Here is a 139,828-nt window from a genome sequence, read left to right as displayed (position 1 = left end):
CCTCCTCCTTCTCTTCTCCTCCTCCTCCTCCGCTCCCGCTCCGCCCGCTCCTCGGTCCGTGTGCGCCTGTGTGCGGGTGCGCGGGTGAAGGGGAGACGGACGGGGAGTCAGGCGCAGCCCGGCCGCCGGCTCTTTGTCTGCCTCTGGGCGCCTGCCCCTACCCCTGCCCTTGCCCCTGCTCCTGCCCCTGCCCATACCCCTGCCCCTGCCCCTCCCCTGCTCCTGCCTCTGCTTCTCCCCCTGCCCCTAACCCTGCCCCTCCCTCTGTCCCTGCCCCTGCCCATACCTCTACCCCTGCTCCTGCTCCTGCCCCTGCCTCTGCTTCTTCCCCTGCCCCTGCCCCAGCCCCTTGGTCCTTGTCCCTCTGCCCCATCTCCGTCCCTTTGCACCTGCCTTGTCCCTCTGCCACTGCCCTTTTGCCCCATGCCGCTGCCCCACTCCCTGTCCCCTGCCCCTGCACCAGCCGCCCACCCCCTCTCTGCCCCTGTGCCCCAGCCYTGCTCCTGCTGCGCCTGCACCCRCTGCAGGGGAAAGGGGAGGTTTTTGCTWTYGCCTTCCTCAMCCGCAGAGGTGTCCAGGGGCTCGGATGGGGYGGGCGGCAGCGGTGGCCCCCAGGCCGCCCGGCCGGTGGAGGAGCACCCTGGCGGGGACCGCCAGGCCAGCGAGCCGCCCGACGCCGAGCACCAGCAACTGGAATAGTTCATAAAAACACGTGTTTTTAGCAGAGCAGCGCTGGCAGGCGGAGCAGAGCACCAGGCGGCGGGAACCAAGCGTGCCTCCCGCCGCRGCGCACCGTCCAGCGCCGGGGTCCCGCCGGCGCCCCGCCGCAGCCCAGGGCACCGCGGGCGCCCCATGTCCTTGGACAGCCGAGCGGTACTGCCGTGCAAACCTGCCCGGGGCTGCCCCCGGAGCGGCTTCGAGCACTGCCGAGAGGCGCCCGGCTCCGAGTCGGCCTTCCGAGCTCGACTGCTTCTTGTCCAGCTTCGGCAACGTGCTTGGTTGGTTATTTTTTTTTTCTTTCATGGGCTTTCTTTTGTTGATTTTAGGGTTTTTTTTACACCTGTGCCTCCTCCATAAATTTCAATGCTTGTAAAAGCGATGCATTACTGATAGGGTTTGCTAGAGCCAGGGGGGCCAGTGCTGGGCACGACGTGGGCCCCGAGGATGCAGCTTGCCACCAATGTGCTCCTCTTATTTTTCTGTAGGGAARCTCTCTAAAAAAGCCTGGGAGTGTGGAGGTAGCTAATCGGCCAGGGGGTTGGGGGCTCCATCTAATTCTCGCTGAAGTCCCTGTGATTTGGATAGGGCCGGAGAAGATGCATTTTGAGCGTTTTTCTTTGTTTCCTGCTGCTTAGCAGCCAGAGTAGCCAAGGCCACCAGTGCAGCCGGCCCACCCCGGTCCTCTGGAAGCCGGGTATATCACTTACCAATAAAGCAAAGTTAAGCAAAGGAATGCAAAATAAGAAACGTCCCCACTCAGCCCTGGGCTTCTCCYTGGTCGCCGCCTCCCTCCGCTTCGTTCTCTTACTCCTCTCTCTTTCTCGCGCCTCTCCGTCGCGAGCGCTCCCCTCACCCCGGCTCCCTCTGCGAGCCCTGCCCTGCTCCCGTCTTCTTAACACAGCAACCCACGGGGAGCAAACTGGGATGGGAAGCGAGCAGAGACCGTTCCCTGCAATTGAAAATGCAGCGGGTGGCATGTAGGAGGCAGAGAGCCACCCCCGGCGCTTCCCATGACAGAAAATAAGGAAACTGCCTCGACCTTCTCACAGCTTTTGTACGTAACCCGGTGAAAACCACAGGGCTTGGAGCACCAGGTTGCAAGTCCCATTTGCTCATCGTGCTGTAGCATGTAACACCCCAAAGCAGGCCTGTAAGTGGGTCACTTTGGGCATCCTTACACGAATAAAGACTATAAGATGGACTTTTCAAAGTGAGCTCTTTCTGCCCAATATTTAATTTTCTTCTCGTCCACGGTCTCTCCAAACAGAAGGCATCAAAGCTCTTCAGCAGCAGGCTGGACGGCTCTTCCCAGCGCCCCAGGCACATAGGGCCAATTCATCATCCTGCACAGGGGAAAAAACGGGGCGGCTGACATACTAAAATAAGAAAAAACATTGTCTCTTTTGGCTATAAAGTTTCATTAAAAGCTGAAGTAGCTACTTCCTAAACGCCAGACAGGAAAGTTAAAAGTCATTAGTAGCTACTTGATCTCGCCCCTTCTTGCAAAACAGACTCGTCTGCCCCTGAATTCGCGTTTTCTTCCCGTGCTCGTGCGGGTGCCGGCTCTGGCGCGCTGGGCGCTCCTTGGCCATGCCAAGGGAGCCTCTTGGATGAATTCCCTTTTTGTCAACGTTGCTTGTCACAGCCGTATAAAAACGCAGTCTTGCCCTGCCAGTTTCATGAACTTTGCTCTTAAGTAGAGCCCAAGTCATTTCTAAACAAAGGCCTAAATGTGAAATTATGGGCGACGTCCATGCCTATGTTATTACGAGATTTTAATTTTTCTGCAGTAGGAACAATAGCAGCTGTTTGGCTGCTTTATTTTCCAGCGGCGTGGTCCAATATGCAGCTTCTCTAAACTAGCATCTCATGATTTCATCTGAAAAGAGAGTATTTAGCTGTACATATTTTTTCTYTCTGGTATTGCATTTCATTCAAAATGGCTTTAAACTTGTATTTCTTTATTGCTTATTAACAGTAATGAGGTATGAATATGAAAGAGAATATTAAAAAGGGTTTTTTTTAAAAAGGCATTTTTTTCCAACCACTGTTGATGCTATCAAATAAGTGATCCTAAACCATTGCATTTATTGTTGCTCTTATAGCTATCAGAAAGAATGTAAGATTATAAAAACCTTCAAATTAGGGAACAGTATTAACAACTTTCTGTTGTCTGGTTTAATTCCAGAACATAAGGGTATAGGACACTTTCAAAGTGCAAAAACTGTTCATGTTTCMATATCTTATGTATTTTGTTTATTTCTATGAAATTACTTCAAATCTGCTACGGCAGTTACAACCAAAAACTAARGTCATGCTTAGATGACAAGGTACTGGGAGCGGTTTTGATCTTAACATTCTTCCGAATATCTATTATACTTAAAGACAAAAATTGCTGAGGACAGATACAGATACACAGCAGTTTTTAAAAGTCTTCATTATATATATTCCCAATGTGGATGTTATTACTTTTCATGTGTGACACGATTTGGGTGCAACACAGGCATAGGAATATACTTTTTTCTGTTCCTGATCCATTGTGCTGCTGTGTTTGATTCACAGTGCGCAGAGTGTGCCTAAGCATATTTAAGTAAATTCAGCTTGAGTCTYGCTGTTTAAAAATCTAAAGATGATTTTGTTTTGGAGATCAGATTTTCAATGTACATTAAATAAACATATTTTATATAAAGAAGCATCTCCTTCAACAAATATTCATGCTCATTACTATTGTTTCCTACTATATATTTGCAGCTCTGGATTTCTGCGGAGAAATGCTGGCTGCTTACATGTGTAATAGCCACATGCTGAAGTTTCCAAGGCTCTCATTAACTTGCAAATATTTATTGTGGGTAGCCTTTATCTGAAGAATTTTTTAAATGTCAGTGGCCACAAAAGAAGCCCTTAGTCCGTTTTACAACTTAATTTATCTCTCCACTTCACTATTCTAACTTGACTCACCCCAAGGACCCAAGGTACACACAGCTAACAGGCGATGACARTTTTAGCTGTTTATTTTTTGAAGGAAAGCAGAATGTAAATCCTGAGGAAGTCCATAAAAGATATTCCCGCTGTTCTCTTTAATGATTGCCCAACTCGCGGAGACCTGAGAGCAGCCAGTGCTGTGGGTTTTGAAGATTTTTCTCTTATCATCTGTGCATTCAAAACCTACCTAAAATATACAAGCCACACGATTAAATGTCAGTGAACCTGCGCGTGGGGAGCCCGGATTTGACACTGGTGTCTACGGCAGGCACGAGCTCGCTGCAAGGATGTGCTGTGCTTGCGCAGTGTCCGTCAGAAAAACTTTCCAGGCTACGGGTACAAATGCAGCGCAAGCCAGAATCAGTCAGCGCTAAAGCCTTTTAAGAGGACTGTCTGCAAACCCCGAGGATGGGAGGAGGGGCAGCGCCCCGCCGGGGCTCCTCGGTGCGGACGGGGGGCGGGCGCGGGGCGCAGACCGCGCTCGTCCCRGCCCGCCGGCGCGAAGCCTCCCCGCTCTGACCTAGAGGCGGGCCGAGCCGTCGGTGTCAGACCCAGGACCTTGTGTGAGACCCGGTCACGGGGGCCACCGAACGCTTACATCAGGTTTTTCAGCGTATCAGCACAGCAGCCGGTGCAGGGGGGTCGCAGCACCAGGGGTTACGGCRTGGGTCGCCCCCAGTGATGGAGCTGCTACGTTTGTGCGCTGAACGCAAGCTCCTTTTTTGGCCCAAAAGCATCTTTTAAAGTATGACCAGGAGCCTGGTGGTGCTTTTTAGTGCAAGCGGCCCCTCAGCTGTGGCCAGGGGCAGCAGTTGCCTGGACGCGGAGCGGCAGCGACGCGTGGGGCGAGGAGGCCACAGCCGTGACCCAACACCCGCGAGTCCCCGCCTGAGGATAACACCGCACGGCCGTAACGGCGCATGTGGGGAAAGGGCTGAAGTGGCGGTGAGAAAACAGGAACAGAAAACAACCTGGTGGCAACTTCTTTCCAAGTCTGTCTGGTTTTCCTCGCACTGCCCGCTTACCGAAAAGGCTTGCACCCCTGCGACTGTGCAGGCTGGACTACTTCTRTTTAATTTCAGCTGCTTGTCAATTGCCAAATTATGTGTTTTTCAGAGCAAAGCCATATCCAAGAAAAATGGCAGACTCATAAAATAGGGACTAGCATGCAGGGACCATGTGAACTCAAGAAGGGTGTAGGGAATGGTATCGTCACTTCAGTTTTGACCCCCAAAATGACTTTTTCAACCGAAATAAGACTGCTTGGAAAATCAGATTCAAAGGTTAATTAAAAAAATCTTAATTAGTATCAGTAGCAAAGTATTAGGATAAGCTAGAATATTATACAATAAGCAGATATTTTTCATTATTCCAAATCCTCCACTAGAAGTCTAAAATTCATCACTTACAAATCAAATATTCCTTCCAGCTCCCTTTAAGAAGGTCACTGAGAAATTGCTCATAGTGATTGTCAGCGAGAATCTCTTGTACAATACAAAGTACAAACAAGACCTCAGGATCATATTCCTGGGGAAGAATCACGGTTATACCGTTAAGAAGTGATCTGATTTGAGGGAGAAAACTTCTGGGCTCCCAACTCTGCCACCAACTTCTCTTAGGGAAATGAGACCCACTGTGTCTCAGGGTCGTCTGTTTTAACAGGAGATGGTATCAGCCCACCCAGGATGGGTGGCAAGCGAAGGGCTTGGGTGTGCTAGGTAAGATAGATGCTGATGCCAGTGATACTAAGCTTCCTTTACACTAACAGTATTAAAGGCCTTAGCAAAACAACAATTCTGCTTCATCAATTTTGAAGGCAAAATTGCTGAAGCATCATCCAACCATCCAGTAACATGGGTCATACGACTACAACTGGGAAGTTTTCATCCAATTCGGAGTTTTCTGTCTGAGCTACAACCTAATTTTGCAAGGGCTTAAAGATCTCTTTATTCAGAAAATTGAGGTAATGGTTACTTTCTTTAACTATTTGACCTATGTCGGATATTTTAATTTTTAATGTAATTATCTTCTCCTTGGTCAAGTTGCACTTTGCACCACCTGCACTAGATTCAAGAAGCAAGTCGTGGCAGACATAATCTCCCTGTGCAGGCGTATCAGCTCTGAAGAAGTCTCCTCTTATTCATCTCCTCAGTAAGCCGAGCATACCGACCTCTGCAAGCCTCAGGATGTCCCCCGGCAGCCCTCCCCGCAGTTGTGGTCCCTCTTGAGAAGCTTTCCTGGAGGAGGGGTGCCCCTGGGGAGCAGAGTCCTCCTGCTGCAGGTGCTGCCTGATGCACGTAGCATGAAGGGACCTCCTGCCCACAAAACCAGACTCGGGGCTGCCGTGGAGGGAGTGCACGTGTCAGTGAAACTGGCTCTTAAAACAGATTGCTGGTCGTTATGCGCTAACTCTTAACAGGTTTAGAGATTTCTGCTGGGTGTTCATAGAGTCTGAACACATACCAGGGTGTCCCTGCAGATCCCTGCCCTCCCTTCACATTGGCCAGTCTGGGCATTTAGTTCATTTTCTTAAAAATCTGCCAAAACTCCCCAGAATGCGGCGCTCTGACGTAGGRCACCTCCAGCCCTGGCCTGCCACTCGACTGCATGTCCCCATGGAGGAGTTTCTGCTAGCCAGTGTGCTGCTCCTGCATTGCTTTTTTCATTATGCCTCTTTCTGCAATAAAATACACCAAACTCTCTCCGGGAGGCCCTGGAGCACCTGGTTCCACTTACACGCAGTATGTACCCGAGCGCTACCTTCGAACACCCATCCCCACTGTTTATTCCCCCAAAAAACACAGCATGAGGCACCCAGCTGGCTCTCCGCTGTCGTGGTCCCTGGTGCGGGGAGCGGGCCCTGGCCGGGCTCTGCTCCGGGGCGCGGGTCAGCGCAGAGCCCCGGCTCTGCTCACGCCGGCGCAGCCGCGGCGCTGCAGAGCGCCCGCTCGCCCTGCGAGGCTCCTCGCGGCCTTCCGGGCTCCACAGGGCTCTGGGAGCCGCGTTTCCTCCGCTTGAGCCCGCGTGACCCTGCTGTGGCCGCCGTACCCACGGTCCTTCCCTTGCTGCCTGGAAGCAATTCGCCGGACTTCAGGCTTTTTTCCTCCCCAAAATCCTTCCTGTAAAGATGCATGCTGCAAATGTACGTGCCACGGGCGCCTGTCGCTAACTCGGGAGGCGGCTGATGTCTCCAAGGTGACCTGTGGAGACCAGAGGTCTCAGCTGAGTAATGCAAATATCTCTAATGCAAACGCTGCCGGTCTCAGGTGAGCCCGAGCACAGCACCTTGTCACTCTCACTCTGTGGCCACAACACATCTTTATCAGCCGTCGCGGGGGCTCTGGGCACGGCTCCTGGCAACACTATCTTGCTCATGTCTTGGCCTTCYCCTTGCTCCGCCTTCYAACAAGATAACAGGAAAAGCTTTATCTTSMTTTCTCTCCCTTAGCTTTACACACRGATTTAAGTCTTCATTGCAGTKCTGGAAATCCTGGGTTTCCAGGCGGGAGCRTTGCTTCCACCCCRSTGTGGCAGTGTGGCCAGGAGAGTGGCTTTCCCACTGCTCCCCTTGGGCGGCATCTCTGCTCGGCTGCCGGGAGCTGCTCCGTCTTTTCCTCTCACCCTCCTCCTCGCTTTGGGCCTTAATGAACCGACTGCCCCAGCCAGGCTTTGCCCTGTGTTGGGCAGCAGAGCAAAACAGATCCAGTCTGCGGATTCCTAACTGGCTCTTTACTTAAAAATAAATRTTACAGAGGTACCACAACTCTCGGTGTCTTCCAGCCTCATGCAAACCCAGGAGTCATTGGTGCCCTTGCCAAACTCCTCCCATGGAGATCAGCACTTCTCTCCAAGCCCCYCAAAGCTCACCACAGCCATAGTCGGCTACTGACCCATGATTAATATCAAGCATGAGGCCACTGATGCTCTGTTTTCTACTGCAGSGTCATAGGGAGAAATAGGAGGAGGTGGAAGTCCAGCCTATAGCTGCCTTTGCCTTTGCCCTGACATGACACATCTGCTCTCCTCCTTCAGCTGAACACCTACCTACCACCTCATCCTTTCAAGAGATCTGGGGGAAATGGACAGGAATATTTCCTCCACGTGGCCCTGAAGGACTGCGAGCCCATCAGCAGTCTGGCTCAAAATCAAAGGATGTTTGTCAAATGTTCGAAGAGCCTTGAATGGAAGAAGATATAGAAATGCAAAGCATGGTATTMTTTTGCTTTGGCAAATGGCCTAGAAAAGTAACAAAAAGAGACAGAAATGCCAAAAAGCAAACCACCTACTGTTGTCTCCTGGAGATAAAGCAGAACATTGTTCCAAGAAGCAGAGCACTGCTGTCATTTCTGGTGGAAGTTGAGATAGTGTCATTGAATCCTGGGGAGGGGCAGGAGGAGACAGAAAAATGAACAGCTTAAATAAAMCTCTAAAAAAGAAGTCAAGGTAATGCATTTAAATATATTTGGCACAGAACAAAATAACATGTGATATTGCATATTTAGAAAAATCGTTGCTGCAGGAAGTTAATGCAGATTCAGACACTTGCGACATTCACTGGGTTACAGCAGTTTGTTGCGGATTATTATTGCTCCCAGATCTGAGGAAAGATCTTCTGGAYATGAGTCATAAGGACCCTGCCTGTCTGTGTTATTATGTCCCATGGCACCCTATTGTCTATTATATTTTCTTCTCCCACATAAAAAATGTGGTATACGATTTCCAGCACTCAACACATGCAACAAGGGCAGAACCACGAGGACTGCGCTCCTCATGCTGTTTGTGCTTAACCAGTTTTTGCCATTTTAATTCTTCGGAGCATAATAGAAGCTTTTAAGCAAAATGCCTCTGATTTAGGATTAGTTTGTGTTTACTGAAGTCAAGTCCCATCGCTGATGAAATTAACATCACGCTAAGACAGATCTGACCGCTTACTCAGATAATAGCAAGGGCAGAATATTCAGTGGCTCCCTCTTTTGAAGATCATTGGCTAACAAAACATAATCTTGGGGCAAGAAGTGTAAAAAATGCCTCTGGGCATTAAACATTAAGCTTAAGCAAATCTCGCTGTGGCAGCATAAGCGGCTGCTGTCTGAACCCCTCTGCTCTCTGCTGCTAGCGTAGGTTCGAGTTCAGAAGCAGAAGCAATTCAGTGCATGCAGCTTTGCTGCTCCACCCTGGCACGTCAGCTTGGATGGGGCAAGTATTTCCTTTTTCTGCCACCATGAGAGCAGCAGCAACTTCTGGCAGCTGGGTGGGAGGCAGCTACATCTCAAACTGCTGTCGCTGTTTGCTTTGCTGCCCACCAGCCTAAGCCCTGAGGAGCTGGCGTCCCACCTGCAGCCACAGCCAGCTCTGGAAATTTAGCAGTTCACCTTTCTCATATTCTTTGGGGATAAAACAAAGAAAGTAACAAATGTAATACTACAGCAATGTGTCAAGGAAACTATATTTTAGAAATCACATGTGCAATAACTCACTGGTCAATAATGTGAAATATTGGATGGTATCTTTACTCACTGCAGTCAGTTAGGTTAAATTTCCTTGACGGCTGCTTCCCAGCCAGAATCACCGCTTTATTTCTTCACGTTCCCATGCACTTTGCCCGCTGAGAGGGTGTTACCTAGCCAGCGCGCAGCAGAGTACGCCGGCTCCCGGGTGGCAGAAGAATGCTGTATTTCATTTTTGCCCGGCGTTATAGTGACACACATAAAGAAACCACTGATGAATTGTATTTTTCCTGCAGGCTGCTAGGTACRTGAAGGATCAAAATAAAAGTATATTTTCTTAACTCCAAGAGCTTAAGGAAGGTAGCAAATAATGGCAGTGCTATGGCTGTGGGTAGATTCTGTTCCCAGGGGCAAAGCACTCTGCAACTGCAGTTAATATTATTCATATTTTGTACGAGGGGAAACTTAGAATCTAGCCAGTAGATAATATTTTTCCTTCCATGCGCTCAATGTATCGGCATAACAGCTATTTCAATAACACTACGTGTGGCGCAGCTCTGCGTCGTGCACTCGGATGTGGCACTCCAGAGGYGTTTTCCGGGGTGGGCAGGGAGGGTATCGAGGTGGTGGCGGCTGTGAGCACAGTTTCTGGGCTTGGGCCTGGGACTAGAGACACTCGCAGCAGCGCACTTGCCCACTGGCGTGACTAATTCTGCTGCACCAGTAAGGCCTCAAGCCCGTGTAAGCCGGGATTACACACCAAGGAGCAGGAGCGGGCACCTGGGGCCGCGACGGGAGCCGGCGCCACGGCTTTCGCTCCCGCTTTGTGTCGGCCCGGATCTCTGCAGACGAAGGCGAGGGAAGGCACGAGCGGTAAACGCGTACCCAGCTCCGGGGCTCCGGCAGACTCGAAGGGCGCCACGTGCCGGGCGCTGCTGATCGGCCCCGGAGGGCCGGAGGCTGTGGGAGAAMTTGGAGATGCCTATTGTGTTCTTTGCCCGAACTTGCGTTTTTGCCACTCCGATTAAACTGCACTGCAGCTTATTAACAATTCAGGTGTTGTCTGTATTTTAAGAGAAGGAAACGTTAGATGACAGACTATTTACCAAGTTCATTCTGAGCACAAAATGTGTTTAAGGCAGGAAGAAATATAAGAAATATTACTTCATGCAAAACTTGGGTTTGTGTAATTGCAGGTCTGACCGCTTCAGAGATGAAAAGTCTCTTTCCTAATTCAAGGCAAATGTAGCAGAAATAATGTTTAGGAAAGAGGTGCARGCAGGTACACACCGGGGAGTACAATTTTAATATCCTGAGGACAAGCTTTTTTGCATCTTTGTCCGACCCTGCATTAACACACGCGGTTACGTTTCATCYGCCACAGTTATCTTTGTCTATTTGGCTTTTTCCCTTCTGCAGTTTGTTGGCTCCGGCTCACGTTAACCTTCGCGGCTGAGGCTCTCGGTCTCCTTCGTAGCTCTTTGGAGGCTCCGCGTGGACCGTGCGAACGCCCTAACTCTCGGCGGGCAAAGCTCGGCTCACCGCGCGCCCGCGGGCAGGGGCAGGCTCTGCTCGCGGCACCGGCTCGCCCTGTCCGCCCGCAAAAGTGACGTTTTACTGGCGTGTTCAGTCAAGAAGACCCCACGCGACTGCCGACGAGCTCTGCCGACGCGGACTGGGCGCCCGATGGTGCGGCACGTCTAACCGCTCCTCTGGCTGCTCCTCTCCACGAGCCCTGGGGGAAAGTTCTTGAGAAGTTGAAAACCAGCTGAGTAGCTGTAATATTCCTTGTTGGAGTTACTAGATTTCATGCTGTTTATTAAGTCTCACGTACCTCCTGATCCGCTGTTTTGTAAATTTAGCTCTCCCCAGCTTCAGCTGATGTGTGGATGCAGACACCCTTGGATGCTATTTATGCCACAAGTGAGAAACGACTCGATAATTTATGGGTTGTAAACCCAAAGTTGTACAGGTTTTTACCTCAGGGAAAGAATAAATACATGTCTCATTTCAACACATTTTAGACAACATGCCCCTTCCTAATGGCTTCCTTTGATTTYACTCTGAAGTATGTAGACACTTCCTCCCAGGATTTTCATATGGGAGCTTCATGCTGTTCTGTCAGGTTGCATATTTTCCCCCTGAATTTCTTAGAGAAGATCTCACTTATTTGAATTACAAAGATGTTAACATTGTGYAGTCACTGTGAATAAGAGGAGTTTGGGCAAAGAGTTTATTTTGATTAAGAAATGAAAGAGTTGGATAATAATTATTGCATCAAGAATGGGAAACTTACGGATTTTTGAAGTGAATTATAGCATATTTATTTTGATATATGGAAATTACAGTATATTTTAACTTTAAAAAAAGAATTTGCATATACAGTTGTTAAGCCTAATTGAGGTTATATGCATGCTATTTGCACACTGAGAGAAGAATATAACTACAGAGGATATACATCGGTTTATTGTGTGAGGAATTTTTAGGCAATCCCGTTTGACATTAGAGTTCAAGGATAGAAAAGATTTATTGATCCATAAGTTAAATAGTGACCCTGGTTTCACCCTTTGTTAGTACTTTCCAGGTTGCATTTAATATATATACCTAGATATATATATATACACACACACACACACACACATATATATCTATATAGTAATGAATCCTTAGGCTCAGACAAATGTAAATCCTTCCTTCTATAGGTCACAAAGAAGCAAAAGACTGAAAGAGATGCTTAGTTTCACCAACTTTTAATTTTGAGGATATTTTCATTTCTAGCATGTAGGTTAGTGTCAGTTTTGTAGGATTCCCCCATCTTATCTCTCCTGATAACACCATTTATTTTGATCTATAATGACCTCCCAGCCAATATTTGTAAACAGTGACTGAAGTCATGAGTCAATATCCCCTAAACATACAGTATGTCAAACGGCACAAACAGGTTCCTCTGTGTCAGTGGGCTCAGCTTCGCATCAGGAAGAGAATTATTAATCCCGGGGTAAACAGAACTTTGATCCCCTGTGTATTTTTAAATGATTGGCAAGTGCAGATTTTACAAAAACGTCGTTCTGAAAAGCCATTCTCCACAGGAATTCRTTGTGTCAACACCGAAGGTGTCCGGTGCAAGGTTTAGAAAAGCAAACCAGCCCGTAGTAAAGGCGTGGGCACAGGGTGCTGCCCGAGGAGCTGAGGCTCCCTGGTTTTTAAAGACTCCTTTGATTGCCAGGCAAGAGGAATGTGACACGTTCGTTTCCCATAGGAGAAAGAAATTCATGGTAGCACATCAGTGCTACTGATTAGCAAGAACAGGTAACTGTGCTCAGGAGAAAATGCGAATACGTCAAAACGGTAAGAATAGGTACTGCCTCCAGCTAAGCACGCAGCAGGACCTCCCTCTCYTCCCACCCCCATTTAAAAAATATTCTTTCTAGTTTCATCTCTCACTTCAGTCATGGGAAAACTGTCTAATTGATTGGACTTTGGCATAAGTATCTTTCCTCTGCAGTTTCCTCTACGTTCAGCTTTGTATTGGTTAAGCACTGTCCTTCCTCCTTGGCCAGCATCCCTTTCCCATGTGATGAAGGTGCTCTAATGCCCAGTAAAAAAGGTGGCCACCTACAAGGTAGATGCTAACATTTCCCTTAGGTGCTGATCCCCMAAACAGCCCATGGCCAGCATCAGGTGCCGGGATCCTTGTAGAGAGCTGTGAAGCATTAGCTACTTCAGGAGGACAGCCCCCCCAAAATGTGCTTCAAGTGCCCAGCTGCCTTGAGCTAGCCCATAAATAACCTACACAAACTCCCTTTGGAGTCTGGTCACCCCATCCAGAATGTTTTGAAGATAGGCTGTGCCATTAACTGGTGAGCATTATGTACTGTTGTATCTTGATAGTCAGTAGGCAATTCTTCTAGGTTACTAAGAAAGGGCTGAAGCAAGTGGGTATTAATACTCCTAGAGGTATGGATGGACAGATTAAAGAGGAGCAGAACTGGTGCTTTCATTCTTATGTCTGTTTGGCTGTACTGTATTAGCACGTGCTCAGAGACCAGAAAGGCAAATGGGCAATCTAAGCCAGATAAATAAAACAAACGTGGTTGCAATTTCAGTGCATGTAGTCTAAATGGGGATGGCACAATTTGTTCACTGAAAGATGTGCGTTAAGAAATTCTTTACATTTTAGAAATAATTTCTGATGATGTGCTGGAATAAAATTATATTCCCCACTGATAAAATTTTGTGCAAGAATATAATTATTTTGTGTATGTAAGATGTACCGCACAGTGGCATGTCTTAAGACTGTGTACATTTAAAGCCCTAAATATTTCATACTAGTTGCAAAATAACATAATGCAAACAAAAAGTATGCCATATTTTGAAAAGTTAGGGCAGGWGTGGTGGTGATGAAAACTCATTTATTTATTTGATGGTATCAGTGAGGCATTGCTTGTCCACCTTTCTTGAGACCTAGCAGGTAAACCTTGACAGATTTCACTGCTAGTTTTTGCCACCAATCCCACAGGTGAAGTGATTCACGTATCTATGAAACAGCACTGCTCTGCTCTTCTYTTTCTGGAAGACCTGAAAGAAGAGCGCCATGGCTCTGTACACGTTCCTGAGAAAGGGAGATCACCCAGATCCATGCCCAGGTACAACTGGTACCTTGAAATAATAACAGGGCCCCTAAATTAAGGCAAACGTCCTCTTATTTATAGTGATAAAAAAATGAAGATGGGTAACTCAGAGAAAAATGCCGGTGAAACCTCAGCATGCCACCTAGGTTGCTTTCTAATAGCTTCTGTCTGTCACTCCTGGCAAATGGGTATCTGCAGCAGCGTTGTTTGTTGTTGATGGCTGATAACGGGATTACTGCTCCTGCATTCAAACACACTGCTTTCCAAATAGCATCATTTTGAGCTCAAGAAAAGACATTATTATCACAACCTGGCTTTGTGTGCTGCCGGTTATCTATGCAGGACTCGGTGTAGAGCTCTGAGACTTTATAGGATATTATCCAGTTGTATGAAATTCATGCTGCTGCAGCTATAAATCAAGAGAACTCTTCATACGGTGGCTGGCTCTCCTTGAAATAGTCTTTCTTCTACTCTCTGTTTGCCAGAAGGTTGCAGAGTGATTTAAAATATATATATATATATATATGTATGTTTCCAACAAATTGAAAGTCCTGAAATGAGCAGGTTTAGTATCACTAATGTTCACTAGCTATGTCCTAAGTATGGTTCTGTTTCCTACAGCATAAGCTTCCCCACAACTCCTTGATTAAAGGATCCCTCCTCTGCAAGAATACAGGGATAATTAATTTTAAACAGTTTTTCCTAAATGACATTTCCATCTATTGACACTGGCTAAAAGCGTACAAGCTGAGGCACGGCCAACAGCAAGGAGCATCTAGATATGAGGAAATATTAGCAGTTCCATGTATTTACAATGCAGTTTAGGGGGCAGCTGATTTAATCTACTGGCTTGTGACCACCAATGTGTACCCCTTCCCAACCCCCCTCTCCTCTTCTCCTGCTCCACTGCCCTCCTCCCATCCTCAGAGRCAGATCTCACCCTCTGCTCCTTTGGTCTGCCCTGGTGCTCATCAAACCCTCTTGCTTCCAGGAGACAAAAATCCATCCATTTTTTGGCTGATTTAATTTTCAGTTCTTTTTGAGGGGGGAAGAAGAAGGGGTGAGACCAGTTCTGGAGCTGGCACAAAGCAAAAGGAGAAAGCACACTTTAAGATTATTTATTTATTTATTTATTTATTTATTTATTTTTAGGTGGGGCTTCATGGAAGCTTGGACATGCTCAGCTGGGCTTCACTCTCCAGACTTGTAAAAGCCATTGAGCACCAGAAGTGTTGGCTTGGTAGGTGCCCAAGAGAACTATTACTGCCCTAGTGATATTATCGCACTGAAAATTTATCCATGAGGCTTCAGTCTGAAACTGTCTCTGGAGCTTCTTCACCGGTAAGAACAAAAATTGCATTTTGTTGGGCACAAGGAAATTGGCTTACCCTTGATGGAGACAAGGCAGCTGGAAGAGGAGCACCACTTCTAAAACACAGAGCTGTTACATTTAGCTGTTACTGCCGAATGTAATGGCAACTGAATACCAAAGCTGGAAAGCAGAGTTCTTTGCTCAGCCAGTCTGAGTTTCCAGTCTGCTCCAGTCAGAGGCCACAGCTGGCACCATCTCCCTTGGGCTGCTGATTATGAACATTTGAACAAGTATCTTAYCTCCTTCTGCTGACAGGAGGCCGTATTATCCACAGCCTGGACTGAACCAGGGCATGCAGAGGAGACTGGGGTTGAACATTAATATGTATTTATATAAACTTATCCCTACTTAAGCTGTGAAAAAGGTCAATTCCATTTCTAGGGATCAAGCGGCAGAGGTGGGATCTTCTAACGTTAGCTTTAAGAGTACTTAGGGCCCCCTCCAAAATGGACAGGAGTCAAATAGAGACCTTCCATAGACTTTAATATGCTTTGGCTCTGCCCCTCAAATGCTGTTAAACTTCGTTTTAAAAAACTTATGAGAAATAAAAGCTAAAATTTTAGCAACATTGAATTAATTATTATGATGGCCAACTGTGCTGTGATTTCAGGAAGACAGGCTAAGCCAGCAATTTCTTCTAGAGACTTTTCACCTGTGCTGTTGTTTCGTTTCTTCACAAATAAATGGTGTTAAATTAGTGTAAGAGGCAAACTTTTGCACCTCACTGAGCCATTGTATTTCATCTATATCTTTAAAAATAGACCTGGAAAGGGAAATGGCACATTATAAGCAAGCAGTGGACTTAAAACTTTGCAGCCTTGTGTGTACTTCTCTGAGTTTCTCAGTTAACAAAAGGGAAAGMGAGCTACTGGATACACTACAGAGAATAATCTTATGGGCCTTGTAAGTAAAAAAAAAAAAAAAAACAGACAGTTTGTGAGAAATAAAACAATGCTCAGACTGACACCATTTATCATTTAGGATTCATTCCATACACACAGAGAGAAGGAAGAAGTTCTGCAGCATCTAAAACATTAAAGACGTCACTTTATTGTCTTTTGGAAAATTATGGATGCCTCTGAATGTGTACATAAAAATAATCATTTAATACCACAGTTCCRTTAGTTACAAGTAAAGCCTTTAAAATGCCCACTGACTATAAAGGCTTATAATATTTCAGTGGGTTATTGCCTCTGAGAGGTATTGCCATTTCATTATACATTTTTTGATTGTTCAGAAGCTTACCATGCTGAAGATGTGCTTTCTCCTTTCGGAAATGATGCCTGATACTTGAGTGAGGGAGTGAATGCACGGTGGATGCTGCTCATGAATAAAAGATGTTTGTTTCTAAGCAATCTAGAGTATTCCTCTCTTAGGGGATTAATGGTATTCATCAGAAATTCTTAAAGAATAATTTTTAATGTGTCTATTAAAAAAAAATACAGGAGGAGGAATCTGATTGTGCAACTGATGGTGTGCATGCTTTAGCAGAGCAGAAGGCAAGGAGGGACCTGGAGAAGGGTGTTCAGCCTCACCACCAGACACAGGTGAGCACGTGGCCATCAGCTCCTCATTGTTCCTTGCCCCGGGGAGAGGTCTGTTCCGTAAACTAGTAACTACATTAGAGTTAGCACYGGAGTGCTAACGTAACTTACGCTAGATTCAAAATCAGGCCCAGGTCTTGTCTCTGAGGAATATCACATCCAATGAGAATAGTAGCTCATTACAGAAAGGCAATAGGTGTAAAAGCACACAGAAACTAGTCCTTGAAGCTTTACTTAAAATACTCTCTTCTTCAAGCAGAAGGATTATAGCATGATTCTGACATTTTAGGAGAGTGAGAATTGCCAAACATGGCAACRTTTGAATTTTTCTTTTACCTTGAGTACCACAGTGCTCACTTAAGGCTTATCCAATAGCCCTCTTCCCTAAATGTTCCTTCTAAAATAAATYTGCATAACAAAATATTCACCTCCTGGTTTTACTCACTTCCACTTGTCTTCAAAACCAGCCAGTGACTATTTGGGACTTTTTGAAGGGGTGACCCTTCGAATTAGAGAGGGATGCTCCTCACATGCTCTTTCAGAGACCTCCCTCAAGTCCTTTAACATGTTCTGGTTGCTGCTTGGCTTCCAGATACAATCTCAGACTTAATCTTAGATGCAAAATGCCTTACCATTAGGGTAAATTGGGCCCTGTGGGCCAGACACCACGAGAACTGTCCTAGAGATTTATCAGGATTTGTGCAGCATCAAAGTAATAAACGTGTGAAAATTCTCCGCTGAAGTGTAACTCTCTCCGACTGGCACTCGCACAGTATTTCTGCATGCATCTGCAATAYGAGCAACATTCAGTCAAGACACTGAGAGGATGGGAGCATGCTGCACATGCTGTCATAGGCAGCTGCTGGGAATACAGCTATCGACTTGAATTGCCTAAAATAACCCAGTTACTAACTGGAGAGTCGGGAACCTCTGCTGAGCACTCTGACCACMTCACTCATTCGGGATGCAGAGCTCTAGGAAGAGGACTGAAAGTTGAAGTCTTGCTCATGGAGAACCGCCACACTGCTCAGGCCCAGAAACAGATGTACTAAATTAATCTAGTTTCCTCACAATAGCAACAATCTTTTTAAGCTTGCAAATGTTTCAAAAGACTTTATGAGATACTGTATACTTCCATTGCCTATCTGCTGATGTGCCTGCATTTGACTTACGGGGAAGCTAGAGCTATCTCTATATCCCGTTTCTCTGCAGCAGCACAGCTTATACTCACTTGCTTTGACCCTGGGTGTGCAAAATCTTCTGCAAATCCCATACTACCTGCATTTCTCCAGACTTTATCAAAGGAGAYTGGAGTGTGGAAAAGAGTGTTTCATATTAATTTTATGGAGGGATGCTCTTTCCCTAACAAACTCCAMTTTAGGAGAGCATGCAGTATCATCTTTGAGTCTGCCATCAAGTACTAGAAAGCAATGGGAGGCTATAAGCCTAGCCAAAAACCTCATCTACCTCTTACCCCAAGCCCTGGTTGCACAACCTGGCACAAACAGTCAAAATGTTCCTCCTTCACTGAGAGTCTCTGTAAATTATCTATTAGAAGCTGCTCTGTACATGGCAAAAAGAAAGGGAAGACCACTGTGTGCCCATGAGAGTTTTAAAGATGTTCACCAGACATCACTTAATCCTGTAGTCCCTATAACACAGTCCTTTCTTCTAAGCTCTTGAAAATATTTCTATTCTTTTTTTTAACATGGCTGCACATGACCAAATTTTGTTTGTGAATATTGTCACAAAGTCTGCTATCGTACAACCCACTGCTGAAAATATATGAGAAAAAAATGAAAAATACCCCTTTTTAAAAAACACTGTYGTTCTGCCTGCAGGATGAGCAAACAGCAGATTGCAATTATAGTTTAAGCATCTATTCATTTTATTGCAGAAAAAGCATCAACATGTGTGCTGTATTTTTTGGTTTCTGAAYAGTCAAGTAAATGTACATAAAATTGAGAGATGAAATATAATACGAGAAATGAAGACATTTTGATTTATGCATGAAATTGAAATAGATATGCAAATTATTGGTAGTTTATGTAGAATAAAGTTTTACTACACATGATTTTATGTGCTGGTACAGAGAAACTCTAATTCCATTAAGGAACATCCAGTCTATCTATAATGAGTTTTTAGAATAAGAAAGCTTTTAAGGTTTGAGACAATAAATTTTTAAAACATTTAAAATATGGAGATTAAAAAAAAAAAAAAAAAAACTTTGGAGTATACATAGTGCCTAAACGAAATCATCCCATTTGTGCTTAAGAAATTAAGTATTCAAGAAATTCTTCATTTTCCCTAGGAATACTTTGCTTTAAATCCCATATTTTCCTTTGCCACATTTTTCACTTAAAAGCCTGCACAAGCTTTTGTACTGTTGCCAGGCTTATTTTTTGTTTATATACTGGTTCTTGCCATGGAGATACGTCTCTGACATGAAGGCATCCAGTATAGGAAATGACATGCAATGCCTTATTCTTCTAGTTTAATTAATGCTCTGACAACTTGGCAATAAAGCTACAGTGAAGAAAAGGTCTCTGCAGGGAACTGCTGGTTTTGAGCAATAAGAAAGCTGTCAAAATTTTACTATATATCTATAGTAACATATCGAACATCCAAAGATTTCTGGAAGGCATCTGTAGAAAAGAATTTAAAAGAAAAAAGGTTAGCATAAAAATGATGTTCCTTAACCTACTAAAAATAAAATAAAAAGAATTACTTTCTTGGCAGCCAAAGCGGGAACTCTTAAAGCAGTCTACATTGACTTACTCATTTCATGCAAAAAGAAACTCCAGTTTTATATTAGTGAGGACTGTTCAACAGAAAACAGGAAAAGGATTATCCCAGTCCTTATTGGAGCTGATTTTCTTCTGTAATTTAAATAAGCTGAATGATTAGAAGATTTGATCTATGTTGTGATCCATCTACCTATCCCAGAYCCCAGTAACTGAATTTGCCAGCCCAGGTCTCCTGTTGTACAGATTTCTTGTCCTCCTTAATTGAAAAGCACAACAGCAGCATCTCAGCACAAAACCAGGAAAAGGTTTTCTCTTCCTCTCTTCTGAATGATTTGGTATTTTGGATAGTATCAAAGATGATAATCTCAGAGGAGATTTCAACAGCTCTGAAAGAAACCTGCAGCTAGACTTCAGCTCATCCCAAATTGATGGTGATCCACGCCTGACATGAGAAAATCATTTTACACTCATGACCTTATTATACTGTCTCCATCCTGTCTTTCCCAGGAAGGGGTATAGAGAAGGAAGTAACAGACCAAACACAGCATCACTTGGCTTCCTCCAATATTTCCATCTTTTTAGTTGTGAACATGAACAGAATTAATGTTGACTTTTCTGATGAATGAGCTACTCTTTAGCTACTGATAGAAAACCGCTACCCATACTAAAAAAATCATGAAGTTGTGCCACACTAGCAAAACATAAACCTGCTATATTTATATACTTTTCTGAATCAGGACTTTTGGGTCTTTCAGTGTGAAGGCTCCTAAATAATTGTAAAGATTACAGTTATAGACTACTCATACAGATCAATTTGATTTGCACTCTAATCCTCTCCTTCCCCATTTTTATTTTGGTGAAAAGATCAATTTATTTCTCCAACTAATTCCAAATGAATCAGATGAATCAGCTTCAGTCTCTTCAGGGGTCTGATCTTCAAAACAAGAAGATACTTGGGATAAATGAAAAGGCTACCACCAAGAGTATTTACTCTAGATGAAAAATAACTGTACATAAGAATACCTCAATATACAGGCAACAGCTGACTTGTTACTCAGTGTTATAGCTGGCATGATTATCACTGCCTATAATTATCTGACTTTTTAATGATAAMAATACCTAACTTAGCCACTCAGAATTTTGCCAGAGATTAACAGTTTCAGCTCATTTTTCCCATTACAAGTGTATTTTCCTTTGTATAGTTTCTATTTTGAGGGTAAAGGAATTTTAGCAATATTCAGTTAATCATGAGAGAGAAAAATAAGGCCAATTTTCTCTTTTGATGCTGAAACAAAAAACATTGTGACTATTTCAATAAGAAGTTTTGTTACTTCTGTGCTATGGAGGAAGAATCGAGATTAGATAAGGAGGAGAAAAAGGAAAAGTGGAACCAAGTCTACAGCCACCTTAGATACACAGTCAATCTAATTAAAAAAGAAAAAAAAAACAGTCTACATCTATTCTAAATGCAAAGGTGGTAGCAGAGGTATTGCAGAGGATAAAATTTTGCAGAAAATATGTAACTTATTTGCACAAACATCATATTTCTTGTTCCTATAATCAAAAAAACCTCACTCCTGAAATTAGATGAGATCATTTTAAGGCTTCTAAGACATTATAAAACAGCATGCCCAGGATACATATAAGTTTATCTTTAAGGGTAGCTCCAAATACGTTCTATCTTGCCTGAAATGGACAGTGACATTGAAGAAGCTATTTAAGGTCACTGCACATGGCCCAAAATAAAGCTAAGTCAAGTGAAAGAGCCCATGTTGACAGAAGAGGAAGTTCCCCTCCCCAGGACTGAAGTAGCCATAGGTTTACATTGGCTGGAGAAGCTCATCTTTGTACTCATCTTTGGCTGTTACTCTTCTCTTAAATTTCCAAATCTCAACATTACAGCGCTCTCAGAAATCTTAGCAGGTGTTTCAGACATTGGCTGTTTCTAACGATTTGCATCCTTATGTAATAATCAAAAATTGCATTGAAAATGTTGCTATGGGATGAGTTTTCATATATGAATTTTGGAATTTAGAAACCACTGTAACTTCATGTGAACAACATCATTTGCTCCCCTTGTAGATATTCACTTTATTCATACTCTTTTCTTTTTCCAGGGTCATTGCTGAACTTCCTTCAGCCTGTGAGATGAAACAAGCTGCTTTCAGTAAGATTCCCTTATCAGTTGTTGAAGTTTGACAACAAAGTTGATCTGGGATAGCTCGTAAGGTGGTGCACAGGGCATAATTTTCAACATCCTATGCCACAGTGTGCTTTCTTCTCCATACAAACAACTGGGACAGGTGGGAATTTTCAGTGCATCAGAAGGCACTGGAGTAGGAGGAAAACAGGGACGACGACTGTACTGATGGGGGGGCCACAGGAGAGGAGCAGCACATCAAAACCATGATAAACACTATAAAAACTATTAATGAGAAGCACTGAAAACAGGATGAATATCATCAAGGCTTTTGACACCAGGATAGTAAACAACCTTCCTCCCCATCACCCTCTCTTGGGGACTTTCTTCTTTGTAGAAACATGCTCTGTCATCTGCTAAGGATGGCTTAACGAGAGAGGCTGTGTTTGCTATTCTTTTTTCCAACTATGCTCTAACTCCCAGGATTTAAGGARATACAGATAAATGGGGAAGTCCTCAATAGTATTATTATTAGAATTATGTGAAGATGAAAGAAGTACTCAGCTGTTGAACTACCACTGCCCTCTTCTACTTCCTTCTTTCAGATGCATTCAGAAGCTTTATTCTCTGGCAAATCTCTATTTCCTAACCTTTCCTCTTGCTCCTATTGTACTCCATCCACCTTCCTCTGAACTCGGCAGAACACACAAAATAAGGAGCAGCACACACTTCTCTCAGCAAGAATCAAACACAATAAGGAGAGTACCTGCATATTAAAAATCCTTTCCCTAAATTCAGTATATGTCAGGCAAACAAAACATACGTAGTGAATGAATTTAGGCAGAACTGAACCTTTGTTGTGCTGTGCTGTGAAAAAATCACATTTACTACATTAGGTCTATTATTGCCCTTGCCATTTCATTAGCATTTGATCAAAATCCAACARTTCTTGAAAAACAAACACCAAGAACAAGATGATTGGAAATACAGCATTCATGGTCCAATATATTTAACTAAGATTTGGAAAAGAGCATTGATGGCACTGACCACCTGCCCTCAGGTATCCAATGGACCAACCACCTGGAAGTATGTAACAAACTCCAAAAAAGCGCTGGCAGGGCAAAAGATATGTATGTTGCAATAGAATACGTTAGTAACACACACCTGTGCAAWGGTGGGTGATACCTGTCTCATACCCAGAGCATGCTTCTTGGCTTTTAATCTCTTGGAAGACCTTCTCCAAGCGGCAATAGCTAGAACCTAGTCATGGTTGCAGATCAGTTCTTTGCAAGAGCCATTTCAAAAAAATTGCAGAATTACAGTGGGAGGGTGCAAGAAGCAGCAGCTAATATAGAAGTGTCTGTGGATTTCTGGATACTTCAAAACATCAGAAGCGGCCACACAGCAAATTTCCACAGTTTATCTCAAAGAAAATTCCAGCCCCTTTCCACGCTAGTCATCCAGTTGTACCCTACTGTTCTTTCCCAAATGGGAGCTGTGAACATTTATTTTTCTTTCAGTGCTTTGTTGCTGGATGGAGATTACTCCCTTGCAAGGGTCGTATGACTTTTTTTTTTTTAATTGCAATACTAATGGCAATAAATTGTAATCAAATRAAGTACTTTTCTGTTCAAAATTCAATTTTTGAAATGAATGAGGAGTTAATCATACTTTCTGCCACTTCAGAATGTCAATTTTTTGTTCTGCTCTTCCCCTGGTTTCTCAGCTTTAAGAAAGCATCATAAAAGCTTAGTTCTAGGAAAAAATTCACTGACAGAGTGGCAGGCATTGTAAGTATAGCACACTACACCAACACTTCAAACATCAGATCTACCTACAGTACTTTGTACATCATGTTCTCAGACGACATGTGGTAAGAGATCCAGTAAAAGCTGGTATTTCTTACCCCGGGACCACTTTGCCTGTAGATAGTGATGTCACTTGTCATTAAAACAGCACAAACCCACCAATGTTCACAGGCTACTAAAGAATCTTGGTCCTGCTTTAATACCATACTTTAAAGCTTCTTGGTATTAGTAGCCTACATATTAAAAAGCAAATGGCTATTCAATTAGATGACTTGTACATTGCTAATTATCAGCAATATAGTATTTTCCAACTTTTTGTTCCCATCTAGACACTGCCATCAAATTATTATTTTCTAAAGACATATTCCCACATACAGTTTTCAGAACATCTTCATGATAAGAGTTGTACTTCTGCGATTTGAACTCTGCTGGCATACACAAACTATTTCTGTACTGTTTTCACATTTAATTTGCTGCAATGTTTTTGATTGAAAAACAAAAAGTAAAGCTGAACATACTCCACGTCTACTTCTATCCTAGCATTGCACACAATTTGTATGCATCTGCCTGTTCAGAGTTAACGACATATCACAGGAAAGTTGAGATAAAAAACTCTCAGTTTCTGCTATTAATCATCTATCCATCAAATATTCTAGCACAGCCACTCAAACAACTGAGAACATACAAAATTTGGTACTGCATATGATTAGACTTGCTAATCAAACCATATCTTTATCTCAATGCATATTTACTACCAATGATATAGATCTTTTGTAAATTATGCTATTGTATTGTTGAAAAAAATGGGTTAGTTGCTTCAGGTAGCATTTACTCTTGGATAGAGAAAATCTGTTCCAAAACCATCTGAGTAGACTAAAACATGTAGTACGCCTAACTCCAGGCAATTCTTAAGAACCCGCTGTTTCTCACTTTTCTTTGCTATCTGTGCCAGATCAARTGCCAAGGGAATATCTAATCCTGGGATACTGAACTGCACATATTTTGCTCACAGGTCACAGATATGATTTCTCCTACATTCCTGCTGGGAATCCTATACTACCATCACCCTGGCATGGCCTTCTGTTCCAGTTACGGAGGAAGTGGACAGCACACCTGAACAGTCTTGGCAAAACTAGCTGGTGGACACTGGAAAAATTAGCCAATGGTAAAAACTGATGCATTCTCACAGGTGTATAAAAGCACTAGAACTTGCAGGAAATTGCAACAGCAGGGGGATTATTATGGCAGAAGTAGCAGGTTCTGGGAGAACTACAGCAACACAAATCACTATTGAAAAAGAATGCACACAAGTTAATGCACTCTTGAAAGCCTTTTTTTTTTAAAAAAAAATCTCCAGGCTACATATATGAAAATACAGCTGCTGATGAATTCAGGGCAACAAGGGCACTTATCTGCAACTCTTTGATACCTGTRTTTATTTTTCCATCTGATTCTTCTAAGAACAAGCCCCAGCTCCTGTGAGTTTGGATCAGTTGAAGACAGAAGCTGTAAGTTTATAGAATTTCTACAGTCTTATAATGTTTTTTGGTTGACAAATTATAAATTTATTTAAGTACATACATCCTGCTAAACAAAGTATGTGAGGTCTTTTGATTTAACAACTGTCTTGCTCTGCATCTCACAGTTCTTAAAATCACCTGTAGAGTGGGTGAACTCCTGGCTCTAGGGAGGCTCAGAGAGGCTAGACTTCACCTATGGAAGTGGAGTCTCCAAATGCAATATTGCTAGGGTTGCTAGAGTATATATTGAGACACTTGACAGTAATTTATAAATTCATTGACATGGATATATAGAAATATTTCTGGTTTGTCAGAACAAATCCTACTATTCATCATCAGCATAGTTATAACCTACATCAGTCAKCCACACTTCAGCTATCTTGTTCATTCTCATATTCTGCTGATTCAGCTTTAAATTTTATATCACTGATAGATATCTTTCAAAAAGGGCACAAAAGTGTATTCAATGTAAGAACACTGTTTCTGTCTAATGGCTCCTCAGTAACTACTCATTCTTCAACTAACCTCATTTCAAATTACCTACAATCCACAAAAATTTGTACCCTTCTTCCAATCTGCACAAGAAATGATCACCAGGCTAGTGTGAAAAAAAAAAAGCAAAAAAAATATCAGCAGCATTTTAAGTTTTCTCAGTGCTTAATTTCTAAGACCCTTATTTCATGTCTGCTATATTTCGCTCCCTAAATTTGGGACTCGGTAGTTTTGAGGGAGATGATCTGCTATATGGAAGTAACAAAACTACTGAAAAAGCTGGAGAACCAAGTGAGCGTATTTAACATTGTGCAAAAAGGATGTTTTCCCAACTGCAACCTGAAACAGAACTTACATGAAATATTGACCTGCAAAGGCATATATTGAGTATCAGCTCTGAAACATGGCACATTTAGCCTTTTCYATGTATACTGTCTGTCTAGCAGTTATAGACACTTAAGTCTTGAATTGRTTCTGGTCTTAATCCTTTTAAGAAAAGCTACAGAATCACAGAATCAGTAAGGTTGGAAGGGACCTCTGGAAATCATCTAGTCCAACCCCCCTGCTCAAGCAGGGTCACCTAGAGCATGATAGACAGGGTTGCATCCAGGCAGGCCTTGAATATCTCCAGAGAGGGAGACTCCACAACCTCTCTGGGCATCCACCACAAACTCTATGGCAACATTGAAAAGAAAAATCACTTATCATAGAATCAGTAAGGGTGGAAGGGACCTCTGGAAATCATCCAGTCCAACCTCCCTGCTCAGCACGGTCACCTAGAGCATGTAGACAGGGTTGCATCCAGGAAGGCCTTGAAGATCTCCAGAGAAGGAGACTCCACAACCTCTCTGGGCAACCTGTGCCAGTGCTCTGTCATTCTCACAGTGAASAAATTCCCCCTCACGYTCAGGCAGAACTTCCTGTGSTTCAATTTCTGCCCATTGCCTCTTGTCCTGTCACACRGRACAACTGAAAAGAGTTTGTCCYCGTCCCCTTGACACCCTCCCTTCAGGTACTTGTACACATTGATAAGATCCCCCCCTCAGTCTTCTCTTCCCCAGGCTAAACAGGCCCAGCTCTCACAGCTGTTCCTCCTAGGGCAGATGCTCCAGCCCTACGCTGGACTCTCTCCAGTAGCTCCAGGTCTCTCTTGTCCTGGGGAGCCTAGAACTGGACACAGGACTCGAGATGAGGCCTCCCYAGGGCTGAGKAGAGGGGCAGGATCACCTCCCTCSACCTGCTGGCAACACTCTTCCTAATGCACCCCAGCACTCCCAGGTCCTTCTCTGCAGAGCTGCTCTCCAGMAGGTCAGCCCCCASCTTGTACTGGTGCCTAGGGTTATTTTTCCCTAGRTGCAGGACTCTGCACTTGCCCTTGTTGAACCTCAGGAGGTTCTTCTCTGCCCAGCTCTCCAGCCTGTCCAGGTCTCTGTATGGCAGCACAGCCCTCAGGTGTGTCAGCCACTCCTCCCAGCTTGGTATCATCGACAAACTTGCTGAGGAGGCACTCCGTCCCCTCATCCAGGTCATCCATATGTATGGCCTCATTTCAAATAAACAACTAAATTTCAACATTAAAATAAGAGGTACTGTATTTCACTAGGTACAGCTAAAAGCAAGTATGAGTGCTTATGTATCTATATTGTTGATAAAAGATGTAACTGAAAATAATTCAACCATACACACTATCGTATTAGCAAAAGATTATACTTGGTCTTTCTTTTTCTGTTTTTCTGTTTGTAACTGTTGTTCCTCATCTTATCTCTCTTCAACCCACATCACAAACAGCTTAAAAAAATAAATAAATAAAACACTTCCAAAATGGTTGTATACTAAGCAACCTGGCAAAAATTCTATTTATTTCTTTCCAGTTCAAGATTAGATAMAAACATAGGCTGATAATGTATCTCTAACACGACCTGATTTTATTGTGCATCAATAAACTTATGCAAGGCTACCAGTAAACCTGTATTTTGTATTTGCCTTCTATTCTGCTGATATGCATATCTGGACCTTATTTTTCAGAATTTCTCCTATTTTTATGTAGGTTAAATGACAGTGGTATACTATTTGTAATTTGCTGTTGGTAGTAAAGCTTTACAAAGAAATGCTTCTTGCAGTGTGCTTGGTAGGTACTGAGGTTTTCAGACATCCTGACTACCACTGAGAGGAAGCTTCACAAGCTGGCATTGTCCCTCCCCAGCAGTACAGCGCTGCCTCACTTTGTTGATAGCTGCAGACAAGGTCAGCGTCAGTTTCTGAAATTTTATCACCCAGGACTTGTAGGACTTAACAAATTAGTATCAAGCCCACCATGCTTCATAAAGCAACTGCTAGCCCAGATTAGTATTAGCAAACTAGTATCAAGCCCATCAGGCTTCATAATAGCAACTTCTGGCCCTATAACTTCAGGTATTACAGAAAGCTATGATGTACTGCTGTTGATTTGCACTGCACAATGGGACTAGTTCATGTCTGGAAAAAAAGCTCAAACTTTCCTGCTTCTCCAGTTTTCAGCCCTAGCTAGTCATGCTGGAGATAGCTGAGCTCAGCCCTTCGCTAGCTCCAAAAGAGGATGCAGCTATAAAGTTCAGTGCAAACCACAGTTCATCTTACAATTATTTTTATTAGAAAACAAAGACAGGCAATAAACATTCTGCAGCAGGTGAAGTATTTGCATCCAAGTACTTTAGCAAGTGTGACAAATGTTGCCACCTCATGGACAGGTGCAGGGTTGGATTCAACTCAGCGGTAGGAAGGGAAGAGGATCCCGGAGATGACTCATTCCTGCCTTTCACATTCTCCTGAGGGGGAAAAGGACAGCATGGCCAGAAAGTGGCTTTTGTTGCTTTGACTCACCTGGAATTCATATATTTGGGTCCAAATCCAGACTCAGAAGCCCAGCCACAAATTCATGACTGAAGAAAAAAGCTACACATATTCTAGGGTATTTGACCATTTTCATTACCTGAGATAAAGAGGGGTATTTTTCCTCTTAAAAAAAAAAAAAAGGCAGAATGGTCAACATAGCATGGTCATCTACTGTCAGACAGTCAAAGGTCAGCACTTAGGAGCAGAGCCTTCAGTTTTCAAGAGGAAGACAATCCTTCAGATTTACGAAGAACAGGACTCCACATTCTAATTAAAATAGTCCTTAGCTGGGCAGCAGTGGCAGTTCGGAAAACTCTACTTGTAAACTAGACACAATTTATAATTGGAGTATATTTTCCACATGGATCAAGTTCATAGCCTGATATTCAATTTCAAATTAGAGTTTATGTTTTCCTCTTAACTCTGTGCTGCAAAGATTTATGGTATGACAATACTTTGATTATTCACTATTCTGTCTCTTCTAGGGCACTGCTGTAGAGACACTCCATCATCCATTGAATTTCTACCTGCCTGATAGAAAGGTAGCTGTGCTGTCCTTCCCTACAGACTAGATACTGTTATAAAAACACACAACAGTGTTCAATCAAAATACTGTAATTTGCACACAATAAAACCAGACGAGCTTAAAAGGATTATCAAGTCTTAAAATAAAAACAGAACCTTTAAAATTTGACATCAGGTTAGAATTGTATGAGTTGATAATTTTTTAAATAAAAAATCTTGCTAAAAATAGATTCACAGCTAGCATTTATGAATAGTCTGAAATGAGCTAGTATGATGATCAACTGGGGAGTTTCCTATCATTGTGATCTCCCTGTAACAGTATAACAGTCTGCCTACATATGACTGAAGAGAAAGGAGGATACAAGATTGATTTTAAATATGTTCTTATGTTTATTGTATTTTGTTACTCCACTCTCCTAAAATGGTGGCCTCGGGAAAAGCTGCTTTGGCAGGCAATCGCAAAGATTCCTGTGGAGAGGAAGTGAAAAGACTGGGCATACAAACAAGGGCTGCTGCCATGTTCAAAGCACTGGGGAGAGTTCATAGAGCAAAATGCAGTCCTAAGTAAATGGGTTTCAGGCAATTTCAGTGTTAAGATAACATCATTAAGAGTAGAACAGATTGTGCTCAAACCCTGCTGTTTATAATTAACACATTGCTTCCAAATACTCCAGGGTCCCTGGTAAATAGTCCTCCGCTCAGATCCACCTAGACCAATCAGAGTATTTTCATCAGATTCCATGCTGGGCCAGCACCTGTTTGGACAAATCCAAAAGAGCCAAAATACTCTTCTCTCTGGCTAGCTAAGTAGAGAGATGAACACAGCTTCCTTAGTCATTGTCACAGTGTCCATATGGCTGTGAAGCTTGTTTTCACAAGAAATCGTACAAGTACTTTATTATGTCGAAGTTCACGGTCCTAGAAGCAAAAACACAGTGTATCAGAACAATCATCTTAACAGTGCTAAGACTTATAACTTGTTTGGAGACAACACACGTGGGAGACTCTGCACAATCAAAGTCAAGCAATACTTTCCCCCCTCCAAATGCAAATGAACATGAAAGACTATTTCTAATGCTATTTATAGTATCTATCTTTTCAGTATTTAAACTTAGTAAGATTTTTTTAAAATTAATATAAGAAGCTTTCTAGAAAAAAGTGAAAGATTCCCAATCATTAAGAAGTAAAATAAATAAATAAATAAATAAATAAAAATAAATAAATAAAAGTTGATATGAGTATATCTTTGTCTGGTAAACATTATACTCTAGTTGAAGATGCAAAGCAGCAGTCTTTTATGCTATTGAATGTTTTGTTCATTTTCCAAACCACCTGTTTTAGCATGTAATGCCTAACTCCTTCATCTGTACTCATTTGCAGTCTGTGTTCTTTCAGTCTTGACAGTAGTTGACCCATGTTCATAGCTAAACTTGAAAAAAACAAGAATGCCACTCAATAGGATAGAAGATTTTAATGTATACTTTTGTACTTTGATGGGAGGCAGAATGAAATAGCAGTAGAATAAAACATATAATTATTTTTTTTGTGTCCAAATTCATTCTGCTGTACAATCTAACATTCAGACTTTAGGGTTTACTGTTTGAATAAATAACACAAATTACCGCATATAATGACAAGTATAAAATTAAAAGTTTTTTTTTTTTTTAAGTATTCAATGATGCAAAAAATAACTTCTCACAATGCTAAGTGAGATTGACTGACTGAATGTCTTATTTGTTAGACTGCAATCATTTAATATTCTCTGTTCRTGCATCAATTTGCAACCTACTTTTTAAAAAGTTTCTGTAAAACACCAAACTAGGCAAAGAAAAAGTTCACAAATTCCTGAGATATACAGCAAGAGATATTGCCTTACAGTCTACTTAATAATACAGTGGCAAAGTTAAAGGAAATTAACTGCCATTGTTAGAAGTATATTATGTTGTGTCGCTCACTAACAAGTGCTTTAGTTATAAGGCTTTCTGCAGAAACAACATCATATTCTCTAAAACTTTTGACCTTATCAGCTAAATGAAACAATTACTGTGTCATAACAACTAGGATCATTAGAGGTTATATTACAAGATCCATTCCATTCAACAAGAATCAAGGGATTGCTAATTCAGAAAATTGTTGAGTTTAAATCTGAAATTCTTTAAATGGAAATTTAAAGTTTCTAGCAAAGAAATATCTAACCTTATTTTCTGCCAAAAGCGTGAATAGTATGTCATAAAAAGCATGGGAATACTTCTGCAGAGACTAACTATATGCAATAAAACAGACCTAAACTTGAAGTTCTGTGGTATTAAATAGACTGACTTTGTATGGGCAGACTAAAACATCCCAGGAAGAGACAAGAGCATATTACATTTTTCCACAACACAAATACAGTTTTTGCTTTAAAAAATGCACATTTCATTTTTGCTTAAAAAAAGGAAAATTAAGTACAAGCTGAACATCTTGAATAGGATGCTGTGAAGAAGGGGGAAGAGAGTACACTTTTCTGTCCTGTTCTTTGCACATTTCAGCTTATCATTAGGAACTATGCTAGGCAGCAAAGTGAGACGGTTACAAAAATGAGGTATCTTAGGATTTCAGTGACTAAATTTTAGCACTAGTACAATAATGGAGAAGAAGAAAATCAGGAGAAGGTCTGCTTAATTTAGATGCATTTTGGTTGAAATGGTGAGGTAAATCTTTTTCGTCTGCAACAAATATTCCTTTTCCATACTTGGGTAAAAACTACAGGCAGCTGCAACATTATAGCACAGCTAAAAAATGACACTTCTTAAAGTATGAAAGATCACAGATTCACCCTTTGGCTGGCCCCATCTACCAAGAGAAAACCCATGTATGGGTTTATGAAATCTTGTATCTTATCTATCGATTGTCCTTTTTTAAGATTCAACAAAGAAAAGAAACTAAATAAAGTTTTCTTGGAAAAGAAACTGAATTAAAAAAGCATAACAAAAGAATAAAGCAAGAAAATAGGAGAACAAGAGGAAAAAAGAAAAGAACCACAGGCCAACTTTAAAATCTGTCAAGTCACTCAATTATTCTATCCCTACAGCACATAAGCACTTCCAAATTATTTGGAAAGAACAGAATCATTTCCTTCTTCACAACACACAGAAAAATACCATAGACATGATGAACATATATATATATATATATATATATATATATATATATATATATGTATATATACACATATACACATATATATATGACCTAACGGAAGGCAAGCCCAAGCATTACACTGTGCATTCAGTTTTGAAGTGACAGTGTCTGACAACCGCGCTTTCTGGTAAGCATGACCTGCATAGCACAAGATTTGGTCCTCTGTTCTGGCTGCCTCTAGCTTTGGGCAGCTTTCCTGGAGTCAGTGAAACTTCTAGGAGTGCTAGAGTTGCAGGGGGAGGGATGTCATTTCAAGTATCTTGCAATTTAGGGACAGACCCTCCCAATCAGTACAGAGTTTATGAACTGGTCTCTGTATTCACAATAAGATAGCAGAGGCAAAAGCATGGCGATGTCTGAACGCACAGTGATCGATGTTGCGAAGCAGATAGCCCTCTCTGCTACCAGCGAGAGCCTTTTCAGGGCACCATTCATATGTGACTTTACTGCTGGGAGGCTTTGCAATATAGTTTAAAAAGCAGGTTGTTACAGAGAAGGGATGGCCTTTTAAGTGTTTCTCCTTCTTTTAGCAACACGTCATTTCTGGTGTCTGCTCTGGCTACATACTCTTTTACCRTGAGAAAATTTCCTGAACAAACTTTATTTTGTTTCGCTGAAACTAATTCATCTGTTTATGTTGCTTCAGGGGGAATTGTAACATCAGCAAAATACCAGCCTCCTATTCTAATAGGAGCCACCTACTGCTAACAGGCAGGCTGTTGCAACAGGCATGGGATGTTGCTGTTTTCGCTTCATATGAACGAGACGAGTCTGATTGTTGCCTGTTGTCGAGGTATTACATGTATTTCTGCCTGTATTTCTGCCTGTATTTCATAATCATCTCTCCTGATGGGTCTGTAACTCTTCTCAGACTTTAAAACCAAAGGCTCTTAATGAACTAAATGAATTTTGGGGATATCTACAGTAACTTATTGGATTAACTTTTTATAAACTACAGATCACACAAGAACAACTATATGGAAGAATTTTTATAACCTATATAGTTTTTATATTGTATTTACAACAAACACTGTTTAGTTGTACTGTTTAGTTGAAATATCAGTTCAGATTAAGACAATATAATATGCCTTTTGGTAATGAAAATGATGGACATTTAGAAGCAGTATTTTCACATTACATCCTTGACCTTCATTAAGTACAAAGAGATTATGGAATTGTATCACATTGAAATAGTTCTTTGGCCTAGCCATGTCACTAAGATCAGCTCAATTTTATATTGAAAAAAAAATATCTCTCAATAATCCACTAAATTCATTCACTAAATAGGAGGCTGGTATTTTGCTGATGTTACAATCCCCCTGAAGCAACACAAAGAGATGAATTAGTTTCAGTGAAACAAAATAAAGTTTGTTCATGAAATTTTCTCTTGCTTAAGAGTTTCAATCATTATCTGAATCTGATTAGGTATTATTCATTTATTCTTTTCCTTTCTTTTCTTAAGTCCTCAGAGGATAATAGTTGCATTTGCTTGTGATTTATACTCAGATCTTGCAGACTTCTGGCAAACTATCCACATTGTAATCTGAGAGAACTGTATCAATTCCCTACCCACTCCAAAAAGAGGAAAAAACCTTATGCGTAAGGACAATCCAATGAAATTATCAATTAACAAGTATTTCTTGATCTCAGACAATGCTTGGACACAATTATGTGATGAACTACTAACAACAAGTAGAAATTTAGAATGTTAATGGACTGCTACTGAAAGTCTTTGGGGTTTTGTTTTATATTTGAAACTAATAAAATTAATAAAAGAGACTGCATTTCAATATTTTTATTTCCAAGTATTTTTTCTATTGCTCTTCTAGGTAAGTCCAACCCAGTGTTTAGGACTTCCCTACACTGTAACTTGGACTTAGGTCTTACTAAGTATAACTTAAAGGGTTGTTGCTTGGAAACCTAATCTATTTTCAGGTTACTTTGGAAAAGTGCTAACAAATGAGCTAGCCTCAGTATCTCACACAGCAAGTGACCTTCCCTGGAAATTTTGTAAAACTCTCTATGACATAAAAATAAAATTTATAGCTATAAAGTTTGAGCTGCTTCTGCCAAACAAAGCTCTTCCCCTAAAAAAATAACTTTGTAAGTAAAAGAAAGGAAATAAAACCTAAACACGTATGAGGAATATTCACAACATTTAATTAGCAATATACTAAAGCATAATGAATTATAGTCAGATAACCATATGAAAGTAAATTCAAGAGCAGACAGAAAAGGTTTGTTCACTACATTTCAAAGTCAAAATAACCTAATTAAAAGACAAATACTTATGACACTGTATTACCACATAAGTATGATTTAGGTAAATTAGGTAAACAGAAAAAGATTTTCAAAGTCTTAGCACTTCATATTGTCTACAGATAGTTACCAAAACGTTAATATCAAGGACACAAACTTTCACTACCACATTTCTATATGAAGAATAAAATTTAGGGTGTTAGAGTTGGAAGGGATCTCCTGAGGTCTCTGAACTCACAGGCAACCATATCATATATAAACCCTTTCATAGACTGATGAAATGAAATTTGATCAAAATCTGTCTGAACTTGGCAATGGGCTACGCATTCTCATTCCTCACTCCTTCATGATAGCAGTTTCATTACAGCACACACCACCTCATTAAAACAAGTACAAAAAAGAGTAAGGGTAGTTCCATGTTTCTAAATCATTAGAACAGAGATGGAAGAACTCCACAAACAGTTTGTATGATATAAAACACTTGAATGTCTTTGTCCTGATTCCTCAAAAGTTATTTCTTTAGTTTATCTTGCCATTTGAAAACTTGTAAGCTCTTGAAGACAAGGATTCTTCTATTTGTTTGTACAGATAACAATGCAATGAAGACCTGTTTTGGAAAGATCTCATCGAACTACTGAAATATACAAAAACAGGCAATGCATTTTTTTTCAGTAGCCTTTTCTCCATTCTTAGAAACTATCTATTGATTCCTGTTGTGGCCTGTAGAGAGTTAGTAAAAAGACAAGTAAATACTGCTTTTGCAATCTCATTCCAGCCAGCACATAAAACACTAAACAGTGTCTAACAGGCTTACCTTGCAACAGCTCTGATGAAGTCCAAAGATACGGTGCATTTGTATCTCGGTCCATCAAGCTGGTCATTATGGCCAACCAAGGATAACAGTTGGAGTGTCACAAGTGAGGTGATCTACGAACAAGAGACATGAGTAACATTAGACAAATTTGCAGATTGCAAATCTGATTAGCGATAGTCAATTACTTTTTTTTTCTCACTTGTCATCAACATATCTTTCCCAAATTACCATATGGTCATATTCCTTTGGAAAAACATTCATACTTTCTCCCTTATTTTCATGCAGTTCTGCAGCAAGCAGAACCAGAAATATATGTATTTATACCATTACATTTGTAGCACAGGTAGTGACACACATAGGCTTTATCCTTTACTCTTTCTATCAAGGGTTATCATGGASTTCTAATCAGAGAAAGGCTATCGGGGGAGAATAGCATGAGTTGGACATTTTCCGTATCTCTGCTTGACAGCTACGACAGAGTTTCAGTCTCTTTCCTTTAAATCTGAAGACTTCTTCTTGAATTCTTCTGTTCAAAGTCAGATACTATTGTGCCAATTCATATGCATTTTGAGCAGATGAATAGAATCACTCTACTCAGCTAAAGAAACTTTAGAGGTTGGAAGGTTGGACAGCAAAAGACCTGAAGATTTTTTGCATAAAAAGAGCAAAGTCTGAAAGGAGAAAAATTTGTCCACATACACATGTAGTGTCTTGACAGAGCCATTTTACCAGTACAGCAACATACAAGTGTATTTTTCACACCTTCTTTCCATTAAACGATGACTGTGGTATCACAAAAGCAGTCACRGGATGTCCGCATTAAATGCAAGCAGTCTGTCCTCTCTCGGTTAGAAAAAATATCTAATTCTATCTAATCTAAGTAGATTCTTCTGTCTCCCTACTGCCACTCAGCCCCAGGGGAAGGAAAGACAAAAAAGTGGAGGAGAAGAGACATTTTCCCTTGCCTGTGCTATAGCTGCTGACAAGTCAGYGTAACAAGGTTACATTCCATAAAGCACTGATTTTATAAAGCATCTTGACACAGTTCTACTTTCAAAAAACAGCCAGTTATGACCTAGCTCTGTGTAATGATATCTTTACAGAAAGAAATAGAAATATAGATCAGGAAAGACAGCATAAATTCAGACCTTCAAGAATGTGTGTTACTATAAAGCAGCAGCAAGCTCTTATCAGTATTAAAAAAACCAAATAGACGTATCTCAGTGATAATTGTATTCTTTTGCTGAAAGTGAACTTCACTCATACCTTGTAGGAGGTAAGAATACTTAAAGTGTTCTCTTAGTAGACATACTATAAAAAGACACCTACCTATGGAACAAAAAAGTTATGATTACCAGTAATGGGGCAATTTTTAAAAAAGCCTGTGTTTAACTTTCTTTGTATGGCACTAGACAACAAAAGCTTGGATGTCATCATTCTGCAAAGTGTGTGGAGTTTGGTTACTGGAATATTGGTCTACCTGTGCCGACAAAGATAAACACTGTGTAAATAATTCTGGTCTGTAAATTACATTAAAAGTAGCAGATGATTTACAGATTTTTAGCACGGAGAGCTTTTAAGAGAACTAAACTCAGCGTATGGTAAGTTATTTAAAATCCAGTTCAGGAATCACTCTGAACAATCATCACTGACTTGAAACCATTCTCAAATTTGCTAGGTGTTTGGTATTTTTTTGTTAGTACTTACAAGGTACTAATTTTCCACATTCTTCATTCAATGAATGTCTTCAATCAATGAAGACAAATAATGCTGGAATCTGTTAYTACAACTTCTATTGTACATCCCAGTGCACTATTACTGGTTAATCATTTCTGCAATAATGCTTGCAGCTGGCCTTACATTCAGAAATCACCAGTGAAAGCAGGTTATGTCCCACAGAAGGAATAGCATGAGGCTCATAAAAGCTTCCAATGAGCACACCAAAAGCCAAGATAGCTTGGAGCCAGACCCATCTAAATTTTATGTGGGATGCAAAAGTGACCTTGCTGCTACACTACAAATGTTCCAGCTTTCCTTTAACAAAAAATAGTAACTATTTGTATCCAGTTCTCACTAAATGCTGTAAAGGAAACATAAGGTCAGCAGTGTAAAATTGCTTAGTAAAAGCTGACTCTACAAATCTGAAATACTGTCAGACTAGATACTACGTGTCATTAATGTTTTAGGATCARTATGTTACAAAACATATGAAGGTTTTGATCATCAGTTAAACAGTTATTTACTTAGCAAACTGCAAGTCTTCACTCATTTCTTTCACAAATGTTCTATTTATTTAGCTTAATAAAAATGTCATTGCAGCTAAATGAGTGCTTAAACAGTGAACGCTGGTACTAAGATTGCTTAAGAAAGTAGTAGAATTGCCATTTTCCATTCATGCAAGTTAAGAACTGGTTTTATCTCCAAAGAGCCCCAAAAGACAAAGAGAAAGAACACATATCTAAGAGGAGTAAACAGTGATCAGCTCCACCATGGACAATGTGTGTGTTAGCTGCTAAAACACAGCTTACACATTAAATGGTAAAACACCTAACCTGTGAGTCTTTGGAGAGGAATTCAAAACCTAGTTACAGGCATCTGTCCTATAGTTGGAGAAAGGCACGGATCTCAGAACGGCAAATCCAAAATCCTGCAGCAGACATCAGTCTAGAGCTTCACTTGCATTATTTTTTCACCAGGTTCAGGAAGACTCAAAACCAGCAAGCAAGTTCTGTCATTTCAAAGCAATGAGTTCTTGCTTTTTTCTACTTCATATACACACAGCAGGACTCTTGCTGAGGTGTCAGTCAGAGGATTGGGTGACATTTTTTTTGCAGTAAGTTGATTTGTCAAAAGAAAACATTCAGTTTCCACAGATCTGGAATTATTAACAAGTTCCCGAAATATTTTGTGCTGAATCTATCTTCTTAGACTATATTCATAAGTAGTAGTTGTCTCATCCTTCAGCATAACAACCAAATGGTTAAAAAGCTTTGTAGGACATAGATGGTTCGATTCCTTCTGCACACAAAAGATCAAGCTGAGGAAGGACAGATAGGAAGAAAAAAGCTGTGGGAAATTTGCCTACTGGAGCTGATCTATTTTGTATAAAATTGCAGTCATATAACAGTCTCTCTCTGTGTCTAAGTTAGGGCACTCATCTGGCAAGCAGGATACAGTAGAATGAACTAGGTTTTGGGTATCTATTTGTAAGCAAAATAAGTTCCCACTATCATTTTCATGTTCTGCTAATTTTTAAGGTCCAAGTGTTACTCATAATTTAAGCACTCAAACTTTTACTACTTCAGTTGTTCAGGTAGTGTCTTGGGAGATCYTGGGAGGTGATGTCATCTTAACTGATGATATCTCAGAAGTTTGAATCATATTTGTGAAAATACAAATGCAACATCAAACCAACTGCACTTAGCAAAAAAAGTAGTTTTAAAAAAATTTTTTTTTAATACTGTGGACTACAGTGGCTATATTTCAATGTCACAAAAGCTTGAAAAAATATTTCGCAAGAACAGACTAGAAACTAGCCAGAAAAACTGTGTGGGTGACATTAAAAAAGCATATTTACTAAGAATTTTTTGAATGAAAGAAATTACAAGTAATATTCTACTATTCATGAAATAAAAATTAAYGTGGTAATAATTTAATCTTCGTTAAAGAAAAAAAGGGTCAGAACATCAGCAACTGTTAATGATAAGCAAATGGAATTTTCTGCAGGAATATTGAGAGAGTCTGAAGAAAAACTATTGATCTGAAAGACACGAAGAAACAGGGGTCATTGATATGTTTAAAAAAATCAACCAGGACTGAGCTTTCTTTGAAATATATTTGAGTGAGAAAGCTACTGCTAAAAGCAAGGTGCAAACAATCATAAAARTGTGGCTGACAGCAGCAGTCAGGAGGAAAGGACCTTTCAGACGGCTCCCGAAGACTTGCTGGTCAATGACCGACATTTAATCCTTTGGAAAAAAAAAACAAAGTAACCCACAAGCCATCCTCGAAGGCTGCGTTTTTCCTATCAGACTGAGCTAACAGATGGGCCTAGCGTCATTCCCCAAAGGGGGACAAAGGCCGGCTTTGTGGGCACAGCGCGGAGGTCCAGAAGCGGGAGCTGCCCCTGCACCAAGCCGGGCTCTCGGCAGCCGTGCAGTGACGGGTCKGCAAAYGTTTTCAGAGGTCTGCAGCACCAGYAGAAGTCAGATCAGAGATGATGAGAAACACATTTAGTTTGGGCAAGCAATGATTGACTATCACAGGCAAAAAATTTGCACAAATTATGAAGGAAAGGGGCCACATGCACCTTTGAAGAATGCGCCCCATACACAAATCCATCAAATAAAACTAAAAGGAGAAATGCTGGCTGTTAGAAAAAAACCATTTTTTTCCTCAGAAATGTGATGCAAATCTCAGTGGGCATTTTAAACTGGACTAGACAAAATACAAATAAAAGACAGTGGCAGGAACAATCTCGAGGCAGTAGAGATGCACTAAGTGGTTTGTGCGATATCTTCCCATCTCCGCAGTCTATAATTTTCAACTATCTTGCCCAAAAGGTAATGTTAACTATAAATTACTTTCAATCCTTACTTGAACCTGTTTCATGATTCTGAACTTCAAACATAAGAGAATACTATGAACTTCCATTATTTCAGTTATAGTATACTCAAATAATGCTCCTATATTTTTTCATAGTCATATTAAAATTTTTATGTGCGCTAGTGTTTTGCAGCACTATCACAGTTCTTTTAAAGCAAAAATGCAACCCACTGCACTTGTTCAAAACCCACTGCTGCTGGTAGTTAAATTCATACAGATGTTAAAATCACTGCTATGCAACCAAAAACAGTTTGAAAACCAGGTGCCATTTAGAAAATACATTTCAGTCAAAATGACTGAAGTACTAGTCTCCTGGAGTTAAATTCAATTTCTATAGCACAAATTATGTGAGGATAAAAAACTGCTCAAAATTATTTCAGTCAGAATTTTATCTAGGATATGCTCAGTATGTCAATCTTGTTACAAAAGCTCACAAAYAGAAAGCTTACCATAAAATATTACAATTATATATATTTAAACCAGCAGTTGATCAAAATAGCTTTAAAAATCTTAGGAAAACATTAACATTTTTCTGTATACTTACATTTAGCAATTGATTTTTGATTTTGAATTATGTTCTGTGTAAGGTTTTTCATACATGCAAAAAATACAGCAGACAACTGTATCTGATAATGTTCTAATATTTTATCAGATCTTAATGTTRATATCAGATCATTGCAGGATCCTCTTTTCTGAAAGATTTGGTCAAATTTTCCATCTGCTAGTTGTACTCCARTATTTCTAAGTATACCACACTCTTCCTGCCATATTCCACATCCCTCCAAACTGCTTGTATCCTTCAAGAGGGCAGTTAAAGCAATCTCTAGTATATGCTTCAGCTATCATTTTCTSAGCTTAAATTCAGCTCTTTTTTAAATCATCTTCTGAATGCAATCAAAACGTTTTTGACATTCACACAGCTACAAACAGAAAAAGGTATTACAAACACTATCCTACTGGCGCTACATAGTCAAATTCTCTTCTCCTTACTTCACTAACACATAAATAGGTCGCTATACAGGACGCTTCAGTGCACGGCAAATGCACTTGCCAAGTCCTGCGCTAGGTACCCTTCGTGAACCAGTCTGCCTTACAAGTCTTTTTCTCCACAAATATTTGCATTTGGCGGTTTTCCGTTCCCTCTATTAGTTATTTTTGCATCTCTCTCATGTAACATTACTTTGTTATTTTATATTGACTCTCCAGGATCTTGTGCATTATCCTTTATCTGTAGTAACATATGCCATACTTTACAATTTTAAATTAATTTCTGAATTCTCATCAAAGCTTCAATACATCTTTTCTAGATGATTTCTTCAGATTAGGTCAAACATTTGGCACCATTTGCAGTTACAGTTACTAAGACACCAACATTTAAAAGATAAAGCTAATGACACTAAATTATCAATACTTATCCAAGCTAAACTGAACAAACTTTCAAGTCACATATGTGTTGACAAGTTCCAGATGTGACACTATATTCACTATATGTTTCATAACAACAATAACACAACTGATACACTGTATCTGATCAGGCTTTTCTTTTTATCCTTTATTTTTCCTTTTTTTTGTTGTTATCTATTTAAGGATTTTAAAATGTTTGTTCCACCATGTTATTAGGTACATTTAGCTGTTACTAGGAAGCATGTCTCGACAATTTGGCAGGGAAGGAGATTTGCATTCCATTTTTCTTCAATAACTATGATGCAACATCCCCATAATCCTACTCCAGGTCTCRAGTAAAGAATTTCCTAGATCAAGACCATTCCATGTTACTGAAACCATCATGTAATACTGTCTTTTTCAGGAACGTACTTAATTCTATCCCAAGTGCAATGACTGCCATGAAGACTCTTCCAGAATCTTACTGATACATGAATAGGAAATTTGCTTCAACTTCCTTATTAATTTTAGTCATGACTAATTTAAAACAACACTTTTTTAAAAAATCAAATCTTTTTTTATTTGTTATTCTGCATCTCTGTCTTCACTGTCTTCTCTGACTTTACTTCACCCACTATAAACCTAGACGGTATTTCACAGATTTAAACAAGTGACACCTCTGACTTTTTCAGAGCTTCATCACATTAGTGGCTCAGCTAGTCATTAAGACAGCCAAAGCCTTCTCCTTTTGCTCATGTTTCTAAAGGATAATACTTCTGTTTTTAGAATAAACATTTATTCACCGTAAGCATATGACCTTGAATTTCATACTGTTAAGTCCATTTCATTTGCATCATATTCACCACCTTTAAAGTCATTCTTAYACATCTTCAGAGCAGAAGAACATTAACCCCAAAGCATACAACATTGAGTTTTATACTACTAAATTATTTCTATTTCTACTTTTAGATCATAAATTTACTTCTTGTATGGTACTTTCCCATTGTATAATCAGTGTTTACAACCTTTGTCTCATTCTACTCACTCTTGGTGCTCCATTTACTACATAACATTTGGAAAAATGTTGSCAAATTCATAGACTTGAATCTTGCTTTTTGCCTTTACCCCTCCCTCCCTGTTGCAAACCATCCTACCCTCTAATGTCCCTAAGACCACAGAACACCTTTCTGCATATTAGAGACTCCCTACATCCAGTACTTCTTTCTGCAGCTGGCTTCCCAGCTGTTTTTTCTCTTCAATCTCAAGTGAAGCAAGTATATATTAAGAGAGACACGGAGCTACTGGAGAGAGTCCTGCGTAGGGCTACAAAGATGATCAGAGGGCTGGAGCATCTGCCCTATGAGGAACAGCTGCGAGAGCTGGGCCTCTTCAGCCTGGGGAAGAGAAGACTGAGGGGGGATTTTATCAATGTCTACAAGTACCTGAAGGGAGGGTGTCAAGGGGACGAGGACAAACTCTTTTCAGTTGTCCCTTCTGACAGGACAAGAGGCAATGGGCAGAAATTGAAGCACAGGACGTTCCGCCTGAACGTGAGGGGGAATTTGTTCACTGTGAGAGTGACGGAGCACTGGCACAGGTTGTCCAGAGAGGGTGTGGAGTCTCCTCTGGAGATCTTCAAGGCCCGCCTGGATGCAACCCTGTCTACCATGCTCTAGGTAACCCTGCTGAGCAAGGAGGTTGGACTAGATGATCTCCAGAGGTCCCTTCCATCCTTACTGATTCTATGATTCTACAATTTTCTTTCCCTGAGYAGACACTTCCTCACCTTGCCCTGATATTCATACTCTTTTTARAATCCGCTCTCTCCAATTAATCTGGCTTCTCGATCTTCTTGTTCAGTGACTACCTGCAAATCTCAAGTCTTTTATGGAGCATCCTTTCATCTCTTCTCTGTAATATTCTCTCGTATACTTTCCCATCATCTTTAGTCTCCACATTTTTTCTTCCACAGACTAACATTTTCAAATAATTCTCTGCAGGATTTTTCACTGAGAAAAAGCCCCTTCTTCCTCTTAGCACATTTACTTTAGCATTAACTCAATTTGCACATGGAGAAGAAGGAATCTAAAAAGCAATTCACAACACTGTCTCAGTCTGTTCATCAATTAGAAGGATAAAATCTACAGAGTGATGCCAGGATAAATCAGTATTTCTGAGTCAGTTCCTTCACTCTGAGGATCAATTAAAGTACTTTTAGATCTATCCTAAAAGGCATGCTAGGAATTTGTTTAACGTGGTAATTTGTGAGAGGATCAAATTATTCCCGTACTTGAGGGTATATTTAAAAATCTTGTCAGAAATTTGTAAGACTCCTGGAACTGCTCATAGGGGAGTTTATTTTGATTCTCCAAAACATACAAAACCAAGGATCCTGTGTACTTGTAATCTGTTGCAGGTGCCTGAATCTTAGTTGTTTTGTAATTACCTGGGAAAGGCATTCCTAAGTACAAGGAGCACAGATATGAATTGTAGACAGATATTTCACTAGTGATCCCCTTTTGTTACATAGTTTAAAACCAGAACAACCAAAGATGGTAACAGATGGTCAAAGAAACACTTACGGAATGATGTTTACAGTTATATCGATTCCTTAAGTCAGGTAGTTTCAGAAAGCAGATACTAGACAAAAGCTGGCTATTTTTCAAGACATAGGCAGTACCTGCCAAAAGTAGAATTCTTTTTCCAAAAGATACATTTCTGCATCAGAGCCAAAAATGTAACACAAAGATTGTTTAAAGGAATTGAATCTTTATATGAAAAGAACAGGTATTATGCAATGGACCATGCATATAACCTTACACATCCCAAAGTCTACAAAAATCTTCACCTGTGTAACATTTCTATCCCACAATGGCAGTATTCCTAGATATTACAAGCGAAATACAAATCAAATAGAAAAAGTAACCTTAAATATGCTATCAAGTATATATTGAACCTTAACTATAGGACTTGATACTCACATCTGCACAAGGCCTCTCTATTTTTAATGTCGTATCAGTAAAACATAAAACTATAAATAATGATCTAAGTTACTCTTCTCCTATTGCTATATATTTTTTTTTTGTTTGTAAATATAATTTTGCGTTCACAAATAATTAAAGCAATTAGGATTTCTAACCTGTCCTGAAGACAAAAATTTGCATTGTGTATATGTCATGAACAAAATTCATGAAATTGAAGGGCACTTCTCAGAATCAGATGTTTGGGAGTATCTTCTGAGATCAAGTTACCTTTCTTTCCAATATGGAAATATATTTTCAATATATGTGTTAACTGCAGTCTACTTTTGGATGATTATGATAATTAAGTGTTGAAAGACTATTGATCCAAAGCTTGTATAAGGAAACAAGACATTAAGAATTTTTAATTAAAACAATGATCCCATGAGGATTTGACCTAAATATTTTCTAAATATAAAAAACAGACATGCTATCCACAAGRCTAGACAAATGATAAATACATGGTAGTCTGATGTGGGAGTTGGCTCTGAAAAATGACTATTAAATCAAATCAAATATGCACAAGTAAACAAGTAAAAATATTTTTCCTTGAGTGTTCTTCATCTTAAAATCCTCTGCAATTTAAGACAGATTCTTTCTAGYATATGGTCCATCACTAATAAAATTTCCATAGCAGGCAAGATGCACTGAAATGTAACATGCAAAAACTCATCATCTTTAAAGATTAACAATAGTAACATGCTGCAACTACACTTTTCAAGAAAAGCACTGCTAAAGACAGAAATCAACCCTACAGTTTTTGTGATTAGATAAAAATGTGCACACTTCAGTGGTTCTGCAGTAAGAATAAACAGTAACAGACATAAAAATAGAAACTACTCAAATCACTGAAGTACATCAATACTATCACACAAAACAAATATCCCTCTTGACCCAGTATGCTGCCTCTTCAGAAGGTCTGCAAGGGACATGTAGGAAAGAGTATAATAAAAGTATAGAGAAATCCTTTCCCTGGTATAACTCCTAGCTTCTAGTAATCTGCATTTGAGAGGTCTAACTATAGATATGAAATTGTTCACACACACGGATCTGACCTGCTGAAATATGACAGTTCAAGTTGCTTTCATTTTGTAAAAATGGAGCTAAAAAAGACTGTTGAACTCTGAACTTAATGCACTGATCAACATATTTTAAGAAGTTTATTATGAGGTTGCATGTAAATACTAAGAAATTAGAAATGATGGTACTGTCTAGCTCAGAGCAAGATCTGCATAAGCAGTACTGAGTCACACTAGGTTTTATGCCCTCAAGCAAGGAAGATGTAAAATAACTCTCCTGATTTAAGAGAGATACTTTCATATAAGTAAGAGCCTACTTAAAATTCAATTTCATATCTGACATTACATCCTGGCCCGACAAAAAGTTAAAAATTGAGCTCTTACACAAAAGCAATTCAGAGTGACATTTATTCTGCTGTTCAATATCTTTACTTAAAAAATCTAGACATATAAAGCTTATACTCTGGTATCTTTGTTCACAAGTAGCCCTAAGCAGAAAAGACAAAATCCAAGGAGGAACACAAGTCCAGTTTCCAGTTTAGCAAGGTACTAGAGCATCATCATGCAGCACAAAAGAAGAGAGGACACTACAAGGTCACTCTTCTAAGTGGCTGGGAAGGGGCAGATCTGGAATCCCCCTTCCCAGAATGTCCACCAAAACAGCAGCACTAGTACATCAAAGAGAATATTCTGCTCCAGATCAGTACATCTGTTACATTTTAGTCCTGCCAGGAGCAAGAGAAAGAACACGAAGATTGTGACTCAGGAAGCCGGTTCACCTCTCTAGCTGCTTGATGAACAATGAAACCATGAATACTTCCTTACTGTAAAATAGCACAAAACTGATGGTTCTAACCCACAGTATGAAATTTCATTTTTATTAAAAAAAAAACTGCAACCATAATTTAAGTATTTAGATATACAACAGAGATTATAAATATCTAGCACAGACTTGCATAAGTCATTCTACAGAAAGTAAAGCTCTCAGTCACCCATGCATAAGTCATGAAATATTAAAAATTTAAATTCAATGACCTGTTAAATATGCTACATGCAATTGCAAAAGATATCTACAAATATTCTTAAATCTCTTAAACAGGTGATTCTGGAAAGTAGCCATAACTAGCAGTTTTCCACCTTTTCTTCAGTTGCACTTGGTTTTATCAGATAAAGAGCATGAAACATCATCTGTCAGCATGAAACATCATCTGTCAGCAATTAATTGGGAGGGGGGGATCAACTCATCCTGCTCTTCAAACAGAACACTGTTTTCATATTCAGTTTCTGTCACCACCTAACACAACTGTGAAATTCTGCTAGTTATGCCACATATCACTCAGCTTTCCTAACCTAGAAAAAAAAAATGCAGCTTCAAACATTAAGTGTTTGGGCTCCCCAGAACAAGACAGAGATGGAGCTACTGGAGAATTCCAGCATAAGGCTAGAAAGATGATTAGGGGACCGGAGCATCTTCCCTACGAGGAAAGGATGCGAGAGCTGGGCCTGTTCAGCCTGGAGAAGAGAAGACAGAGAGGATCTGATCAATATATACAATACCTTAAGGGAGGGTGTCAAGAGGATGGGGCCAGACTCTTTCCAGTAGTGCCATGCAACAGGACTAGTGGCAATGGGCACAAACTGAATCACAGGAAAGCCCCATCTGAATATGAGGAAAAACTTCTTTCCCATGAGAGTGACGGAGCACTGGCACAGGCTGCCCAGAGAGGTTGTGCAGTCTCCTTCTCTGGAGATATTCAAAACCCACCTGGACACGATCCTGTGCAACSTGCTCTAGGTGACCCTGCTTGAGCAGGGAGGTTGGAGTAGATGATCTCTAGAGGTCCCTTCCAATTTCAACCCTTCTGTGATTCTACATATGCTTCGAGTGAGAAAGTTAGCAATTAAACAAGATAACAGATGAACTAGTGAACAAGTGTGCTACTATACTGGTCAGTAACTGACCAATGGGTCAATGAATTTAACTGCATTGTACCTGAAGGGTAACATGTAGGAAGGATACACTCAAGTTTGAACAGGGGACAGAAAAACTTTATATCATAATTTATTACACTGTAAGCAATCTATTTTGATTGTTTAGTTCTTTGCAACAGTGAATGTATCAAAAATATATTCCTTTCAAATACCTGCAAATTTAAGGCCTTGTTTATTAGCACTGTATTGCTTAGGAACAGTACACAGCTAATTAGTATTTGTCGTGCTTATATAGCATTCACTGATGAGAATATTTGGATGGATAGAAACATAGACACTCTCCGTCGTCCCCTCCTCATTCTTAAAATCATCTTGCTATATATACACAAATTAAAAAGTGTGAAGTTAAAAAACATAGTTAATGTGGCTTCTAACTCATCATGAGCACTTTATGCAGCAACAAAGAAATAAAACAAGAGTAAAATMTTAATGTGCTGCACAAGGCAATTTCCAAAGATAATCCAGAATGGATTAAAAAGCATAGAAGAATAAAAACAAGGTGTCATATTTTAATTTCTGTGGAACGCAACACAATCAAGAAATGCAACTGTTAGGTTTTCACARTAACCTATTTGTTTTGTAGTTGATGGTTGTGATATCCAGTATATTTTTGGAATAATCATTGTAGAGTATTCAGAGTTTTTGTAATAACCAGTAAATATATATCTGAATTTCTGAAAGTTTACTAAGCTGATCACCAAACTCTGAAAAAGTTTTTAAAGAAACAAGCAAAAAGATGCAAAAAGGAAGGAAAAATTCAAGCAATCAATAAAGTATATTTTGATTGTATGGATGAGAGATAGCCACCCCGATTCTAATACAGCTACTCTCTGCCACAGTGAGAAAACTCAGGAACAAAATGAAACTGAAGAAACAGAGAAGAAGCAGTCAGTATCTGGCAAAGACACTGTTAGGGCCTGATGGAAAGCTACTTGTCATTCCAATTGAATGTGCTATATCCTGAACACTTCTCCATCTCCTTGGAGGCCTTTCACACAAGCTTTCCAGAAGATAGTCTTGGGAGTTGCTTATCCATTATGTAAACTCCTTAGTAAGCAGAAACAGAACTGTTCAAGTACAATTTAACCTATCCATACCAGGATCCCAGTCAGTCAATAAATGTTAAAAAGACTGCATCAAAGAACCAACTGCCCAAGAAGTATTGGTATGGATGTCTGCTGTTCCTTACTAAGAGAAGCTCAAGAAGCAGGAAAAAAAAACCTACAGGGTATTCTCTAGTTAAAATCACTTAACCTGGAGGCCCTTCCTCCCTGCCACTGAAGATTCAGACTTGCTTTGCAAGCAGTTCTTAAGACATCTCAGTCCCAGAAGATACATTAGGGACCAAACAAAGGCAAGGCCATTATTGCCAAGAGCTGGCTCTTGGATTAGGACATCCATATTCTTTGAGCCATCCTTTGAGGTGCCTGGCAGTCTGCACTCTCCTAAGGCTATATTCAATTTTACTACCAGAAGTAATATTTTGTCTGAAAAATATCAGTGCAGATCTCCAATTTAACCAAAATGAAACCCTGTAAACTATCTCTGTCCTCAGATACCTGCAGAACCACTGCACATCACAACTTAAATGATTTTATTTGGAGAGTACACCGAGACTTTTTCACTTCAAGAATAATTTTAAGACACCAACCTCTGGAACTGCATTTCTAAGACACAATCTTGCACTACGAAAAAATAAATTAACAGAATAGAGGTTCATACAAAGAAGACACTTCTATCCTAGAAACTGTTCTCAGTTTATTTCATAATAGAGAAACTGTGCAAYATGAATGCTACTATGGTAACAACTCACTTTATTGAACAAGAAAGAAAGTAATTATCCCAAACCTGCATATCATGCAAATACATGCAGTAAATTTAGTGCTGCCTTTTTCCTTCATGTGTTTTTTCTTTTTCCTCTTGCAAAAAGAAATAGATTTTGAATTTATACATTATAGCAAGCCAGGCACCATTTTGCTTTTCCCCCTCCCACTTCTTTGTATTTTTTACACCTCTTGAGTGCATGATGTAAAGGACTCAGTTACTTACAAAAAGAAAAAGGGATTAATGAATCAGAAATGCTCTTCCCCCTCCTGAGTTAAGTACAGAAGACTCCTATGTAAATGGTTCGCACATTTTAAAAAAAAAAAAAAAATCAAGCCCTTAGGCAAGAATAGCACATGCTTAGTATTCACTCAGTATACTTAAACAAAAACCCTTACATTTACAGTAAATCAAAATTTATTCATTTCCAAATATAAATTAAACTTTATCTTTCTGTCCAAATATTTTTTGTGATGTTATGTTTGTGAACATATTGTTATACTTTATATACAAGGGACCATACTATTTTCAGAAGAACTGCATGGGATTTAGCCATACAAATCCAATTAATGTCAATAGAAGTTGTATGGCTAAATCCCTGTGCTCAGCTTTGAAATTTTGGAAGCTGTGGGGGAGGTTTTAGGAATAGCGAATACGTATTATGCAAAACTCAGTTTTCTCAAAGAGAGATAAAATAGCATGAAGGTACCTACAGATGTCAACAAACATATTTATGCGACTCTCCCATGAAAACCATATTCCTAGCTAAGCATGCAAGAATATCTACAAAATTCTATTTTACAAAAAATCATCAATATTATTCTGTAGCTCAAGTGAAAAAACTATTATGTTTGTACTGGTTGGATAAATTATTCTTATTATATCTCCTGTTTTAATCTTTTTGCTTCATTTGCAATGGATCTGCCTGCCTAATAAAAAAAGTTCAAGAATAAATTTAATTCTGTGTTCAGTTAGAGGACAACCAMGAGGATGTGTCTGGGATATATAAAATTCATGTTTTCAACAGCTACTTTAAAGAAGTGAGTTAGAAGTGTGCTTTAAAAAGCTCTCATTTATTTGCCAGAGACTTTCCTTACTTTTTTGGTTCATTTAAAATCCAAAATAACTTAAGAGCAGAAAAAAAAACTACTCTCATTCGATTTTAGCAARAAAGAATACAGCTAATTTTCGCTTTTTGGGGGAGACTTCTTTTACTACAAACAACTTGCATCCACACTCATCCACACCTTTAATACAGGTTGTGTAAAATTCTTATTTCAACTTACTGCCTTCATGGAATTGGAACTCTCCAAACAAACAAAAAACTTTAAGTATACATTGTAATGCTCTGTGCTTCATAAATACATACACACACATGCATTGCTAAATATATATAATGCCTTCCTATGAATTTCTCAGAGAAAATGAAAGTATTCTAATAGTTGAACTAGTTAAAATAAATTCCATGTTAAAAAGTTATTCATAGCTGCAGATGAATCCTTTTTCTCTTTTCCCAAAACCCTCAACAATCAATACTTGATATTCACTTAATAAATATGGCAACCASCTGCTTTTTATTTTAAGATATATTATTGTGTAAAAGGAAAAACATCAGGTAAGTATGTTTTGCATATGACAGTTTAACAACTCCCAAGAGTATTATAACTGCAGAAGAGATGTAAATAGATTATTATTATTATACAATAATTTCTTTTTGCATTTGCCAGTAATTTTGTATGGATGCTTTTTTTTCTAGCTCAAGAGCAATTCACTAAGGCAGTGGCAACTTCCTTTTTTTTTTTTTTTTTTTTTTTTTTAAGTAGGAGTATACAAAAAAAAGTTTTATGGGAAGGTTTAGCATCAGGCTAGCTAAAAGCTGCATTTCAAGTTTGTTAAATGGTTTTAATTAATCTGAAATAAGTACTGTGTTCTCAAAGAGAAAAATTACTTCTGCACATCTTTCCTGAAACAAATAAAATTGCTACTTCACAATAGAAGAACCACTGCCACTAGAAGCAAAAACAGTGCTACCTAATTAAAACACAACATTTTTTCTGCAGTAGTACATTCTGCAAGTCTTATTATTTGCCCAAAGATAAGTTTATAAAGGCATTATCTTGTTATAACCAACATGCAGCAATACACAACAGCTACTGTGACGGTATCTGAATTGGCAGCCTCTCTGGTCAGTAGCTCTCCACAAAGCATCCTTTGAATTTTGCATTCTTTATATAGTGTTACAGTTTCTGGGCTACAGAATTTCAGTGTATTAAAAGCGTCAGCAAGCGGAAACTGCAATAATTTGAACAAAATTATGTAAGAAATTTTTGTGTGAAGAAAAGACTTACATCCATAAATCATGCCAAATGCAATGATCTCCAACACCCTTCTTTCCATGTCTTCAACAGCTTTACTGACTCTGTGATAGCCCCTGCTGTTTCTCCCACCTCTTGCAGCACCTTCCAGTTTCTCATTACATGCTTTTGAAGGCCATACATGTCCTGCTCCCCCAGCTATGTGGGGAGATGCTGCTGCATCCTGGTTGTGACCCTAGGCATTGCCAACTGGCCAGCACCAGCCAAACCGAAATATAACCTGTGCCTCAACAGAAGGTATTAATGTGGGCACCAATCTCCGTATCTTTGAAACCTCTGCCTTTCTGTCAATTTTGGCCAGAACTGAGTAAGCTAAAACACATGAAGATGTAGAAAGGGTGCAAAAATTGAAACACAATGAGGCCATAAACAATACTCAAGGAACTATCCATCTGAAAAGAAGATATTATGAATATAAGATACATGCTAACAATAAACATACTTAAACATAGTAAGGCCTGAAAAAAAGCCTGATCAGAATTTCCTCAACAGCTTATACAGTACTTGAATGCTCCAAACACTTGGGAGTGGAGGAATGCCTATCGGCTCAGTAATTAACCACTGACACGTTTGTAAAGTCCTTTTCCCTTGTTTCAGAATTCTCTGTATTAAAAAAAAAAATCTAGAAAACTGAAACAGGTTTGAGATTCCTAAGGAGCCTCCTTCAACCAAACAAATTCTGTAAAAGTAGCAGGCTGCTGAAGGAAGCAAGGAGATGAAATGCAATCAACAGCTCTTAACTACATGCAAGATCCTCTGCTTCACAAACTGGTGGTTACTCATTCAGAAATGTAATTTCCATTTAGGTGACTAATGAAATAATACTTCACCATAAGATTTTTCAGAGGACAAGCTATAATCGTTATCCAGGTTTGGGGTTTAATGTTTAGTCTCTAACTGGATATTCTTTTCCTGGTCTTGCACTTCTGCCCGTGCAGAATCCATGTTTCTCCCCACTTTCTGACTGGCTTATCTGCAACCATAGTTGGGTTGCAATTTCCAATGACAGAATGCAGCCTTTGGAAAATGGCACAATTAATTTAACTAGAAAGCAAACTGCAAGCAGAGAGAAACGGATTAAAAAGCAACAGAAGTCTACATACGTATGGTCTTATCTAAGACCTGCCTTGTTAACATTCCCCTTTTTGCAGACATGGGGCGAAGCGCTGCGCAGTGCCCAGTAGCAAAGGGGCCCCAACAGCACAACCTAATGGCCTGCCCTCCTTCCCCAGCTCCAGCACGAGCCCAAGCCCAAGCCCTGGCTCCATCAGGTATTGTTCCTCCCCTCACAAAGCAGCACAAAGAAAGCCACTGCCAGGTTCCCAGCAAGCCTGGAGAGGTGCTGCTGGATTTAACCCTTCGGGCCCCGCAGCTGCACTGCATCCTCTGATGTGAGAGGCGCGTACAATGCTGGTAGTTCCCACATTCCCCATAACTGCTAAATGCTTTYTTGGAAAATTTCACAGAAGATATTGGCACATCTCTACCTCACTTTGACAGTAGGGAAATGGTGCTATGAAGTAGGAGAGATTCATTTTCTTCAGYGAGACCAGGTGTCATGATTCTCCTGTTATGACATAATGGCAGGAATACAGCTGTAATATGTTATTATTCACTACTCCTTTCTCATTTTTCTTCCAGCAAATACTAAATAGATGTACTCAACTTCCAAAATTCATACCCTGGGTTCTCTATATCAAGGGATTCCAATGATGTAGTGGATTGAGACAAAAATGCAGGTATGACTAAAAATGTACCTTTTACTGCTGTAATTGTATGAACATTAGTCACAATAAAGATACTTCTCATTCCAAGCACAAGAAATGTAGCAATAAAAGGTAAGAGTAGAGGACATGCTTAAGGCCATTCCGGCTATCACAGCTGCAACTTAGTATTTAGATCTGACATAGAAGGAGCTGAGACAAAGAAAAAAAATGTCTCAAGTACTAATGAAAGTGATTGCAAATTCTTATTTAGTCAAGAGGTTAGACTTATATACAAAAGAAAAACAAGGGCAATTTACATTGGGTCATGCAAATTCCTAATATATCCAAATATTCAAGAAACATAAATGAAGCTATCACTAATCTAAACAAAGTCAGTTACTCAATAAATGTTTAGTCCAGATATTAGGATTTATCATAGCTTTACTTTCATCTGTAGCAGTCTGTCATCTTAACTTCAATATGGAATAATATCACCTCAGAGAAAGCAAGCAAGCATATAGAACAATTTAAATGGCTTTCCAGATGGATACCGAAATGCTTCCTTGCCGCAAAGTTTATTTTTTTCTATGTATTATTGCTTAATATCATATCCTCTTTCCTTAAATAACTTCTACTGTATGTTCCTGCAGTGATCAAAGCCAGCAAAGTCTGCTGACCTACTAGTCATTTATAAAGTTGATCAAGTTGATGACTATCGTTTTACATAATATATTCAACTCTGATTACACAGTAAAACCAGTCTCCTAAAGATAAAGAAAAAAAGAAAAGGTTTACAAAGCACTACAAAATAATTAACACAAATAACTGCATACCTACCTAGAAGCTGGAAAATGTCATTTTCCAGCTGTCTCCATTCAAGACCAATGTGCAATCTGACACAAGATGCCTGTACTCTATGAGTGACTTCAACTGCATAGTGCCCCTGTATTAAGCACGTCTCGTGTGTCTGTGTGAGCGTGTGTCGGGTGAATTCAGGACTAATGAAATACTTCAGAACAGTGCTAGTTTACTCTAAAATCGCTGCAAAACARCACACAGACCAAAAAAGCCTCCAGAAGATGAAAAATACATAGACAAATGTTTATGCCCCTTGTTTCCAAATTCCTGTCTCTTCCTATTTAAAAAAGTATTACTATTTAACATCTAAATGAAATGCATTGTCTTGCTATCTAAGCAAATCAAGTTAAAAGAACTATGAAAATGACACTGACTGGCAACCACATGACGACATACTTGGCACATATCACGTCTGCGAATAATTTTTTATTTTCCTCATTCATGCAGATTTAATAATTTTTCCAGAAGAATGTAGTATTTATTAGCATGACATTTCCAAATTCAACTTGCAAGAAGAGTTGTATAACCAGCTTTTTACTATTTGGTTCATAAAACAAGAGTTAATTTTAAATAAATTCCTAGTTTTCAGTATTTTTTGTTCAAACAAATATGACCTCAAGCAAGTCTATTATGTGTTGCAATAAATACCTTATATGGATAGCATTTTATAGATTATACAGATAAGAGTATTGTTCCTCCCACAAGGCAAAGGGATTTAAATCATGAAATATTCAGGATGATYACTGCATCAAAGGCAAGAGCTAAYGCAGAATTGAAGTAAGAATCAAAGTTAATGCYTATTCTAAAGAGAATTCACAGAAAYTATGTTTCACTAGTGTACYATGAGGCTTATTTTACCAGTTTATATCATACCAGACCACAGAAATCAGAGATGGGAAATAACCTATTTAGTCAGCTTCTCTCTCCTCCCTCCAGCACAGAATTCTTTCCGCAGTTTATTTAAATGGCTCAAGCAAGAGGACATACCACTAAAGCTTCACAGGAGACTACAGAATACTTCAACATGCCCAACAGAAAGCTTCTCCTCGCCCCCAATAGTATTCCCTCATTGGACTTCATTAATCCTACTTAGACCTCTTTGGACTTTTCTAAATGAATCCTTTTTGGTACTTGAAGGCTATAAATACTTCTAGACATTTTCACCATCTCTTAGGAGCTATTTAGCCAAATTAGTGTAGTGATCATCTCTCTTCATTCGAGCATCACTGAACCCACAGGTAGCTACAAGTAATAATTACATGTGTTCGTTTCCTTTAATCTTCCTTCACAAGTCATTCCCCTCTAGCCTTGAATTTTTGCTGCTCTTCATGCTTACACTTTCTTTTCAGCATTACTACTCTCTAATTATTTTCTTTTTTCTGAATAGCTTTGTTTCAAGTTGTTTTCCATTATGCATGTTAGCTTGAATTTAACAATTCATCCTGATTTTTTTCATTGATGTATGTATTTTTTCTTTTAATAAAGCACCAGGCTTAACCTTATCTCTTCCATTCATGTCAACCACAATCACAGAAAAAATAAAATCACCTGCAAAAGACTAGCAGTTTAGTTTCCTGAAAATATTGTAAATGCCTTATGGAGTCATATTATTTTTATTGCTTTTCCTTTTCCTTTTTCTTTTCTTTTTTTTTWAATCTTTAGCCCTGCTTTTTCAGGTTTTCGGCACCATCAATTTTGGGTAATCAGTCTGAAACACCTTTGGTTTTCAGAGAATAGATAACTAACCTTTYCCTTTACATTTGTCTTTTTATCTGCATGACACTTTCACCAAAAATGATTACTTAGATAAAGACTTCAAGCAGTATCATTCAACCCCTATCATACTTGCTTTCTAGAGGTCTGTCGTCTTCCTTCACAGCCGCCCCAAAACGTTGAGTTAACCCCAATGCCTGAGCACAATGCGTGTACAAAGGCCTCAGCTGAGCTCAACTGAAACAGTTTCACTCTCAATGGACAGTACTCTGGCTCATGGAGGTATATCTCAGATGCTGAGTAGAACTCTAAAATTAGGCTGTTTTGGTGTAGACGACAAGAATAAGATATTATTTAGATATTAGATACTAGTTAAAAGGTGTAAAACAAATCATAAAAGTGTTTAAAGGAGTATCTTTTAGGCTAAGAAGATATATGTTAACTTTCCACCTGCATCTCTCTTTCTTAGTCGTTAAGATGTAGTCTGGTTCTGGTCATGGCCACAGAGAAAACATGCTCAATTAAGCAGTCAAATAGCAGTCCACAGGCTAAATCTAGCCTCTGAAATCCCTACAAGGYTAAAAATAGCAGGCTCCCGATGCATTTTGCTCCGTCTAGGAGGGAAGGAGAAAGCAGGCCAAGTACGCACTGACTGACAGACCAGCCAACCATCCAAACGCTCCAGGCAATCATCCTGTGCCTCCAGACAGCCATCCTCCACCCTTTGCTACAGCTGATTTCCTTATGTTTTATGATACAGGTTGGTAGTTTAACAGAAACTTAAGTAGCTTAGCTACTTTAAAAGCTTGTTTGTAAAAGGTAAGTGTCCAGGATTATATTAAATGGCATCCTTCTGTCACTGTTAAATAATGGATAGTCAGGGGAAAAAAAAGGAAGAAAAACAATTAAAAGAAAAGCCATAAAAGTTGAATTACACAGAAGACACTTCAGGATACAATTAAAAAACAATAAAAAAAGATCATACTGCTGATGTTGCTGCTATATCTGTTCAGTGAATCAGAAAAGATTACTTCAGTCTCCCAGTCTTCTGGACCATCCGTCTAGCATCTTTTACAAGCATTACAGTCACACAAATTATTAAAAAGCTTTTCCCTACACCATCAGTGCTACATATCCATTAGAGGCTACTCCAGGCTAGAAAATATCTGTTGCAAATAGTCTTCATGGGCCATATGCTAGCAATAAATAAAAAAGGCTGGAAAATAACATTTTGTATCAACAATCTTCAGTTTTCTTCTCATGTCTCTGTGCTAATCTCTTAAATCAATCTGCTTACTTTCAGCACCAACTATAGCAATTTTCTTAGAACTACATTACTCTGACTTTACTTTTCATATTTCTTGCCCAGATATCTAGAATAAAAAAAATGCCCTATTGTCCTTTTTATGTAGGTCACAGATGGTCTGAGATATATCAAGCACTCCATTATTAAACTAGATCAACTTGGGTCTATGTCTTCTGCCTTTTAATAGATACTCCAGCTACCATCCTTCCTGTTCTTTCAAACTCCCTAAAATTTAACAGGATTTGAATTCAGAACCTTTTAAAGATACAGATACTCCATCTGTATATTCTATTTCTTATATTGGAATGCTTTAATATGTTCACAAAACAATGATGAATGTCCTACAGTTGATTTGTATTATAATTCATGAAGCATGTATGAAAGGTTAGCAGGTAGAAAAAACAAATTACATGTGTTAAAAACATGYACACTGAAAGATACCTTCCAGTGTTTAACGTGAATTGTCATAATAATGTAGCATCATGTCCCAATAAAAATGGAGATAAATTATAATCTTACTCAGAAAAAATTACTAATTAGAAAACATGACCTATTAATTTGAAGATTAAATAATATATATATATATATATAGTAATATATATATTTTTAAAAACTTTCTTTACATGGATAACAGCACGGTAACAGATGAACATCTGAAYGAAGTTAAAAGTTGCTCCATCACATGTTAATGAAACATATTTCCAGCTGACAACTGCATTCTGCTCATCTGAAATAGATCTGCCTTCAAGTATTTCARTTTTAATTTTGGTTGATAAGCTATGTACTCTGAATAAGCTAGGTTTTACCTCCAAAACACTTTYTGAACTTTAAATAACTTAGTACTCTTAATTTTTGTAATTGTTCTGCGAGTTCCACTTACAGAAGTTACACCTAGTCTCTTCACACTTCAAAGCAACAAAGGCATCAGATCCTACCTTTCTTGTCATACATAGCCTTCTCATGTGAAATAAGATCACTCTCAGAAAATGCCTTCCAAGAGACACTGAGCTGTTCTATAGTTGCTGTTATTGAAATCTGGTTGAAAGACAAATGGTTCACATTACAGTTTCAAGGACATAAAATGACAGATCATCCTCACAGAATTCTGTGAAGTTTCTACCAGGAAAAACTGGTCACCGGAACAGCAGCATTTCAGCACTTGTTCTCTGAAATAAATCAAAAGCAGCCTTGCAAAAAGGGAAGGGAAGGCTTACACTAGCTTGCCAGCCTTGCAATGCAATCATGGAGTATGCCTTTCCCAAGTACACYACACAGCCTAACTGGTCAGCTTATCTCATGATTTATACATCTTAYCACTCCTTTCTCTTCAAGCACTTCTGCTGCTCTGCAACAGTTTTGGCAAGGAATATGACATCTGAAGAGAGATATTTGAACTTTTTCTTTTTTTTATTGCAGTCTACAATGTAAATATTTGCATCTGAGACTAGACGCCTTGACTCCATTTCTAGTTGATGGAGTAAAATGRGTACTTTCACGACACCGTAACTTAACTTAGATGCAAAAAGTTGTCATAAAAAGGGTGGTTTTAGATGCTTGTGTCAATATCGGTACACATGGGATGCTGTTCTCTGCATGCCTGTTTCTCTAACTAGAAAAGGATACTAAATGACTAGCTYAGATCATGCATTTTATCATGCAGATACACTTTTATCATGCATTTCAATATGGTAACATTAATCTTATTCAGTATAACTATATCTTTTTTGTCCTCAGCCCTCCTTCATTTCATGTTAGAAATTAAATCAAAAGATAGTGAGGACAGAGACTTTGTGCAGCACCTAATATACCTTGGGATATTCACTACCATTTTCAGCCCTTAAAATAATAATTATTTCACATTAAACCTGTTGATTAGCCAAATTGCTGGAAATTTTACTAAAATCTGTTTTTTTGAATCAGGGCTTTTCCTAGTCTGAGCTAGGCTAGAATTTCTTTTGGCTTCCTATTCGGTCACTCTTCTATATTTTAAATAATTGCAGTAATTGCAATGTTTACTAAGAATATAAACTTTTCCTAAATGAGATTTACTCATACCATGCTGTCAAAACTTCCACACTGCCCTCCCCTAAATATTTGCCAATTTTCCTTTCCATAGATGGAGAACAGATATTATTTCAATTGTTACTAATCCTCATCTATCAAAAGGCATTCCTTTGTCAACAAGCTTCACATTTTGAAATTCTGCCTTTCAAATTAACTGTAATGCAGCTGCTTCTTTTGTCCAAGATGCTGTGGCAAGCCCTGCTATTCCCTGTCAACTGAATAGAAAGCTGCAGAGGGCCTTGGGTGAGGAGGGATGTCAAGCAGAAAGTCARTGGCTAAAACTGACTGCAGTTGCCAGAGCAGAAACACTAGAAGTATTCACTGAAGTGATTCAATATATTCCTAAACATTCTGTTTTGCTACCTTGTGCACYAATTCTGCATGCATACACAGCCTTGGTACTTTCTGACCCTATCAAAAACTGCAAGAGGTCTCCTGATATGCATACAATGCTCCAAATTTATTTTGCATGTAACACAATGAAGGCACCTCTATCCAAATGACAGATGGGACTTAAGCATGTGAAGAGAACTTAATCAAGGTAGGGAGATGTAATAACGCAATAGGCAAGGAGAGAAGGACAAGAACCACATCAGAACTAGCTTAAGGAGCATATCAGTAAAACAAACATAAGTTATAGCCAGCTGGTGATATTGAACCTTTTTCAGGGCATAACAAAGTGGTAATTTTATTACTATGTGCAGGGGAGAGACAGACCCTTTTCAGTAGGAAAGGCTGCAAAATGAAGACCTCAAGAGGATATTGGTGTTCTTACAACAAGGATATTGGTGTTGCTTCAACTCTGCTGAAGTAAATACCATGGAGAAAGCAAGCTACTTAGGCTAAAAGACAATGACAGCACTAAGATGTAAAATCAGTCTTCAGTAATTTTAAATTAGTTCTAGTCACCAGGGGAGTGAGAAAACTGGGACACTCAATATAATTTCTTTACTATAGAGCCTAGTCCTAGTCTTGAAACAGGATTTTGTTGAACCAGGCTCTGTACAAATACACAACAAAGAGGTGGTTCATTCTTCCAAATAATTTGAAGTCCAAATTTTAAAAGAAACCAACATACTGATTTTTAAGAAAGGGACTGATAAAATTTATGAACAGTRGTTAACAACGCCATTCATGATGATCTGAGGGCTCAACAGGTCATATCATAGTCTAGTCATATCTCTCATATCTTTCTAGTCCTATCATATCACATAAGAATTTGCAAGAGAACTAACAAACCTTACTGTAACTCTCCAATCTACTTAATCCAAGGGCAAGTATCAATTATGTCTCCCAATGCTGTGTACAAACTTATTTCTATGAATAGCTGATGATTCTGGAACAGATTATGTGCATACACTAAATGGTTAAAGGAAAGCGATTAAAAAACTTATCATACACAGGCTGTTTTTAGATATATACGTTATTAAGAGAGGTTGCGCAGTACTTGCTTAATTAATCTTTGCTGTCTTAACAGATGAACCAGATGTACTATTATGTTCTTTGTTCTTCTCTAAAGAGGGGATGAGCCGATTATTTAGCTCCATACAATAGAAGTTCATGTACCACAGTGAAGATTTTTTTTTAATCTGGGAGGCAATCACTAACAAGCTTCAGCTGCAACTGCTTGATGTAAACACAGCATGAACTTGCTCCTGGAGAATTAAATGACAACATTCCTTCTGTTAAGTACATGAAACCAATTTCTAAATAAGCATGTAGAAAGAGGGATGGAAAGGACAGAGTTTTGGAGGAGGGAAACTGTTTCGCCTTTCATACAGCATTATACTTTGTTCTTTTATAGACTGACACATTTTCATAGATAAGTTAAAATTTGCAAGGGTTCAAATACCATTTACAAATAGTATCCTGAGAGAACAGAAGTTAAAGAAATGTCAGTTAATGCAACAAATTCCCTATGTTATACACCATACAATCTCAGAGGTTTGGGTACACCATACAATCTCAGAGGTTTGGGAACATAAAGAAATACATAATGTTACATTCATAATTTTTTTTTGTGACTATTTCACAGGTTCACAGAGCATACAATACACTTCATTACTACTCTAGCAACCTAGTATAGCTACCTCAAAATCACATTTTCTTATTAGATTATATTTGAAAAGATCAAATTTATTGTACACCTATTAAAAAAAATCACTGTATAGCTAAATGATGGTTTATAGAAACCAGCAAATTCTTATAAATATGCTACTAAAATTAAATAGCAAAGTTTGAAATGAGTCAATTTTCATAATTTAATAATTCGTAAATTTGTTCTGTCAAACTTAACTCTACCTTCCTCGAACTGAATCACCCCTGAAGTTCTCTCTCTCTCTCTTTCAATACTCTTTCTCTTGTCATAACCAAAATTTCTTCCATAAAACTCACTTCCAAAAGTTCACAATAATTTGTCCTTTTAAATGTATTAGGTTATTTTGAAGGCATCAATAAAGTGTCAAGGTGGGTACTATTACCAGCAACTCTTTGGAGAAATAAAGTTTTTCAACCTGAAATTACTGAAAAAAGAACTTAAATAAAATAGATAAAGAGAAATCAAATATTTTTACATTAAGAAAACAGCCCAAGAAATTGTAAAATCACATTAACAATATGCTTAAAAACAATCAAACAAAATGAAATTAGGTCAAACAACAATGTAGCTGAAACAAAAATATTTTTTCCTCAAAGAAAACTTTTTTTTTTTTTATCTATTAAAACTATAAGGGATCTAGCATATCAGTCTGCCTCTTCACAATTTTAATTACGAAGTATGAATTAAACTAAGAACTAGAGTTATTTTTCACAGCCATGCTGAGACTTAAAAATCATAGTCAGCTATTTGGTTAAAAGTAATGCTCGCTCCTTTTCTTTCAGATAACAGCAGGCTCTCTCAAGCTGCCACAGTCAGTACTAAAGTGCTAACCTATGTTACCACGTTGTGTGTCACATTAAACTCCTATTTCAGCTTGTGAATTTCTGACAGATTAGTCCAATGAGCAATAACAGAAAACGAGAAGAAGGGGGAAAAAAGTTTCTTCTTATATTGGTGACCTTTCTCTTACCATCTTCCCAAACATACTGAAATCAACAGATTACTGACGAACAGATTGCTACCCCTTTTCAATCAATAGATCGATCAAGCAAAATAAAGCACATCTTACGCATGTACATCTGCAGAAGAATACACACAATATGGTCACATTCAACAGTACTAATATTAATTTGTAGCTGTATAAATCTACCAACAGCTAAGAAAGCTGTTCTAATTACCTAAAAGGTCTCTTTAGTACGGTAATCATGAAGTCACTGGATCAAAAGGCTACATTACAACCCTGTATGGCCAGGGACTGCAGGCTGTGTTCCAATTACTAACGACTTTTTATGTATATGATATTATTTATATAAGGCTACTGATATACTGTGCTGGCAAGATGCATCTGTGTACCTTCAAATGCACCAAAAGAGGCAGGAAAGTTTATCTTGATCAGTAACGAAAATCAGATAATCCCAGAATCTGTGGTTTATATTCCATCACTCTGACCATACAGAGGTTATAAAGCAAATGTTTTTTGACTGACTAGGCAGAAGGGTCCATCATAAAACTAACAGCTTTCATGAAGCCCAAGAAAAAGCTCTTTAGACCTTTTCTATGTAGGGATTTTTCTTTTTTCTCGTAAGAGTAGATGCTCTTTCTTTCTTGAAATTATAGCAGGTAGGACTACTTGGGGGAAGACAATTCTCATGGCCGGATTGCATTATGCAGTGTATTTTTATTTATTTTCCTCTGAAACAAGAGAACAGTAAATGCAACCAATCATCTGTAGATCAAGTTAATGCGGCAGAGACAGAGGCTGATGACATAGTCTCTTGTAATTTAAGTCTAGAACTTGAGAAATGATAAAAATAGAGAAACACAGCACAGCATGTTTGTTTATACACCAGAAACAAAATTAAAAAACTACCTATATCATTAATCAACTCCAAAAGCCACTTTAACAATCATCTCACTTCTCAATGTTCACTACTTAATTTTCAATGTTAATTCCACTTTTTAACAACATATAAAATAATTTATATTGCAAATATAGCCACATACTTGTATTTATGTAACTGTTAGAATTACTACCTTATTTTGAGGTAATGCTGTTCAGTACTATCTAAAAAGGAGTAATAAAGCACTATGAAGCAATCTCCAAATTCAGACACATGATATACTGTAATTATGCCTTGAATCAGCTTGCAATACCATCTTTGAGATTAAAAACCTTTTTGAAAAAGATACCCAACAACAAAAAAAAGAAATGTCACCACATTAACTTATATCACAAAGTTTTGAACGCTAAGCTTAACTGAGAACAGGATAGAAAGATTTTCCGCCATGAAAGAAGTCCCAAACATGTACTTAACTGGATCGTTTATTACAAATTTTCCAATTTAAAATCTTTTAATTTCTTAAAAATCTTATCACTAATTCTAGCTAGTTGTCAAGAGAAAGGACAAGTACAATGCTTCTGGACTTTCACAGTAAAGAACAGGCAAAAAAAAAAAACAGTTTAGAAGAAGAAAAAGGAGAATCAATAACTTCAATTATTCAATATTTTGCTGGTTTTGAGAAAGACTCACAACAAAAGCAATCTATTTATGGACATATGACCATTACAAAAGCATGTCTCATATTTTTAACACTCTCCAAAACAAAAACAGTTCCCACCTCTCTCTGTTCTGCTCCACAGTAAGGCCTCTTTGAGAATATCTTAGCACAACATACATTTTTAAACAGACTTTTTTTTCCTCTGGAAACATACGTACCTGCTCTAACTTTTCAATAGAAACTYTTCTGTATTAGTGGTAAACACTCTAGTCAAACCAGAAGTAAAACATTCATTAAACAGTCCCCACAACAGCAAGAGAGCTTGCACACAGTACACCAACGGCTGATCTAGCGAAAAAATAGTTCTCATTCTGCCAAGACTTGTTGAGTACAGAATGGAAAATTCAGTATTTTCAAACACTACCATAGTCTGAGCTTGCAGAAGCAATCACAGTCTTCTCACTTGAAACGATTTTTACATTGACATTACTCCCGTTTATCAGAACTGATGTATCAAGGGGATCTAACATAATGCGTTAATAGAGTCAGCATTATAGTTGTGATACTCAATGTCCCAGAAAGCCTATGCCATAATAAAAGTAATCTATTTATCAAAGAAGTAGATAACAAAACCAGATTTCTTTCCAGCTTTTCAACAACTTCACCATAGTTTAGAGTTATGAAAAAAGCCAGTTTATATATCAAATGCAAGAATATCAAATTCTCCTCTGTRAAAAGTAAGATATATAGTATTCTTTGAAGATACAAGAGGAAGGAATATTGCAGGTAAATTGCCACATACAGTTTAAGCTTATATAAATAATATTAGTTATTCCTTCATCCATTCCACGYGACAAGGCAAGAAGGCAAGGAAAAAAGAAAACAAACCTGTCACATTTCTATGTACCAGGAAAAGGCTTTTTCTTTCTTTTTGTTTTTGAATGAAATTATATTCCTCTCTCTCCTTCCAGCTGAGAGGATACTATATGCATCAGTGTTTTTGTGCATTTTTAACAGAGCTATATCATACTGGCAGTTAACATATTACTCAAATGTTATAGCTGTACATTTACTCTAACTTAAGATAAAAAGTTGAAGCTCTGTGGAAGGGCGCTGGTTGTTTTGCCATATTAGAAAACTTATTTTTTTTACTCTTACTCTAAATTCTTACACATTGATAACTAAACTAATCTTAGAAATTTGTGGTACTCCTACAGAAATTCAGATGCTTTTCTTAGATCTAGTATCAAACAGAACAAAAACGTCAACTAATTGAAATGCAGGTTATTATATATATGCTTTGTGTGTCACATTACACCCACAGAAATAGATGGCCTATGTAAAAATCTCATTTTCCAAATGAGCTATAATCAGAAATGAGTTCTAAGTATACAATCATCTGAACGTTACTCTCCGAACGCAACCAAATTGGGTAACAGTAAAAGCACACTTGATTCCGGATGTAAATGCTGACCTTTTTTTTTTTTTTTTTTAATGATCTAACAGTCTAACTTAATGCATTAAAGTGAAAATGCAAATAGAACTTAATTATTATAAATTATCCAGTAATTTTCAGCTATCAGTATAATCCGAGGTAAGTTATCACAGACCTCTGCAGAGGTGTCTTTCCAAACAATCTGGGATGTATTACCACGCAAGACAAAGGCATTAACTCCATTTTAGCTGATAAAGGTAACACTATAGCTCAAGTGTAACTAGATTCAGGCAACTCTCCTTATGAAAAACATACTTCACAAGAAAGCAGAAGCGCAATAAAAGATCTAAAAAAACATTATTCATGAGAAATGGTTAGAAGAACKGAATATCAAGAAGCAATCAGAAAAACATGTTGGTAGAGGAAATTCTGTTGGCTAATTTTGTCTTGTAAATTATAATCTTAGAACAGTAACAAAAATATCTTCCTACTTACTGGATGCAATATTAAATCAACAATCCTTGTCCACTTCAATGTAAAATGAGCTGATTTAATTTAAATCACTGCTGATAGCTCTTGCATCCTATTTAATACAGTTTTATAAAGAGAATAAAATTGCATTTCTCTTTAAATGCAAGAAGTCTAAAATGAAATTTTACCCTTCTATAAACTGAATGGATTCTCAGAGCCTTTGACATACACACCTGCAGTAGTAATGCATTGTTTCTTTGTATTCCTCCATTCTGTAGTAATTGCACTTGGACACAATGTAATTTTGCTATTCTGTGCAGTGGGTCCATGTGGATACACAAATTACACCCCCTGTGTTCCCGAAGTCTGCTAAAGTGAGCTGCTAGGAAGCATTAACTTGGGTACATTGGAAAGGAAACCCCATGACTTGTTTGCTGTAGAATGTAGACTGCATACCAGAGTTACACCGGTTACATTTTAGCACGCTTTGAAAGTATATTTTCTTCTTTCTTCCATGTTAAAAATAACGCTTTATCTTTTAAAATAAATTGGCCACATGCTCAAATTAACCATACAAGCAACAAGAAAAACATAAACAAGTCCTGTGTGAGTTCTGTCCCAGGCAACATGCCAAGTGGTGGTGGTCTCATTTGCAATCTGTTAAATTATTACAAAAAAGTGCATCTGAAGAGATACGTTTAAAGATTTTGTCCTCTAAAATGCTTACAGAAGTTAAAAAATGCTTCAACTTCCATTATCTCTTGGTATAAAAAAATCCAACCAAACAAAACCAAGCAAATTCAAATTCAGTCACAGGGAGCAGTAATCCACGTGTGTGCTAAAAATAATACCTGATCAATTAAAACTAACAAGAAAAATCAATGAATTTTCTAGAAGAGAAAGAGTACTAAAAACTTCTCAACTGAATATAGACAAAGGTCTATATTCACATATGTACTGACCCCCATATTCTACAAAAGGAAAAAGAAGTCTGATTTCCTCTCATTTTCCCTCCACAGAGGTGGCAAAATTTTACTTAAAAGTGTAACACAAAACCCAGAAGCCTCAACTTTCAAAGCAGTTTGCATTTGGAAAAGTGCAGTTTGCATAGGGTTTTTTTTTTTTTTTGGTGCTACTACTCTGTACTAATTATTAAGGAAAGACAAAATGAATGAGACAAATTCATCACTGATGTAAACCAATTCATTCACATGAATTTACAGCAGGAAAAACTTAGTCTTGTATCAACTGCAAAGATCAGACTTCTGAAAGGAATACACTCACTTTTTATTTGAATAAAATATAAGACCATTTTAAGGACTAATTATCATTAGAAGGCAAACATTAGATCAAGATTCAAGTTTATGTTGAAATTCTGTAAAATGAAGTATTTTTAATAAATCCTAGCATTAATTGAATATTAACATTTTGCTACTTACTACTGCAAAAATTCTATCTTCAAAAGCTAATAAGCAGAATTTGTGTGGATAGAAATTACTCATGTAAATATCAAGAAATTAACAATATGACAGATTTAATAGTTCTTGAATCTTTACTGAGATTGTTAATCAGCTTTGAAGCTGAAGTGGGCTATTTTCTGGGAGTACATGGGGAGAATGAACACAGTATTTGGCTCGTACAGCTTCTGAATCTACAAATGAAAGAGTATATAAAATGACTGTTGAATCAGTTGAATCAGATTGTTGAATCACAAAATGATTATTGAAGCAGCTAAATCAGTGGAAATCATCAGCWGAACTAGTCAGGAAGTCAAATATTTGATTTAAAACATTTCAAAGAGAGTACAATATAGTTTCAAGAATAATTTCCACGATGCCCATACAAACAAGAAAATGAAATCTTGTGGTATCTAACAGAAAAATGTATAGATATTGTAATACTGCTCCTAAGTATTTACTTAATTTGAAAAAATGAATAACTAATATCATAATCAGTGGAATATAAAATGTGTTGTACAATTCCAGAAAATTTTTAAAAAATGCAGTTAAACAGTAATCCTAGCTTCAACACTATTTCTGAAATCTACTTTAAATTCTATTATATTTCATGTTGTATTACATTAGACAGTTCAAGAGTTAAAGTTTAATGCAAAATTATTTTCAGAATTGGAGAAAGAAATCAAAGCAAAAAGTCATCATTTATAATATTTTATTTTGGTATTAACAGATTTATCTTAATTTCTTTGTGGTAACTTATGTTAGGTTTAATATAGCCTTTTTGTTGTCTCCTTACAGATTAATCTGGATATATTCAGAAGAAAAAAAAAAAACAATCACAGATATTACTTGATAATACTGCCATCTAGTGTACACTGTAAAATAGCAGAAATACTTGAAATTTTCATTCTGCAGTTTAATCTACAAGGGGGAATTACACACCATGTAATTGTACACAAAACTGTATGACTTCAGTGCTACCTAACCATGCATTGGAATAATGACACTTGCTCTCTCATTTGGATATAAAAATTAGCATGTTAAGTAGGCAGACATATTAATTTTGAAAAAATAAAGTAAAATTATGTTATATCACCACATAATGGTTAAAGCTTTAAATGAATCAAAAAGTTTTTGAAAATGACTGCAAGTCAAAATCAAGAGAATTTACAGCGAATATCCTATTCATAAATTTTACTATTTAATGCTGCCCACTCTTGACACTATCATTCACTTTCACATTACTTGAGTAAACCATTGATCCAAACTTCGGGTTGTGTCTTGAAACTTCCAATAGTTTCAGGCACAGCTCTAAATTTCAGAGTTGCAGATTAACAGGCAATCTTCTTGCTTCCTGACTGTACTCTCATCTTACGCCTGAAGAATTGCATTCTTTCARTCTTTGAATTGAAACTGCTATGTTTAAGAATCTCAGTGAGAGCTGGCTTCAAACACTTAAAAAGAAAGGCTTAACACAAGAAATATCTATGTGGTGGATTACCAGTAGAACTGGAGCAAATGAAATCAATTTCAATATTACTTGGATCGAATCTTTCGACATGTCTCACAGGACTGTTTCACAACACTCCTTTCCATTTCTTACCAGATTAAACCTAGCTCTGCTCCTGTGATACAAGTTCTACTCATGGAACAAGTAAATCTCTTTTTGCGTTAGAATTCTCTCTGAGCCTTTGCTTCAACATTTTGCATCTAAGTCAGAAAACCACTGCCTACTACAAAGTGCACAAAAACAGCACTCTGTAAGGAAAGGGATGTAACTAGCATCTTGACTGATAGATCTGATTGATAGACTTCACAGCACTATTGTAGCAATACGGTGAATTAAAAGATCATACAACATTCATACAGAAGTAATTAGCTCAGGCTGCCTCTGATGCTAACCAGATTAGTCAATCTTTTAACTAAAGGAGGTTGAAAGAAAACACTAATTGAAGGTAGGCTATCCAACAGCTGTCTACTGCATCTGTAAAGAAACTGAGTCCCCACCACTATTAACAACAAAGATATTCATATATCATTCATTAAACAGAGAGCCACAATTCTTTAGGTCCTGTATTTTCCAATTATAAGGTGTGTATATCTGTGATGCATTGCTCTGCAAATACAGAAGATGAATTCTGCAAAACTTAAACGTTTGTGAAGTTTGTGATGAATGATTAAAGCGTTAGCAATACTGTTGAGGGGTGTACGTTGAGGTGTGTCAACCTTCAGCATGTTTTTCCAGAACTTTATGTGAACACAGGAAGCAAATCTATTTAAATCTTGGTTGAATTTCAGATCTAACAAGAAGAAGTAGAAAATATTTCCATAAACGGAAGTTAAGCACAACTGGAGAGCAAGATAGAAACAGAGATCCCTAAAAGCAGACATGAAAGATCTAAGAGTAAAGCTGACAATAGGAAAGTACATTTACTTATCCAGAATACRTATTTATACTTGAGAAACCCAGAATTCTAGAAAAAACTTCAGATTTAGTTAATTTAACTCAACACCATAGTTATGCTGCCATCTAGTGAAATGTGATACTCAAATTCCTCTGCAGTACCCTTAGAGCAGGTGCAAATGAAAAATACTACTCCTAAGATGGGTATATCACAGGAAATACCTTTCACCTGTAAACAGCTAACTCCTCCCTAGACAAGGCGCCTAGTTTTGTCCACTGGACTATGAATACTTGAACGCATAAATCTGAAATGCAAATAGGCTAACAGACTTCAGTCAGAAACTAAGAGCTAATCAACATGCATTGCATTCCAGGACCAGGAAAAATATGAGCTATTAGAACGTTTCGGACCATTACACAGATACAATCCTGAATTCACAGTTAGTAATACAGAGGAACATTACCCTGAGCCTTAGACTTAAATTCCTGACATGGAATTTATTTTCTCATTACATTTTAATAGAACGATGACTTACCAAAATAACGTAATACATTTTCAGGAATTCTGGACAGTAAAAAGGATCACAGAAACTAAGTATACACTTACCTGGGAAAATATATTTGCAGTTGGAGCAACTCTGTTGTCCACAATACTATATAGTATTGCTAACAATCTGTCCAGGGGGAATGGCTTTGGCCCAAGGAGATGATTGCTGGTCTGCAACAGAAACAGAGATTCAACAGATTTTTCTAGAGTACCACAAGATGCTCTGCTTACATTGTTTTAGTCTCCAGGGAGGCATTACAATTCACAATATTCTTTCTTAATGCCTATTTACATATCATAGAAAACACTGAATAGATGCTCATTGATCAATACAATGATATAGATATACAGTTTTAACACAGGAAGACTCCAACCTGCACAATAAATAATAAATAAGAATATTTTGAGCTATAATAGAGAACCTGGAGCCAAGTTTCCTATTTGCCGTAGGATTTACATATGTGTTTGTTCTATGAATTATCTTGCCCAGTCTAAGGACTGAAGAGGAAAGACTGTATTTTATGGCATTCTCAAGGTTTCTTTACAGTTTATCAATGGTAAGACAGATCAGACATCTTAAAAAGCACCCAGAACTGCTAGTTAGAGAAGATATAAAGGTCTGGATTTATTCTATTGTCTATAGTCTGTCTATAATCCACAAGCACCTACTAAAAGGTACATAGAATAGTAGCTTTTACAAATCCGTAAAACCATCAAGTATTTTTGAAGCACTTTCTTGTATGTTTGGCTTACTGAACACAAATGTGTCACTAGCAYGTACATTCTGAAGAGACATATTAAGAGAAGATTCCACTAGAAGAGAAAGACGACTACTAGTAGACTCTTCCTCTCATATACACAATATTAGTTTCTCTATGTTCTTGTTATACAAAGTTCTTATAAATTCAATTTTAGAAAACAGAGCCACACATAAGAAAAAATAAATTGGCTCATATTAATCTTAAATCATATCATAACAGCATGTGCTTGGTGCTTTACTATTCATTTTAACAATATTTCTCAAAAAGGAATTGAGAAATATTGTTTAAATGACTTGCTAGAAGAAGCATCATATGCAGATTCAGAACAAGAGTTCCTCGTCTCAAATATCATACTAATCTACTCCAGTTCACAATCTTACATTATAGAACATGACAAGAATAACTTGGTAGATTGGGTCATTTTCAGTGCAGCACAGGTCACCTAATTTTCCATTGTCAAATCTGTATCTACTTTCCATGGATTTGAATAAATTCAGTATCATATCTTCTACTTTAACACCTTCAAAAAAAATAAAAAAAAAAAAAAACTCACAATACAATGCTCACAAGAGAGCACTGTAATTGTTTGCCCTATGCTGCATCTAAAGCCTTAAGGTTCTCCTGGGGAGCAGGATTAGCTGTGGAGTCAGGAAATACACCAGCTCCTCTCAGTACTATGCTGAAATCATTGGTAAAAGTTGTACTCAAAAACAATTGCCAAAAGACTACAGTTATTTAGATTTTTTTTTAAATTAGGAACCTACCTAAGAATCTGTAATGCTCCCTAGATACCTAAATTAATGGATTAAGAATCAGTGTAAGTACAACACTGCTGTTGATGGCAAATATGTGCACGGAAATTTGGAAGAAAACCCTCATGCTTGTCAAAACGGAGGTTAAAGCTAACACTGCAGTAACCTGATTTACCAAAAACACACTAAGCAAAAAATTCTCTAATGTCTGTTGAAAATGTAAGGACACAGACACGCCATTCTGCTGCCATAGATTTTAGCATAAATATTTCCTGATTTTAAAGTTTGCTTTAAAAAGAATTAATGACTGAGTAAATGCATAAGGAATCAACTACAATTTCTTACAGAAATGTTTTACTAAATTCTGAATAGTTAGAATAATTTATTTAGAATTCATAAATTTACACTGAGGAAAAAGAAAAAACATCAAAAAGTCTTAAAAATTACTTTTCTTATTTCCATTTCTATTCTCCATGGGATACTTCTGTTGTTCTATCCCAAAAGACTAGGCAGCAGTTTATGAAAAAGAGTATAAAAAAAATTCTTCTCCAGTTTCACTCTATTCTTATTAGACTATTGAAGATTCATAAAATTTTACATGAATTGCCTAAGTAATCCTCCACTGCTGCTGGAGCCTCAGAGAACAAACAAGCTTTTTGAAAACACAGGTGCAGACTATCAAAAAGTCTCTCACAAAGAATAATGATGAGCCACATATATAAATACATAAAAAACAAGTTTTCACATACCAGCTTTTGAATAGTTCCTGCAATAACACACAGAACCGTTCTCAGAAGCTTTTTTTTTTGCACGGCCAACTGCCACCGGATGTGCGTAAGCATGAAAGCTCACAGCTACTAAATTTGWATACCTAAGCATTGTCTAGATAAGCCGCTGTCACACCTATTTCAATTATGCTCAGAAAAATAAGGCCTCACAACAAAATAGAGGACAAAACATTTTTAAAAAGTTATGTAAACATATACCTTTCCCATCCTTCTTAGGTTTCTGGATTTTAGTGAGATAGATTTTTAACATTTCACTGTGACAGCACTCTTTGCAGCACCTTCCCAGGGCACCAGTAGCCCTAGCCAGCCCCAGGAGCCCCATGCCCCCAAGCAGGGCACCATGCAAGCCCCAGCCCAGGGGCACCTGCTCAGCTCTGCCCCAGGGCACCATCAGAAGTCCCTTGATGGACCTGCGCCTGGCCTGCTGCCTTGCCTTGCCCAGCCTGCTGCAGCCAGCTTGACAACTTGCTTGGCTGCACCCCATCGCTGCAGGCTCCTGCCACAGCCACCCTTGGCTCCTGGCTCGCCTTCGCATAGAGCGCTGCCCCGCACTTGCCACACTCTGGTGTGCACTGACATTAAACGTTGTATTCATTTGCTGCCAATGTTCAGATTCTCCATCCATTCCTCTTTCCTCGTAAGCTTCTAAACCGACTTTATTTTTTCACTTTGCTATATGGACAGCAAGGGTAGGAGTCACCTTGCTGATTAAGACATCTACATTTGTCTCCTTCTATACTCGATATCCTGTCATTGTAGTCAAAGGAACCCTAGAGCAGATGGCCAGCATCTACACGTATGTTCAGTAAACCAGCCTCTAGGSCATCCTTGCTACAGCTCCTCCAAGTAGCACGTGAAGCTTCACCATCTCACGTCCTTGCAGACACCAACATTTAACTGCCTTATCTGCAAACTGAGAAGGACCACTGAGATGAGGAAAGGAAACAAAGCATCCGTCATATGTGGATAGGCTGAGAGCTGGGGTTGTTCAGCTTGGAGAAGGCTCAGGATCTTGTCAACGTGTATAAACACCTCAAGGGAGGAGTACAGTTGACAGAGCCAAACTCTTCTCAGTGGTGTCCAGTGACAGGACAAGAGGCAATGAGCACAAGTTGAAATACAAGCAATTACATTTAAACATCACAGCTCTGTAGAAGCTRTATTTGTGCTCTATTTCGTACTGCTGCAATTCTGCCTGCCTTGTCACTACAGACTGGCGGGGTGATCATGGAGTTTTGTCTGTCCCTAATTGCTGTCTCTGGCCCTGATGCTGCTGCACTGTACCCTGGCTCCTCAGTGGCGAGGTTGGTGCTGCTGCCTGCTCACCTTCCTTCGCGCAGTGGCCGGCCCTCGCGGCTCCTGGGCACCGAGCTGAGAGGGATGATGCCTCCATCTCTTGGCTGTGCTCCTGTACACAGAGCTACATGCCAGCTTCAGACTAAAACTGCATTATCAGAATACTGCAYGTTTACTGAACTTCGTGTTTACGGAGCTTTCCTGTTGTTTATCCTTCTTCACATCATATACATTTTTCTTCACATCTCAACTGACGCTGATGGACATTGGGGCCTTACAGACTATATTATATGTAGTAATATTGAATTTAACAGAAATGTAAGTTCCTGATTTGCAATGTTAAGTATTTTCTAAGTAATATTTTTTTAAAAAAGGAGAAATACAGTTCATAGAGCAAGACTGGCTAATAATAGCCTTTGATCTCTGCAGGCAGCAGGACTGCAGAGAGAAGTTAGGACTACAGAGATTTATTTATGACACAGACTGTAGAAGTTCTAGTGTTAGAATTACTTGYTCCCTTTTAAGTCTGCATTTCATTCTCTCTACGTTGACATTCAACTTTCTTTTTTTATAGCGTACATTGATTTATTCTTACCAGCAGCACAGGCAAAATTAAAGAAGAATTTCAWGAAACACAACTACTCATTTCTTCAGCAAAACAAAAAGCCATCTCCATCTCCAATACATGTTTTAGCTTTTAAAATCCAGGAGGTGTCTCCAAAGCTACCTCTTGGTTAACAAACAAAGCATCGTGAAAAAATATTGGAAATAAGTAGTCAAAACATTACTGAAACCTTATTTACAGATGAACCTAATCCACTTCAGCACAAGACCCTCAGTCAGAATGCAAGCATGGTATAAGCTATGAATTGCATTTCTGATTCTAAACATGCCAGGTCTGTGAAGCATATTCTTTCCTATCCAAAAAAAAATAAAAGTGAATAAATATACAATAGTTGAAATGTGTCCACTCTAAGTAGCTAGCAAGCAGAGTCAGCATGTAGTAATCCCTGAAGTTACATTTAGGATACTGTTATTTCACAAGTTGCTTGTTCTTACTACTATCAGTTCCCTGCTTTGGCAAAAAATTGTTTTGGATTTTTAGATTACTTGCCAGAAATAGTTCTTGGGGAAAAGCCAGAAGAGTTAAATAACATTGAAGTGCTTCTTCCAGGAGTTACATTTATCMGAATTCTTAAGGAGAAATGAACTCCCATAAGAACGGGAATAGTTTAGAAATATTTCCAAACCGACAACGGTAAAAGAATGAGGTYTGTAAGAATCTCTCGCAGGGAGCTAAAGCAGAGTAACACTGAAAAATAGTTTTATAAAATTCAAGGGACCCCTCATTTCACTTCAAAATAAAGAAAATTATCTTCCACATTTAGTTTAACAAGACTTTTCACCAGTTGCCACTGCTTGTGCCCTTTATCTATCAGAGTGTCAGAGTCCTGTGTTCCCACTGTTCAACTGGCCTAAGTCTTTTAACAGTCCCACAACTGTGAGCCATGTATTCACATTATCAAATTTCTTAAGCAAKAACAAAAATCAAAGGTTTTCTTTAAGAGTAAAAGCTTAACCCAAACTTAATCACCTGCACAAAAGAGAGCAAGTTCTTAATCTGAATTGGCTGAATTTTTAATTTTTTTTATCATAGTGTTAAAGATGGAACTGTATCTCTCACTTTTTTGAGTAGAAAGCATTTCTGAACTTCCCTGGTTGTTACACAAATGAARCATCTTAAATTGTAAACTAGAAATTCTAATACAAATGAACCCTACATTTGAACTGAGACGGATACACCAGACAGTCTTCCCCCTCTCTATCTCGCACGTCGTCGTATAAAAAAAAAAAAAAAAAAAAAAAAAAAAAACAGAACACCAACAAACATGATCTACTAGGGGACTGACATCAGAGAAGGCATACTGCTGCAAAAGTAGCTCAAAACACTCGTGAAGATGTTTGCCCACTACACTGGCAAAACATTGTCCCAGAACAACCACGCAAAGATATCCAGCAAATTCTGCTGTTATCAGCAACATGACAGTTAAGGGAATGATAAAGGCATTTTCTTTCTCTTGAGGAATTCAAGTATATTTATTTTTTCTGATAAGGAAGTATTAGGCTCTGGACTGAACAAAGAGTTAAGAATCAAGAAACAGATTTTTAGCCTGGCTGTGCCTCAACTTTGAAGGTAGAAATTATTACATCTAATGTTAGCTTCCTGCCAAGTAAGTACATACAACCAAACTAGTCTTCTAAGTTCCCATTGCAGTCAGCGGAAATCTGATAATACAGCTGATGGTGCAATTCTTCTGACTAAACGGAGAGTCCACTTAGGATGAGATGGATCACACTCTATGCTCCAATGCCTGCAACGACTTTCTCTGCACTGTCTGTAAAAGCTGACTAGCTGACTAGAAAATGAGTCTTAACTTGTAACATTACATATGTCATCTTTTATCCCAGTATTTCAATTTCCTTCATTATACAATTGTAGTACCACAATCTACAAGTCTACTTCTCTGTGACTAGACTTTTTTTGGAAATAAATCAATAGGTTATAAATGTTAAATTTTTTWAAAAAAAATTACGTTATAAATATACATAATACATGTACTTGCTCTTCCTAGTGTATCAAGCCTCTGTCRGTACAAACTGGTGCAGCTCCACTGAAATCAGTGGTGTTTAGCCATTTCCATGAAAAGTTTAGTTAGTCTGATGGAACAGCAACATTTTTGGTCACTTTATACATAAACAATAGATAGAAGTGCAGAGTTTCCAATCATCATCACATAAGTTTAAGCTCTTATATTTTCACTGCAACACTAAGAACTAAAGTGACTTGATTCTCACAAYTGTTAATTACCTATTACTCTAATATCCCTACAAGAAATTCTGAGATCTGGCTCTTCCATGTATGATGCAGTTTGATTAGCTCTATTGCAAATTTAGTCATACACAGAAATATGGCTTTAGAAGTCAAATTAATGATGTTAAATTCTAATTAAATAAAATGTGTACATCATACAGAAATTATCATCAAATAAAACAAGTGCACTGGTAATGATTACTTCACAAAATACTGTTCTTTCTACAGCCAAGAACATATGAGGTAAAGCAACACACTAAATCGGTGTAAGAGCAGAAGAAAAATCTTTGTTCTTGACCTCARAATAGAAAGGTAAAATATATACCTTTTCATGTTTCTTCATAAAGTTAGTCTTCTTAATTTTCCCATGATGCTGTAAACAAGAAAGACAAAAGCAAATATGATATGCAAAATTCATTTTATAGTGATGACAGAATCAAAAAAGTCAAGAGAACTCTGAATTACATCTTATGCAACTTAYGGTAGCACACTGTTCTGGTTCTGCTTCTTTCTTGCACCTCCATTATTTATCTCTGACCTTAGCAGCAACCCTTCCTACAAGAAACCCTAAAATCACATTTGCCTTACTCCTTGCTTCGTTGTGTCCAAACTGTACAAAACCAAAAAGTCACTCTAATATTGTTTTGTGAAAACACACACATTTATTTTCTGATCCAATCAGAGACTGTTTAGAAGAGACAGTAAGATTTTTTTTTTAATACTAACTTTCTATATGCCTCCACCTTCCTCCCACCCTCCATCGATTTCATGAAAAAGACAGATGCTTTATTTCTTCCTCTTTSCAAAAATGTTTAAGTGATGGCCACTTGATTTTCAAAATGCATCCATTTGAATGAGCATTTATCTTGATGGTATGTAAGTTGACAGAACAATAGCCAGGAAGTAAATCAATTCAATACAAAGATATTTAAAGGTGCAGAAATTGAAGGACAAACAGAAAGCAGGAGTGGGGAGGGAAGAGCATCTTTTATAAAGGATTAGCTCTTAGATCTCACAGAATATATATAGTAAACTAGATGTCATAAATGAGGAGGGAGAGGAAGAAAAAGAGAGATGAAGGATGACAGCAAAAAAAACAAATAAATRTAAGAAATATTTAATAAATCATATTAAAATGAGTTTAATAAATTAATAAACCACGTAAAATGAGTGGAAAGGCCCAGATATAACATTCCTAAAACATATCTGAGTGCTATTTAACACTTTCCGTGTTCCTGAGAAGAATATCTTGTTAGCATGCTTAATKAATCAAGGGAAAATAATCGCCAGTGATGGAATTCAATTTTCATTCTAATGTTTTAAATCTTGTACTTCGTGTTTGCGGACTTCARTGCTCAGCTATGTCAAGATCACAGTAACTAGCTTTTTTCAACTGACTTCTGAAGAGTGTAATATTGTATAGAGCTGTAAGTTTCCCTTAAATAATCCACCAAACTAAAAAATGTATAGTTCATTCAGTTAAAACATGTCACACAAACACTTAGAGAAATAATCTCTTCCTGGTGACTTTGAAAAGAGTACTGCTGGGATAATAGAGATCAGCTGGAAGTGATCAACCCTGAGGCTATGGGGCATGATAATGATGGATCACAACAAACTGTTCTTGCACTTTAAAGATTATACTAGGATCTCCATATGGAAGAACAAAAAACTTGTTTCAAAGCAAATGAGTAGGTACACTATTTCTGTGCAAGTACAAAGAAACACCTGAAATTCAGACCTRTTTTTCAGTTTTTAGTGCTCTCTATTAAAACATAGAAAATAGACACTTTACATATATTGTTCTCTTTTGTCTAAAACTACTTTTACAAAACTGTTTCCTATTTTTCACTTAAATTGTCACAAAGCTTTTTAGTTTTCATATAACTAATAACATCACTGTAGATTATTATTTTATTGCTCTRTGAGGTTGTTAGCATTTCAGGCTGTTAGAGCCTGTAACTCTATCTGAAGCTGTAGGGTAACACAACACCTATACTAGCAATGCAGATTAGTAGCTCAAATGGTATTCCTCTGTTTACTTCCCTTTTGCTATCTGGAAATCCTTAGTTAATTACTCAGAAAAAGCAAGCAAGCAAGCAAGCAAGCAAACACTAATCTACTTTGAATCTCACTACAACCCCGACAAAAGTAAATTATATTTTTATAGCCCACATGACATATACAAACACTGAACTTGAATTTTCTCCAGAAGTGTTGATCTTGTCAGGCTTTGAGAACCAGCTATTTTTGAACTTTGCCATAGCATGAAATGAAGTGCTAATTGCTCTCAAACGAGCCCCCTGGCAGGAATGACAACTTCTCCTCTTTTACCAGTTCTTGGGAAAATATTAAAATTTATTTATTGAAATGCCTACACAGTCCATTGCTTCAAACACTTTAGAAGTTCATGTTGCGATCACTTCTAAAGGTTTTGTAAGGCTCGTAAGCAAGAGGTGGAAAATAACTTTAGAGATACTTCAAWAAAGTAGACAGAGAAAAAGAAAATTAAGGTTGTTCAATGAACACAAGCCAAAAGCTTGACAGTTTTTGGTAACATGCTTTACTGACTTGATTCTTGTAGGCTTCCCTGTTTCTCTGAGTTCCAARATTGATTTTGCTCATATTTTTCCTTATTCTTTTTTCAACAAGTGAAACTCTTTACAAAGAAATTGCTTTTGCCAAGTAAAAAAACCAAAGGTTGTCCATAAAGAAAACTTGTCAGTCTGCACTTATTACAAATAATCCTCTGATCTTCTAAAGAAAGGACTAGAGAGAAAGGCTCATTGTAGGATCRTATCAGAAACATAAAATTCACCCTTAGAACTAATAATATACTAGTATACTTTTAATGGGAACTGTAGTAAACTTCTCAAAACATGTGTATACAACTTTTTCTTCAAGAGGGAACTTCTTCAATAAGCATATTCTTACAAACCTCTCACCTTTTCTTGTTCATATTTTTTTTCCAGTTGTTCAGTCATCTGCGATGAATACCATATACTTCCACACACACACACATATTAATACACACCGTTATAACATTTAATACCTTGAAGTTAGTAAAATGTTTAGAAAATATGACTGCCCAATCACTTTTCTAAAATCTGTCTTCCTGCCTGTATTTTGACAGATTAAAGASCTTAAAAACAATGCAGTGAGGCAGACTTGTAGGTGCAAACAAATCCTTGGTAAGGTCTGGAAGACAGGCTACAAACAACAGCACCATAGCACTTACTTGCAGCATGACCAAGACATAGTCCAAAGGAAAAGTAAAACAAACAAACAAACAAAAAAACCCCCCAACCTGTACTTGGCAAGAACTCACAGAAAAAGAGGCTTGGTTCACAGTCTGCTACAGAGAATGAATATATTAATCATAAAATATGCATTACCTTCACTTCAGCATAACAAGTGCCTGCTAATGGAACTACATCTGAAAAAGTAATTGTTTGMAGGTTTTTGTTTCAAAAGCTTAAAACTATAAATAAGTTGATAAAGTGTTACGTCATTTTACTTGACGAAAGGCGAATAAACTGTAGTGTTTTGCACTTTCCTCTCAAATCTAAATATGGTTTACACCCAAGAACATTGCAGACACTTGACTAAAGTTCAGGAAAGAGTTGTATCAACTCACAAATGCAAGGCACAATCCTTGTGTTATATCAGTATTATGCATGACTTGGACTGAAGAACAAGTAGGTTTTATTACACATTAATAATGACTAACTGATCATTATCAATCATAATATGTGATCCACAGATAAACTTACGATCAAAGCAAATGAACTACACATAATAGTTCATTTTGAAATCTATTTTAAGAGTTTTAAATTGGGAAAAGTGGTATGCAGGAATCCAGCGTATAGCACTAAGAAAAAAAAAGCCGTTACCTTAAGAAAGAACCTCTTATCTGTCCTAACAGGATTGTAGGAAGCAAGGTAAGCAGCTATCAGAAGGAATTTAGAGTAGTAAGGAAGTTCCACATGTGCATGTGCAGAAAGTCCTGTAAAATAAAGAAACAGTTTAAGTCCTGAAACCCACTCTAAACCTCCACAGAGTTCAAAATTAGACTTCTCTGCATTCTGTTTCACTACCACAGTCTATTTGTTTTTTTCCTTCTCTCTTGCTGTATTCCTATAATTCATGTATAGCAACTTACTACAATCCTGTTAGCACAGAAATAAAATCAGTAAAGRGACAAGGAATGATGGCATGTAGCTGTGACTTCAAAACAGAATTAGTGCTCTAAGGTCCTTCTAGACTTTTCTCAGAAGCTCTATTTTATTAACAGTGGTTCATAATTCACTAAGCTGTGATCTCCCTAATTAATATTTGCAGCACTTTCATTTAAGGTAATTTGGATGGCAAACAGTATAGATCAAGAGATATATTTAAATACCACTGCAAAGTGTTTCTCCAAGACCCGACCTACAGGCTACTCTAGACCACGCCAGACAGTTCAACATATGAATCAGGCTACTATAGAGCAGAAAGAACCACTGCTGCAGTATTTCTGAACAGCAGTTCAGCATCTCACCATTTTTAAAGACTCTTATTTCCTAAAGAAATGTTTTCAAAACATTAAACTCAGTCCAGTTAATCTCATCTGCTACACATGCAGTCCATAATTAAATTGTCACATATTACAAGCATACAGGAAGTATAGTCTGAGTATCCTCCTTCCCTCTTTTCACTTTTAATCTGTGACTTTTCCTTTTACATTTGCCCCACTCTGATCACTGTAGTTGCTTATTTTGCTCAACTTAAGCATAACATTAGGATAATCAAGCCACTTTATTTCATCAGTTGTATAACTAGAGAGACCCCAAAAGGGTCTCTTTTGTGACTTCTCTTACAAGTTTTCAGTTGAATTGTTTCTTGTTCTGTGAAGTACCAGCACTTCTATGCTTTAATTCACAAACATTAAAGATCAAGGCATTAAATGTTTAAAAGCAAAAATTAGAGCCCTCAGTGTGAGGGGAAACATCCTGGATGACAGTTACTGATAATTTCCTTTCAGGTAGTCACAAAAGAACAGCAGCTTTCATTTACAATCAAGAGGATGTTTGGTACTGCATGTTAATTACAAACTGCAATACCAAATTAAAGAAACTTTTACCCATAGACAATCTAGCTTAGTATAAAAATGTCTGTTTCTCCTCCATTTTTTTGATCTGCCAATATTAGCATTATGCACTGAATGCTTTTTAAGCATAATGCTATTGTGAAATGCTAGCAAGACAATTTTTCCTACTGCATATACCTAAAAATCCTGGAAAACATTTTGAAAAAAATCTCTTTTGGGAGTTGTCAGCTGTGAAAGTATTTCATGGCCATCTGGGCAGGGAGGGAGAGAATTTATTAAAAACACTTTGAATCAAACATCTTTGGTCAATAACRTAGAAGAAACACTGATTATAAAGCAAATATAGGATGCAAAGTCTAATGACTGCAATTATCTTAACAGACAGTTCTAAAAAGTGGCTATTTTATCTACTGTCTAATGAAGGAATTATTTATCAGGATAGATAATATAGAAAAAGTGTCCCAAATTAAAACCCGATCAATAAGCCATGACTGACTGACATCACTAAGAAAATATTTCAGTAATCCTTCCTAAACTGTAAATGAAAGCTAATAGAGACAGCCCTGTGTAAAGTGTAAAATCCACAAAGCTGTACTGCTTCAAGGAAGGCACAGAAAGGTAAGTCTTGCAATTTGGACATTTCACTTTACCAAGAAACAAGGACATATGACACCGATATTATTTAGGAACGCGCTAAGCCAGYATGCTGCCTTCTCCGTGCTTAGACAACTCTAAACATTCCTCACCTATTTTTACATGAGAATATTTATTTTATGGAAACCTGATTTTGCCCAYTTTGGACTGTAGGAGACAACTCCCATGAAATATGCTACAGGAAAAGATGCTAGAAGCCCTTCAGAGAAGGCCTTTTCAAAAAATCTAATTTCCCTAGACTGAAATTGAATACTAATAGGCAGTCTAGTTCATATTAATTTCATTCACATATTATCAGATAACAGCAACCAAATCAACCTGAAAAATATATATTTTACATTAGAAGCCCACAGAGAGCTACTACATCTGATACCTTTCAACTGCCCAGGTTCTCCATCATCATGCTGCAAGCGCTCCCACTGTGAGCTAAAAGACAGATAATGCAAGTATTTATACAAAGTATATGCTATTCCTAGATGAAATTCTCTTTTATTAAGAACCACTCATTTAGTATGTTTATTTTAACTTCATGACACAGTGTACATTGCAGTTACTAAGATAATAATTAAAAATATTTAGTCTTATATTGCAAATAACATCTGCATTTTCTTGACACTTAAGCATATTTGAAGAAAATACAGCAAATACTTTTATTTATATATCTTAACAATACTGAGTATAAACTAATTATCAAATAGTAAACTCTCTCCATCCAACCCTCACCAGTAAGCAAGTACCAATAGTGTTTTAAGTTGCAAGAACAACACAGAATTAGATAACAAGTAAGGACATTGATAGCTTTAATTTTTGCTAGCCTAATAACTGTATTTATCCTACTGATAACAGTATTATAATTATGTCATAACGTACTTTTGAAACCTTGGTAAAAAACAAAGAAATACTCACTCCTCACTGAAAACTTCTAGAGGCATCAAAATAAACATTTTGCCAGTGGAAACAATTAATTGCTAGTAGTTTGGTGCTTCCCTAAACAGCTGCAAAAATTGCACTTTGAAGCTTCCAACGACATTGTTAGAAATGTCATGATTTTATTTCACCCATTCATATAGCACCTGCGGTTGGAGAGGGAACCCAATTTTGTTAAAGTGTCACTGATTTACAGAGATCTTCATGCATAGTGTCTCCGATAAAACCCTGTCTCTGATTTACTTTTCATGTATTACATTTTTATCAGCCTTGACCCATAAAACTTATGAAAACAGTTTAATGAGAGCTGATGTAGATCCAATGAATGAGCAACCAAATTATCAATGAACAAAGTTTTTTCCAATGTCTTTCTTACAAGTAGAAAAAAGTTTTATTTTCATCTCCATTTTAGCAGCAGAAGAGTTGATAAAGTTCTATTGCCACATTTTACAGCTTGAAGAAAACTCCAGTGGTTATAGTTACGTGGCCAGAAAAATTGATACAGTTGTTTTAATTCCTCAAGTATTTACAAATATAGACATAAAACCTACAATTATTATGCAGAAAACTCAAATTTATAATCAAAGAAAACACCAAAGAGGGAAAAACAGTTATTTTGTAACAATTCAAGTTATTTTATAACATACTGTTATATTACACCCTAATTAGAGGAGGCAATTATAGAATATAAAAAGTTAGGAAGATCCTGAGTAGACTGTGTAATGATGATCAATACTTACTATAAATACGTGCTTAAAGCAAACAGAATAATACCTCATTATACAGTGAAGGCTAACTCACTGGAGGGAAATCAATTGTCTTTTTCAAAGAATGATCACTTTTCCAATGAATTTAGCAAAGACTTTTACTACACTCCCAGCTTCAGTGACCAGAATATTCTATAATCTAAATGATATTCGAAGGGAAGAAATTATTATGTTTGTATCAAGATAGAGAAACTGAGCAATAATGGATTATTTCTACTTACATGGTGTAATATCAGAATCACAAATCTTAAAAAATGGAAAAGAAATTAAGCCTGAGTCTGTTGTTAGCATTAAAAAATAAACAGCATAATCCTTTTTCTAGCACCCTGGCAAGATAAAAAAAAATACACAAAGAATCTAAAATTATTCCAATACGAAACTCAGGCCATTAGCAAGCACCAACTCTTAATGCTGTCAAAAATGATAATTCCATATAAGGAAAATTTTACCCATGAACAATTAAACAAGGGTCAGATAAAGCACAGTAAATGAACAAACTCAGCTCCAGCAAACAAAGCTAAGGAATACAAATATTCAATGTGTGTAGTGTTTTTATAGAATTTGGAGGCTGGCATGCATCTACAGTATAGTGAAGGATCTGCTGAGTCAACTTTGTGTGTTTTCATCATATATTTTGATGCTAGATTCCCACACTTAACAGTTCCACACATGACAAAACTTATCTGTCTGCTTGGCCATTACTGAAGAAAAGACTACAATCTTCTTTTGCTGCTTTATTTATCAAATAAACTTATGTGCCTCAAATACAGCTTTGCTTATAATTTTGCTTCCTAAGGAACCCTATTTGTACCATTTTATGGCAAGAAAAAAATCTATGTTTAAAAGCAAAAAACAATCTGTCTAGCAAAAAAAAAACATTACCCATGAAACTTGCTTAAGTAAAAGAAAGAAAAAGAAAAAAAGAAGAGGGGGCGGACGGGGAGGATTACCTGGATATTTCCCGGAGATAAACAGTCTGCATTGCCTTCTTCAAATGAGGTTCAATATTTTTCCAGAGTTTTCGAGTGTCACGTTCATTTGCTGCACCAAGTCAGAATCAATTCTATTAAATGTTTAATTTATGGAACACTAAAACTCTTATCTCCAACATCTGAACAATCACAAGCAAGAAATAATCAGCTCAACACCCTGACTCTGAAATGTATTATAATGAGGTACCGCCATTTGCATGAACACATTACCATGCAAGAATGTTTCTCTGTGTTTATTCTGAGACATTCCAGCGCAGCTTAGCAAAACCTCTGCCCTTGTTTTCTCCTCTTAGCTACACAGAAAAATGCCTTCCTTCRCTACTTCACAGAAGCACCAGTGGTTGAACGAAGAGAAAGCTTTACAAGGGAGAAGTTCTCACAGTATTTCCTTCTTATTTCCATAAAACACTATCAAGAAAGGTATTCATCTGCTTTTGCTGCAAATGCTGCCTGCTGGCTGAAACTGGCAAAAGCTATGCTGTTGTGATCAGAGAAATGAACATCATGAAGATCARAGCAAAATCCTCCCCAAAACTAATGGGAGGGCACCTGCTCAAATTAAGGACAGATACTTGCCTTCTCCTCTGACCACTGGTTCACAGTATTTAGAGAAATTGAGTGCTGCCTATAGAAAGTAAAAAGGAAAATATATTAAAAAGGTACTATACATCTGATCTAGCTACAGAAAATAACACGTAGCACAACTCTGCAGTTTGTAAAACCAATGAATTATTTTTCAGTAGATAATCATATTGCTTTGCTTCCAGATATTATACTATGAAATATCGCATCATTTCTATGGATGCAAATCAAACAGAAGTAATCTATCATTAGATTATTTGGCTTTCGTCTCAGGAAAATTTGTTTACTGTACTCAAAGGTTGTAATTTTAAAAAATTAGCATAACAATTAAACATCATGAATGGAATAAATATTTTCAGCATATTTTTTACAACCTTCATCCATTTTCAGACAAAACTTTCCATTCTAGAAGCAGTTCAGTGCGTTCAAAAGTAAGCAACACATAATTACACACACACAGACAGAAATAATGATGATGATAAAAAAAATATACATATAGCCCTAACACAGTCCACATTTGAACAAACTCCTGTTGTCTCAAATAAAAATGTGGAATTATTGGTGAGGTCATAAATCTAATTCAGACTTTTTTCCAAAATGAATAAACCAACAGAACTGTAAAATAACAGCCTTCACAGTTTACTCTCCTTTTGTCCAGTATACTACACCTTATAACTCTCTGTGCTAGTATACAGCACTTAAGACAGTAACTTCCACATACAAATTTAATATAATTTCAAAATGTATTATAATAATCATGCACAATAACATAAACAGTTGGAGTTTACAGCAGGCACTACAGAGTTGTTCAGAGCTTAGATATTTGTATTTGTCTGTCACTACCTTATGCAGAAAAGGCTTCTCATGCACAAAAACAATTTAGAGTCCAATTATGTAAATCTTCTCATACTTCAAACTTTAAAATTACAGCAAGTTCTCTTTTCAAGACAAAGTTCCTTGTACACAGTAAGTACATTTATTTAAATACTACTCTGAATGAGCTAATAATTGGTATTGTTATTAAGCTTTTCTTATGCAAAATTAGCCATCAGGTAAAAACGATTAGACTTTTTTACCGTTACTTTGTTGGGTATTATACTCGTCAATTGAAATATGTTGGTTTTTTTTTTTTCGAAAAACATTCTATGTATTTTTGTTTCCTCAGAAATGACCATATTGCAGGAACATTTGCCTTACCTATTTTATTCTTTATTCTAACAGAAGGACCATGAAAGTGTTTCTGTGAGTCCTCATTTCTCTAGATCTTTGAACCAAATTAATATACCATGTTTCTTCAAAACTGTGCAACAGATCTCTTTATAGCAGCTTGGGTACTATAGTCCTCTATAGGTCACAAATCAAGGGAAACATTTTACACAATACAGAAAAATGTTTCAAATCTTAAATTTCCTGAAAAAGTTGAAGTTTAAAGAATGTTAGGTAAAGTAACAGGTCAAATGTGATAAACATGGGGAACAGTAGAAGTAAGTCCAGGATAGCAAGAAGGTACCACCAAAAGCAAATTCACGTAATACCCGACCACATCTGAAAAAGAACTACAAAAACAGAGAAATACAGTGAATCTTACCATTATTTTTAAGAGTAAAATGGTAACTTGTACTTCCTATGATTGAACTGCAAACAAAGTATCACTAACCACTTCCAGAATGGAGCTGTTATTCAAAAACAGTTGCAGCAAAATTTCTACTGTATTTATCAGCAGAATATCACTAAGCATTAAGCTTGTATCAGACATATCTTGTTATCCCAATAAGTGAAAACACAAAGCCTGGTCCTTGCAGTCATAGAATCGGTAAGGTTGGAAGGGACCTCTGGAGATCATCTAGTCCAACCTCCCTGCACAAGCAGGGTCACCTAGAGCATGGTAGACACGGTTGCATCCAGGCGGGCCTTGAAGATCTCCAGAGAAGGAGACTCCACAACCTCTCTGGGCAACCTGTGCCAGTGCCCTGTTGCTCTCACAGTGAAGAAATTCCCCCTCACGGTCAGGCGGAACTTCCTGTGCTTCAATTTCTGCCCRTTGCCTCTTGTCCTGTCACATGGGACAACTGAAAAGAATTTGTCCCTGTCCCCTTGACACCCTCCCTYCAGGTACTTRTACACATTGATCAGATCCCCCCTCAGTCTTCTCTTCCCCAGGCTGAAGAGGCCCAGCTCTCGCAGCCGTTCCTCATAGGGCAGATGCTCCAGCCCTCTGATCATCTTTGTAGCCCTATGCTGGACTCTCTCCAGTAGCTCCAGGTCTCTCTTGGACTGGGGAGCCCAGAACTGGACGCAATACTCGAGATGAGGCCTCCGCAGGGCAGGATCACCCACCTTCACCTGCTGGCAACACTCTTCCTAATGCAGCCCAGGAGACTATTGGCTTTCTTGGCCACAAGGGCACATTGCTGGCTCATGGTCAACTTGTCATCCACCAGCACTCCCAGGTCTTTCTCTGCAGAGCTGCTCTCCAGAAGGCCAGCCCCCAGCTTGTACTGGTGCCTAGGGTTATTCCTCCCTAGGTGCAGGACTCTGCTCTTGCCCTTGCTGAACCTCAGGAGGTTCCTCTCTGCCTAGCTCTCCAGCCTGTCCAGTTTTCTCTGAATGGCAGCACAGCTCTCAGGTGTGTCAGCCACTCCTCCCAGCTTTGTATCATCTGCAAACTTGCTGAGGAGGCACTCCATCCCCTCRTCCAGGTCCTTGATGAAAAAGTAGAGCAGGACGGGACCCAGTACTGAGCCCTGGGGGACACCACTAGCCACAGGCCTCCAACTGGACTCCACACCACTGACGATGACCCTCTGAGCTCTGCCTTTCAGCCACTTCTCAATCCACCTCACTGTCCACTCATCTAACCCACACCTCCTGAGCTTCTCTAGGAGGATGTTATGGGAGACAGTGTCAAAAGCCTGGCTTAAGTCAAGGTACACAACGTCCACTGCTCTTCCCTCATCTACCCAGMCAGTCATTCCATCATAGAAGGCTATCAGACTGGTTAAGCAGGATTTCCCCTAGGTGAGTCCATGCTGGCTACTCCTGATCACCTTCTTTTCCTCCATATGCCTGGAGATGACATTCAGAACGAGCTGTTCCATCACCTTTCCAGGGATGGAGGTGAGGTTGACCAGCCTATAGTTGCCTGGGTCCTCCTTCTTGCCCTTTTTGAAGGCTGGAGTGACACTGGCTTTTTTCCAGTCCTCAGGCACCTCTCCAGTTCTCCACGAGAGAAYTTGAGATGTCACCCTCAGCTCAAGCCATTTCACAAAATCAGAAAATCCCAAATAGAAGTTCTAGGCAGTGAACCATATGCAGACTGACACATCATCAGTACAGCATTGCTGCCTCTGACTGGAACAGTACACTCAGCATGGGACATCAGAACAACTGCAACTTTTRTTAAGGATTTTTAGGGAAACTACTCAACACAAATTCTCTTTGTACATATTAAACAACAAATCTAGGTTTTTCAGAGTTTTGTATTCAGGAAAAAAAAACAGAAACACAAAAAAAAAATCAAAAAAATCCTCGTAAAACCTAAAGGAACTCACCAGATGCTGAAGTTCTTTGAGGTCTCTGCAGACCATGTAGAATACACCAAGCAGAATGTTAATGTACGCAGCATAGAAATCTGCCGAATATTCTGGRGGATGATTGTGAGACAGAATCTTCTGCAGGTGTCCTGTTTAGATATAATTAAGTTTTGCTTATTTATAGCTAACTTAACAAACTGACTGAATTTTACAAGTTAAATGAAAAACAAACTATAAACCTCACTGAAAACAAACAAACCCCAAAACTCTCTTAAAAGAACCAACAAATATAATAGAACAAAAATGGTATTTTGGGATGCTACGGGGAGAAAGCTTTTCATAGTTTGTATGAACATAGACTTATCTTCCAGTAGCTATTATACATTCTAGATTCTGTAAAATGCACAGTGGTTAATATGAGAACGCATTTGAGTTGTGTTTCACAGAGCGTAAATATTATTCAATCCCCTAAAAGATTAAAAAATTACATACCTATGCTGTAATCTGGAAAATATAAGGTGAATGGCTCAAAGCATCCAGTACTTGGACGGAATAGCTCCCATACTATTTCACTGAGCAAGACAACTGTCACATTTCTGTCAGTCTACAAGGAGAAAGGGGAGGGAAAAAAAAAAGACAGAGAGAGGGAGAGAGAGAGAGGTGACCTTACAATATTAAAATACTAATGAGAAGAAAGATTATTGTGATTTTTCTTCAAAAAATCATCAAATTTAGAGTTTAATACAAATTATTAGCATAGTAATAAGGCTTCAGCTAGCCTAATCAAGAAGCTCATACATTTGTAATTTTCATAGTTATCTGAAGTTTCTCTGCACCTCTTGCCATTTCACTGACATTTAATCTACTTGGGGTGATAAGGCTCTGCTACTAGACAATACCAAGTGTCTTCCATCMTTGCACCCTAAATTAAGACAGCATTTTGCTTTGGTAATTAAACCCAAATTTGCAGCAGAGCACTTGGGATGTGTTAAAAAGCCAATGGAAACGAGTATATTCTGAAACAAAGCTACATACTGCTTTATTTTACAGGTCAGTTGGGCTTCAAAAAAAAAAAAAAAGAAAGAAAGAAAGAAACACACACAGACACAAAAATATTAATTGTGTACTTTTACCAACTGTTTTGCTATTTACCTAACAGTGGCTATGCATAGAAACATATTCAGTTTTTAAAAGTTATTAACAATAACCTACTGGCCCTGAGTTTGTTGATTGGTAACTAGGTAACAAGACATTTTCCATATGGAAATAATCCTTWTTTTGGTCATCCTTCAACAGATAAGTTTTTTAAGATGAAACTAACYAACCTGGGAAGCTGATGCTTGATTCTTCTTTTTCTGCAAGATTTTTGCAAGTGTACTAAAAATTCAGCATTAAAAAAAAGACGCTTTCAAATATGGTTCTTCAAGAAAGAAATTTCAGAATTATTGAAGCAATTCATAAGAAAAAACAGGAAGTAACCTGACAGAACAAGTTTTTCAAAATACCAAAGTAATACAAAATTTTAAAATTCAAAGCAAAAATATAAAGTATAACACAAACTCAAAAGAATGAGCTAAGAAAGAAAAACTGCTTCAATTGCAGCATATCTATAAAAACAAACAGCCATGAATTTTCATGAGGTAAATGGGTCACTTTAAAAAGGAGATAAATTTCCTTCTCAGTGAGCGTGAACAGCAGATTTTAGAAAACTGCCTTTCTTTCCATATTACACAGCTCCTATGTAGGTTTCAGTAAGTTCTGAGAATGCCAAAGTCTACAGTTTAAATTCCTAGACAGTGTCTACAGAAAATGCCAGAAAGGATGCTCTTAAAACATTTACCGATGTATGACAGTATTTCTAATATTAGGTGTGAACCACCTCAACAGAGAAAAAAAAAATGTTACTTCTCTTTATGTGAAATTCAGGAAAAAAAACTTTGATCTGGTCACTGGTTGAGTTCTTCTCAAAACAGCACCGCCCATATTCTTTACTGTTTTTCCTTCTCTGCTTTTAGGCAACTTCACTTTGTCAGGAGAACCTTTTTCTGTAAGTTTTTTTCAATTGTGTAGGAAGCTTCCTACAATTTTAGCTGAGAAAACTACTAAGTTCAATTCAGCTCAATTCCCGATAAATCTTCCAATAGCCTGACTACTTTCTGCCATAGTCCTCACAGAAACCAAGCGTTCTACAACCCATTTTCAGAGATGATCATCCAGTAACRAAGTTTTCTCTTCCGAGCATGAAAAAAATGATGCACTAGGTGTTTCTCTACAACCTCCATTTCTCTGCAACTTCCCCTGCACAAYGTTTTACAACACTTCAGTCCAGAATCCACCTCTTTTGTACCTGGACTCTCAGTAGTTAGAGGTGAATCTTGAACTTGAGGGTGCTTTAGGATATGTAAGTCTTAGCCTCTGCTTTTTTAGTCCCTGAACAGCAATCATAATCCTAAGCTTTCTGCCTTTAGTCTCTGGTAGATAGGTTGCTTCTGGTTGAGGGGTTCCAACCCACAGAACATGGGCAGAACAGATAATAAGGGCAGAAAACGCATCACTTGCCAGGACTAAAAACACAGCTATGAATYTGTCTTCATTCAGTAAACAGCAGAATTAGTGAAACTAATGGTGAAACCAATGTCACCAGAAAACTAAGAGTATCATTCAGAAGTCTTGAGATAACAAGTATAATTTCCTCTATTTAGGTGTTCGGGTATTTCAAAGTACCATTATCTCCTGGTTTTGTTTTCAACTCACTTTCAAAGAATGCAGCGTATTTTCTTTTTCCAAAGTATGTTTGGAAAGACGTGGTTGAGACTCCAAAGCAAGGGGAAAAATTAGTGGTTTACCCCAATGGTAAACACATTGTATTGCAATCACAATACAAGTGCAAAAACTGTCTGCCATCATAAAKAGCTGTGCAGGTTCAGCCGCAACCAAACAGCTCGCGGCACAGTGACTGTCAGGAAGGCCATCACGCAGCGTTCTGAAGTTCCACATGGGACAAACTGGAGGAAAACAAATGTCTCCTGAATTGCAAATTCATGCTACCAATGCTGAACTCATTGAATTTGTAGCTCTCTGAATGAGCAGCTGATGCAGAAGCAGACTTTAAGACTCCCACACAAACACCTGACAGACTCTAAAAAGGCTTCTCCTTCCTTCCCCCCCCTCCCTTTTTTTTTTTTTTATGTCAAGCCAAGAGGAGTTCTGTTTAAGCTTCTCATTATAGATTAGAGTCCTCCTGAGACTTATCTTTGAGGAGTTTTTAGCAATTAGAATAAAATTTTAATGAAGAACAGAAAAATTTCATATTCTCCTTAAAATCAAAAATATTCTATAAAATACAGCTATGTATCTGAAACACCCTGAAAAGAATCTAGGAAAGAGCAGATATTGTAAAATAAGATTATTATTAAATGAAATTTGTTTAAAATTGAGAGAGCGTTAGAACCGTCTGCCAAAGTTTAAATTCTGGTTTGGTTTCTGGTTTTGTATCACTGTCCTGGAAGTTGATCATTCTGCAGAAAAAGGGGAGKGGAGGGGGGAAGAAAAAAAAAGACACTCCACAATTATTCTCCTCTAAAGAAATACTTTTCATAACCAGTGACCCTAGATGGACAGATACAGTTTGTTAGGTTACTTTTAATGTGTAGGAAAAATATGTTAATTTTTTCCAGGTACTTACCAGTTCCTGAAGCCTAAGAAATGCTGGCAGGATGTTTGCCTCCATTTCCCTTAGTTGCTCTGCTCTATCCAGTACCTTTTAGCAAAAACAAAACAAAACAAAAATCTCACTATATAGACAAAAAAAACCCCTTCACTATATAGACAAAAAAAAACCCTTCACTATATAGACAAAAAAAAACCCTTCACTATATAGACAAAAAAAACCCTTCACTATATAGACAATGTTAGTCTGCATTCTCACATGCACTGTACAATTGTTAGAGCAGTAAAAGACTCACCTTTTTCCACTATGAAATTATTTTTCAGAAATAAATGTGAGCCGCTACTTAATATTTTCCATTTTTCCAGCTGTCATCTGGGATTCATAGAGCTGAAATTTGTTTTGAGAGAAACTTTTCTTGCTACAGCCTAGAACTTTAGAAAATTCTTCGTATTCTATGTAAACCCTACGTAGTAGTAACAGATACGCAGCATATCTACAGTTTAAACAGGAACCACTTTTTCTAAATAACTAACATACTTCTGAGCACASAGGAAATAAAGGAAGCATTGCTCAACTGAAAACACTAACAGTTATCCTTCAGCAAAAATTTTATTCCCAGTACTCTTAAAATCTTAAGGGGAATGAAAAAAAGAGAATAGAAACATATTTCTTTTTTATTTACCACTCAATATAAAACTGAGTTTTGAAACTCATTACTTCTTCTGGATTATTGCTGTTGAAAGAGATGCTATACATCCTTAGGAAATTACATTTTATATTTCCACATCAAAATATTAAGACATCTATCATTTCTGTTGCCCATGCTAAAAGAATCTTATGTGGAAAACCAACAAATATAAAAGGTATCTGAAATCATACAGTACAGAACGAAATGTGATACAATAGTATCTCTGTAATCAAAGCTCACATTTCTTGGRACTTCCTTTAATAGTACAATAAAATAGGTACGATTTTATATTAACACTTGTATTCGGTTCACATGATAACTGACTTCATAGATGAAGACAACTAAGTTACTGACTAGCTTTAATCAAAATCCACTGCAAATAGTTTACACATTTTTTACTAATAAAATACTGGTTATTAGACCCAGTAATATTCAACTACTGAACATCAAGTTTTTAGTTCTTGACTTAAGCGAATCTTGTTTCTCAGCTAAGTGGGAAACAAAATAAGAGTGTATAACAGACTGAGATGCTGGCTTGTGGAATACTGCAAGCAGTTGACAGAAAGAGTCTACCGAATGGCCTAAAAATGCACACCTGCCTTATTTTTCAGTTTTACTAAAGATTTCTTATGCTATAGTTGTTTTAAAGAGCTTTACATTTTACAACTGAACTGCTAAGTTACATTAAAAACAGCAGCATGTTACTTACATAAAGTGGTAAATAGTCTAAATGTAAGAATGAATCCAAGCTGCATCTGCTCCAATTTTTCAGGTAGTTAGAATGAATAAATTCATTTTTCACAAGTAATCACAAGCATTCAATACCCATGCTTGGTTCAAGAGAAACACTTAGAATCCTTTGCTTGAGAGCAAACATTTATCTTGATTTACTCTGAATTAACTGGGCTGAAATATAACATTATTTGATACCAAAATGAAATAGAATAAATTAAGTTCGCCAGTTTGTTACTAGCATGCAGTTTGTTCATCAGTCTCAATTTAAATAACTCCATAATAAATCCAGATGACACAGGTTAACATACACAACCTGATTTCCCCTACTCCTGTCTGTTCCCATGCAGAACAAAAGTGAAAAGCTAATTTAATAYTTAGTTCTTCTAATTTAGCAACTACTTACCTGATACAATTGAACCTTTCTAAGTATTTCATGCCTTGTTTTCTATAATTAGTGTTCAAGAACTTTCTAATTTTCTGAGTGATACTAATTTTAGTGTAACATATAAGTCATTCTTTTCTGAAGTAGAACATTTCTTTAAAAAAATTCAGATATTAATCTGAATGTAAAACTTCATTATATGAAGTATTTTATGAAATTCCTTACCACTTATTTTAATGATAAATATCATTCTTCTGGAATTGTTGAAAGATACCAGTATCACTTTCATGACTGTAAATTAAAATGAAACATCTATGAATAACTTCTTATATCCTGTATCGCTGCTTTTTTTCCTCATTTAAATCTTAAGAAGTCAGATTTATTAACTTTAAAAGCTATAAGAAATTATGAGATTACTACTCTTTCTACTAAACATAATATGAAGTTACTTTACCCAGTAGTTAAGTATTTTAAATGAATATAAAATATATTTAACTATAACCAGTGAAACAGAATGAAGAATTTTCAGCATAATTATGAACTTCTTATTCAACTACAAAAAAGCAAAGCAATACGCTCAATTGCTGTGATAAATATAGTAAGTGATTACTCAGCGTCATTAAGCTTTCAATCTTGAATCATTTTCAATTTTAGTCAAATAATCAATTTGATCTCTTTTAACAAATCCTCAATTCTTAATGCTAGATGGAAAATCAGTTCACATTTCTTGTTGGTCCATTTTCAGATATGCAGTTACATATCATTATTACTACAGAGGTCAAGTTTTTCAGCAAAACTAATAGATTTTATTTAACCAAGTGAAAGAGCTAGAAAAAAAGAAAGTTTTGAGGAGTCATTCTTTCATATCTCTTATTTGCCTGAAATTTGTTTCTGTCTTTATCCGTTCGTGCAATAAAAGCTATCACAACAGTAATTCTGTGTACAACAGTGAAAATTCTGACTCCTTGATATATTATCACAGAAGCAAAAATACTAATATTATAATACTATACTGATTCAATTACTCAATTTGGACATTTTTTCTGTGGATTGCCTCTTTCTTCCAATTTAGTATATCAACAAATTATTTCTTTTCATTGCCCTCTTTCCTTCCCATCTCAGTTTAAAAAWCTCTTCTTATTGCTGAAGGCTACAAGTGTAGTTGGAGACATAAGACTTCAACACCACTGAAAACTATGAATTTTAATTCCTTAATATGACTTCTAACTTCTATCTATTCTACTTAACCTATTCTTGTCACTTGTCTGCTACATACTTCACTTCCTCCTTCGTTCCCGTTTTCTCGTTTTTGAATTTTCTTCACAAAAAAAAAAGCAGATGAGCACGACTTAGATAGCTAATTATAAACTATCTATTAGCTATCTATTAGTTGTGGTAGTTATCTAGCTTTTGTGTATAAGAAGTTCTATAAACAGGAAGAATATAGAACCACATCTAAATCTAGTAAACCAACTGAAAGGATCTAATTAACACCAACTGCTTCTGAAAAAAATCCAGAGAAATACTTTATGAAAACTGATAAATAATGTATACATYTCACATATAAATTATTGATAATAATTACTCCCACTCTCTTAAGCAGAATGAAACTGGAACAAAAAAAATAAATTACTTACAATGTATAATGTTTGATCCTGGAGATCTTGACTAGTAACGGTTTGTTTAAACAGACGTACAAAGTCATTGAAAGTATCACAAAGCACATGAGAAGCATGTTTTGTGTCGGAAGAACAGTTTGACAACTGGAAGAGAATTTCTTCTAAAAGAAGTCTTGAAGTAAAGTATTCCACACAGTTCACAAACACATGAGGAAGCTGAAGAGGAGAAGAAACAAGATAAAACCTAATTTGGCTCTTTCAGTATAAATACTCCAAAATCAAAAGCTCAGTTTTTGCTTCCAGATGACACACTGCAAGAAAACCACATCCCATTAGCAGAACATAGAGCATATACTGAAATTTTGCCAAAAGAGAATGATTATTTATGTATCTAGTCAAAATATTACATAACACAAAGCTCAAGAGAACAGATCTGACAAATCCTAAAATGAAACACAAAGTATATTTTCTGATCATGTTTCAAAATTTCTCTTTTGAGAGCAATACAAAGAAACAAAAGCATGTTGATCAAAAAAATCTAGGCAATTTCAACATATTACAGTTTCCTAACATAATCCATTATAAATTATAATATCTGTATAACAAGGAACTCTTAAACTTCCACTAGAAAGAAAGTAATCTAGCAGCGCAACTAAAAAACTCTGCAAAATAACTCTGAATGCTTTTGGCATTCATTGCATACAAACGGTCCCAAAATAAAGCGTAGGCACCTACATCAGAAGCATATAATCAGCCTGCTTGCACAAAGCAGTTTTAGAAACCAAGATATTTTCAGAGCAAAGGGCATATGAAAAGACAGAGTGTAAGATAAAAGTGTATTTTATTGATTGCCAGCAGCAAGTACCAATTTTTTAATGCTGAAAAGCTAAATTCTTTGGTCTATAAAAAGAAAACACCAAAGACTACAACATAGTACCAGTATTAAAATCTGCATACAGCTAAAAAGGTAATTTTCTAGCAGCTATATTTTTTAAAAATAGATTATTTGCATAACTCCACACTCTTTGATAAARCATATGTTCTTTCTCACACTTAATGTTAAAACCTCTGGAAAGTATTGATCACTGGGATACATGTACATTACTTGCAAAATTAAACTCCAGTACATAAAAAGTCTAAGTGTTTGTTTCATTCCAGTCTTTCTACTTAAAGTATAATACATGACATACGATTCAGCAGATGTGGGAAAGTGCGAGCACACACTAGCAATTCACTCAAACAACATATACTAAGAAGCATCCTTTTGAACACTATTTAAAAGTGGGAACTACAACTACAAAAGCACCTATAGAGGGTCCTGCACCTCCATTAGAGAAAGAAAATTAGGTGCTTCAAAGCGGATTACAACAGTCATCCCATTAAGTAGGAGCCACCTGGCAATAACAAGCTCTAAAGAAAATTGCTGCTTAAATCCTATTCATTTCTGGGGCTTCGATGCATCTTTGAATCTTTGAATGCTGGGTTGCATTACATTACAAACATAAGCTAGTGTGTGAAAAAGGAACATGACTATCATCCCCTCCTCCTTCTGCAGAATTTTTAATGAAAGGGACAAAATCACCATGTTTTGCATAAAAACCAGTCCTGCAGATCTGTGAGTGCCCCCCAAAAAAGCCTAAAGCATCAGGGCTATCAGAACATACCAGTGGAAGCTTGTGAGGTCAAATGTGATTTCGGCATGAGATAGACACCTATCACTGGATTTAGGTCCCTGAAGTAYTTGACTAACAATAGCATGGGCACTGATGGGTTTAGATGGAAATTTCTACGATTCTTCTTCAACTTCAGAGGAATTTAAACCCTGCTTCATGAAAATTAAAAAAAGAGTAAAACTAGTAAGAACAAAGCAAGAATCTAGGACTTAAAAGTCCTCTGCCAACACTGGAAGGGACTTAAGGCTGTACTTCTCTACAAAATTCTTCAAGAAACTTTTTTTCTTTTTTTAATAAGTGTTGTGACATGCCACTGGAGGGGCATTCAGGACTCTTGGATTCCAGTGTTGGCTGTACTGAATTTGAGAGACCATCATTTGTCAAATGTGAGAATTTATTAGAGCTAAGAGGTTATAACAAAACTAACAATATAGCAAAGCTAGAAATAAAACAAACCTGAAAATATATATACATATCAGAGCTCTACAGTTCAGTCACGGGTGCATGATACAACAACTGCTCTGTATGGACAACCCTTCCAGGATAGTTTTCCCGTTTCTCCTCACCATGCTGTTGACATTAGGGGAATCCTTGTTGATAAGTGGATTCACAGGTCTGCAGGCCAGCTGACCATGGGTCCAAGTTCACACCAAACATATGTGGCTTACTCTCTTTTTACCCAATCAGAGCAATGCCAGCCCACAGCTACACCAAAGCTGCGTGGCTCTAGTCAATGCCAGGGTGCACACCAGCAGGTGACCTCATGCTCAGCCCACACACTGCTCAGTCGGTAACAAAGTGCCCATTAGCAGGTTACTGGGAAGGGAATAGCTCCAAAGCACCAAGATGTCTGTGCTGTGAGTCTGTGGTGTCACTTCTCCTTTGTCTGGACTTGTCAATCATAGAGTTGTAAGTGGGTGTGCCCCCAGGCTACAGCAACCCCACAGTGTGCTGGCTCCGGCCCAGGGTGCACCCAGGGTACCTTAACTCTTGGGGAGCACCCCAGAGCAAACCCTCTTCTGCGTGGTGCCCGTCAATCATGCATTCAGCTGCAGCAAAACTCTATTTCTAGGTATTTCAGATCCTCAGAAACAAGACTGCATGTGACCTTTAAAGAGCAAGTTCTCTGGCAATGGTCCTGAAAATAAGAGTGTTCCTCACAGAATTCTTACTTTCGGTAATAACTCCAGTATTAATCATCAAGAATATAACTCATCTCCCAATGGACAGCGTTAAAGAATTCTTTTTTTCCACTAAAGTGTTCAAGAGTTCTGTAGTCCTAGTTGCTAGAAATATCACATCCAAAACTCAAAATTGCCCAAGGAACTCTCAGTAGTTTCCAATTCTCATGTTCCAAGAGCATCTGCCTTCTCAGTCCTGCCTGACCTACTTCTTTCCTACTCCTAAACCATCTTCTAAAAGCAGGAACCAAGAAGGAAATTTATTATGTTAGTTGGTGAAGCTGAAGAAGAATATACAATATTAGAGGGGATGATTGTACAGGAAGAAGCAGCAACAGTACTGGCTTGGGAGAACAAGATCCATCCCATCAGCAAAAGACCTGGCAATGTCAAGCTTTGTGAAAAAAAAAAAAAAACACACCTAAGAATGCATCTTTCCTATCCTATCAAGGGTTAAATTCTAAAAATGTAGTCTTCATCACATATATAAAAAAAATATCATTTGAATTTCAGACATGGCAAAACAAAGGCTTTTGTTAAAAAAACCCATCATGTACCAGACCTCTGACTACATTACTAATACATAAAAATCTGTAAGTGTATAACTTTTAGCTAAAAAAGTATGAAGAAAACCAGTAGCAACATTAGTAAAACAAAACCTACTGGACTGAGAAAGGTAAGCTAGATTTGCTCTCAAATTGTTTCAAATTTTGGCTTTTACAAGTTGTCTTGTCTTAGGTTGCTTGTATTATATTTCAACACACATGCACATTCTTGTTACCTGGATGTAACAAGTTTGCAAAATAAACTGTTGGTCTACTGGAAAGTTAAAAATCTATATTAATATCCAACACATAAGGCTGTATGTTTGCCTTATATATTCAAATACTACATATTCACCACTTTCCACTTTCAAGTAAGTCACTGAAAGCAAATACACCAGTTAAATTTAAGGTTTGACCAGTTATAGTTTACATCAATTATATTGTAAAATTATTGGTAATCTAGTAATACTTTATATTCCTCCTATTAAGTTAACATTTAAAAGTTAAATTCAAGGTTGATGCATTTAATACATTTAATTAGGTCTTCTGTTAAAAGATTTTAGTTTGAAAGATGTGCATACATATTTATCTTCTAGATTGCCTACACGGCATAAGTCAATTTAAAATCAAGACGATTTTAATTAGAAAACAGGAATCCTTGACACATATTTTCCTTTGCATTTGTATTCTACTTATTTTTAAAAATTGCTGATTCCCATTAGTTGATATAGCTCACTTTTTGGTAACCATGTAGCTTTAACACTATCTACAAATATTTATTCAAGCTATTGAACAGTTCAAAAATTCTGAAAAACAATGGCACCCTGCGTCCTTTTTCCTTTTACTTGTTTTAACACCAAGCTGTATTTGAGGATGTAGAATAAATTAAAACATATAAAATTCTTATTGTCAAAAAGATTCTGAAAATATAATTCAGATGAGGTTTATAAGTACATTTTTCTCATTTAGAACTGATTTATTAAGTAAAAGAATTATCATTTACTATTTTGGAATTAAATCAACTGTTTCCAGGCAGCACTGTTTCAAGATTTCAGGTTTCCTGAATTTTTTCTTCTTTCAAAGCAAAAGAGAGATTTCCTGCTTTTACAAAGGAGCTGACTTGAAGTAACACAATATGCAGAAATCAAGACAACTTTCTCCCTCAGTCTGCAGAAGAAACTATCAGTATCAGAAAGAACCAGTTGCCTGGTATTCAGACAGTGATTTTCACTATTTGATAAACTCAATTTTCTTTTAATTTCAGCAAACATGCAAAATTGTTTGTTTGAGTACTTTTAATGATCATAGTAGAGTTCAAGCTTTTAAGCTGACATTTAGATAAATTCATACATCCAATGTAACATAATTCAGTTTGTTAACACAAAACAAGTAAAACAAAAATTCCACTACTGCAAAGTCATTTCACTGTTACTCTTTTCTCTCACAGCTTCTCCTGCACTTGGCTACTACCTGTCATTAGGCTAAGAACAGCTTAGTGTGTCAACTGTCTGTTACTCTGTAGACAACATTTCCAAATGAGTTCCTTGAATGATACTGGGACTATCAGGTATCACCAGAATTACAGGTGTGAAACTTGCACAGGTATTTTTTTACATACAGATAAAATAAGCTTAAAGGAGAATTATAAGATTCAAAAAAGGTATACTGTAAGTGACTCAAGATCAAATTGGAATCATCATACAAGTACTCACTTTTCACTGGAAGCTCTTTCAGATTAACTCTTTCTCAGAGAGCAGAATCAAAGTTGGCATTTTTTAGCTTTCTTAGAAAAGTCATTATGATATATATTGAATTTTAATATGTTGTTAAAGAATATTGAACTGAGGCTGTCTATCACTTAGCATCACTCACTTAGCTTTAGTAGCTAAGTTTGCTGAAGCCTCAGGCCACAAGCTGTGAACTTTCCACCTAGTTAAGTAAAAGAAGGTCCCAAATCTGGTTCAAGCTGGAAAGATAAGGAAGCCTAATTGTCCAACAAGGGAAGCTGCAGAGATAAGAAAGGAATTCCTTTAMGGCCTGCCTAGAAGCAATGAAAGGACCCAATGAAACATGAGAAGACTCCAGACCTAAATTTTACAATTGGTCCAAACCATAGTGCGAGAGGCAGGGAAATTTAGATTGTAAGGGTATAATTGCCAGGAATTTCTTTGTTTGGGGTCCCTCTTCAGAGGCAGCCAGCTCGAGYTGTAATTTCTGTACATGCACCATTAAAACTAATTTCACCTTAATTTCGGTTTGAACTTCTGTCTTAGCGGGAACCTAGGGTTGGATCCCAATATGATGGCCGACGAGCCTAATTTTCCATAACGTGTATTATTTCATACCACTCTAAGTGTACCAGTTAGGATAAAGTCTGATGTAAATGGAACAGATTTTAAATTGAAAAGGCAGAGATGGCAGGGGAAACAAATTATTTTTAGRAAGTAGAAGCCAGTTTAGGGGCTATATTTTATTACCTTTTGCTTCCAAATAAATGCTAAATTCCCTATCCAGTGTAAACATTCTTACCTGTAACGTGTTTAGAAGAGTTTGCATCACATAGGTCTTTCCACTAGATGTATGTCCATAGATAAAGATGGATGGAAAAGTAAACTGTTGACGCTATGGAAAAAAAAATTGTTGTTGCTCTTTTAATACTTCTCCTTTTTTACTTAACAGATAGAAGATTTGCCAATCAAGTTTTCCTCCAAAAACAACATTAACTTTTAAATTGAGGCATTAAGTATAAAATATGTCAATTAAGATGCAACATAAAACTTGATCACATTGATTCTGTAATCATCAAAACACTAAGAGAGTAAGTCCCAAGAATCAAGCTTTGCATAAAGCTACAAGTGAAACTTCTACAACAGTAAGATAAAATTTTCATGTTAAAAAAAAGTGTGGGGGGGGGGGAGGAAAAAAAAGTGGGCTCTTAATTCGAACTAATTARCTAACTGAAACAATATCCTAGCAAGGACAAGTTTGTATGCTTTAAACCTCCCTAGCTTCTGCAAATACTATAAACTGTTCTTYTCTCCATTAGCATCAACTAGAATAAAATTAAATGATTTGGTGGAAACAGAGATGGAAAACAAGTTTACTCTTCAGCAATAAGGCAACATTGTATACAATAATTCTATCTGTTAATGGTACTGATACTGTATATTTCATGTCATTTTTTACAAGAAAAGGAGCTTAAAATTAGAAGTTGATCAGGTTGAACCATTTATTATATTTTCCCTTTATGTCATTCTGACTGTGCATTTGCTTTTCCGTTGTTTGTTTTTTCTAAGAATCTTGAACACTGACTTAAAAAACTAGCGTAAAAATAACTCAGCAAACACTGCTCTTGAAAAACAATGATATTCAATTCATCCAAGATGAGTGCACTCTCTAGTGAGAAATATGAAGACATCCTACTCTGCATATTTAGCAAGAATTTAAGTATCTGCATTTTATTTTTTTTAAAGAAGGCTTATTACAAGGCTTATTTATTACACCTCTAATAAATACATCAAATWGCAGCATTAAAGTTTTACATAATATTACCTGTAACTAAATGCAGAGACAGAAACAAACACAAATTTCTATTTTGTTAATTGAACGTACATCAATGTTACAACTGCTTTTACGTTTGCACATAAAAACCTCCATCACTTTTTACCATAGCTTTGCCAAGCAGTAACAGAATCAATTAACAAGTCAGCTATTTCAAATAAATATCTTATGGCCAGCAATAGAATTTCTGAGAGTCATGACAATTTCACATATTTACAACTGGGCATGCAGATACTAGATTGACAAGTAAAAAMCACAATTTCTACATTGCCACCAAAAAAAATACCCCCAACAACTTTAGATGGGAGAAAGACAGCCTTTACAGCCAGGTACTACCACTAAGAAGCTAAGAATTACTGGCAAAGACAGAGCAAAATCGTAAGGAAACAATTCTTCAAAGCCAACACGGCGCAAGCAGCTGTAGATCTGTCTRGTTCCTTACAGCTGCTAAACAGCTTTCAACCTTCAAACTTATCAGAACCTATCAGCCAAACACTGATGTTAAAGACGGAGAACACAAAAATAAAGAGGTAGACAAAATATGTTCATGACATCATAAAAAGTTCCTTAGTTTTTCCTGAAATAACTTCTGTTTTTTAYTCAAATATGCAATATAGAAAGCAGTACCTCTCCAAATATTGACAGCAACATGGACACTTGGGATTCACGACAAGGCACTAAACTTTCCAAGCGAAGCAGTGTATCTGCCGGATACGCTGGATGTTCTAGATTAGGCATTTTGATTGATGCTCCTGTAGTTAGTCACCTAAACATGCGTGTCACTTTTGAGGTACAGAGAAAAAAACAAAATGACCTGGAAAATAAAATATTTTAATTGACATTTACTGTTATATACATAAGAGAAGAAAACAAACAAGAATTGACATAAAATCTAAACTGACATTCTAGCTACGGATGACAGTAAAATTATGCCAGATTTAGAGGTTTCATCAAATTGGACTTTATCACGCAACACATTATATAGACATTTTCATACAAGGCACAATCCAGAAACCCAAATAAAAAGAGAAACGCATACAGCATATGAATAAATGAATATAACAAAGAATTGTCACAGTTCAGTTAACTGGAGAAATACATATTTTGTTCTGTTTATATACATATTTAAAAGCAGCAAGAGAATAAAATGAGGAAAGAAGATTAGTCACAGATCATCACCTCCCTGGACAGCCAATAAGTTAGGATTTACAAATAACAGAGAAGAGGTAGGACATAAGGAAAGATGAGGATGACAAAATAATAGCTCTTCAGATGTAAACAGGAAAGCTTATCCAAGCATAAAAGCATCACAGGCATGTAAAGAAAATCCTGCTGATGGTAAAGTCTGGAAAAATTGCCCCAAAACAGCTTGAGATCAATTATTAGACCAGCTAAGTAAAAAAAYAGCATTAATCACAGTCTACCTTTTATTTAGGCGTTACTCATGCAAGACAAAGTTTTCTGAGCACTGGAAAGGTTGAATTTTAGTAACAGAACATGAAACACTGATCAAAGACAGTGGTTTTAGGACCTATAGGCAAAGCACTAGAAAGATGGTACATTTGTCTACATTGATAAGGACAGCATATAGAGAGAACTGAAGGAACCTTAAGAGCTGCTGTCTGACTTTGTCAAATGTAAGACAMTCTGACATCCGCAAAGAAAATTTGGAAGTTTTGCTAGCACAATAAAGTATAACATCTCATAAGCAGACAGATGTCTCTGTAAGTTATCAAGGGGGTATATAAGGCACTCCACAAGCATTTAAATATATGCATTTACAACCAAATGTGATACACYGGGCGTAAGCAGAATGCCACATGAGAAATTATTAGTTAAGCTAGAGATCAGAGATAGTATGGGAAACAGAAAACTTTCTGAAGAAGAGAGCAATACTGGGTTGCACTGATAAGGAAGTTCCTGAACAAGTTGGTTCATAAACTAATCCCCAAGAATTTGTTCTGGGACAACTCACTATTAAGTATTTCCATACACACTTCTGGTGGAAGATTTTTTTTCTTTTATTTTTACACCTTGCCTTCAGTGTTTCCTGAAGTAAAAACTGGGGTTCTGTAATCATTAATACAAAAACAAGTGGAATTAATAAGGAGAAAAATGATAATCCTAAAAACACAGCTAATGGCAATTATATCTACTCAAATTATACCTATTCATATGTATCATATCATACAGAACAAGGACTACAGTTAGGTATTGCAAATTTTTAAGTCTGAAACAACTTGAAAGACGGGACAAGACAATCACAGTAAGTATGAGAAACTGAAGAAATGCAGCTATCAAAAAGACAAATTCACAAACATATGTATCAGGAAAATTATTCCCTGCAAAGACAGGGGTACATTTGGTCATTTTATCAGTGCAGCAAAATTAGCTTTGAACAGGCATGTCCACAGWATCCATACAAATCATGACTCAATAAGGGAGGGGACAGAACATTTAATAGTTTGATTAAGATTGCTCTCTGTAAAAGTAGGAATAGATAACACAGAGGGAAAGACGAAATTAAGGCCATAATCTCCAAACCTTCTTGTTGGGAGACCAACAAGGGGTAGGAGAAGAGCTTCAGAAACAGCTAAAAGAGTTGTGTGGATGTGGGAATAAGGATAGCTCTCTTGGCTCCCTGACTGCATTCTCTAGAGCTTGACTCTGTTCCCTAAAAACATGTCTAATTCCATTTGAGGTACTTCAGCTTTCCCTATCCTGCCTCCTAACGTCACTACAGAAAAGCACAACTCTGTAATCACACTGCCACTGCCAGACCCCTAAAGATGTTTCTCAACTGCGCTGCTACATCTCAACCGACACTGAACACATTTRAGCCACTGAATGAAAACCCGCAACTCTACATAGGCGTCTCACTCTTCCACAGGGTCCCCTTCCAGTGTTCACATGAGGAAGGGTGTTTGTTTAGAGCAAAATATGCAAGAACCTATTCACTCAGGTTAAAGGCAGTGCTGCCACCAATGGCCTAGCATAAGCTGACACTTGAACTCAGGAGCCACAGGATAGAGGCTTTGCATGTGCACGCCAACCAGGCCAGCACAGACTGAAAGCGCTTATTTTCCAGCTGAGTCCTGCAAAGGTTACAAAAAGCATAACTGAAACACAGGTTGGATACCATGGCTGGATTTGATGATTTAAGAGGATTTCTCAGTTCCCTGCTCCTAAAGCACTCACAGCCTGGCAGGTCTTTTTACGCTCGCTCGACGACTAAAGTTCAGAGAGCGAAGGGGAGACCCGCGCGGTTCTGGTTCTGCCAGGCGTTACAGAGACGCTGGCCAGGCGGAGAGCCCGCCGGAGCAGCGGCAGGCCCGCAGCGGGGCCCCTGCCCGGGTCCGGACGCGCCGCCACGGCGGCAGCGCGCGGAGCGACGGGCACCTGGGCCCGGGGCGGGGAGCCCTGCCGGGTGCACGGCCGCCGCCGCCGCGCTCCCCGGCCGGCCCCGCGCCCGGCTCCCCACACCCACGCTGTCCGCGCGCCGGCTCCCGCTAACGCCTCCCGCGCGTGCGCACAACACGCCCGGCGCCCCGCCTTCCCCGCCAGTGCGCAGGCGGCCCGGACCGCGCGCATGAGCCGTGACGGAGTTGACGCTGGTGGCTGTAGTGTCTCCCCGGCTGAGCGGAAAAGGGCGGGAAAGGGCTGGGCGGGCGCTGAGGGGGGCGCGGCCCCGGCCGTGTCTTGTCGCGTGGGTGACGAGGGATACCTCTCCCTGGAAAGAGGTGGMTTTGGAGACCTGTGGTAAAAGCCGGGAGAGGATGGCATTACGATTAATTTAGGGAGCCTTGTGTCACTGGGGTGGACAGCTGTGTCGAGGGACACAGATCTGGGAGGTAAAAAAAAAAAAAAAAAAAAAAAAAAGTCGTGGGTGTATGTATAATGCTTGTGGAAATTGTTGGGCTAACAATTGCCTAATTAAGTAGGCAACTCCATTTCAAGTATAAAGATTAATACATGGTATCTCCATGAGCTTGTGGGGTAGAAATGAAGGTGAGTTTCAGGTTATGGTGCCTCGGTGGGAAATGGGACTGAAGCTTCAACAGCACCTGCTGCTATGGTGTTGGTGTCACAGGTTGGGCTGCAGATCTGTCTGGTCTTCGGTTAAATAGAGAAAACACTGAGGGAAATTTGGCATGAAATTCTGAATGTAACAGGTATGTAAATACAGAACACAGCCTGAAGGAGTGCATTTCTTCTCAAATCAAGTCTTGCAAACAGCAAGAGCTCTCTGAAAATGCACAGAAATATGTTTAAGTTATAGTTAGATTTATACTACATGCAAATGTTGCAGTTGTAATAAAGGTATGAATGTAACACCTGCATGCTGGGTTATGAAAATTAAAGTGATACTCTGAGGTTTCTTAGTTTTAACCAGATAAAATGGTAAACAAAGTTTTATAAATCATTCTATATTGTTTTTTTATTTGATAGGTTTTCATATTAATATATATAATATATATAAACAAAATTAATAAAATAATAAAAATAATAAAAATAATAAATATGCACATATATAATATGTGCATGCACAGTCATAATAGCTTGAACTGAATAGAATTTCACATCTGTAGATACATAGTGCAAAGTAATGCACCAAAAACATCCATAAGAGAAAAATGAAAGAAAAGAAAAAAATGTGGCTGTTCCATATTTATGTATACAAATTTGTGTACAATTTCTGTTTTTAAAATGGTCTGTTATTTGTCACAGTTTTGCTGAAGCATAATTATTTTCAATTATTTTCAATGTTACTCTATTTGCATATATACAAGCAGAATCTGTAGTAATTCAGTCTGCTTGTTAAACATGCTTGTTAAAAAATCTTAATTTGTAATAATAGGAATGTTTTAGAGAACAATACCAAGGCATGTATTTCCCAACAAAGTGAAATATTTTTTTGTGGCTCTTGAAACCGTGGAATCTGTAGGGTCAGATTGATCTGTGTGTAGATATGTCATGTTTCATAAAAAAAAAAATCAAATGCCCTGCAAAAATCTCAGAAAATCCACATTTGTATAGCCTATATAAGAGTTAAAATGAAATACTTTGGAAACAGTTTTTAGTGGTGTCCAAAATTTGCATCTTTCACTCAGGAAATACCGAGCAAATCTGCAATTTGGCTTTGAGTTCAACAAGAATGCTAAAATGAGGTATCAATCTTTAAACATGACAATGTGGGTATCTACTGATTCCCTAGGGGCACTGGTAGTTTAGACTGCAGTCCATCCCACAGTCACTTCAGCCAGACATAAATCCAGATTGCCTCACAGAGGAGAGTCTCACTTTCCCTGTTCCACCCCCATTTTCACTCTTTGTAGCCTTAGCATGTGAAACTGAACCAAACAAAAAAAATTACTTTAAGATTACAGTCTCACTTCTGAAAAACCTTCTTGCTACAGAATGGGGCCACTAGTAGTGTCTCATTTAGCTTTTAGTCTGGAATTCAAACAAAATAACCAGTAATAATGCTAATTATTAAGCCTATGTGCATCATGAGATAAAAAATGAAAAAAATGTACCTGTATAGCACTAATAATTCAAAATGATTAAGAATGTTTCTACTGATTGAAATTATAAGACTATAATACTAAATGTTTTTGCATGACTGACCTGAAAAAATAATACAGAATCCTGAGATCTTACCCTTGCAGATGAAAAACTTACAGAAGACTGCAGAACTTCTGGCAAGTTTCTCAGACCTATCAGTGTCCATAGATTCATGCAGAAAATTTCTTTTTCTTAGGAAAACTGTTTAAATTTAGCAAGCATATTTTTTCTTTTTCATTCAGAAGGTTAAAACTCTTAAATAGCAGTTACTAGATCAGATTCATGCCTGAACATCTTGCTGGTAATATCAAGCATAATAATTTTGTTCCAGCATACAATTTTCATCGACAGCATTTCTTATTGATGTTGCCAGTGAATAAACATTTCTACACAGCTTGAAATGTTTTCTTAATTTATATCAAGCTCTCACATATCTTTTTATCTTCTCATTCTGACTATGGACTGCTTGCATACAAAATATATTCAAAATGAGGAAGTAAACAGAGCAAACAAGTTTGAAACTTGCATGAAATAGAGCGTAAAAGAATCTTTTCTCATTGTGATCATTGTCAGATATTTAACATTAATAATTTTTGTCTCTCAAGATCTGTTTCTCAGTATAAGTAATAATTAATTTTCATTTAGGTGTTCTTATGCGTGGCTCCAGTTCAGCAAAAATATTTAAGTTTAGAATTAATTTCATTCAGAGCACTGTGATTCCTCATTTCTGGCATTCCTCATTCCTTGAAGTTAGCAATATGTGCTTGAGTGAATTACAAGATTAAGTAAGTTCTACATGTATATAGAACTATATTTTTGAACTAAATATAGAACTATGTGTATAGAACATATAATTCTGTAGAACAGAACATATTCTATATGTTTTCCGTAGACCTATGGAAATAGAACTATGTTTATAGAATATGTGCACAATTTCATCTTGATTCCTCGCAGTCTTTCAAAGATACATTTTACCAGGGATGTCATTGTGCATGATGCTGTTTAGAGTGAATATGGATTATTACTTAACAGTTTATTGCTATTCCAAAAAGTCAATTCAAACTGACACAGGCTGAAAAGGGCTCCTACAAAGAGCAGGAAAATAAGAAATTGTTGCCCTGGAAAGATGTTCTTTTGCCAACATAGCTGAGGTGATTAAAGAAATTACTCCAACCACATGTTCCCTACTTTGCTGGATGTTGCAGCCCCCTCAGCAGAGTCAGTGGAAAGAACAGTGTCGTCCATCTCAACACTATCCATCCGTTTAACTTAAATTTCCGAACAGAGATTATTTAAAATAAACTACATGATTTTTTTCCTCCTTTTTTCTTTTGGACTGGATGAAGACATCTCAGATGGTTCATTCTGCACGCTATGGACAAGTGACTAACCTTAAATAATGAAAAGGGAAAGATAGCTGCAATAACTTCTAAAATGATTTCAGCTTAATCTCTTAATCTCATACAACCTAAAAGGGGGGGGGGATTTGATCCTTGAAGAAGAGTAGATACCTAACAGGGCAAAAAACTGCTTGAAGTAATGGAGAATGTTGTTAAGAGAACAAGTACATATGTAGGGTCAGATATAAATATAGACTAGAAATTAGAAAATGGTTTCTAGCCACTAAAAGTAAGAAATTCTCAAACAACTTTAGCAATATCAGGAACAAGAAAAACTAACACAGAGGCAGGCTGAGCTCTTTAGGAAAAGGATTATGAGTTTAGTTGCCTGTTGAGGAGAAGGTGGGGTTCAGTGACAGAAGAGTTCGCTTCATTCATATGAACAAACTGCCACAGATTGAAAGAGATGTTGGTTGGTTGCTATCAGAATTGTTAGATATCTTGTTAAATATGAAAGAGACTTTGAAGAGATATTCTTCAGTGTTTTAAACAACATAAGAGTGAACTTTTAAGTACAATGCTGCAATAAGGAGGATCACAAACTTAAGTAAAACACATTAGTAAAAGCAAACTCCTTTATTTTTAGCCAGATGGAAACCTGCTACTCCACTTGGTATAGTTCTGCAAATTGATTAATTAAGAAATAAATAGTTGAAAGATATAAATATGTTGGCCCAGATAACTTTGGTCTGACTGAAGTATATCTACCCCACTTCAGGCCATTCTGGAGAAAATAGCTCTATGCATCCGTGGTATGAAGATGTTCCTATGAACCAGTCTGGATACATTTTAAATGCCCACCAGAAGCCTAGAAATTATTACTTAATGTAAAATGAAATCAAACAGAGGTAGAGATATCTATGCAGGAGTCACGTCTCGCTTTTAACTACAAAAAGTTATTAGGTGTCTTAGGGCATCAACTGATTCACAAACAAGGAAGATCGGGGGTTGCTAGGCCTTTCAGCCTGTTCGTCATGGAATATTCAAACCAAAGAACTTTGAGTTACAGCAGGAGAAATGATCCCTAGGGACGATTCTCTAAGCTGTGGATTGCAAGAATGCAATATATTCCCTTTTCATCTTTTCCTGTCTCATCTAGGCCCTGCGTCTCTGTGCCAGAGGGTAATGGTGACATGGTGCTGCTCATGGCCAACAGAGCTTCTCAGGCACTGGTGCTTAGCAGTAGAATTAGAAGCTGATGATTTGATTCATAATTTCTCATTAAGTTTGCTAAAGATAGACAAAGCTGAATATATGACAATCTACTCATTAGTGATTATAATCACCAACAGTAGATTTTCAAGCAATTAGTAGTAATTAAGCTTTCATTTATAACTCATTAATATGAAAAACAGTAATTCTGTGGATGAAATACTCCCATAGTATATAATGGAGAGGATTTTGCAGGCAGAAACATATGAACCATCTAGAGTTTCAGATCTCCGCACAGATTTGATAAATATATCATAGCAAAATACTCCTACAGTTTCAGCTGGCTATTCAGACAGAAATCTGTTCTATAGTGTCATTGCACTTTACTTAGACTTCAAGCCCTAAGGGGAACAATCTGTAAAAAGCAAAAGAGGGAAAATAAGCATCTTCCATCAAACTGACAATAGAGTCAATTTATACTGGAGATATTTTAATTTTTATTTACATTGCCATATATTGTAGGCACTGTTTAATAATTGTTTATTTTCCAATTTATTCTGGGGGGAAATGATGTCTCAGCACCAACCCTGTCAATTAAATTAGTGAATTAATATGTTTACTTTAAGAAGGTACACAGTTGTATATAAATGTACATACTTCTAGCAGCAAACATTTTACCAAGAGCGTATCATTTTTGCATATGAAACTGATGAGTTTTCGTAGCTTGCATTTTACTCTTGGTAAATCAGGAGGGCCAAAGGAGGAGGATACTGCCATGCATTTAACCAAAAATTTTATTTATCATTGCATACTTAGGTTCAGAAGGATATTGAAGTGATACTATTTCTAGCAGAGGTCAGTTCTACCTGAAAATTCTTGTAAGTAGGTATTGTAAGTAATGTGAGTATTTTCTGCTGGAATCAAACTGAAAATTAAATTGCTTATGTACCTCTGTTTCTTGTGCCTACAGAAGGCTATATAGGATCAGGATTGGGTGGAATTTCGAAGTAGTGCTACTTACTTTTTACATAGAACAGTGGTAGAGGGAAAACAGTGAAAACAGTTAGTCACCCTTAGCTGAAAAGACCTTTGCTCTTCTATTTCTGCACTTCACTTGCTGTTTGGCTAACTGGGTATAGTATCCATAGTTCATGCACGGAAATATTATGTGTGTCTCATTTGTAACCTGTGGAGATGAAAGTCTTCCCCAGTTCTGTTTTGCTAGAATTTTCATTTCAGAGTTTCAAAACATTAAGCATACTTTTGCACATGAATGAGCCATAAATTAAAAGGATTTTCTATTTCATGACATTATTGGTAATGTCTTACGTTTTTTGCTCCTTAAAATTTTATAGTATGCAACTACCCAGGGAAAATCACTGTGCCAGGATCTGTACTAGAGCACTCAGCAACATGCCCATCATTGATTGGGAGGTAAACATACACTATTCAACAGTCACAAATAGGCAATATAATATTTATAGAAGTTTATTGAAAATAAACAGCCATTAGGAGAACAGTCCTACTATTAGCTTTAATGAGTGAAAGCCTGCAGCAAGTTTTTGCTCTCTCTTAGGCACCAGACAATCCTTACAGGAGGGAAACATTAGGAATGTCCTAGCTACAGGAAAAATTCCACTTTGAGTTTGTACCTTGTCATTCATCAGAGAAGCCACACAGCAAAACCACATCCAAGCAGGTTTCCCTGCTTGGAGATAGTCCCACTGCTAATAACAGCAATTGTTTTTGCTCTGTGGTAGAACATAGGCTACTAACGAGTCACCAGGCCTGTCTAGTAAACATATAGCTCACTGGTGGGGTTTTTAAAGTTCCCGCTGTTAAATGCAGCACATCTGCTAGGCTTCTAGCAGATGTTCTGTAAGGGTAGCCAATATGGTTCAATGTATGTTCTCATCTTAATCTAGCAGAGAATATATTGACAAGTACCACATCATAATAAAGGGAAATCATCCATTCACAACTGATTAAGTTTCTCACATTCTTTTAGTGTCTAAAGTTGCTAGAAATGTGATGTGTGATAGCTGAAGTCTGATGTGCAAGATATAACCATCTATATGGGATGAGGCAAGCATCAATGCAATGCAACTCAGCTCCCATCACTAGAGAGTCTGTGTTACTGGTCTGCTGCTGGCAGATGTGCCTTCTGGGAACATATTTTAAAGGGAATGGCACAGTGCTGCTCTTTAACAGACAGCTAGCTGGGTCAGAGTGGAAGAGAGGCAGAATTGCTGTTGTGCAAATAGACACAAAGCTGGTGCTGTGGTGAGTGGAAGTTAACAAGTCTCATTCGCTGCATTTGATTCACAATGCCTTGAATGTTACAAAGAATTGCAGAGAATCACAGAATCACAGAATCACAGAATGGTTGAGGTTAGAAGGGACTGCTGAAGATCATCTAGTCCAACCCTCCTGCTCAAGCAGGGTCATGCTCTAGCATGTTAAATAGGATCGTGGCCAGGCAGGTTTGGAATATCTCCAAAGAAGGAGACTTGACAATCTGTCTGAGCAACCTGTGCCAGTGCTCTGTCATTCTCACAGAAAATTCAACCTCACCTCCATCCCGGGAAAGGTGATGGAACAGCTCATTCTGGATGTCATCTCCAGGCATGTGGAGGAAAAGAAGGTGATCAGGAGTAGCCAGCATGGATTCACCAAGGGGAAATCCTGCTTTACCAGTCTGATAGCCTTCTATGATGGAATGACTGGCTGGGTAGATGAGGGAAGAGCAGTGGACGTTGTGCACGTTGACTTCAGCAAGGCTTTTGACACTGTCTCCCATAACATCCTCCTAGATAAGCTCAGGAAGTGTGGGTTAGATGAGTGGACAGTGAGGTGGATTGAGAAGTGGCTGAAAGGCAGAGCTCAAAGCGTTGTCATCAGTGGCGTGCAGTCCAGTTGGAGGCCTGTGGCTAGTGGCGTCCCCCAGGGCTCAGTACTGGGTCCCATCTTGTTCAACTTTTTCATCAAGGACCTGGATGAGGGGATGGAGTGCCTCCTCAGCAAGTTTGTCAAACATACAAAGCTGGGAGGAGTGGCTGACACACCAGAGGGCTGTGCTGCCATTCAGAGAGACCTGGACAGGCTGGAGAGCTGGGCAGAGAGGAACCTCCTGAGGTTCAGCAAGGGCAAGAACAGAGTCCTGCACCTAGGGAGGAATAACCCTAGGCACCAGTACAAGCTGGGGGCTGACCTKCTGGAGAGCAGCTCTGCAGAGAAGGACCTGGGAGTGCTGGTGGATGACAAGTTGACCATGAGCCAGCAATGTGCCCTTGTGGCCAAGAAAGCCAATAGTCTCCTGGGCTGCATTAGGAAGAATGTTGCCAGCAGGTGGAGGGAGGTGATCCTGCCCCTCTCCTCAGCCCTGCGGAGGCCTCATCTCGAGTATTGCGTCCAGTTGTGGGCTCCCCAGTCCAAGAGAGACCTGGAGCTACTGGAGAGAGTCCAGTGTAGGGCTACAAAGATGATCAGAGGGCTGGAGCATCTGCCCTATGAGGAACGGCTGTGAGAGCTGGGCCTCTTCAGCCTGGGGAAGAGAAGACTGAGGGGGGATCTGATCAATGTGTACAAGTACCTGAAGGGAGGGTGTCAAGGGGACAGGGACAAATTCTTTTCAGTTGTCCCATGTGACAGGACAAGAGGCAATGGGCAGAAATTGAAGCACAGGAAGTTCCGCCTGAACGTGAGGGGGAATTTCTTCACTGTGAGAGCAACAGGGCACTGGCACAGGTTGCCCAGAGAGGTGGTGGAGTCTCCTTCTCTGGAGATCTTCAAGGCCTGCCTGGATGCAACCGTGTCTACCATGCTCTAGGTGACCCTGCTTGAGCAGGGGAGTTGCACTGGATGATCTCCAGAGGTCCCTTCCAACCTTACCGATTCTGTGATTCTATGATTCCACAACTGGTATAAACTATATGCCAATTCTGGAAGCAAAAATCTATTGGAATTTTGGGATGTTTGAGTGAGAGCAACTTCAGGTTTACTTTAATTTACACTGGGATCAAGAAAGCTTCTGCATAACTCTGAAGTTGAGGGAATGTGGTTAAAGTAGATTCAGTTATCAAATTACTGAAGGAGTTATGGAGCCTGTAACAAAGTGTCTATTTTGCATTCCTTATGTTGGTACACTGGTTAAAATTCCATGATTCAGTCAATGTATCTGTGCAGCCCTTACCTAGCCCCAGCACAACTAAATATATCCCCAGACTAGAGCACTAAGAACCAGATGTCATAGTTTTGGCTTCAGATGACCTATGAGAAGTGTGAGTTACAGATTTTGCATATCTGAAATGCATACAGAGTAACATTAATCAGTAGCTAGTCTCCAAAGTTAGATCTACATGTTTAGCTTTGGTTAATCCCCTGTTAGTCAAGGTGTCTTTGTCTGCTGCCAGTGCACATAATAGCTTTTTCTTTTTCTAAACCACATCTTAAAAGTGAGAATAGTAATTCTAGGTAAAGCATTTTTAACAGACATTTTTTATTCAGAAATATCAGTGCCCCATTCTAATATTCTGTACAACCACGAGCATTAGCTGGAAGAATTGTTCCTTGTAACATAAAAACATGTATGCACACACGCATTTATGCATACATATATGCATACATATAGTATAATTATGAGTAACAAAGTAAACATCTTTAACATCTGAGACAGTGCTACATTGGGTTAAATGGCAGTGGGGTAGCACAAAGGAGGACTCAAGAGTGTGAGTCTGACACCTGGCATGGGAGCCCTGACAGCCTTGCAAGTCTATGCAAGCGTGGAGAGCTGCTTACTCCTGTGTACCAAACTGCAAGGAGTGGCTGATACACCTGAGGGCTGTGCTGCCATTTAGAGAGACCTGGACAGGCTGGAGAGCTGGGTGGAGAGGAACCTCAAGAAGTTCAACAAAGGCAAGAGCAGGGTCCTGCACCTAGGGAGGAATAACCCCATGCACCAGTACAGCTCTGTTGGAAAGCAGCTCAGTGGAGGACCTGGAAGTTCTGGTGGACAACAAGTTAACCGTAAGCCAGCAATGTGCCCTTGTGGCCAAGAAGGCCAATGGTCTCCTGGGGTGCATTAGGAAGACTGTTGCCAGCAGGTCAAGGGAAGAGATCCTGCTCCTCTACTCAGCCCTGGGGAGGCCTCATCTGGAGTACTGTGTCCAGTTCTGGGCTCCCCAGTACGAGACATGGAGCTACTGGAGAGAGTCCAGCATAGAACTATAAAGATGATCAGAGGACCGGAGCATCTGCCCTAGGAGGAAAGGCTGTGAGAGCTGGGCCTGTTTAGCCTGGAGAAGAGAAGACTGAGGGGGGATCTTATCAATGTCTACAAATACCTCAAGGGAGGGTGTCATAGAATCATAGAATCATAGAATCAGTAAGGATGGAAGGGACCTCTGGAGATCATCTAGTCCGACCTCCCTGCACAAGCAGGGTCACCTAGAGCATAGTAGACAGGGTTGCATCCAGGCGGGCCTTGAAGATCTCCAGAGAAGGAGACTCCACCACCTCTCTGGGCAACCTGTGCCAGTGCCCTGTTGCTCTCACAGTGAAGAAATTCCCCCTCACGTTCAGGCGGAACTTCCTGTGCTTCAATTTCTGCCCATTGCCTCTTGTCCTGTCACACAGGACAACTGAAAAGAGTTTGTCCCCGTCCCCTTGGCACCCTCCCTTCGGGTACTTGTACACATTGATCAGATCCCCCCTCAGTCTTCTCTTCCCCAGGCTGAAGAGGCCCAGCTCTCGCAGCTGTTCCTCATAGGGCAGGTGCTCCAGCCCTCTGATCATCTTCATAGCCCTACGCTGGACTCTCTCCAGTAGCTCCAGGTCTCTCTTGGACTGGGGAGCCCAGAACTGGACGCAATACTCGAGATGAGGCCTCCGCAGGGCTAAGTAGAGGGGCAGGATCACCTCTCTCGACCTGCTGGCAACAGTCTATGCTGAGACTTCATTTCAGTAGGCCGCTTCTGCATACTTGTCCTTAGACATAGAAACCTAGAAGTGCTTGTTTCTACCATGATATAGTCTACAATGTGGGATTAAAATTCCTAAGAGTATAATCTGTTGAGAAAGTTTTCCTTTCCTAAACTGTGCATATAACTGGTAAAACATTAATTCTGAGCCAATTTTCTTTCAGATGGTACTGGTATTTTTTTAAAAAGCAATTGAGTCAGTTGCTGTTTCATAGTCACAGCAATGCCATGCTCAACTTCATTCCAGTTTGGGGGAGTTTTTGCTAGTTTCCAGTAAGTTATGAGAGTCAGCTCCCAATGCATTTTGTCAATGTAGAATCGAAATTTTATTTGATCTTTAAATGGAAAAATCAACTAAACATCTAGGCTGCAGGAGGAAGCAGCACCTGAATTACCACATCTGTGGACAAAAACTTAATATCAGAATTTTAATCTATAAAAGTAAAAAAGCAGCTAGATTTTGCCCTGGGTAGATAGGATTTCTTACTAGTCTCAGTAAGCAGTCTATCTACCTCTCAGCTTGATCTTTCTCTTCAGTTTATTTTCCATGGACATACAGTTTATGACTACCTCTCAGCAAAATAAATTTTGTGTTTAAATAAGTGCAAGGGAGAAAAAATGTTATACTAACAATTTTTAATAATTCTAATTAATTATTGATTAGTGCTAATGACAGTAGGCAAAATTGATTTGCTGTTTGTACTGAACAGAAATAATTACTTGCAAAGTGAAAGTGATTAACCATTAAGACTAATACCAATAATGTAAAAATCTCTCTTTTTCTGATTTACTACATTAATAAAAAGGTCTCTATTTGGTATGATAAATCAAACAAAGGATTGCAAGATAGGTTTAAGCATTAGCTCATTCATTGCATTAATCTCTAGTACATTGTGGTTTGATGTAGCTACAGTAAATAATACGAGATTTGAAAAAAAAAACTGTACGAACCTTGGCAGACACTGATTTTTTCTTCCTTACAGTACCCTTTGGGTAGCAAGAGATGACCACTCACATCTATATAAGGACTGACCTCTTTCTCCCTCCTTTCTTTCTGCTACTTTGTCAGTATTTATAATAAATGTAGTATTCCTCAGAGCATTCCAGCATTTAACCTATGTAACCTATATTCATTTTTTATCTTTGTCTTTGAGAATTTCTCCCCCTTAGAAATGTTTTCTCTTTTTTTCATTAGCCTGTTCCCACATTCACGTAAAGCTGGTGCTTGTGACAGGTAAGCAGTATTTTTGCTTGCTGTTCTTTTAGGAATTACTCAGTTAAAACCGAGTAATTAAAGTGAGTTTGGAAACCACTTGCAGTATTTCACTGATGTCCTATTCTGAGCATCTCATTCCATCTTCATGCTTCCCTTTTATATTCTCCATTTTAGGTCCAATGATTGTTTGTCCCTTTATTTACAGCCTCATGCTAGGATTTCACAATCAACAGACTAGCTTTGATGACTCTCTCCACCTTTCCCCATAATCTTTGATACTACCATTTCCTTCCAAGGTATGATCACATACTTCATAATTATCACCTATATATTCTGTTCCTACATGTATGCATGAGTTTGCAGTCTAAAAGACCGGAGATGGATAGACTGGAGGTTGGCCTGCAGAATCAAGCATGATCATAAAATAGCAGAAGCCTGACAGCTGTCTTTTAATTTTCTTTTCCTTGATAGATATCATGGCAAAAGACAGTGTTTAAAAGAGATTAGAAAGAGATAGCTCTGCCAGTATTTAACTGTATGCTCACAAGTATAATAACCTGTTTAAGGGTGAGGATATTGATTAAAAGTGTAGTGCTGGCTGTTACCAAGGGCCAATCAGAGATGGGGTCTGCATTTCCTGTTAAAAAGTGAGAAGATATGTATGGTGATGGGATATATGTGCAAAAATCATTTGCTGAACATGGACATAATTTTGAAGTAAAGAGATCTAAGATGATGCTTGGATTACAAGTGACCAGTGGAATGGAGATGCTGCCCATAGACATTTGAAAAGGAGAGAGAGATGGGATCCAAGAAGATTAAGAACTTTAGTTAAGACTTTTAGCTCTGTGTGACATTTAGCAAGAGAAAGAAGCTGTGATTTTTAATTTCTAGCAAAAGAGGACTGGTTTCAAGAGAGGTATATTAGTGAGTTAGAGATGGGAACTGAATTTGTTTTTAGTAAAGACGAGTAACRGAATGGAACAAATGTTAGTCTCCTATCTCAGAAAATGCTCATCTTCCAACCCACTTGCCTCTCTACCTACTTTTACTTATTTTTTCTGAGTGAGTGCAAATTGCATATTCAGTGAGAGCTCCTCTCCTCCAGGTCTATCACCAGCCCCTCTGTCTATCACCTGCCATTCACCTGGACCTGGAATTCCTTCAGTGGACAGCTTTGTATCCTGTTTAGAACAGGACCTTGACTGATACCGAGATTATGATTACCTCTGTCAATACTTACAGTTCTCATCCCATCTATCTGAGTCTTGTGACGATTTAGTCTTATGGCAGTTCTCTAACTCAGAAAGTGTCTTGTCAGCCCATTTTTATTTTCAGGAAGCATTACTACCACTTACAGATGGAAGAATGGCACTGAATGTTCCTTTGTTGTCAAAGGGAAGAAACAAAAGTGAAGTCTTTCACCAAAAGCTTTACTGGAAATTTGGGAACATAATGGGCTACAGTTGATACAATCCTAAATAACCTGACCTAAACAGTTTCATTTCTGCTTATCTACATAACTTACTCACAGATGTTATTCTGATATCTTTTTATGACTTCTTAAAGATTTAAAAGTCTGTTGATTCTTCATCAAGAAGAATTCTCTCAACAATGATTAAACAACAGTTTTGATTTGCGGACATTTCAACAGATGAATTTAAGAATACAGTACCTTTTCTCAGTGAAACTGATGAAGCCGCCAAAACCTGCCTTTGTCTCAATATGTATTCTGCTGATACCTCGGCTTTATTTATTTGTATCAAGACACAATGAATGTTCTGAGTCATTCTGAAAAGATCAAAGGAAAAACTGCAACACCCACATAAATTATTTATGAATCAAGTCACGATATTGAATCTATTTTGATCAAAATACTGCAATGGTTCAAAAGGGAACTGCTGATCTCTATTCTAACCCAGCATAATTCTGAAACTGATATGTCAGAGCTATTCATTTTTAAGTTGTCAGCTGTTACCAAGGATGCTATGGCAAATAAAACCAAGCTGCATCAGTGTTTCTTGAATCTAAGCATGAAAAATATGCCCAAGACTGCAGRCTTCACATATGTCCTTTTTGGTTGTCACACATCCACAGAATACTCCGAAAGACTTAGGTCACATGCTTGCTTGGTATGTTTATGTTACTTCCAGTGGAAGTTAGTAATTGGAGATATTTTACCACTTTCCCCTTCCCCTTTGACCTACAAAAGATATACAGCTGTATTGGACATCTGATGGTCTGTTAAGCCTGCTACATGTATTTTAATGCACAAATTGTTGGCTGAGTTAAGAATGGAACAACACCACCAAGGAAAACAGCATGTATGACAGGCATGGGTTATGAAGGACATCTGAGGTACTCTAGGGAGTAAGGGGATATTTTGAGACAGAAAGTGGTAGCTCTCTCACCGTGAATGCCAGTCAGAGAGCAGTGTAACAGGACTATGATGGAGAGTCCTGGAGACTTGAGCATCAAATGAGGTCTAGGACTATGCAGTAATTGCTGTCATGGGTTTAGACATGTAGCCCCTGGCACACCCTTGGGGAGTGTGTGTGTCTTCCTTCTCCTGGCTTGGGAGATGAAAAGCATTGCTAATTTTGTGGTCCCAGTTGTCAATCAAATAAAACATAATCTATCCCTAAATGAACAGGCTGGCTCCATTGCAGAAGTATGTTATGTTTAATATCTGTTGTTTAGCAAATGGCATTTCTATAGCTGCCCAGACAGACATTACAACTGTAAAGATAGGAAGCACAAAGGATATTGTTTTAAGTACAAGATAAAGGTAATAGAGATTGTGTTAGGGAGAGCAGGTTTGAACAATGAATGTAAATGTTTCTTGCACTGGCAGCAATACCTTAAACATGAGCCCAACACAGATTACTCCTTTTAAGTATCATTAAGTATGGTTGTCAGTGTCAACTAATAATAATAATAATAATGAGATAATCAGAAAAAGTCAGCTGCACCTAAGACAGCCCTTGTAAGACGTGGTTTGAAAGGTGAGTGTCAAATCCTTCCACCTCACCTATCAGGAATTTCAGTTCACAGAGGTGAAACAACACACAGGAGGTATTACAGCATGTTGAAAAGCATCACAAGACACAGCTGTTGGATGTTTCACATGCTGGTTGAACCATAGCTGTACCTAATATTCCTATATATAATATTACCTGTCCCTAAGAGTGTTTCTTTACCTTTGAGACCCTTAGGTTGCATAAACATGATTAGCCTCATAACTAGCTTCAGAAGTTACATACCTTTACGTCTAGTAAAACAGCTTGTAACACTCTCTTTAACAAAAATACCTCCCAGAAAAAAGGACACTTGCCCTAGAGCAACAGAGCAGCAAATAATCCAGCAAAACACTTACTATGTTATGAAGTATGTTAGTTTTCTTCTGTAATTCAGGATGAAAGAATAACAGGTAAGAATGGACTAAATCTTAACAACATTTCTGTGACTTCTGAGGCAAGCATGAACAAAAGGTGTGATATCCCATATGTTTCTGTAATTGAAGATATAACTCATTTTGGTGACAGCTTAGACAGTGTCAGTGAAATAGCCTTGACCTAGAAAACATTAATTCTAGAATGGTCAGACAGGAGGTGCAAGTGTGATTCAGACAGATTCAATGAGAGAGATCTCATTAGCTTTCATGGAAGAAAGCTTTAATATATCATATTTTTGAAAGGGCAAAGTAGTGGGGTAGKAACTGTCTTTGTCTCTTGTGCCATGCTTCATCAAGTAGCCACTGACTTGAGTTCCTAAGCCCAACAGTAGTACAAAGAACTGGCCCAGATTCTCAGATATGAAAAGTGGCTGCTCTTCTGAGCTTATGAGCACTGCTGCATCTCAGACTCAGCAAGGATAAAACCCTCAGGGCAAAAGTTAATTACTGAAGTGTTTGTACATCGTCTAGTGTTAGAAAACACACTTTCTGAGCTTCCTAAAACAGATCTTCCATGTTATCTCACTTTTAGGCTGACATGACATCAGATACCCTCTCACTATTTAACTAAACCTTTATTTTTTCAAATTTTTTCAATTTTTCCTATTTTTTTCAGCTTACGAACAAGTCCAGCTCATCCATCTAAGGAACAAATTAAAAAGCTGTAGCTTAATAAAATGTTACTTTTTTTTGATGAATTCTTTTAAAGTTAAGGGACCTATTTCAAGACATTTAATTAATTATTTTGACAATTTGATGTGACTAATTTACATTAGCACATGGCAGGATTTATATAAGTGTATTTACAAGTGTAATGATAACGAAGTCATATACCACCGAGACTTGATCACATGGTCAATCATATGATTTTGGATTTATTAGTTTTACAAGGTTTCTTTTTCTGCATCTGATTACATTTGTTTATACAGGACCTTTGATCTCAAGCATTGTTTTTTCACAACAGCAAAAGCAAATTCTCTGATTTTTATAGTCACTTCCTTTGGTGCCATGAGAATCAGCAACAAATAATTTCCACTAAGTATACAATTTTCTCAAGTAAATTATCTCATTTAAAAGAATGTTAATAGTCTATCATGCAATTTATTTGCAATTTTACTCACTTCTCTCCATTTATGGTCCTTCACAATCTCTGGTCCTTCACTGGCATTACAATCATCATGATATCCTACCAGAGGATGTGGACTGTCTACACAGAGCTGAAGCTTAAATCTTGACCTTGTAATAAAAGATTTATGTTTTGTTATGAAAAAAGTACACTGTGGCAATTTGCTAATCTGGTAAATCAGGGATTTGTTGTATTACATTGCTTGAAGGAAGGAAGAAAACTCAGTTGTACTAAATTACTGTTTTCTTAGGTATCACCAAATGACCAGCCCTGAGGCCTGTGCTAAACAGAAAATTGATAAAAATTGATTGTTAGTGCTTTTTTTGTGACATCCCAGAAGAACTGAATTTTCAGGAACATCTCAACACTCAAGTTTTGAAGAACCAGGTCCCTTAAATATTTTACATTGGGAACTCTGAAATGTAAGTATCCAAAAAAATCAGCTCACATTACTGGGTCATACATGCAAAACATGCATTATGGTTTTATCTTTTCTGAACTTACTGACTTTAACGCAACATTTTAAAATATTTGAAAGCCATGGTTGGCATATTTTACCTAGCAGTATAGCTTCTTTTGTTTTTTGGGTTTTTTTTTAAGATATGCTTTATGTATTACTTAAATTACAGAACTGTATGCAGAGGCTTTTCATCTTGCAATGGGTACCTGAAGAGACCTCCTGAGAAGCAATGAGATGCAGACAGCTCTCTTAATATATCAGTCAGAGAATTTTCTAGTGGCCATTTTTCTTTTTGTCTTTCATTTTGAAAGCTGATTTTAAAACAAAGACTCATATTTCACAGTGTCGAGAAATCTATATTAAGTACAGATCATACAGTTAGTTGTAAATAAACACTTCAGAACCCTGCACAGATTAGATGCTTGCAGCCACGTAATAGTTCCTTTTTTCATCATCTTCCTCTACTGCAGCAAATGCGTTGAAAGTAGCTTGTGAGTCCAGAGACTGCTTCTTTTTGCCCTTCCTGCCTGAAAACATGATGCTGTTAAAGGAAGGGGAAGTTCCTGCTCCTGTTGCAGGACCCCATAGACCTAGACTGGTACTGCAGGAGTGAATGTGAAGCTGCAGAGGCTCCTGGCTGCATGGCCTGCTGCAGACCATGCTTTCTACAGAGGAGCAGCCTCAGAGAAACTAAGCCTTCTAGTGTCCTTCACTGTCTCAGCACAAATAGCACCAGCTTTAAAAGTGCATTTGACTCCATGACACAGAGAGATAAATCAAGAAGTAAGAAACCATGGGGCTTAACCCTTAGCACAGATTGCAAAGGCTATCCCACATTCTGCATACAAAATTATTGATAGAAGATGAACAGATGCTGCAAGAAAGCCTCCTTGGAACATCTGGCGGGATTATAAATAGCTGCAAATTCCCAGAAGATGGAAGAAGGTTAAAAAGAAATCTGCCTGCTGCTGCTTGTCAAAATATACAGCAGTATGAATCAGGAGRAAGGAGTGAAATCATTAGTGAGGGGCTGGCCAAGGTGAAGACCATTTCTTAGAAACTGAGTGAATACATCTGAAATGCCACAAGAGCTGAGGAAGCAGTAAGGGACAGAACAGAAATAATTAGAGAATCTGCATGTCTAGGGTAAAGATAAGTCCCCTGCTATCAACCTCTTACTTCAGTGCTGTATAGTGCCTACAAGTAGCCAAAATTTTTAAGTGGCAAATGAAAACAGGGTTATTCAAAACAGGTTTGAAGAGCATCATGATACCTCTGTGCAGCACTCCCAGCTGCACTCCATTTCAGGACCTACAGATATGCATTACACAGGAAACACTAGCCATAGAACAGGAAAATAAGACAGATCTTACTAAGTACCTAACCTGTTTTATCATTTTCCTCTCATAGACAGCGTTGGTTTGTCCTTACCTTGCTTTGTTACCTCAGATTCTTAAAAGCTCTTTGGAAAACAACACATACTAACYCATTAAGAAGAATTTGCAGCTGTGTGGGATAGTCATTCCATCTGTCCTAACTCCCAACACAAGGAAATTGTGTATGCAGCTGCAGCTCAAAAAAGGCAAAGGACCATTGTTCAGCTTTTGTTTGGGTGGTTTCCTAAATAATGTTGATTTTTTTCACATACCTAGGATTTCATTCAAGAAAGTATCTTGCTTCCTACTCCATCTGTAAAACAAAATTCAGAGATATGCTGCTTTGGTATTAAATTAGTTTGGGAGCTCCCATTTTTATCCCCAAGCCATGTTTCACCTCAAGAGCATTCTTATATTGAAGTAGAAATATATTTGCAAGCTAGTTTTTAATACTATGATATTTCACTTGAGTTGCATTTATGCAGGGAAAGGAAAGAACCTCTTCAAAGCTTTTATTGTATCACTTACATTGCAATCAGATTCTTGATAGCCCACTTAGCAACTGTTTGACATTTCAAGGCTTGCACTGTAGTCACCATTAACAAACCTAGATGTGACAGGAGGCAACATGCCGCAACATTTAATGATGACCAAAGCCCTACCCATGCCCAGCTCTGAAGCATTTAGCTAAGCTGTCTCATTCAAAGAGAGTTCACAACAAACAGGCCAGAAGAAAACTGATTCAGCCAGAATTGCTCCAGGGTCTCTGATGCAGCTCATCTTTCTACAAACTGCAGCATACTGCAGGCTTTCACTGGTCCTACTCTGCTGATGGATTTAGAGACAGCCGTACCTAAAGGGGCTGGCCCTCTGTTGGCAACAGCTCCAGCTGAGCACGGAGTATAACAGTCTCCTGTATTACTGAATTCTGTTCATCCTATTCAAGGGGATTGAAAGCTCTTACTTGTTCCTTTCCCTTTGCCCTAAGCTTCATCCTAGGAAAGCTGGCTACAGACAAGCAAACTAGGAAGTATTTGCTTCATTTTTCAGTAAATGACTATTCTACTGGAATGAACTAGATCTATTCACATACTTAATGCAAGACACATGCTAAAGTGCCACTAGGATGTCTAAATCTTTGCAGAATTGAGCATCTGCGTTGTAACAATCCTTCACTTGATAAAACAGTCAGCCTGAACTTATATATATCACCTACWGTGGTTTCCAATGTATTGTCAAACCACTGTGTGTTTCTTACACGTTTGATTTAATTACTTCATGTGATAGCCTTCTGAAAAAAAAAAAAAAACAGCTTTTTAAATGTGCTGTATCAGTTGCTAAATCCCGTAGTAATGAAGCCAGCATGAAGCATGTGTGTCCTAATGAAGACTAGTGTTTGTGCTTCCATCATATCACGTAGACTGCAACTAAACCAGACATTCCTGCAAGGAAAGGGCTCTGATAGAAACTCATAAAAGTTCCTGATGTGTAAAAATAGGAGCCTTAAATCTGAGTTTCAGCCTATTTTCCTTACAAAAGAAGGTCTTTATTAGAAATAGAATGAACATTTGTGGGGAGATTGGATTCAGGGTCAGGCAGACAAACATGGTCTCTTTAACTTAACAGAATGTCTTTCTGAATGATTGAGTTTACCAGAGCTTGTATTACTCTGCCCATTAAGCGTTAAAACTGTTTTTAACAAGAATTAAGTGTTCTCTCTATTTGTTGTAGAGTGTATTCTGCAAGAAACTAAAAACATTTACTAGCATCAGCTCCGTCTCCTCATGCTCCACTCACCCAAGAACTTGCATTGGACTCCCTATCTTGTCCTCCAGGCCGGAGGCTGTTTGGATCGCCTGCCTTCCACCAGTTTTGCCCCCTTTTACAATGGCCTCAGAAGAAGATGGAACTATTTCAGAAGAGATTGCTTTGGCATTAATATAAGCAGGATCTTTGAAAATTGATGTACCATCTGGGTGTAGTTTATGTCATTAAAAAGCATGTACTATCTGCTAAAATCCCGTGACACTGGGTTTACTCATCTATCCATGTATATGTGGATTGGGCAAACCTGAGAAAACAGTGATTAACAATGCAGAGCTCCACTTCAGAATATTATTCTTACGAAAAAATACTTCCAGTTTTCTCCATCTTTGGTGTTTCTCTGCCACACAGGCATTCCCTAAGGTACAAGTTTCGTGGTCATTTTATGTCCAGCACATACCTAGTCCTGTCTCTAGAGAAATGTGCAAAGTACTGAGCATCAAACACAACTAAAATGAGCTGAAGTGAGAATGGTAAAAGGCAAGTCCAACCATTCTAGTTTAATTACCTGCCATGTCTCTTTCAGCAGTTTATATGGCTGTTTCCTAGGATATGTGGGCGTATCTTTTACCAGGACTAATAAAGGGAAACAGTTTCTGCATATGCATCTTTGAGCATACCTGGAAGCAGAGTTTTTGAAGTCTGTCTTAAGAACAGGCATTTATTAAAATAATATAAATACTTACCAACTTCCCTTACTACCTGTGGACACCAGCTACAGTAGTTTAATAATCCCCTCCTCACTTTGCTGCAAGTCTGACATGATGCCTGACAGTGGGCCCTGGCCCTTGGGGATCCTTAGCCTGGCTGCAATATATCCCTGATTTCCTACAGCTTCCTCGGGTCCTACAGCTAATAGGCAAGCTGTAATGTAAATCCCACCATGCAGCAATTCAACTAGGTTTCTGTATATGACAGCATGAAATGTCTGCTAAGTAATTTCTCCCAAGTCTTGTTCCATACACTCAGATGGACGAAGTTCCCCTAAAGCTGCTAAAACAGCTGAAAGAAGTCAGGATTTTTCCCATAAAACAGAGCATGTTAAGTCAATAGCAGTGTAATTTTGCCTCACTAAAAACATACTATCCAAGGGAAATGTAAGTAAAATAATTAAAATATTTTGTACTTCTGGATATCCTTTCCAACTATGGACCAAATGTATGCTGATAGACTAGTCTTGTTACAAGTTTATAATTTCTTAATCTGAGTCTTAGATAAGGCACAAAGAAGCAGCACAAGTAACCGGACGGTCTCCACCAGAGGCAGGAACTGAGTGCTCCCATGCTGCCTTGCCCAGAGGCCATCACCCCCACTTTAGCGAGAGAGGAGTTAACAAGAAAATAGCTAAGACGCACAGTGGCCTGCATGATCAAAACAAAGCTAATGGCAAGCGACAACCTGCTCTCCCGAAACTCCAGCTGCAGAATCCCTATGGCAACTTATCCAAAATGAAACTGTCTTCACCCACGCATTCTCTGCAGTTGCTGGAAGCTCTCTGTGAGTGCCCAAGAAYGCAAGTAAACCTGACAGCAGATACTCTTTCTTGTCACCACATGGATCAGGTATATAACTGCAGCAATTTTTTACAGGTACCATCTTCTACAGATCATCTGAGTAACAGAAACCAGGGACAGCTTTCATTCTACTCCCAGACAAAAAATATAACACTCAGCAGCGTATAATTTACCATTCTCTGCAACAACCACAAAACAGCAATAATCAGTTCTTGTGAATATATGTTAGCATCATAGGCAGAGTAAAAAACACAGGGAGCATGAACAGCGACTGAAACAGGTGAATATAATGAGGTATCATGGTAACTTTTAAGTCCTCCTTAAAGCAAGCCCCATATTGCAATTTAAAAAGAGCACATGATACGGTTTTTCACTTCTCTTGACACCTATATATCATCAAATACTGCTGGAGGGGCCTGAACCTATTTAGATTTTTAAAAATCTCCAAAAAAGTGAAAAATCTTCAGAAATTTTCAAATAACCTTTAAGCAATTCAAGTTCCCTATTAGTAGCAGGGATGTTATTTGACTGTYTGCTACCCATAGACATATTCTGGGGCATTTTGTATTTCTCTGTGAATAAAGTTCATCTGAGCACAAGGAATTAATATTTACATGAGTCCGCTTTCCCCATTCTCTTAACTCCTGATAATATTTCAGTTCCTGCAACAAGGAATAGCATCTTATTCTTACTTCAGTCTGTTTTAAGCTAAACCCAAAAACTCTAAGCAAGCTTCTCCAAATTTAATTTTAGAACCAAGGGAATTTCCAAATTTCTCTGAATCAGCACAAACTCCAGCCAAATACACTGCAGCTCAGGAGTTCCAGCTGAAAATACTTATAGATCTGGGAAGTCAAGCCAACTTTTCTGTGTGTTTGCACAGAGCATTAGAAGTGCTATTCTTTTTTCAAGGTTTTGGGTTAATTGAACACTCAGGACCTAACTGAGTCTTAGCACATACTAAGAAAAGTAGTTCTTGTTGCTTTCCTGCACCATGGCATTAGGAAAGCAATATTTTTAGCTGGAGATGACACTGGACTGGGCATGCTGATAGGGCACTAGATCAGTTTGCAGGCTGCTGGTCCCTAATCTCCAAATGGACAGTAGAGTCACATACCTAAGCATGTTCACTAAAGCTTCATTTTAATTAAGAGTTTTGAGGAGAAGAGTTCTCGGCTTCCCAGTTCAAGAGAGACATGGAGCTACTGGAGAGAGTCCAGCGTAGGGCTACAAAGATGATCAGAGGGCTGGAGCATCTGCCCTATGAGGAACAGCTGCGAGAGCTGGGCCTCTTCAGCCTGGGGAAGAGAAGACTGAGGGGGGATCTGATCAATGTGTRYAAGTAYCTGAAGGGAGGGTGYCAAGGGGACGGGGACAAACTCTTTTCAGTTGTCCCGTGTGACAGGACAAGAGGCAGTGGGCAAAAACTGAAACAACAGGAAGTTCTGCCTGACCGTGAGGGGGAACTTCTGCATTGTGAGCATGACGGAGCCCTGGCACAGGTTGCCCAGAGAGGTGGTGGAGTCTCCTTCTCTGGAGATCTTCAAGGCCCGCCTGGATGCAACCCTGTCTACCATGCTCTAGGTGACCCTGCTTGAGCAGGGAGGTTGGACTAGATGATCTCCAGAGGTCCCTTCCAACCTTACTGATTCTATGATTCTACGAAATTTCAGGATATTTTCTATGTGCTTCAGATATTTTTAACATGTATTTGCTATTTCTCTGCGGGTTAGAAATCCACGTTGCTCATGGGTCATGAGCAATGGAGCTGTGATCCAAATAAATGTGAGACTGTGCAGCTGTAGGACAGAAGACAGGCACGTGCAGTTAAGCTGTCCAAATTTCTGTGCAGCAAGTCTGACGTATCAGGTATGCACCYGACCCACTGGGTATGTACTGCCTAAATGGCCAGATGTACAGCAGCCATTTATCCCTAAAACTCAACAAGAATAGTGCATTAGGTATTATTAATGGAGGAGGCTTTTGATCGCTACTGCTGCACATTTAATAATTTAAAGCTGGAAGGTATATTGCAGCTACAAGGATCTACTCATCATTTACTATTTAACCATGAAGAATCTAGAACATTTCTAAGGACTTGGTCATTGCCTTACATTTATTTTTTATATTAGAAGGTTTGGAGATTCTTTTGCCAAAGAAGTAACTGTAATCCTACGTGCAGGTGTATTTTGTAGCCGTGAGTCAAAAAACCTACTTTTATGTATTTCTATATGCAGATGCCATGTGTACTGTTTTGTCTTCATCTACAGAAAAGAACAGAACGAAGTTCTTGTCTCATCAATAATCCCGTATTTTTAATGTAGATTCCAAGTATGGTTCAGTTACAGAACAAAAGGATCAGAAATGCCTCTGAACAAAGATACTGATGTGGGAAAAGACTGACTTTGTTTCCYTGAAATCTCAAGAGAGAAATACTAGTATGTAAAATGCCTCGTATGATTCTCTAACCACAAGTGTAAGGAAGGGCTGTTGGCAAGTGAAAGTGTTGAAGAGATACCGTGAAGACTTGAATAACATTCATCATAGGGGCTTTAGAGCTCTGCAGTCAGCTGGCCAAGGACTTGTGCTTCAGCAGTCTGATTCATTTGTGCACCTGATGCAACAGCATTTTAGTCTAGAGCTGTTTATCTAGAAACTCTGGAACCAAATGCATTTTGAGCCTTACCTTAACTTGCCATTGAAGGATATGTAAGAAACACAGTACTTTCCCTATTTTGTTCAGAAGACTGAACTTCTGGTAAAAGTCATCACATCTATGTCTGCATATTTAAAAAGTTCTTAATAGCTCAGATTCATATTGACCTTTGGTTCACACTCAGACAGCAAGGTCAGCAGCCAGGAAACAAAAAACAGCCGTGTATTCTTGATATCAAAGAACTAGGACCTTCAGAATCCTCCCCCTACCCCCAGCCCCCATCTTTGATAGTGTGACAGAATTGAAAGTGTGAAAGATTCCCTATAGCCCCAGCTCGGGTATTCGGAACTAGCAGTTTTGTTTTTACTACCTATAGAAGGAAAAAAAAAAAGTCTTTCATTCTTCTTTCATTGTTTCTTAAATGCTAAGACCTGCAGCTGAATGAATCTACTTAGTTTTGATAATACTGAGAAGTTCAGACTCCACTGTTTGAGACTTAAGAAGCCCTCCCTTGGGTTCAACAGACTTTAATGTAAAATGCCCAAAGAAGGGTTGTTTAAATAACAGTAGTGTCTGTGATGGTTTAAGGATATAAGCAAGGTGGGACTTTGAGAGAGATGCAGTATGTTATTAGACCAGCAGAAAGTTGCATAAAAGGGATGTGCTTTCAATCTTACCTAAAGAGCTTTTGTGCTGAAAGCTCTTCTGTTTCCAGCTGTATTAGCTATCAGAATATTACTTCTTCATACAAGCCTTGTCTCTAGAGTTAAGAAATACCATCTTTCCCTGCCTGTTCTGATGTTGTATTGCTATCAAGTTGTAAGTTGATTTGCTTCTGAAAACCTTTCTTGCTGCCTGATTGTCTTGGAAAGCTTTAAACAATGATACATTTTTCCATACTCAGGTTGCTTCCCTCTAGATATATACTACTTAAAGGACCCAGGAGTACCCCAGGAGTAGAGCAATTTGTCCTTCTCTCGCCAACTGGGTAAAAAAAAGATACTTTTATTCTTCCTCTCAGGGTGACCAAAGGCCTCATCAAAGGGGCAGCACGAATTATCAGGTAGGATATGAACCCAAAGGACAAAAAGTCAGGTTCTGTTCCTCATCAAAACTCACTAGTTTTGCCACTTGAGTAAGCATGTGAATTTTAGAGGCCGCGCTGAGCTGGGTCCAGGCAGAAGCTGTGCGCCCACGGTTAGCAGAAGGTTCACCCCTGAGCACATTCTCCCTATGCAGGGAGAGCTAGGTTTGCTCAGGTTCAGTGTTGTGCTAACATGGCTCAGATTTGACTTTCAATACCAGACTGAAATAAGTCTGCATCCGCCTGTAAAAGATGACATAAAGAGTTGCAAGTTAAGATGGTGTTTCCAGATGTCCTCTCACATATCTGCTCGGTCATTTTAGATTTTAAGATGATAGGAACAGGAATTGTTGCAACTGATGTCTCATTATAGCATCTTGCAGTTAAACTATGATCTTTTTGAGGCATTCCTATGGAAAGTATTAACAAATAAGCATATTTATTGTTAAGCACATTACCTAATACTGAAAAAAAAAAAACTACTGTTGTCAGACTTGTAGGATGCAAGTGCTCCAGGAAGTTTCACTAGCATTCTTTGCCAGATAAATTTGGAAACGTAGCAGTACATGCTAAATGATGAAAAGATGTTCAGGTGTCTTTCTCTGGGAAATGGCTTCTCTTCCCTGGTGAGTCGCTGTGATTACTCAGAAACTGTGCATAATCTGAGACAGTGATGCCTGTCTCTTCTCCTGAATGATTAGGAATCTTTGCTGTCAGAAAATATTTAGAGTATAGTTTATCTTCTATTCCTTTCAGTTCTCGAAGCAATTACATCTGTAAGATTGGGACCTGGATGACACTTAAATTGACTGGAGTGATTTTTTTTTAATGGATACAGTTTTATCACTAGACACCTACTACAGATGCATATTGAGAATATGTGGGCATCTATCCTGCGAGAATTTTTATTTCCCTGATTTCTTTAAAACTGTCTCTGTATGAGGAGCATGGTGTTGCCTTACCGAAGTTAGGACAGGTGAAGCCTTGTAACTTTCTACTTTTGGAAAGATGTTAAGAAAATGACACATTTATTTTAGGGTACACATCAGCTTCTCATTGCTCTCTGCTCTTTGTTCTGATTTCTGTATGTGACCAAGGAATATCAGTGCTCTGGGAGGTGACAGCGCTGGGTTGTCTCCAGCCCTGCAGAATATGCACCCGTGAAGTGAGACAGACTTTCTCATTTGGTGATAGGTGTGGCCGGACTGGGCAACTGTGTATTTAATTATGTCATCTATGTTTATCTGCCATATCATCTCCAAACTGTACACCGTCACAAGTTTGCAATGCAATTCCCCTCAGTGCAAAGAGGAAGGCTATTTTATAAGCTAAATCATTGTATTTAGCAAAAATGTAAATATGCTACTAAAATCAAATGAAAATAATTCAAAACATTTCTCTTCACTTCCCTCTTACATCCTCAGGGGAGAGAACAAGAGTCACTAAAACTGTAGCAGAGAAGAAAGAGGATATCTGGCAAGCAGGCCAAACTAGTTAGAATAAGATATTTACTGAAAAATAACCAGAAGGAATTTAGAGAATTGAGGATACAAGCGGGAAGTGTAAGACACTGAGACAATACATCAAGAGGAGACTGCTGAATGATTAAGTCTCCTATAAAACAGACCATACCATTTTATTCATRTTAGACTTAAATCTATTTCGCGATAACGTATCTTACAGTAGGCAAAAAACACCCTAGTCTGCCTTACACAGGGAAATAAAATCACTTTTCTTGTAACACAAATTAGAATAGAGATTTATGCCAGTTCTAGAAAGAACAGATTGAGACTGATAGCTAGAACGGAGAGGCTGAATGATTTTGTAAGGAGGATGCTAGGATGGAGAAAGTGCTCCTGCCTCTGCTCGGTCGCTTATAGAACGCTGGCCTGGATTTTTATTTGAATTAGCTTTGGGAATCCCTAGCCAAATTTCTAATTTTTAGCAACCAGCTTATGAAAGCAGTGCCACCATTGTTTGTTTTGTTTTCTGTACATTTAAGTGTATTAACTACTTTTCTTATCTCAGATAGTTGAAGTAATTTTGCACTTTTTTGCTTCTAATCTTATGATCTCTTATACAAGCAAGAATACCAACTTCCACTCTGGCCATGACATGGAATCAAATGACTTGTAAATACAATTAATAATCATCTACAGCAAATCAGTTTGCGACAACTGCAGCAAAAAAGTCAGTAATTATCTCTCTAGAAGTAGGAGATAGTCATTTGCTAGGCGTTAAGAATCATCTTAAGGTAACTTTAAAGAATAATAAAGCTGTAGCCCGAGTTTTAAGGCAATATATGGTATTCAGCTCTCTCATTCTTCCAGTACACCAGTATCTTTCACCTTCTCTCATTCCCCTTTACAAAGGCATCTGAAAAGATTAGTTGTGTTTCTACAGAATCTGAAGGGGAACATTTTTCTGAAATATTAAACAGCTTGTTCATCAGCAAGGCTCTGTGCTCATGTTTTAAGACACAGTCCTAGTCCATACTGAACTATTCTCAGGATTTCCTGATGTTTCTCTAATATCAACAGTTCAAACTTTCAGTCTTGGCACTTTTAAGAGGGCTAGACATATGCCTGCTTAGGAGTATGCGTGAATATGCAAAAATACTTTCACCACAAATAGAAAAAATAAAGAAGTAATTCAGGAAAAATAAATGCAATTTAGGAAGAAATAGCTTAGCTTCCATGTCATCAATTATGTTGTACTGAAGCAGAAGGGGGTTGTTCCTCTGGAGTGCATAGGTAACTTTCCATTTGCTTCAATATTTATAGCTATTCTTATAGGGTTTGGGGAAAGGGGGATATGGAGGTCTTTCTGATAAAAAGGTGTTTCATGCATGGCAAGATCTGAACAACTACACCAAGCAAGTTATTCACTGATTTTCATAGGGTTTCAACCTCTACTGTATTTGGCTGAATACATTCAATTTTGGCTATTTCAGCAGCTAAATAGCACAGGCCTGTGTCATTACTTGTAAACATTAGGTACAAAGGGCACAAATGAAGGATCTATAGGCAAACCAGGCAGCACTCTATAGAAGCAATTAACTGCTGATAGAAGTGGGGAGGAAAGGAGAATAATTTTGACCTTTCTCTTTTAAATTTGTCTTTGAGAGTTATCTTTTGATAACTTTTGGGCTTAGATATAAGATCTGAGAGAAGCTATTCCTGATATGTTAAAGTGGCAAAACAATAACAACAAACAACAAAACAAAACAAAACAAAACAAAACAAAGCTAGAAAGTTAGAGCAAGCTAAGACTTCAGGTATTTTGAAACACATGAAGTAGCTACTACATACAAGGAGCTTATGCATATCATGCAGATAGGGACTGTGATTTTCCAGCCACCTCCCTAGGTGGTGCCTAGCAGCCTTCTTTCCTGTTCCTTGCTGTCACAGGGCTGTGGGGACAGGCTGCAGAAAGAAGCCCRGAGGAAACCCTGCAGGACCATAGCACAAACCATTCCTCAACACTGACTGAAATGTCTCTGCTCCCTGCTGTCAACTCTTTGCTCCAAACCTTCTCTTACCTCAATAACCAGAGTCTAGGTCTGTCATACAGTACAAGCCACACCACTAGTCTGAGTTGCTTAGAAGGCAGCTCCATAATCAGCACTCAGCTACAAGAGTAATAGGGACAGTATCAGTGCTGCTGGGGCCAGGCAGATTCAGCAGGTCTCCACCTCTTCCTCATAATTTTTTTTGCTCACATCGATCACACCTCCTCCATCCCATCGGTTTTGTAAATAGATCAGTTCCCTCCAGATTGTTGCCTCACAAGTTGCTGCCTGCTGCAGCTTACAAGAGCCTTACTGAGCCCACTAGATTTCCTTCCTGGTCCTCAGTCAACTTACCCTCTCCCATACCACCGAGAGCTCCTGATGGGCTTACTCCTCTTTCAGCCCAGAGGTCCCCCATCCCCGTAGGTTTTTGCTTACCTTTTCTTTCTCCAGCTATGTTCCTTTCCAATTGCTTCCTAACCACCACCTTTCCTTGCCACAGGAGACTAACAAAATCCACTGCATCCTTATGATCCCCTGTCTACCCCACAGCTCACTGCTGCGCCAACACTTTTGCTTATATGAAGCCCTCTGCTCCAGGACTTGTGCAGTTGGTCAGCTCAGTCTGCGATCCTTTGACCATCTGCAACCAGCACAGGAGTCAAGAAGCAGGCAGGACACTACGATGTATTTCGCTGTAGAGGGAGAGTGTCCTTTATCTAGGTCTAACAGCAAATGGTGCATCTGTAAAGCAGCTGCTCCAGTCCTTACAGATATAACTTAAGCTGCTAGATTGTGCCCAACACAAGAGTCTACAGGCAGTTGACATGTTCTACCACATCGCATAACCTCCTTCCGTAACCCAATACGTAAAATCTGGGTGCTGAAACTGAAGTAACTTGAACAAACTGATGCTATTACATTATTCATTCTATTTCTCTGTTTTACTTTTCCCATGACTTGTGTCAGCTTTGTCTATTTATGTTTTATATTCTTCTAAGCAGGAATGGTCCACTACACATTTATACTGTCCTTAGCACAGAGGGGTTAGCCTGTAGGTATGACTGTAATAATACTAATTAGGACCTTGCTGAACAATGAGGAACATGCTACAAGACAGCAAAGGGAACCACTATAACATTAAACATACTCTATACTAGTAGTAGTAGGACTTTGAACTTGACACGAAATTTCAGAAGCCAGCTCAGAAACTTTAAAATGGAAATATTATGTTGAAACAACTGAGTGCCCAAAATACTGTGAGCTGCTGCATTTTGTATAAGCTGCATTCTGGAGATAACACGGTCGGTAACTCCTGCAAACAAAGAATTGCAATAATCCAGCTTTGAAAAGTCAAACCAATTCAAAATCCTCCTCTCTTAAGAAGAGTCTCAGCCTGGTGATATTTCATAGGCAGTACAATCATGGTCTGGTAATACAATGCATATGTATCTATTGATCTGTCTTATAACAATATGAAAGCTTAATTCTTCAAGATGGATTTAAAAGTGCAAGCTGAGGTGAACACCAGAATGGCAGTCATGTTCAGCAAATAATTTAGCCTTATTCAACTCTTTGTGATTGCTAATATCCTAGGACTGACTTTTTTCTCCTATGTCTTCTTACAGTTTGTCCTAATACAATTGGTGGTGACTCCCTTAACCTGTCGTGGTTTCTCCATTATTTGTTTCTTTTCTGTCATTGTTCTCTTTTAACATAGGAAGYTCAAACATGCCATACACAGCCACTGGAATCACTATCAGCCAAGATATCAGTTATGATTATAAAACAGATCTAAACAGAAACTGGTAGGGCACCTAAAGCCGTAATCACTAAATAAGAGACATGGAGCTACTGGAGAGAGTCCCACATAGGGGTACAAAGATGATCAGAGCATCTGCCCTAGGAGGAAAGGCTGTGAGAGCTGGGTCTGTTTAGCTTGGAGAAGAGAAGACTGGGAGGGGATCTTATACAAATACCTTATCGGGGGTAGGGGTCAAGGGGATAGGGCCAGACTCTTTCAGTGGTGCCAAATAACGAGAACAAGAGGCAATGGGCACAAACTAAAACACAGGAAGTTCCACCTGGATATAAGGAAGAACTTCTTTCCTGTGAGAATGACAGAGCACTGGCACAGGTTGCCCGGAGAGGTTGTGGAGTCTCCTTCTCTGGAGATATCAAAAACCTGCCAGGACACAATCCTATTTAACATGCTCTAGGTGGCCCTGCTAGAGCAGGGGGATTGGACTAGATGATCTCCAGAGGTCCCTTYCAACCDCAACCATTCTGTGATTCTGTGTGATTCTATGAAGGCAGATTTAATCAACACTATTAAATGATGCCAACATTGTTGAAAATGTAATATTCTTACTCACTGCTCTTTTCCTCCRTTTACGCGTCAGTAGAACTATAATAGTGAACACAGAATAAGACAGGGCATTGCAAAGGAGAGGGGAGTCTTAGAGGACAGAGAACTCTCTTTCTTTCTATGTAAAACTGGAGCCCCAGATCTTCCCAGTCAGCCATACTACCTCCCACCAGAGCCCCTGTCCACCTTCTCTGTGAGCTTTCTTCTCTCCATAGTGMTTTCTTTCATTCAGAAAATCCTACCTCTGTAGGGTAAGGCAACATATATTCAGCCTGTAGAAACAGAAGAAAGCCAGAACTGGTTGTGGTTAACAGAGCAATGTACAGCAAGGGCAAAGAGGCACCCACCACCGTTGCTCTAATCAGCATTTCAAATACATCACATTCCTGAAATTAATTTACAACTGAATAGCAGTCCTTTTTCAAGCACCTTGATACAAACCATTCATCGGAATTAGAGATTGCTTTAGTTGATGGTAACTTTCCCAGTCATAATGGTTATTTCATGGTTATTAAGTTTCAAATTCGATGACTTAGATTCATAAACTCCATCTTTGCCCATTTCTACAGCTCAGTGAGGTAACGTATCATGCCACACAGTGTAGCTGTTCAGTTTGGCTCCTCCTTCCTTCCCCTCTCAGCTCATTCAAATGAAGGTCATTCCAGTCTTCAAGCCAGTTTTATCAGCCCTATTATAGCAGCAGAGAGCTCAGAGAGGGCTAATTTAGGTTCATCAGTAGAAAATACTTGAGGAAAACTGTCCCTTATTCCTAAATCATCACCAGGAGAGGGCAGGCACAGAACTGTTCTCTTGGAATTGCCCTGGAAATGTGTGTTCGTTCACAGGCAGAGGAGCATTAATCTCAGTGAATTACTGTGAGYCAGCACATGCTGCTGCCATGTTTGGTCTGTTATGGGCTGGCTCTATATCTGCTCAGAGCTCTTGCAAGTGGCTCTACCAAATAATCATCCAAGCCTCCCGGTCAGCATCTGAGGTTCTGGGCATTGACAGGTGCTCTTCTGGATCTGTAGTTTGGTCTGAGCCCTACAATCTTCCAGCTAATCACCTGGCAAGAAAGTACTGCAGATTGGGTAAAGGGACACTGCCACTTCAGCCTTTGCAGTTTCTGAGAGTGATGAACCTGTGCACAAGCCCTGAGATGCACTGCTTATCCTTTCTGTGAGCCTAAGGAAAAACCATGTCCTGTGGGAACAGGAACAGACCCATAAGCAAAAGAGCATCGGAGTCCATGGTCCTCCATTACCTTCTAAAAGACTCTTAAGTGAGAGTCATTTAGTGAAGTGCCAGTCATCTTTTCTGGCTAAGGAACTGTTTGCAATGTAATAAACCAATCATCTACGGACAACTTCAAATGTGTGTTCTGCACACAGGATTACATAGTGTTCACAGTTTGATACAGACATACACCCCTCTGTCACACCCACTGGAGGCAATCCAAAGTAATCGCAAAGCTCTCAGCATATACCGTTAAAGTAGGCAATAAATAGTGAGGGACCTTTATGAGTTTAGGAGGCTGTCTGTGGTGTTACAGGGGAAACTCACATCCTTCCTCTAAGGAAAATAATCTCAAAATAGATTTGCTTAGCACTGATGAGAATACACTGTTATTCAATTGCATATCATTTCCATGTTTGCAAAAAAAAGACATGCAGTCTCATTAATCCCTGTTAACACTTTTAATATTCTCAATTCCAGGGAGTGACAAAGGGAATACAGGAAAGACTGGCTACAGACAAGTTATTTCCTCTGAAATCACGCTCACCCATCTGTCAGGAATTCCTGAAACAACTGCAATAAATCCTGAATTTTTAATGTGGTTCAGAAGTTCAGAGACAGAAAAATCAGTRCTCAGACAGTTGGGATTGCAGTAGTTACCTACAATGTCAGTTACACRTGTTTCTATAAAAGGAAATCAAACAGGAAACTACATTTAAGAAGAGTGATCAAAAATTGTCAGAATACAAAGAATGACTGCTGGAAAACAGAGAAGGATAGGTCAGGAGAAATGGGTATGAAAGGGCCAGGAGTGAGAAATGAGCTCTTTGCCTGATCCCTCGTTGTTCTATGTTATCGCAGAATGTAAAGGTCTATATACGCCTATGCAGTAGCTGTAAAGTAGCAGTACCTACACRCTCCATAATGCTCAAAATACCAAATAGCACGCATCCTTACAAAATCCTTAGCTGTAAATACAGTGAATGAGACGTGATTCCAGACTAGCTACAGAT

At 38.3% G+C, this 139,828-nt stretch overlaps 1 protein-coding gene across 5 annotated transcripts; it reads right to left on the bottom strand.

Annotated features, from left to right (window-relative positions):
* Positions 1-27,273: 27,273 nt before the first annotated feature.
* Positions 27,274-106,453, bottom strand: ORC5 (origin recognition complex subunit 5). Of its 5 annotated transcripts, none has more exons than XM_085298336.1 (16): positions 106,383-106,453; positions 104,871-104,965; positions 103,523-103,709; positions 101,864-101,956; positions 95,954-96,151; positions 92,527-92,601; positions 89,334-89,445; positions 88,860-88,990; positions 85,303-85,351; positions 84,685-84,775; positions 82,414-82,466; positions 80,191-80,303; positions 76,623-76,670; positions 69,889-69,999; positions 35,053-35,165; positions 27,274-29,717 (listed from the first exon to the last, which is right to left on the bottom strand). In XM_085298336.1, exons 3-16 carry the CDS (start codon positions 103,631-103,633, stop codon positions 29,672-29,674), a joined length of 1,344 nt encoding a protein of 447 aa, XP_085154462.1. In that variant the 5' UTR covers positions 103,634-103,709; positions 104,871-104,965; positions 106,383-106,453; the 3' UTR covers positions 27,274-29,671. The 5 variants fall into 5 exon arrangements, with proteins under 5 accessions (XP_085154462.1, XP_085154470.1, XP_085154476.1 ...); XM_085298344.1 differs by lacking the exon at positions 106,383-106,453 and adding an exon at positions 106,094-106,110; XM_085298350.1 differs by lacking the exon at positions 106,383-106,453 and adding an exon at positions 106,035-106,087.
* Between the last annotated feature and the right edge of the window lie 33,375 nt (positions 106,454-139,828).

This window comes from Rhea americana, unplaced genomic scaffold (assembly GCF_003343005.1).
Source record: "Rhea americana isolate MKP2758 unplaced genomic scaffold, rheAme1 scaffold_1, whole genome shotgun sequence".
NCBI lineage: Eukaryota > Metazoa > Chordata > Aves > Rheiformes > Rheidae > Rhea > Rhea americana.
This window is presented reverse-complemented; position numbering and strand designations above follow the sequence as displayed.